We start from the raw sequence: 116,480 nt of genomic DNA on the forward strand, positions 1-116,480 counted from the left end.
AAAGTGATCAATTCTGTTTCCCTGTTTAAACAGTTGCAAGTGTTCGCCAGAAACCACAACCACAATTCGGTTTTAAACTGTTAAATGTGTTGACGAATTCCTGTATTAAACTTGCTATTTCATTTCTGTAGAATTCATATACAGCATATTAAAATTTAAATTATAGAACATGCATCATTATAGCACTGAGAGATTTTTAGACTATAGTGGTGAATTAAAACGAAAGAAAGAATCGAAAGGTTTAGATGAAGTGGGCAAAATAAATAAACAAATAAATAAAGCCATATCCAGATCGACCCAAGAGGCAAATATGATGGAATGTCATCCAAATTCCAACAGGCCAGCTTTTAGCCCAACGAAGGCCGAACTGTCAAAATGAATGTAATGAAGAGGTCTTCGCTCTTGGTTTAAGGTCCATGGGAGCATCCTCCTGTCACCAATTGGTTGGATGAATGTTTCTCGTGGGTCCCACCTTAGATTGCTCGTTTGGGTCGGTGTGTTCGGTGATACCTCTGCGTGTCTGTTCATTGTTTGGGTGTGTGTGTTTATTTCGCTTCGGCGAAAAAAAAAAAAAAACAGGTTTTCAAGCAAAGTTCCATGGTAATCCAACTGACGTAGTACTGCTATTATGTAATTGGAAGTAACTTAAACTGGGGTACAAATTAAAACATCTTGTGATACAGAAATTCAAGAACAATTGTCCCGTGATGGACTACAACATTAAATAATTATTGATGCATTCATTACACATGAAATAGCCTGCGGAATGTGATTGCAGAAATAATAATAATAAAAGAATACTAGCACAGGCAAATTTAAACATGCCACCCTTTGCTTCAAGAAAAGATTGAAAAGCAAAAAGTAACCTACAATAATTAGCACAATTAGATGAACCTGAATGATAACCAACTACTCTAACAACTATATTTTAGAGTCGTTGGCAGCTAGGGAGAGCCTTAAAACTCTTCTTGGGTGCAGATTGAACGACTAAATCCCTTGACTTGCATTCATATTCAGAATTTTTTTAAAAATTTTACCAATAGTGCAAAGGCACTTGTTTTTGTCTAGTGGTGGTCCGATTTCCTCATAATTTTTCTTTGGCCATTTGAACCTACCCCTCTCTCTTAATGTAAAGTATGAGTAGATATAGAATAAAAAAGTTATCTGGACCTACTCCTCCCCCTTAGTATAAAGTAGGAGTAGATATAAAATAGAAAAGCTATCGTGTCAACACTTATGTTGATAATTCAAAAAAGGGAAAATCATTTTCCGTTTTAAGAATTTACACATTTAAGGGTCCATTTGTTTCAACATAGAATATTTTCCATGAGAAAATATTTTCAGTGAAAGACATGTTCTGTAAAAAAAAAAATTTGATTTTTCAAGATTTGTGTGATGTTTGGTTCAACTTTTAACATATAAATTCGACAGAATGTCTGCAAGTACTCTACTCTGTTTAACATTCACGAAGGCATAAACTGATTCTTTCCCAAACTAGAAAGTAAGATCCCACAAGAATAATCTGTCAAATTTAAGTTGATTTAAAGATTTGAGCAGTTACGGAGATTTCAACTAGTGAAGCAAAACTCAGCAATCTCTTCGTCGCTCATCCCCTCCTCCTCGCCAAATCTCCTCAGGTACAATTCTATCATATCTGCAAATACTTGTGATCCGTGAGAGAAAAGTGGAATCTATAATTAACGAGGAGCCCTGGAGTGGATTTGATGGGGTTGTCGGAAGAAGGATAGATCTTCAGTGATGATACAAATAGACAGTTTGGGATGTTAAATTCATAATTCACGATAAGTAAGGAAAGTAACTTCAAAAGATCTATTGCTTTGTTAGCCTGTTTGTAAGCCAAAAAAACTACATATAACATATTACTAGTACGTGAAGAGTTGTTGGCCACCATAAAAAGTTTTAAAGTTTTTGTGGGTTGGGAGATCAAGATTCAAACCCTAACTCTTATCAACGTGCTATTATTTGTGATTTTTTTTAAATCGGTAACCCCCGGTAAGCTAGGTAGAAGTAGGTTAAGAGTAGACTAGATTAGTTGTTAACGTCTCATTAAAAAAAACATACTACTGGTACGTAATTAAAAGAAATCTGGAAGTTTCAAGGAGCATGATCGCAAATACATAAAACTAAAGGGGGCTTGGATCCGCAATTATCCGTCCCGCAGGAAAGAAAGCTAGAAAGAACAATCTGAAAATCTGATAACGTAACTTTTAAGAGAGAGGAGATGAACAAGCAAACACTCGTTTTTGTTAGTTGCATTAATACTACCCCACCCCCGTGACTTCCCCTCTCTCTCTCTCTCTAATCTTTGTATCTAGTGGAGCCCACGCCCCGAAAATATCAAAATCAACCCTCGTTATATTGTTATTTCCCCCCTTTTACCCCTCCAATTAACATTCGCTGCCACTCTTCTGATCTCAAAGTCCTTGCTCAGGTTCTCTCTCTGTCTCTCTCTAAACTAAAACCTCCTCCTCCTTTCCTTTAGCTCCAAAATTTTTTTTCAATATGTGTTTTCCAATGCTGTTTATTTCATCCTAGAGCATGTTTTGATATCCTAGTTTTTGACATTATCGAAATAAGCGAGGGATTTTTTTTTCTCTGGAGAATGCGAAAAGCTTGATGAGTCTGAGCTGATTTTTGGCTGAAATTTTGAGAGCGTTCGAGGTTTAGTATCGGATCTGTGATTGTTGGATAAAATGTTGAGAAGGATAGGGATTAAATGTTTATGTTTTGAGGTGGTGAATCGACAAAGCTAGGGTTTTGAGGTGAAAAAACAGTGATGAATTAAGTGTTTTAGGGTTTGCGTGGCTGTGGAAACGGTTTGTGTGGTTGTGCAAACTTTTTGGTTTCTCGAAATGAATCGGAGTTTTAGGGCCGAAGAGACAGGGTTGAAGCAGAGGCAGCAGCTGCAAATGGGGAGTCTAAAGACGTCGATGATGAAGGAGAAAGATGAGGAGCTGGCATTGTTTTTCGAGATGCAAAAACGCGAGAAGGAGCGGAACAATCTTCTTCTACTTAACAACTCCGACGATTTCGATGCTTCCCTTGGTATGAGATGTTGATCTTGGATTAACATTATGTTTTTTTCTTTCTTCTATTAAAAACTCTTAAGGCTTATTTGGAATTTGTTCTGAAGTTGATGGAAATTTCGTCTTTGTGGTAGTTGTTGGGTGGTGCGTGGATCTTTTGATAGATTTGATTTGAATATTGAGCCATTTGTTGACGTAATCCGATGGCTTTCTCCAATTAAACAAGTGCGTAGTCGTAGAATTATTGTATAAAGTGGATATAATACTAGCATTAGGTTCGTGGGCTTTACCGGTTATTTTTCTGGATCACTGTTATGTTAATCATATGTCCTTTTCTCTTAGCATCGTTTACTTTGATTATTGATTTTGTTTTTAATTCTTTTGGGCTTGCAGGCACAAAATCTGGTAGTTCTCCTATTTTTAATATTGCATCTACAACGCCTGCACCAGTGCGAAAGACAGCCACTGATGATTTCCTGAATTCTGACACTGATAAAAATGATTATGATTGGTACATTGGTGAATTTGAATTTTTTTTAGTTGGTCTTGAGCTTATTGGGTATTGTAATTTATGGAGTTATTGTGCTTGGTAATTGTTTTACCACTAGCTTTTGAAGGAGTTTAATGCCTAACATTAACTCTATAAGTGAGAGAGAGTTTAGAGCCTTGCACTGATGAAACTTTTCACTACGGATTATAGCTGATGCGTTTAATGCTCAAAAATTATTTCACCCTTCCACATTTAAGATAGGACTCTGTGAGTGTTGTTTGCTTATGCACTTTGCACTTTCCATTCTTTTTACTCTTTGCTGTAAATTCCTTTGTCAATTAAAATTTCTATGCTGCTGGCAACTTTAGTGGATCAGGACACAGCATTACCCTTGTATGTTTATCGACAAAATTATATATTATTTTCTTTTCCTATATCCTTGTCTTTTTAATTCAGTTGAGAGGTTAAAGTACTTGTTTTATGACTTGTGGCCATTGTGGTATCTTGCACTTTACACACTTTACACATTAGTCTGGCTAGTAGAAGTCGCATGCAAGAAGCTTATAGTCATGGAGTTCTAATGATCTGGAATGTTTGTCCGTCAAGGCACTATAATTAGAACATTGGATACTATCATATGTCTATGGTAGTATTTTCTTAGGAATTCACGATGAGAGATTTCTACTTCAATTTTTTTTTAAAGAGGATTAGCTGAAACATGAAATTGATGGTTTTCTGTTAATTTGAATACAAGGTACTTATAAGCGTTTTTATTTATTTATTTCTATATTTATCTAATGTTTTCAGGCTTCTTACACCTCCTGGTACTCCCCTTTTTCCTTCATTGGAGATGGAATCTCAGAAAACTGTTATGAGTCAGCTGGGAACACCTAAAGCTCGTCCCTTAACACTCAAATCTAGGGTAAGAGCTTAAGAAGAATAAGATTATAAGTATTTGTGTGCAGACTTTGCAATCTTTGAGGATTTTGGTAATACGAAATCTACAGTATCATATGGCCTAAATTGAGGAGTTAGAATATTGAGTTTTTGACTTATGTCCTGTGATTGACCAAAGCCACTTTAGACTCCTATATGGTAAAAAGCAGTGTGTAAACTCACGCTCAATTCATTTTTCAAGCATTGGATGCCAAATGAAATTTGGATCTCCTTGGATGAGAACCATTCCATTTTCTGCTGAAATTGTAGTTTGTTTGTCTTTTTATCCGGGATCTTGATAGGGGTTTCGTTAAAGGAAAATTGGCAATGCAGTATATCGGGGAGGTTGAGATTATCATAACCAAAAGGATGAAAAATAAATAAAATAAGTAAACTTCCTATCTGATTGTGTTTTAGGCCAACATTGATGTCATCATATGATTTGCTGAATATATTCTTAAACAGCACTTGGATATTCTGTTAAGACAATGTAGGTCAACAGTACATCCTGTTTAAGGCTTCCGTAGTTTAGAACTATCATTATGACTGTAATTTAATATGTAGTTGACACGTCCTGAGTATGTACTTGTGAATGTGGCAGTAACTTTATTGTGCAATTTGTTTGCTTTGTTGAAGTTAGCAAATCCACAGACAGAGAATGCAGTAAGGAGCAGCAACTTACCATCTAGACAGCAAACTTCATCTACTGGGTTGACCACTTCGAGTGCAGGAATTCGCAGACCCTCCTCATCAGGGGGATCAAGGCCTTCTACACCAACTGGGCGCCCCACTTTAACTGCAACATCTAAATCTACCATGGCCTCGGCACCTAAACCAACATTAAGTACAGGTTCAAAGCCGTCATTAACCACAACATCCAAAGCAACATCAGCTGCCATGTCTAGACCTACAAGGTCGGCAACACCTACTTCACGTGCCAGTTTGGCTTCAGCCAAGCCAACAGTTCCACCAAGATCTTCTACACCTACTTCCAGACCTATGGTGAGATCATCAACGCCAACTGCTAGGCCAAGTATACCTGCATCGAAGCCTACATCAAGGTCAGCAACTCCAACTCGTAGGCCTGCAACAACATCAAGTGCAACAATTACATCTGTGCCATCAGTTAAATCTCCATCCTCCTTATCAGTTACCAAGTTGGTCTCTAGCACCACAAAAAACCCAGTGCCAGCACGTTCAAGTTCTCCGACTGTGAAACCGAGGCCATGGAAGCCTTCAGATATGCCTGGCTTCTCCCTTGATGCGCCTCCAAATCTTAGGACATCAATACCAACAGATAGGCCTGTTTCAGCAAGTAGGGGTCGGCCTGGAGGTCCCACTGTTCGATCTTCATCTGTCGAGCCCGTGGCAAATGGAAGGGTCAGGCGACAATCATGCTCTCCATCAAGAGGAAGACCTCCTAATGGCATTATTCACAGCAGTGGAAGCTCTGTGCCTGCTGGGAATAGATTGCATGCCAAAGCAAATGACAATGTGAGCCCTGTTTTAATTGGCACTAAAATGGTTGAAAGGGTAATAAATATGCGTAAGCTGGTTCCACCAAAACAAGATGACAAGCATTCACCCTTAAGTAACTTATCTGGAAAGTCTTCATCTCCTGACAGCTCTGGGTTTGGAAGAACTCTCTCTAAGAAGTCCTTGGATATGGCCATAAGGCATATGGTATGGCTCCATTTCCTCCATTTTTCGTTATTTAAGAATATTCATTTAGAATCTTGTAATTGTGCTTTGGTACAAATAGGTCATTGGAAGTGTTTATTTGGTATTACATTGTTAGATCAAGCCAGATTGTCACACTTACTAGATGTTCCAATACACATTTGGTGAAAGTTGTTTCTGTGTTCTACTTCTTAACCATGGTCTTCTTTAACCTTGTGTGGTTTTAGTTGTGAGAGGTTAGATTTTTGTAAACAGTGGTCAAAAGTCAACTGGTATTTTTCTTTTTCTTTTGCTTGTTTTTTTCCTTTGCATCATTTAACTGGTGTTTCCTCTTGAGCAGGATATACGGCGTACAATTCCTGGTAATCTTCGGCCTCTGATGACTAACATCCCTGCCTCCTCTATGTATAGTGTGAGATCAGGATCAACTAAAAGCAGGACACTCAGTGTCTCTGATTCCCCCCTTGCAACAAGCAGTAATGCTAGTTCTGAAGTGAGTGTCAACAACAACGCACTGTGTGCTGATGCAGGTGAAATAGAAGATGACGTTAACAGTGATAAAGTTGTTAGATCTCCTGCCAGCATGCGTGCCAGGTGAAGAAAAATAAAACTTGATAACTAGTCGATATATTTTCCTTTCTTATTCCATTATGAGGCTGTGAAAGTTGAAAGACCTGTTTCCTGGAAGCACTGACCAAAATTTGGCTTGCTTGATTCGTGTAAAGTTCATGGACTGATAGCTGTATCACTTGAACCCGTTGTATAATCAGCAATTAAAGTAATATGATTAACCATATTTCTTGTCTACCGTTTGGCGGTGGGGGGAAGGTTTGGTTTCTATCTCGTTTCAACATTTCTGATGAGCTTTGAATGCTGCCACATTCGGACTTTTTTAACTGAAGTGAATATGTAGCTGCCCGAATTTACAGTACTGGGGATCCCCTTTGTTAGTTATGTGCTGTTTCCATTCTCTAATTTTTTATTCCTTTTGGGTTGGGGGTTTTTTGTTTTTTGGGGGGGGGGGGGGGGGGATACTAGAACTAGAAGGTTGTTTGCATTTAAAGGAATCGACTAAGAGAATGTGAGTGAGGGAAGAAGTACAAGTGAGAGAAATCTCGAGTTCGAGTCCTCTCACTTGTACCAAAAAAAAAGAAAAAAAAAAGGAAAAAATACTCAAGAATGCGGAATTGCTCTTGTAGAATTCTCATGCATCAGTTAACAAACTAATCTTGTTTGCACAACTACGTATCCGGTGTGGATGGGCAGATGCAAATGAGCGATATTGTTCATATTTCATGAAAGGTTTGCTGCTTTCTTCTGTAGCTGCGCGTAGCATCCGCAGGGGGTATCCCACTTTCGCTCTATATGTTCACTTGAAATTAGAAGATTGCTGATAATTTCTAACCGGCCTATAATTTCAGCAATGAATAAAGCCCAAAAGCTCTTCACCCTTAAGAGCGCATTCTCTAAGTTGGTTGAATTGATCAGCGCCTTGTAACGCGTAAGCTTAATGCTTGGTTTTTGTTGGCCTCTCAGATGGAAAATTTTACTCATCACAGAAAAAAAAAATCATCGATAATAGGAGATAATTCCGGACCCACCTTTTCACTAGCATGGTGACCTCCGGAAATTAATACCACCATCTGACGAAATTATTAGAATCATGCTGGTTGCTTTCATATTCCACATTAAACCCTGCGCAGAATCATATCAAAGAAAAGACTGAACCTTCTAAGCGCATACTTCTGCGATTGCTGAACAAAAAGGTATACAAAAAAGCACCTCATACAAAATACAAGCTAAATATCATCCCTTGTAAGTGAAAATTTCCAAACCTATAAGAGAGTCCAAAGTATACGGGCATAATGACGAGTCTTTAAAAAAAAAAAAAAAAGAGGAGCCTAGAAGCAATTATACTAACAATGGAGAAGTTTGCCTAGACCCACCTTTTATACAAACAGGTAAAAAAATAATTTCACGACACAGACCACGACAAAAGATAGAGCTCAGAAGAAGATAATCAAGCAACAATCACCGGCGCAGGAGAGACTGTTGCAGATGTGGCATCAGCAGCAGCAGCAATAGCAGATTTGGAGTCTTTTGTGGTTGCAGGGGCTGGAGGTGGAGAATGCTTCAAGTGGTTTGGAGTGTTATGTTTAAGCTTTACAAGTATCTGCCTCAACCTCGCCAAGTCAGTGGGCTTACCAGGCTTTGGCCCTTGGATTACAATTAAAGAAGGCTTCTTTTCTTGGTCTTTCTTACCCTTCTTTTCAATGGTAGGCACTTCATTAGGGATGAGTTCTGCAATTGATTTCCAATAATTCTTGTCTGCCTCAGCATGAAACTTCTCTTGGCTTGCCAGAAACACCTAATCAAACAATATTCTGGTCAGAAAATTTGTACAAGCAACGTCACTCACCCACTCTTTTTTTTTTGGGAGATTGGCTATTACTCATGCCTTCATGTTGGAGCATTAAAAAAGTAGAGAAAAATGTTATACAGCATCCCCGCCTTTAAGCAAATTCATACTAGACCGTGGAACTCCAAACTTATATGTCAGTTCTCCAACATGTTAAGTTTTAGAACAACAATGACCAAAAGTCAGTCTCACGATGTGCCAAGCCAGGGCAAATGCCTCTAGAGGTTGACATGGCTAAAAGTATGTTAAAGTCCCTCAAAACCAAAGCTTAGCTACGATTGCACACAATAAATTCCAAGACAGGGTTAGTGAACCTCTAAATGGATGTTCTTTTTGTTAGTCATGTTGCTTTCTCCCACCCCCACCTCAACACAAAAAAAAAAAAAAAAAACCTCTTTTCTTCCCTCTTGTGGTCTGATATGATGTGCTTAGGTTACATAAAATATGACACCTAACATTTGAATTGACTCAGACATTTAAATATTTCCGTACGGGATTTGCATATCACGTCTTACCTCTACACACAGAACTTCAAATTACTAACCCAATTACCAACTAAAGTGCATACTGGAATGTCACTCAACCCATGAGGCACACTGCCTGACCTGTCTGATAAGGTTACCAAATCCAGTTACTACAAATTAATTACTCATTAACATTCCTACAGAAAGCAGAATTTTCAACCCAATGCCTTAGCAGCATAATTGCTCCCCATGGTAACTATGAAAAATAGTGATCAAATGTAGTAGACCTTGGGAACTATAATCACTTCATAGCCATCTCCTACAATACCTCACTTTCAATCTTTCAGTGCCATTTCGATTCCACGAGCAGTCATGAAGCAATCATGACTAACAGTATTTGAGACAACAAGATATGCATAGAAATTGTAATTGTTGTCTAACATATTCTCAGGCAAAATAAATGCTGGAAGAATCTCAGTTTGCTACTGAAAATTTACCTTCTCCCTGTCCCGATTAGTGGACTTATTGCTTTCACATGTAATCTGCCTCTTCTTGTAGAATTCAAGTTTGTACATGTCAGCTTCATCAATAATTTGGCTCAGCAATTGCTTCTCCCTCTTTTCATTCTCTTCTAGTCGAATGGCATTTTGTCTGAGTATGCAGTAGAACAATTTAATAATATTGAAAAAGGAACTTATTCACGTTTGAAGAAGTCCAACCATATCAAAGAAATTCCTAATAAAATTAGGATTGACAACAACTAAACTGAAAGTAGGATGGAAGCGATTAATTTGTAACCGAGTTAATCACTACTTCCTAATTCAATCAAAGCATACATTAGATCATTAACGTTGCTCATGGACTAAAAAAGTCTAGACTTTTAAGAGTTTTGTCTACGTACCATCTTTTGAAACAGTTAAAAGGAAAACCAAAACTTCCTGGTTGAAAATCAAGTTTGGCCAATCATCGTTCAATCCAAAAAGTTCGAAATTATACTATGATTAAATGAAATGAAGTTAACCAAGACAAATTACACAATTTAGCAAGGTGACCAGGCTATGAAATCACCTTCTCCACTCTCTAAGAGCGTATCCCTCCTCGGCCTGCATCTCCGCCGGTGGCGGCAGAATCGGTCCTTTAGACTCCGCGTGTCCGTCCTCGAACGGCTTTCCATTAGATTCAGGAGATAATTCGGCAAAATCGGAGCTAAATCCTCCACCGGATACATGGATCGGTGTTGGAGACGAACTTTCGGCAATCGTGTGCGAGGTTAAGACCGGGGAGTCATCAGCCGCCGAGTCTTTCACTGACTCGGACTCGACGAAATTTGAGAACGAGTCAAATCGCTGGGACGAAAGGCGAGGATCGTAGCCTAAGTAACCATCGTCGAATGGACGAGAGGAGCCAGCCGGTGAGTCATCGCCGCCCGACTGACCGTAAGAGTCCGTAAAAGAAGACGACATCGTTTCTCTCCCCTCTGGTTCTGAATTTGCAGAAATAGAGAATGCGTTTGGCTGCAGGTTACCCGAGTCTTTATATGGTGGACAACTAAGTGTACTAAAGTTGGGCGAGTCCATTACGCTGGATCTAATAAATTTTTCCCTGTTTAATGGGCTAGCATTAGGCCCTTCGGATGTTGCAAAGGTGGGCCTAATGTGTTCAACTTTCAGCATCAGTTTCCTTTTACATGGGAGAATTCCTTTCTTTCTCTTTTTTTTTTTTAATATTATGTGGAAGATTTTGAATTCAGAACTTTTTATTTACACTTTTTTTTTGTACCAACTAACCCATTCCTCTCTTCTAAAATGAAAATTTGGTAAATGATCGTAAACGAACTGAGCCCTTTCAGACTTGATTCATTAAGAGTTCAATTCGATTTCAATTTTTAACAAATTCGAACGCAAATTCCAATAGGAATTAAGGTTCAATTAAAGTATCGAATTGAGTTCAAACTTTTACATATTTGGCTGGATAATGTTCTAATAATTTTGAATAAAATTTATTTCAAATAGTTATTAATAATTTATATAAAATTGTACATGTATCGCTTTGTTATATGGATTATATATGTATTAGTAATAATTTAATATTAATTAAATAGATTTTTGACCTTTTGAATCGAACTCGAACCTATCAAATATTAAATTGAATCAAACCTGAACTTAAATTTTTAGCTCATATAGGATTCGAGTTCAAACAAAAAATTTGAATCCAACCTGATAGGTTGAAAGTTTGATTCAATTTGATTCATTTACAATCTTATCTCCAACGGCAGCTCAAGTGCTAGGTACATTAATCACGGTAAATTTCTTGTCTCTCAAGTCTTTCCTTTCTTCTTTTTTAAGGCTTTAAACCAAGAAAAATTCAAGAGTCTTAAAAAATGAAGACACCATATTCTCCTCTCTTTTTTTTTTTTTTTTTCGAAACGGAATATTAAACACACACCCAAACAATGAGAGCAAGCGTTAGCAAACCGCCCCGAAAGCAATTTAAGGAAAATTTACAAGAAATATCCATCCAGCCAATTGGTGACAGGAGGGTCCTTCCATAAACCTTAAATCTACCCGCGCACGCAGACACCACTTACGTGGAATGTTTTTCTTTGGTTTTGAGTTTTGACTTTCGGGTCATAGTTTTCTTGGACGTGCAGCACTACATAAAATGGAGACTCATTGGGCATTTGTGCTGGCTCCCAAGATTCTGCAGACTCGGGGAATGCATTTAACTGCATGTGACCCGACTCGACCCATTATATAGTTGGACAACTGACAGTACTAAAGCTGGGCGAGTACATAAACATTAGGCTGGATGTTAAAAAGCTATTCCCTTTTTTTTTTTTTTGGTCAAAACCTTTCATAAAATTTTTTGAATTTTATAAATCTAAATCCCGAGTAGACTTATAAATCTATCCAATTCCCCACCCAAAAGCTTTTCCCTATTTAATGGGTGACATTAGGCCCTTTAGATGTTACAGGCCTCGATTTATTCAATGCGTTAAACTCAGTTTCTTTCTTTCTTTCTTTCTTTCTTTTTGGATCAAAACAATTTCTTTTTTTTTTTAATTGAGAGAGTTTTGGTAAACGCTCCCAGGAACTAGCTGGTGGAGACATTAACCTCAAGAAATTCATTTTGCTTTCATCATTGCGAGGCTGCGAACTCAACCGTAAACAAAACAACAGGAAAGAGTGTCCATAAGTGAAGACGACCGTTTCTCCTCTGACGTCTCTGGTTCTGGCTTTCGAGTCAGTGTTGCCTCAGTGCAGTACTGCAGATTGGGGAGAAGAGTGAAGATTGATTGAGCTGGGCGGAGCTGATGAGCTTTTCTTGGTTCAGTAGGCTTGATATGAGACCAAATGTTATTGGCCTTAAAAGCTAATCCAAACCAACCGTCATCTTCTATAAATTAATTGATTACGAGGTTCTCATCTAGAAATTAAAAAGTTTGTCTGGGGATGGGAGTCAGTCCAGCATCCTTGAAAATGCCTCCAATTGAATGCTAACTTATTGTTTTTTTTTAGCTAAATCTATTATTAAACTCTATCGAGTCACCCTACTTTGTTATTCATTGCGAAACTCCTTTACTCGTGCGGATGTTCAGATTATCTATTGGATACCCTCTGCCATCTTATTTGTATAGATAGCAAAAAAGAAATTAATTTTTATAAAACTAAAATCACTATATGTATCATGTTAAACCAACACATTAGATTATAATTTTAGAAAAAACATCTAAAAAATACAACATCCAAACGCCCTTCCTGGTAAGAAAAATGAGAATACATTATTTGACAGAAAAAAAAAAAAACTGTCAGAATAGATTTTTCGATGTCAAGCATGTTACAGTAGTTTCATGGCTATCTTCAGTCCGAAACCGATGTAATGGTTGGAAGCATGGCATGTGGGTGCTGCTGATCCCATGCATCCCATTTTGGGCATATCTTACCCACCGGTTTCCCCTTGAAATATCGGACAAGTGAGAAATCGTCAAATCGATGGACAAAAGTCTTCTGACCTGGCAAAATTGCGCCTTGTTCATATGATTCAACGGGAATTAATGCTCAGAGTCATTTTCTTATCTTTCTTTCTACGAAAAAGTCAAAGAACGACTTTAGTGTCGGGCTGGTAGAATTGGAAATGAGATAGCTCAACTGCTCAAGTATTCAATTATTTGTACGTGATCGCTTGGTCTTATAATTGCTAGTCAACCGGCCATACCGGGCAACACCAAAAAGATTAGAGTTGGGAAAACTTTGAGAAGCGAATCACAGAGTTCCAAACTGGGCAATGCCGAGATTACTAATCTCAATTCCTGCTACAAGAAGAGTTCCTCTGGCGCTGCTTACCGCAGTGGCGTTATATTTCACAAGTATTCCTCTGGACACAGCTTCCACAAAAACCATGAAGGGCCAAAAAGAAGCAGATGATCGTGATGTTGTTGCTTTATTGGCGTTCAAGTCCAAAATTCAGCATGACCCTTATGGAATCATGAACTCGTGGAATGATTCTCATGGCTTGTGTAGATGGGAGGGCATACAATGTGGTCGCAAGCACAAAAGAGTAACCAGCATAAATCTGAAAGACAAAGGCTTAGTGGGCTTCTTGTCACCTTTTCTGGGCAATCTAAGCTTTCTTCGTGCATTAAATTTAACCAACAACACCTTTCAAGATGAAATTCCTGCCCAATTCGGCCAGCTATTCAGACTTCAGATTCTGTCTTTGTCATGCAACTCAATAGAGGGTGAAATTCCGGCAAATCTATCCCGGTGCTCCAGTCTTGTGCAACTTTCTCTGAGCTACAACAAGCTAGTTGGGAGATTACCGCCGGCATTTGGTTTTTTGCGTAATCTTGAAACTCTTGCCATTCTCACGAACGACCTAACAGGAGCTATCCCTTCTTCCCTTGGAAATCTTACTTCCCTGACTTCACTTGCTGTAGCAGATAATCATTTGGTGGGGAATATTCCCGAAACCTTAGGACAGTTGAGAAATTTAAGGGTTTTTGAATTTGGTGGGAACGACTTATATGGAACTATCCCACCTTCGATTTATAATCTTTCCCAACTTAAGACCTTGTCCGTGATTGCTAATCAGCTGCATGGAAGTCTTCCTTCAGCATTAGGCCTCATGCTTCCTCATCTTCGGTATCTCTTGTTGGCTGATAACCAATTCACAGGAATGCTTCCAGCCTCAATAACAAATGCCTCTGATCTAACTACGATTGACATTGGAAACAACAGATTCAAAGGCAAAATAGCCTTTGATTTTGGAGGCCTGCCCAATCTCGTTGTCCTATTTGCGCCAGATAATAATTTTGGGAGTGGGGAACTGGATGAAATGCATTTTCTTAGTACCATGACAAACTGGAGCAATTTGGTTGGTGTGGACTTGGGGTCCAACCAATTAAAAGGGGTGTTGCCCAGCAACATTGGTAACCTGTCTCAATTCTTCCGTATACTGTCACTGGGTGATAATCATATATATGGAGGGATACCTTCAGTACTCGGTAATCTCGTCAGCCTATATAATTTAGTTCTAGAAGGTAATCAGCTCACGGGCAGCATCCCAAGTACGATTGGTAATCTTCAAAAGCTTCAGATGCTAGCCCTTGATTCCAATAAATTGTCAGGAAAAGTTCCTGACTCTTTAGGAAACCTCTCATTGATGGATAAGCTATATCTGGGCAGTAACATGTTGGACGGAACCATACCACCTTCTCTGGGTAACTGCCAAGGTTTGTTATTCTTGCAACTTTCTCAAAACAATCTTAGTGGTTTCATACCGAAAGAAATCTTTGGGATTTCTTCTCTATCAATTTATTTAGGTCTTTCTAACAATCATTTATCTGGAACCTTACCATTAGAGGTTGGCAACTTGGAAAATCTAGCTGAATTCGATGCCTCTGAAAATCTACTGTCAGGTGAACTTCCTGAAACCTTGGGCAGTTGTAGTAGCCTCGAAAGCCTTTCCCTTGCAGGTAACTTGTTCCAGGGTTCTATCCCAAAATTCTTAAGTTCTATGAGAGCTATTCAAATTCTTGACCTTTCTCGTAACAATTTCTCTGGGCAAATCCCCCACTTTTTGGAAGAACTTGCAATAAAGACCTTGAATTTGTCCTTCAATGATTTTGTGGGTGAGGTACCAACAAAAGGTGTTTTTGCAAATGCTAGTGCTATATCAGTCGTTGGGAACAGAAGACTTTGTGGAGGCATTTTCCAACTACAGCTACCAAACTGCCGCATCCTGAGAGACTCAAAGAAACATAAGAAGCCTCTCAGAGTCATCATACCCATAATAATTCCAACCAGCATTGTTTTCCTTGGAGTAATCCTGATCTCAATTTTCCGACAGCGCTCGTTGAAAAAGAGAAGCTATGAAACATGCTTATCGGGTGGATTATTCCTGAAACTCAACTACAAACAACTCTTACAAGCAACCAATGGTTTCTCTGCAGAGAATCTAGTTGGAGTTGGGAGTTTTGGCTCAGTGTATAAAGGCAACCTGAATGAAGAAAGAAACTTAACTGTGGCAGTTAAAGTATTTAATCTTCTCCACCACGGAGCCTTCAAGAGCTTTTGTGCTGAGTGTGAAGTATTGAGAAACATTCAGCATCGAAACCTTGTAAAGATCATAACTTCATGCTCGAGCCTAGATTTCCAGGGGAATGAATTTAAGGCTTTAGTCTACGAATTCATGCCCAATGGCAGTCTAGATAACTGGTTGCATTCGTGGGAAGAAGATCAGCAGAAGAAATCTCGTAGACCAAACCTTCTTCAAAGAATTAATGTTGCTATTGATGTGGCTTGTGCCCTTGATTACCTACATCACCATTGCCACGCAGAGATTGTTCACTGCGATCTCAAACCAGGCAATATTCTCCTTGACAATGATCTCACAGCTCATGTTGGAGATTTTGGGCTAGCCAAATTTCTTCAATCACCTCTTAATTTACAGGAGAGCAGCAGCGCTGGAATTAGAGGAACCATAGGATATGTGGCTCCAGGCAAGAAAGAACTTTCTTATAAACTGATTATTTAATAATATTAAGCTAAAAGTATGCAACATTATATAGGCCACGAAGTTCATTTTTTGGTAGCGATTGCTATGCTTGACATTGTCTAGTTGTTAGACTCTTGCCATCTGACAAAGTTTCGAAATATATGCAGAGTATGGCTTAGGTGCTGAGGTATCAACTTATGGAGATGTCTACAGCTTTGGGATTCTACTGCTGGAGATGGTGACAGGGAAGAGACCTACGCATGCTTTGTTCAGCGAAGGCCTTGATCTTCACAAGTTTGTTGAAATGGCAGTCCCAGACCGCGTGATGGACATCGTGGATCCCATACTTCTGCATAATGACCACGAAGCTCTAGCGAACATGGCTGAAGTTTTTTCTTCTTTGAAATCCATCAAGGATACTTTTAGCATGGCAGGACTCTGAAACAGCTGCTATAAACACTAGTCCTTCAATAAGTTGGATCATGTGCACATTTAGACAATGCGGGCTCTAATCATTTGTGACTTCTTGGTAACAATATTTTGAATCATTCTCTCTTGAGGCATTCATTTGAATCATTTGATGAACAATTAATGCAGATTCTCAGAATTGAAGCCAGGCATTCATGCATCATTCCTTGCTTCATTCCATGTTCAATACCTTCAATTGATGACAGTAGCGATTGGTCCAAAATTTCCATTGCTCTTTCAGGCATGGTAATTTTGACGAAGTTTTGCAAGTCAAATTGGCCAGCAAAAAAATCGATCCCCCCTTCCCTCTCTTCCTCCCCACAAAAAGAGGAAAAGAAAAGGCTTTTGTTGAACTTAGCATTGTTTACGTGCACAAATTTGAGCGATTCCCTGATTTTTACCGACTCCCTCGTAACAACATCTACATCCCAATCCATTCTTTCTCGAGGAGACTTTGATGAACAATCATCGCCTATTCTGATAATCAAAATCAAGCACTCGAGCATCACAATTCCAGCATCATAGTCTTTAGTCTTTACCTGACAGTAGTGATGGGTCCAAAATCTCAACTATTAGTTCAGGGAGGGCAATTTTGACAAAGTCATGCAAGTCACAATCACCAGCAAAATATCCATCAGCTGGCCTTCTTTCCGTGAATAATTCCGAGAGGATGACTCCGTATCAACTCTGTCTTTGTTTGGATTGCGATTTATTTATCAAAATACATTTGTTTACATCATCATTACAATTTCCAACGCACCTTTCTATCTTTCCAATTACCTTTTTATCTCACATACATCACATCACAAAAAGTGCTACAGTAAAAATATCTCTAATAATTCACAATCCAAACAAACCAAGATCTGTTTCCAATCAAGGAGTTTTTCAAATATTATAAAAATTTTTAAAAAAGAGTAGTCTAAATTTTTTTAATATTTAAAAAATATTTCAAAATATATTTTAAAAACTCTATTACTCTTAAATATTCCAAAATATTTTCTAAAAATATTCCAAAATATACTTTAAAAACTCTGTTACAGTAAAATTTTTAAAAAACACTCCCAAAAAAAGCTAATCCAAACGGAGTTTCACCCAAGTCATACTCTGCATTAAACAAGACCCGTGTCTTATTCCACCATTTGTCAAGACGAATAAAACCTATTTCTCATATATAGTTCTGAAACTTGCCTTTTTTTTTTTTTTTTGTGATGGGGTGTTTGTTGTGGGAGTGGGTGGGGGAAGCGGTGTTATGTTTGAATGTTGCGCTCTGAACTAGTCAAGCGTTTTTTTTTTTAAAGGATATTTGGTTGTGGGGTTTGGGGCCCTTGGGCTCGTCTGCTGGTAGCGGATGCTTCGCAACTTTGGCAAGAAAAGGGAAAACCGGAAGACGCCATTTATATCGGACATGGATAAAATTAGTAAAATAGTTTGGGAATGGCTATTGTAGCATATAATTCTATATGTGACCTTGAAACGCATTTATTAACCTCTATCATTTTTTTTTTAAAATTTTTTTTAGTGCAAGCGAGAGGTCTCGATCCGGAATCTCTCATTTACACTATCTTTCTTCGTATCACTCAATCCATCTCTCCCCCAACCTCAATCATGTTAATTACATGTATGCTTAACTAATTTACATGCATGCTTAACTAATTTTTAATATTATCGAAATGCCAATTATCGCGTCAAAATCAATTATCAAATAAAAGTTTGGATGATAACTAGATGTTGGATTTGTAGAAAAAACTGATTTTTTCAGCCGAATGATCAATTGCGGGCCGGTGAACACACTGACTGCTTGAGTACTCAAGATGCAAATCGGACAATTTGATATTGGTGCTAACTAGAAGTTGAATCTTTCTCTGGAGTTTGTGTCAATATTTCTTTCATCGCTAAAATGAAATGTTAATACTCATACAGAAGTTTTCCAGCTTTGGTTCTTGTACATGCACGTATTGCTGGCAGCCAAAGTTTTCCTTTTTAGAACTTTTACCCTTTTAAAAAACCGGAAGATGAAGTAAATGACTGACCACGTGGAATGTTGAAGTACTTATGTGTCATATACGCTAGCATAGATTTGATTTTTGAATCAAGCAATTATTCTGCTTCCTTAATTCTTAGGATAAGTGCCTGAAATGCATCAAATCTTCCCGAAAGAAACCGAATAAGGGCCAAAAAAGACAAGAAACAATTTAGTGTGGGTACCTGGCGGAGTATACCCAAGGGTGCCTTCTAGACTTACCAAGCTTGTTTCAAAAGTTGGAGCTGCAAGCATCCTTGCAAGACCAAAGTCACTAATGTAAGCACACATGTTGTCATCAAGAAGAATGTCACTAGGCTTCGGATCAAAGTGGACTATTGGATCCTGGCATTGGTTATGGAGATAATCTACAGCAGAAGCCACGTCGATTGCAATATTTGCCTCTGGAAAATGATTTAATTCCGTTGGGCATGGGCAAGGACGGTTGATCTGACAATCAGTTCCTGAACAGTGTAATATTTTTTTGAACGTTTTGTTACTCTACGTAAATTTCTTGTACGCTTTTATAACAGAAGTGTGATATGTTATTACTGCTCATATAGATATCATATGTAATAATAACATCTCTGTTGTTAAGTTTTACAAGTAATTCACGTAGAATTACGTCTTATTCAAAAAATATTACATTATTTCGACTAACAACCGTCCACGCCCGCATCCCCCAACTCGGCCTGATGCAGCTACTCTTCCAAACTCCCATTTGACATGAATTCTACAAAGAGAGCCAAGTAGTAGTTACCCTTCAGATTGAACTTTTGAGCAATAAGTATCTTCAAAATGTTCCTACGTCTAATCACTCTTGGTGCTTCGTACTCAGCAACAAAGCTTTTGTAAGTACTTCAGGTTAATGACTTTTACCGCAATATGTGTCTCTTCGCCATTGAGAAAGCCGTTCTAAAGAAAACCATAAATTCCTGATCCTACAAAGTTGGCTTCAGAAAATCCGTCAGTTGCCTTCCGAATATCTTCGAAAGTGAGTTTCAGTCGCCAGTATCCCTTGCTGATACAGCAACAACAGAATTGCTTTCTTCTTGACTTTCTCATATAACACAATGCAAAGATCGAGAGCAATATAAGAAAGCAAAGAACAATGCTGATTGTCGTTAGTCCTGCTAATGAAGTAGGGGATGTCTTTCTTGTTAAGGGACCTTGATTGGGGCAGGGTGGCAAGTTCAATTGAGATGCATCTCCACACGGATTATGGTTTCCTTGAAGAAAGAGAGCACTGGTGTCTGTAAAGAGGCAACGTTCCATCTTCAAAATCGTTGTAAGACAGATCCAAATATTTCACAGAACGTAATTGGACAGAAAATCTGGAATGCTTCCCTTAAAGTGGTTGCTTGAAAGATTAACAACCAAAATATCTTTCAAAGAACTCAAACTAGCAGGAATTTGTGCCTCGAAAGGTTGTTGCCTGCCAAGCTAAGACAGCGTAATCTCACACATTTGGTTATAGTACTTGGAATCTCACCCCGAGAGTTGATTTGCACTCACATCCAAGGCCACAAGACTCTCCATACTCTGAAATTTAATTTGATTGGGGCTGTAAAAAGAAATGTGAGACAAGTTGAGACTACGCAAGTTAACAGGTAAATTTCTTGGGTGAACACCACGCAGATTATTTAGTGCGAGATGCAGTATTTGCAAACTTTGAATGTCTCCTACACTCCAAGATATACTCCCATTGAACCCAAATACTATGGCTTATGAAGCATTCCAATGGGAGAAAGAATACTACAGCTTCAATAGATCATTCTCCAAGCAAAATATTACTCAACTAGTAAGCTTGGAGATTCCTGATGGGATGAAACCTCTTATTTCATTGAATCCCGGAATCGAAGTAATTAGTTTGGTTGAAAATTAGATATCGGATAGGGTATAATTTGTTAGTAATTTTATTATTAATTTCCCCTTCTATCCCTGATAAATAGTGTGCTAATTGCTGATATTTACTCATATTTGGTATCTGGATTTAATTTCAGGAATGAAGCAGAAAATCATCAAAAAGGAAGGACTTTATGGAAAATAGGGAGACTTCTAAGGGCTTCAATTCTTGGGCCCTTGAATTGGTGGGGGACCACAAGCTAGTGGAAAGCATCTAGTCATTTGGGCTCTTAAAAGAAAGCTACGGGAAAGAGACTTGGAACAAGAAGTACTTGGAGGGCTTTGTCCACATGTGTGGGGACCACCTAGATAGCCTTTAGTCATCTTCCTCTTGTTGCTTAAATAGGGATAACGTAGAGTAGCAGGGACATCTCTAGTTTTAGTTTAGTTTTAGTTTCTTTTCTTTCTTTCCTTAGACTGGCCTCTGACACACGCCAGGTGTTCGACAATATTTCCCAACGGGGAGATTTTCTCATGAGGCGTGGTTAAACTTTTCTAGTCAAGGGGACAACTGACGATTTGGTTCGACAACTACTATGAGATCAAATCTGTTTTAATTATTTTCTTCATTTATTGGTATTTATATGTTCCTTGATTTTAATTGCTATGGCCTTGTGTATGATTGATTAGTGCGCAATAATTAATTATTCATATAGGCTATTTTTGCTAAATAGGGGTAATTGAATCCGTAATTGTTCGTTATCTCTACCTCAGTAGCAACTGGCGTAATTGGGTTTATGTCAGGGGAGCATATGATCTAATTTAAACAAACCCTCGTAGCGTGTTTGTTGGTTAGGATTGGGCCTTTCTAATTATTAATGCAATCTAGAAATTAAATCCTACGGTCGTACCTAGGGTTATTTTTGGGTTAGAGAAATAGCTAACGGTCGTACCTTAGCTATCGAGAAATTAAGGAAGGGTTGGTTGTTTATCGCGTGCATGACAACTATAACTAATCTATTGCTGAATGTTGGAATTATTTCTGCATCAATGATCAGTGCATGAACCATTTCTAATGTGTACCCCTGGCTAGAGTTTCCCCAATCATTTCTTTTAATTAATTATTTTCTGCAGTTAATTTATTTAGTTAGCATTTAATCCAAAACCCCCCATACTTTGGACTCTAGAAGAAACGAATTATCCCCAATCCCTGTGGATTCGACCCTACTCACCGCTATATACAAAATCTGTATTTTTCTCGAGTAGGTATTTATTATTGCACAGGTTCGGCACCTGTCAATTTTTGGCGCCGTTGCCGGGGACTGGTGCCAGGTTAATTTGTTTCTTTTTGAGTTCATCTTTTTCTTATTTTTCTTATTTATTTTTCTCTTATTTTTTTTATATAGTTTATGGCTTCTAACACTCCGTATTTTGGTGATATAATGGATTTTGTTTCCGGGGAAGGCGATGAAACTAGTTTTTTCGCTAAGTTTGCATATTCAGAGGCACTAAACTCTATTAGAGAAAGAATGGCTGCTGCAACCTGTAAAATTTGTTATGCCAGGGATCATTCAACCGGTATGTGCCCCGAATATCAAGATAATCTGAGTGTCCCACTTAATAATTATGGAGATTTTTCACCCTGGTCTCAAACGTGGTATAACCCTAATCCAAACGGGTATGATCAAGGATGGTGGGATAACTCTAGCTATAATTATACAACAGGGCCAATGAATTTTCAGCAGTATGAGTCTCAAGAATCATCATCTATGTCAGGTATGTCTCTTGAAGAAATAGTTGAATCACTAGCTATTAATACATATCAATTCCAACAGGAGACACAAAGGAGAAATGAAATGATGAAGGAGGCAATGAGTAATCTGGAAGATCAAATGTGTCTATTGACATTCAGAATAAATCGATTGGCTTCTCAATTTGAAGAATTACCCTCGAAAATCATTGTTGATTTTGAAGAAAATGAGAGCGCAATTTGCCTGACTAGTGATGACGAGCTGCAAGATTTTCAAGAAGAGAGATGTACAAATGCAGTTGAAAAAGAAGCTGAAAATGAAAAAAGGAAACCCCAACCGCAACCCATTCAAGTGACAGAATCCAGTGAAGAATCATCAAATGTGGTGACACCACCTCCATTCCCTAACCCGCATTTTCTTAACTCTTACTCCATGATTTCTGTTAATGAGATTGATTTTGTTATACCGGAAGTTCTTGAGTCTCATGGCAGGAATGAGTTAAGAGTAGCTATGGTCAAATATCTTGAACCGTCGAAGGCTCTTGATGGAGGAGTGGATGAAGAATTGCGATCAATGCTTGATTACTTGGCGCCATCAACTAGTTCATGGAAGACCGTAGCTCGTGTGCTCAAAGATTACTCCATCTATGAGGGCTATCAGGACTATGTAGAGGATGAAGCAATGAGACGAGCCACAAGATTTTATCCTCCGTGAACAAAACATGATAATGTCTAGCCAAAGACATTAAAGAAAGGCGCTCATTGGGAGGCAACCCAATTGTTTCTTTTAATTGTTTGTTTGATTTCGTGTCTTAGTTTAAATCTATTTTCCTTGAATTTGACTGATTTTGGGTGTTAATTTTCGTTTTTGCTGTTATGTAGGTGGCATTTCCTCTTGACGCGGCCGCGTGATGAAGTGCAGGAAGGGGTCAAGATTCAAAAAAACAAAAAAAAAAAACGCGACTCAAAGTCGCGTTTACCTGCACAGTCGCGTTTCCATTTCTGCAAGTTTTGTGCAGAAAACGCGACTTAGAAAACGCGAGTTCGAGGCGCGTTTTCAGTCGCGTTTTCATTCCTGCAAGTTTTGTGCAGGAAACGCGACACATAAAACGCGAGTTGAAGGCGCGTTTTCAATCGCGTTTTCTGTGTCCCAATAAAGGCTTCAGAAACGCAGGCTTTGGAGGCTCGGATAGTCAATGTTGACACGAATGTCGCCGGCATGGCACAGAATATGGCACAGAATATAGCGGCATTTATGCAGCATGCCGGGTTCCCTCCTCAGTTTCCGTCTAACCCTCCCATGTTCTGACGACTGCAGGGAAGTACCGTTGCCCTTCTCCTTTTTCTGCTTTTTCATTTTCACATTGAGGGCAATGTGTGACTTAGGTGTGGGGGGAATCTCGAATGGTCAGTTTGGGTGCTACATGTTTCCAGTTTTTTATTTTTGGGGTGTTTTTCCTATGTTTTTAGTTTAAGTGTTTTCTGTTTTAGGTGTTGCTCCTTTATCCCTTTTGGGTGATTTTCCCTTACTTCTATATTGGTGAATATTTTTTGCAGCTCACTTTTTCTTGTTAGTTGTGGTTTGTACTATGAGTTGAGTTACAGTGGCAAGTAAAAGCATGCTTTCTTGGTGAATACTTTGAGTTTAATGACGTGGTGCAATTTATGGCTAACTTGTTTAGGCAATATAAATATTTTGCTGGCACTGTTGTGTAGTTTGGTCTCCTGTTTACCTTAGTTCTCCATATTTGGGACATGACGCAGGCTATGATCAGTAATTATTTGATATTTTGGTGTTTATTGGTGAATAACGTATGGCTATACTCCACTAGTGTCGCCACCCAGTAACCGGGAGTTTTCACCACAAGTGTTGGCTCTCGCGTCAAAAAGTGGCGATATCTATGAGTAAGTGGTCTTGGAGTTGTGAAAAATTGAGTAACTGGGCTCTTTCATCTAAAAATGTTAGAATTCACGTCAAAAGACTTGAATAGCTTGGGACTCAGCCTTATTCGTGTAAAAAAAAAAAAAAAAAAAAAGAGAGAAGAAAAAGAAAAAAAAAGGGAAGGAAACAAAACAGAAAAGAAAAAAAAAAGAGACAATCAGATGTGGAGAATATGTGAGTTCATGATCATGTTAGCCTGCCGATCCTTGGTTCGTATTGTTGAGATTTTGGTTGCCAGTGGACTTAATTATTGACTGTTGCTAGTTAGTATTTGGATTCTCTAAGCGAAGTAGCCATGAATTGGACAGGTCTATGAATTTAGGAGCTAACCGGGAGAGACATGTCTTGACACTTAGTCACTAGATCTTGATTTTTGGTATAAGCACAGCTGGCTATGATAATGAGAAAGCTAGCCATTGTTGAGTTGAATTTTCCCATGCTTGAGGGCAAGCATGATTCAGGTGTGGGGGGAATTGATAGGGTATAATTTGTTAGTAATTTTATTATTAATTTCCCCTTCTATCCCTGATAAATAGTGTGCTAATTGCTGATATTTACTCATATTAGGTATCTGGATTTAATTTCAGGAATGAAGCAGAAAATCATCAAAAAGGAAGGACTTTATGGAAAATAGGGAGACTTCTAAAGGTTTCAATTCTTGGGCCCTTGAATTGGTGGGGGACCACAAGCTAGTGGAAAGCATCTAGTCATTTGGGCTCTTAAAAGAAAGTTACGGGAAAGAGACTTGGAACAAGAAGTACTTGGAGGGCTTTGTCCACATGTGTGGGGACCACCTAGATAGCCTTTAGTCATCTTCCTCTTGTTGCTTAAATAGGGATAACGTAGAGTAGCAGGGACATCTCTAGTTTTAGTTTAGTTTTAGTTTCTTTTCTTTCTTTCCTTAGACTGGCCTCTGACACACGCCAGGTGTTCGACAATATTCCCCAACGGGGAGATTTTCTCATGAGGCGTGGTTAAGCTTTTCTAGTCAAGGGGACAACTGACGATTTGGTTCGACAACTACTGTGAGATCAAATCTGTTTTAATTATTTTCTTCATTTATTGGTATTTATATGTTCCTTGATTTTAATTGCTATGGCCTTGTGTATGATTGATTAGTGCGCAATAATTAATTATTCATATAGGCTATTTTTATTAAATAGGGGTAATTGAATCCGTAATTGTTCTTTATCTCTACCTCAGTAGCAACTGGCGTAATTGGATTTATGTCAGGGGAGCATATGATCTAATTTAAACAAACCCTCGTAGCGTGTTTGTTGGTTAGGATTGGGCCTTTCTAATTATTAATGCAATCTAGAAATTAAATTCTACGGTCGTACCTATGGTTATTTTTGGGTTAGAGAAATAGCTAACGGTCGTACCTTAGCTATCGAGAAATTAAGGAAGGGTTGGTTGTTTATCGCGTGCATGACAACTATAACTAATCTATTGCTGAATGTTGGAATTATTTCTGCATCAATGATCAGTGCATGAACCATTTCTAATGTGTACCCCTGACTAGAGTTTCCCCAATCATTTCTTTTAATTAATTATTTTCTGCAGTTAATTTATTTAGTTAGCATTTAATCCAAAACCCCCCATAGTTTAGACTCTAGAAGAAACGAATTATCCCCAATCCCTGTAGATTCGACCCTACTCACCGCTATATATAAAATCTGTATTTTTCTCGAGTAGGTATTTATTATTGTACAGGTTCGGCACCTGTCATCGGCTCTGCTAAATGTCCTCTAAGGGGATTGTAGCTAAGAACCAAGGATTGTAAATTAGTGCAATTTGTTAAGGAAGTCAGGATAGCCAAAGTGGACTCTAGATTATTATCACCATCAGCGAAGCCTCTTAGCCTAGTTAGGCTTCCTAAATTAGTGGGCAGATGGCCTGTAAAGTAATTGTTAGTGCATTCCAGCAAGAAGAGAAGAGACTCATTAAGTAATGTAGAGGGTAAAGGACCGATAAAAGAATTTGCAGCAACACCTAAAGCTTGAAGACGCTGTAATGTGATTCCTAAATCAGGTGGAAGGCCTCCTTCAAGCTGGTTTACTGATAGGCCTGAACGCACTAAAAGTGGGAAGGTTGTAAATCGAGGATCGAACAATACCAAAGAGCGAGCTTTGCTTCAAGCAGTAGTTCTTCAATTGCACAAGCCGGCCTAGATCCTGGGGAATACTCCCTTCCAGATTGTCATATCTCAGAACAAAGTTGTCCAGAGATGAAAGATTTGCCAGAAAAGGTGGAATACTTCCTGTCAGATTGTTTCTTGATGAGTCAGCGGGTACAAGGTTCTGACCTGAGCCCAGCTGAGAAGGCATTCTGCCAATCAGTTCATTACAAGAAGGATCAAGTTGCTGAAGGTGAGATAACATTTTGTTATGGTGGTAGGAATTGTAGATTCTAGACAGTCAATGGCTGAGGTTGTTATGGGGAAGACGGAATATATGGTAGGCCCATTTCAGTGGTCTGTCCATGAAATCCATATATGTCACCAAGAGAGATCCATGTAAGGAATGTCAGATTGGCAATAAAGGGCGAAATAGATCCTGCCAATCTTCTAGACAGCAAGTCTAACATCCTTACTCTTTGGTCCTGACTGCAAGGAACCCCTCGCTATTCACAAATATAAATAGAATCATTCCACGAATCCCAGATCTTATATGGATCTTCAGTTACCGTAGCCTTAACAGCGCAACGCAAGAAGATCCGATTCATTGTCAAAGGCTGCGGCATCTACTGGCTTCACTAAGCTTGTGAGCCCCAGAAGGATGATGGCAGGGAGACAAGGCCAAATAGCTGTAACAGTCATTTGAAGAAGAAGCCATATATCCTCACTCTTCTTGAACTCTTAACATCTATGTGCGGATAAACCAAAGCCTACCCGCTGCAGTGGTAGTGGTACTACTATCCATAGAAAGTTGAACCGATCACAATACCCAAGGTGTAAGTTATCTCGCTGAAATGATCAAATGGTCCTAAGCTAGCACGAACCATGGTGTAATCCTAAGCTAACGGGTCTTGGACATATGGCAACAGTAAAACGTGGAAGCGCAAATTGCAACTTTACCGAAATGAAGTATTTTTTTTATCTTTTCCGGCACATTAATTAATTAGTATTTGAAATTCTTGTTTTACGTACTTCTCTCAAATATTCTTAATTGTTGTTTGTACTTTTTTCAAGTATTCTTATTTTCTAGCCCTGCACGTAGCTCGGTCAGTCATATATATAGTTCTTTTTAAGGTATTGACTAGTGTTCGAGTTTTGTGATTATTGTGTTTAGAGTGGGTTGAGACGTCCTCTTTCGAGTCACGGGAAATTAGTTGAGTCCAAGGTCCAGATACTTCTTTTGTCGTAAAAAAAAAAAAAAAAGTATACTTCTTTCAAGTATCCATGGTCTAGTTAACGTTTTGAGCTTGAGATGCCGGCAAAATCCAACTACGAAAGACAGAACAGTTGCATCTGTCGTAAAAGTAATTAAAAAGCTATTTTTGGAATGCAAGAGTCGACTTTAAACATGTTGCTTATTTGGCAGTAGAACACTAGCCGGTAAATTAGGCTTTGTTTGGATTGCAACTTTTCGTCGAAAAATTACGTTATTTTTCGTGACCACATTTCCCTATTATCTTTTTTCCTCACATACATTAAATCGCTACAGTAATTTTTTTATGAAAAATCATGCAAAATGCAATCTAAACGCAACCTAATGTTGTGTGTGGATTCTGTATGTTATTTTGCTGCGGTCTACCAAGCTCGTTTAAATTAAAAAAGCTCACACAGCATTTTGTTTGGGAGGGAAGTATTTATCAGAGATGTCTTTTTTTTTTTTTTGGCAGTTAATGAATTCGACAACACTAGCGAGGGATGCAAAATGGCTCAATTACATTCTAACAAATCATGCTGTTACTACTAAGGTTGATACGGTTCTCGACCTTCAACGCCTATTTTCAACATAAAAGTGCAATTTGAAGATCAACGCCTATTTTCCTAATATGCCTCCACATTAGAACCGACAAGAGTGGGGGGAAAAGGATCAAGAAGCTGCCTCCTCTGTCCTTTGTGTCTTCTTCTCTCTCTAACGTTTTGAGGGCTTTTGAGATTCCCAAACAAATATGGCGTCTCTATGGCGGGCCGCGACGGGCTCGGCGGGCCAATCCAACGAAGGGTACGACGGCGTCGAGTTCTGGTCCAACCCGGAGCGAACCGGCTGGCTTTTAAAACAAGGGGAGTATATCAAGACCTGGCGACGCCGTTGGTTCGTTCTCAAACAGGGCAAGCTCTTCTGGTTCAAGGAGTCCACCGTCACCCGCGGCTCACAGCCACGCGGCGTCATCCCGGTGGCCACTTGCCTCACTGTCAAGGGAGCTGAAGATGTGCTTAACAAGCAGAACGCCTTCGAGCTCTCTACCCGCTCCGAGACCATGTACTTCATCGCTGATTCCGAGAAAGAAAAGGAGGATTGGATCAACTCCATCGGACGATCCATAGTCCAGCACTCCAGGTCCGTTACTGATAACGAGATCGTTGATTATGACAGCAACAGTAAATAATCGATTGAGATGAGTACCGAGTCAAATCAAATTTACAGAAGAAAAGCTTTCTTCTTTCTTCTTTCTGTTGCAAGTGTGCATTTTGGTTTCCTAAAAAAGGGTGGATTTTTGTTGTGTACTCTGCTGAGTGTGCAATTGTGGATATGGATATATTGCATGATGAACAATGTACTGCAGCAGTAAGTACTTTGTTTTGTGATCTTTTGTTTGAAGTTAAATATTTTACTTCTATGTATATTTGCGCCTGTTAGGGTTTGGTAATTAGTTGCTTGCGGGAGATTTAATGGTAACTGTTAAAAGGTAGTTTTGAGGAACTTTTTGGTTTTGCTGATGATTCTTTTGTATACAACTGTTTTGGAATGTCAGAGATAGCTTGATGGATGAATGAGAGTCTCTATGTAGAGATCTTCTTCACTTTTAGCTTAATATGGAGGTAATCGGATTTGGTAATCAGTGGGTTGGAAGGGCAGTCTGTGTGTGGCTTCGTGGTATCCGAAGGTATGTATAATGCCTAAAGCTAGACTTTTATAAAGACTCTGGCTTCATGGAATTGAGATATAGAAGTGAACTGTACCTGAAAGAACTTGATAAGGGGTTGGATATCCCTGTTTCATGCTGCTGGAAAAGGTTCTTTCTTGCCTTTTGCAGTTTGTTTAATTCCACCAAATTGGTAAGGTTCATTGTGGGTTCTTATCAGACTCTGAAATGTGCTCGCTCTAGTAACTTGTACCAGGGATAGCACCACATTCGCTTATTTTGAGTTTCTTAATTACTTAAGCTTGCCACAGTGTAAAGCATTTATATCTCTATTCCATGCTGCCGGAATAAGTTCACTCCTGCCTTTTGCAGTTTGTTTAACTCCACCAAATTGATTAGGTTCATTATGTCTTGTTCTCGACTCCTGAAATGTGCTCTAGTAACTCGTACCTGGGATTACACCCCATTCACTTACCTTGACTTTCTTAGTTACTTAAGCTTGCCACACTGTTAAGTGTAAACCATGCATGGGCTTTGCTGATGTTATATGTGGTTACTCAATGTAATAGAGTCCAACTGGACTTTATATAAGCAGTTATGAAGAGTTAAAAATGGAATCCATCTGCTGGTCTATTTTTACACTATCTCCAATAGCTGAATCATGTGAGTAAAATCCCCCCCCCCCCGAGGCGGGGTTTTTCTCATTTGTTTTCTCCAATTGGATGCTCTGCAAAAAAATTTTGGTAATTTGATACATGTGTAATTTTTTTAACAAATAAGCAAGACTACCTTTCTTCTGTGAGTATGAAGTAGGACTTGGTCAATAGTTGGCGTCTGCAAAGATGTTGAGCACCCAAGCAAATGGACAAATGCTAATATTCCAGGAAACTTCCTTATGCTGTTGCTTATCTACTATTTATTCTTCAAACGGTGTGATTTTTGGTAAGCAGCATTAATCTGAAATTGCATTGCCTTTTGGATTTCTGATCAACGTTACCATATGTTGAGGAAGCCATCATGAGCAGTAATTTTTCTTTCTTTGTTTGATTTCCTGCAAGGAATTAGAGGAGGTGGATGCTTTCAGAAATAATTTATTCTAGATTATGATCTTTCGTTGTTTTTTCAGTTGCTTAAGTTGCTTTAGTTACGGCATGGAACACGTTGTCAGAATCATCATGCATCTAAAGATTGTTAATGGAAGTTAAGTGGCAAGCCTGTAAAAAGTTTGCAAATAGGGTGAGGGAAGTTCCCATAAAATAGTGGAATGCCCTCAGTAAAGAAGTATTGGAAGGAAAAAATGGAAGCTTTAAACTCTTTTGTTTTGATTGTTTGGTAGAGTCTATTGACATCCACTTTGTGCAAAGATGCCCAATTGGAACTCTATCGAAGCAGTTGTTTTGGATGGGAAATTGTGTTCTCCTGAGTTTTCCTGAAACTCAGTTGCTTTCCTTACATTGGCACCCTTAATTATTGTGGAGATCTGAATTGGAAAATGCATTATATCAACTCATGTGATTGATTACAGGTTGGTTTAATAATCAGATGAGCCGTACTTGCTGATAAAATCGTGTTAAGTGCTTCTCGTGCGAGTAGTTACAGGTTTCTGCTATCAAGGCAATTGTTTGATAGTTGAATGACTTTCCGACTATCTGCATAGAAATTACCATAAAATAACAAAGATGGAAATTCTTTGATAGTACCGTAACATGTTGTCGTGGAAAACAGGCATGTAATTAGCTACTTGTGGCATGGCTTAATCACCATCCATGTGCACTTTTGGAAGAGATGAAGTAGTTGACCCATTTTTGCCATCTTGTTTAGACGATGTGTTCAAATTAGTGAATCACTTTCACGAAGAGCACTACTTAGTGGGATTAAATACACATGGATGGTAAGCTTCTAACTTCAACGGGTGATGCAATGTTTAAAGGGCAAACTTGCACCAGCTCAGAAGTTAAGCAAGAAGAAGAGATGGTGCAGCTGACTGCAGTCCTGTCATTTGCTCGTTTACACACCAATGCTGTGAATTATATCAGCCATGATTTAGACTGTTCGACATTGTTATGGGAGATGAAATTTACGAAATTGGTCAGGCCAGGCTGATCGAACTTGCGTCAAGCTGCATATGTGCTACGAAAGACAGGTAAGTGGCCACATAAAACTTCTTTTAACTCCTTGTTAATTAGCCAGTGAAAACGGGATTTAGACGTAGCTTGGTGGTTAAAGATTCCTTCCTCTTTCCACTCTTGCCAGCTTTTTCAGCCCATCTATTTCCTTCTCAAAAACAGGAAAATACCACACACCCAGCAAAAAGAAAAAAGACATAAACGAGGTTCAGCTTTGCGGATACCCATATAAATATGGTGTCATTCATTAGATTTAGAACGTTAGAGAACTGATAATGCGATTCTCATGGAGACTATAATGACATTTTTCTGTTAGTTTGACTCTGTTCTCAGGCTGGCCCCAATTGGATTGCATTTTTCATAAAAAAAAATCATTATAGCGATTTGATATATATAAGGAAAAAAAGGTAATAGGAAAATGTGATTACGAAAAATGACGCAATTTTTCGACAGAAAATGACAATCCAAATAGGGATATTTCGGGTTTGTTTGGATTGTGAATTATTTGAGATATTTTTACTGTAGCACTTTTTGTGATGTGATGTATGTGAGATAAAAAGGTAATTGGGAAGATAAAAAGGTGCGTTAGAAATTGTAATGATGATGTAAACAGATATAATTTGAGCAACAAAGGTAGCTTCTCTTCTTAAAGTCATCACATCTACTGAAGTTTCTTGTAGCCGGTCAAGCAGAGCAGAACTAAAACCTAGTACTAGTAGATAGAATGAGTAATCCAGTTCAGATATGAACCGTGACTTTGAAGATTTTCCCGCCATTGCCTCCATTGGCCATGTCAAGTGTGAGCGAAAACTTGCACAAGGGACTGACACAAAGGCTTTAGTAGAGTAAGACTGCATGTTAAGGAAGACGTAAAAGCAGAGGTCGACAGTTGAGAAATAACTGAATGATGCGGCGGCCAAAGCAAACAAATCAAAATTCCACAGTCCGGTCGGTTAAATAGGAAAAATTATATGCCCTAACCGTATTCTGGCATAATCTGCAGTAGCCCTCAAAAAGAAGGAAGCATCACGTGTACGGACACAAGAAAATCAGGGAGAAGATATTTGCCGCTGAAGATTTGAGAAGTGGGAAAGGAAATCGAGCTTGGAATTTACCTCACCGGCCAGAACCGCTATCTGTTTATTGCAGAAAGCTCAACTTAGCATGAGAGATAAATAAATCTACAGAGACTGCTTCTGACCATAGGCAACAAAGCTCGCAGCCATTCTCCGGCATCAGACAAATTTATTGCCCAAAGCCTCCACTCAGCATCAGCTTCCCAAAATCTTAACACCAGGTTCACAACCTTGCGCCTTGACGAAAATCATTCTACCTGTCCCATACTATATTTTTTTCCTTCCTCGGCCTAATAGGGTGGACAATTAATTGTCCAGATCTCGACTTACAAATAAGGAAAAATGGGGTAAAATTGAAGGGATGAGTGAATAAAATAGTAGAAATTGCAGTCCATACTCCATAGCTTAGAGAACGCTGAAAAAGACAGTGGCAACAACAAAGTAATCAAGGTAATGAAATTGCATGAGAGATGATGAGAGCGTAACTGCAAAAGCCACATGTAAGCTCAGAATTACACAACAAAATGGAAAACCAATTAAAATCCGTCATCTGCTCAGCCTAGAGACTCGTCAATCTCAATCTTAACAACCTCGCCGTCGTCGTATCGATCTTTCCTGGGAGGCGACGGAGGTACAGCAACCCTAGGTGGTCCTCTCCCTTTCTTCTTGTTCTTTGGCCTCGCCTACGGACACAGTATTTCCATATTCGAGAAAGTAAATAACTCCTGTTGAAAATATAAATAAGGAAATATAAATTAGTTCACTTACGTTTCCAAAGGAGTGATTGAAGCGTTTGCCTTTTGCAGTCTTTTTGTCTCCTCTTCCACAATAAACTGAGAGGCCAAGAAAATAATTCAATTACTTTAGCAACTGAAGAAATAGACGCATGTGAGATCGAGTTCTTTTTTTCTTTTCCTTTTGGGGTGAAGGATTAGGAGATATAATTAATTGCTACTTACTGAAAGGGAGTGTTGAAGAGGCGGGTGAGGAGAGTGAGAGTGAAGTTGAGAGGGAGGAGGAGGAAGAAGAAGGCAGGGATTGAGGACGAGACAAGGAAGGAGATAGAGGAAAACACAAGGCCGTTTGAGAGGCTGCCATTGGGACTGCTCCAGCTAACAGAGACGCCATTGTTGATGCAGCGCTGAAGAAGATGAAAGATTGCAGACAATCCCTCCGTACTGGCCACTTAAAATTAAAACCATTAACTTTCGGATAAAATGCCGTCAAGTCAAGAGGATGAAGTGTCTTTTTTTTTTTTTTTTTTTTTAATTTCTAGTTCAGATTTTGGGCTTGTTTAGATTGTTTACTTTGTGGGCGGTCTTTGATGCTCGATGATGATGGATGGTCCTAGGGCCCAACTCCTGATGCTTGGGAGAAACGGGCAACCGTTTGATCATCAAAATGAAAGCGTTGCTTGCCCCCTCCCGGTGGTGCCCTTCAATAATATTAATGATTCAATTAACAAAGATTTCCCGCAAGGATTTGATTATGTTAACAATACGCTTGTTGATGATTCTTTGTTTTTCTTTCCAAGTTCAAACCTCCTCCTACTTTTTCCAGCCCGTAAGCAACATTACATCACTTGAGTTCTTTGTGAAACATGCACTTTTCTGAGCTTCACAACGAGACCAAGAGTTCCAAGTCCTAACAAGGAAGGAAGTTGGGCTTTACTTAAAAGAGACTACAAATTTATAATGCTCCATCAGAGGCTTCGGAGGATACAGGTGCCTAATTCCAGTTCTACAGGTTTTTCAGTAAATTGCAACATACAACAATGATGGAACCCATGACTCACAGAAAATGTTTTTTTTTCAGCCCCACGGGGGATTTTATAGTACAGACACCACTATATTCCTTCAGTAACTCTACAGTCCCAAGTGATTCAACTTTCCACCTGCAATATCGACCTTTTTCTCAGTACAGGGGTGGGAAATGAACTCTGATTGGGTTTGATTTCTTGTTCTCTATCCACAAATGCAGACTCTGCCAACTCAATGGCGCGAGCAAGACCGGCAACTTTGTTTTCACACTCCATCTGCTCATCCTCAGGAGTACTATCAGCTACAATTCCAGCTCCAGCTTGGAGGTGAGCAACCCATTCCTGACGTTTGTTGGAACCTTGGTATGAATACATTGTGTCATAGCGGACTCCAGTTGGGAATACAATTGTCCTGAGAGCCAAAGCAATGTCCATGTCGCCAGAAAATGAGATACCGCCAAATCCACCACTGTAAGGTCCCCGCCTCGCCACTTCTAATTGATCAATCAGTTCCATGGCCTTCACCTGTGAGACATTGCACATGCTGGTTAGAGGAAACCGGGAAACAACTTTATGCAACAAAGCTTGGAGAGATGTTTAAGTTCGCATGAGGATTTCTAGTGCTGGATGTTGTTATTATGCTTGAGACATGATCCATCAGTTACGTAAAAAGCCACAAAAGGCAATGACACTATTTTGAATATTCAACTTCAATTTTATTTCCTTGTATATGAGAAAACTTCCAAATTTCAGATTTTAAAGCTGGAATGTATGTTAATCAGAAGGCAAGGCATGTCTCCAGTTTAAATAAAAAAAGAATGACACTTCCAAGTTTAGCTTAGTTTACAAGGCATCTCTTTCTCCTCAATTTCTCATTCGTATTGGCAGAGAGAGAGAAAGAGAGACCTACATTTGCAGTCCCACAGCATGGCAAAAATAGAAGCACACCAGAACACTAAACTATCACCTTACTATTAGGATGTCAAATTTCAAGGTTACCATACCATATCTAATTTTAGATTTCTTGATTGTTCTTTCTGGCCCTTAGGTGAAATGACTAAATCATTTGGAAATTTTTTGCTAGTAATTCAATTTAAAAATACATTGGGCACAAAGTAAGGATATAATACTAACTTTTGGTGCTCCACTAACTGTACCAACAGGAAGTGCAGCACGCAGTGCATCCCAGCAAGTAAGATGATCAAGCAACTCCCCTGTGACCTGTAATAATGTCCCAATGGTTTTAAACAAAATGGTTACTCAAATAAAGCCTTCTTCAACTCTCATGAGTTTATGAAGGTGTTATGAGGCCAAGACATTTAAAGCTACTGAAATGAAACTTCTACCCGCAGGAAAACTGGCAACTCTCTAGTATGAAAACTAAACTATATTGTCCATACTATGTAATTACTGCAACAGGGATGAACAATTTTATTTGAAAAACTGATAGTCAACAAGGCTTTATGATGATATTCTCACCGTGGAGCTTATGTGCATCACATGGGAGTACCGCTCAACAGTCATAAGTTTTTCAACATTTACAGAACCTGGCTTCGAGACCTACATTTGACAAATCTTATAATGTTACTTATGACAGTGTAGAGAAAGCATAGAAAAATATGGAAGATCCAACATACGTTTTCTGAAAAGTCTGCAATAGATACCATATGTTTATGGCAGGGAGCAGATCATACTTACAAACTCCAAAATATAAACATTAATAACAAAAATGAAAGAAAATTTTTTACAAGAGACTAAAGTAAGTCAGTAAAACCTTTCCCACATCATTACGGCCCAAATCGACCAGCATTATATGTTCTGCACATTGCTTTTTATCTTTTAAAAGCTGCAGCTCCTGCATCTCATCTTCATGAGGTGTCTTCCCTCTTCTTGTAGTTCCAGCCAATGGTCGATTAACAACCCTTTTCTGTCAATAACATTGATACATCCACATTAATTCTGTATCAAGAGCTCTATACTCAAGGCCAAAGTTTAATGATATACCTTCTTGACACGAGTAAGAATTTCTGGGCTTGAAGCAACATGAATACTTCCTCTAGCCTGATCAAATAATGAAGACACCATAGTTGGAAAACTTGCTTCAGACAATTAAGAGAATGGATGTTCTTTGTATTAATAGAAGTACTAACCTGCAAGTAAGCCATGTAGGGACTTGGATTTATTACTCTCAGTGCTCTGTAGACTTCAAATGGATCAGCAAATGTTCTCTTCTCAAAGCGCTGACTTAAAACAATCTGAAAAATATCTCCAGCAAGGATATGCTCCTTTGCCTGTATGACAGCTTTCTTGTACTCTTCTCTTGTCATGTTACTCTTGTTCAGAGAGAGTCCAAAATTGTTAGTCCACAATTCAACAGATCCTGCTGATAGCATTGGACTGAAAATGGAAATTTAATATGTTATGATACAGAAGATGTAAAATCAAAATTGAACCAAGAAAATGTTATGATACAGAAGATTCAAACAGTAACTTACGGATCAATATTTTGTACTTTTGACATTAGTCTTTCCAAGCGTTTCATACCACTAGTGTAAGCCTTCTCTCTTGATGGATACTGATCTAACTGCACCCAGTGGATAACATATGCTTTCTGCATGAACAAGAAGGATTCTTAATAATCACTCAGGAAGAATTTCCGAAACAAATGCAATTGGGTCAGCCCTGAGAGAGAGATCACAGTGACCATAACTAATATATAAGGGTAAAAGCTATTTTCCGTCAATCTAGATAAGAGGCTAAGACAAGCTGGTTCATGTTCAAGAATTACAAGGAACTATTAAGGGAGGATAAAAATAGTGGTTAGTGACCTCCCACGTTCAATAAAGATTCCATGATATAACAGCTATTAAGATGAAACTCACTAAAGCTTAGATTGTGCATTAATACATTATCATAGATCTTATCAAATTGTCTTTACTACCATAAAGCTGACTGAACTCAGCTAACAAAACAATGTGAACAATCAAGTTTAGACCTCCTTATATAGGTAATTGATTAACTTGTACATTCCATTCACTGTCTGGACTCATTATACAGCACAAAAACTGAAAGAATTAGACAAACACAGAAAGGCATGCACATGCAGAAAGTGATACAAGAATACCTTCTCTACATGATCAAATACTATCACATCATCATACAGCCCCAGATGAATGTCAGCAAGGCTCCGATCATCGCGTGGCGCCTGAGAGAATGGCAGCTTCTTCTTCTCAAGGTACCTAACAGTGTCGTAAGAAAAATAACCAACCCATCCACCTGCGCATGATGCCCAAAGAACTCGTAATTAAGTATACAAGAAAAGTTGTAAACCTAGCAATACAGTCTCCACTTTTATTTCTGTTCACCTCTCAAGTAAGAGCCTACCATACAATTTTTCACAGCAAATTCGTTTCAAACATTGACTTTATGTCTAAAATGCAGTAACTCTATCAAAAGACATGTCAGGCACAAAAGAAAGCACATCCAAAACAGGAATGAATAGAAAAAATAGCTACTTCCGAACTAAATTCTTCTACTCCCAGTAATGGAAGGTAGTTGGGAAAGTAAGAGAAACATAATAATACCAAAAAGTGTGTGATTCTTCGAAATATATGGATGTCCATGATTATCGTCTTTTAAAGAGGGCATATTTAGATCTCCAAACAACAAGAATTCCCTGTATTAAATAAGAATTTTGACGTCTAACATTCCGATGCCTCCACCAGTTCAGTCAAGAAGAGTGCCACTGATGGAGAAGAAACAGCAAGTTTATGGGACACACTCAAATTACATCTCCTACTTTCTACATTTGAAGTCACTAGATACTAATTTCAGTAACAGAGAGAACCCATAAAACCTCTCCGTTACAACGGCCAAATTCCTGTCTATCACAAAACAATCTTCATCCATGGCTACAGGCTGTTGGAACACAATTCTGGGAAGGAAAAGCCCAAAAGTTTATGTCCATCACAAATCTTACCCTAACTCCTTCACGGAATCCTCATAATCTGATGTGCAAAAACATTACTTACTGTTCTTACAGAATAAACAGGAAGTTACAGGATACAACCTCAAAAAAGGAAAAGTATTTCACGAGTTTACTCGATTATGAAACTTCACGTTTTTATTCGAACTTCAGAAAAGTTTTTTTTTTTTTTTTTGAATGATGCACAATTAAATTTTGTTTTAAAAGAAATGGAAAACCTGAGCCGACTTGAAAACAAAAGAATAGACAGATAAATAAGAATATTCTAGTTAACGAGTCCAACTAGAAAGGAAAAACGAAATTACTGGTTCGAGTAATGTTAAAGTCATACCACAAAATGTATCAGGAAGTTCACTAATCAACTGAGGCTTCCAACTTTCAGAAATTTCTCTTGGAATCGTCATCGGGTCCTCCACAACAATCTCCTTCAACTTCCCTTTGTAGTGATCCAAGATGGTGACATCATTTTCTTTTGCCACGATTTCCACCGCTGGCTGAGCACCGACCACGCTGTACCGACCCTAACAATTCCCATTTTCAACACCAGTTAAACCAAAAATCTACAAACATCATAAAACACGTGCTATAATGGAAAAACCATATTCTGAAGGGGAACATAGAGGCTTACAACATGGGAAGTTCGGAAACCAGGTTCTACGGACTCGAAAAGAAAGCTAGGAGCCTCCCGGTCGTCTTCTTTAACTAAGCAGCGGTATGCAAGCACGGGAGTCAGATGATCCGAGAAAATACATTGGTAGAGCGGAATGACATTTCCATGTCTGGAAGCTTCCATAAATCTTTTTTTATCCGTCACTGAATAAATTGAGAACACAAAAGAATAAATAAAAAAGATCCACGATTGAAACAACCATGTAATTAAAGCATAGTTGAAAAATGAAGGGACATTTTAGGGATAACGATACTATTTATGGCAGCGTTTTCACCTGAACGAGTGAAACAAAAATCATGAAGTCCAGCACAGATTATACAGAAACAATTTGAGCATTAACCAATGAATGAGCGTACCTGGAGATGAAGACTGGAGAGAGCAACATTGGAGTGAAGGAAGGGAGCGACGAAGAGAGAGACGTGAGCTAAAGCTGTGACTAGGGGAGAATTCGAAGGAAACAACCGGACACAAGCGGCGGTTCACCGGAGATAACCGGTAATTGGCAGGAGAAAGTCGATTGGGAGCATGTAGGGCTTGCATTATTAGTTTTTTTCTCTCTAATTATAACGGCCTGGTGCATTCAACCTTCCGAGGGACTCAGAAGAAGGAACGGAAGCCAATGCTGAAAATGTGAAATGCAGCTTATTACACTTCACCGTCTGCGAATGCTGCTCGGAGCAAATAAGGACAGGAAGGACAGCGGTGAGTGCACCAGACTCCAGAGGAGATTTTGGGGGATAGTACAAATAAGAGGAAGAGAGTTTAGGAATCTGGTTGAGAGTTGAGGGTTGAGACGGTGCGTCTCGTCTCGAAGTTGTGTCGAATTCTTTTACAGCGTCAGCGAGCACGTACTCCTAATATGCACCGCTTCCAAGCCATTAGCCACTCTATTTATAGTCACACGCCTCTGCCCATTTACTCCAGAAGGCCTGTTTAACTGGGGCGAAACTTTCACACCAAAAATGTGAAGAATTAATTTTTAGGGTTAATTACAATTTGCTTCCTTAAACTTGACCCTTTATAACATTTTGCCCCCATAAACTTTAAATATATATACTTTGCCCCATTCATTGACTAGTCAAATATTAATGATGAATTCTCCCCCCAAAATTTTAACAAAATGGCATTAATGCCCTTACATAATAGTTCTACAATAATGCTATACTTTTAATCAAAATATAAAACATTTTGTTAGAAAAAACACAAAGTCATATGATTTAAAAAATTTAGAAATAAAAGATGGTATAATACCAAAGAATTGAAAATTTTTTTATGGAGAAAAAAAGAATTTAAAAAATCCTAAAACATCAGCACAAGTTTTCCATTACTTATCTTTATTCCTTTAAATTGTAAACAGATTAGTTTTGATAATTTTCATTTACTTTGCAGCTGTCACAAGATTTTCACGAGTCAATAAAATGTTATTTGGTAATTTTATATCACATTCATACGTTGCTTTGTATTTTATTTGCATTCTACATTCTACATTTTTAAAAAAAAAATTAAGTTCTCTAATACATTTTTATTTTTAATTATGTTTTTTTTCTCATATAAAACACATAAAAAAGTGCTACAATAAAAAAAATAAGCAAATAATTTCATTCCAAATGCACTAATTAATTTTATTTCATTTAAAATAAGTATTGCTACCGACATTGAGATAAATACATTGAGTTGGTTAAATTCTTTTTTGCAAATTATCTAATTCATTTTAAGGCTAAAAGATCGAAATGCCTAATGTAATTGTATTTAGATGCATTTAGCAATTATAAAAAAAAAAAGGTGTTTATTATGTTATGAGTGTTTAAGAATTAGCCAAGGATGTTTTTGTCATGAAAAATATAACTTCATCTTAACTCCGTCAAAAAGTTGATTATAAAGGGTAAAGTATATATATTTGGAATTAGAGGGGCAAAGTGTTACAAATACCCAAGTTCAAGGGAGCAAAATGTAATTAACCCTAATTTTTATACATTCATTGTGTATAGACTTTTTAATTAGGGCACAACTTCACGCGAAAAATATAAAGAATTGATCTTTTATATAATGATAATGTATATACTTTCAGCATGATATATTACACATGATCTAGATTTGAATTTAAAATCCAATCCTATATATAGATTACTCAAATGTATGCCTTCTTTTAGCACAACCATGACGACTTGTAATCCATATACAAAACTTGATTTAACAACCGTGGAGACAGTTTTCTCTAGACAAAACCATGAAACGAACAACTATTAGTATAATTTAGGTAAATGAACTAGTCATTAAGCTATAAACCATCAATTTATGTTAAGTTTTATATGCCTACTTATCTTACGATGTCGTCATTAGGTAACTGTATCCTTCCTTCATCAAATGATAATTGATCATTTTTATGAAGGCATTCCAGAAATGTTAACAGAACTAATTTACAGATTTTTTACCTAATATGGGTCCAAAAATGATAAACAAACAAATGATGTTTAGTTGAGTTTTATATGCCGACTTATTTTTCGATGCCATCATTAGGTAACTACCTTTCCTTCATCAAATAATAATTGATCATGTATTGGAAGGTTTTCCAGAAATGTCAACAAAATGTAATTTATAAATTTTTTCCCTAAGATGGGACCAAAACAGATAAACAAAAAATAAAACAAAATGGAGAAATTTTATTACAATCTAAATCAATTATTAGTTTGGCATAATTTTATTTGAAGCATTTTCATTGGTTAAAAACTAGTAACTACTAGGTTTGATTGTAATAAAGATTTTTTTCAAACAAAAACGTAGGTTTGACACGCAAAGAATACCAGTTATTTTTACGAAATTAATGAAATGATTAGTATGAATATCCATTCGTCTCCCCAAAAGATACATTGAAACGTTCATCTTTAAAGGTTCATTGGAATAGCATCTTCTTATAAGTTTGTTTGTTGGTTCATTATGGAGCTAAATTCATGTATTTGAAATATATAGTAAATTCATGCACTTATATATTCATGCTAGTACATATACCTTTGATCTTGTATCATTTATAAATAGAGGTATATAAGACTCATTTCTAATATTTGAATAAAAAAACATTCTCACTATTTCCTTTTCTCCGTTCTACAATCTTCATTTTCTACTTGTAAGGAATTTATTTTATTAATTTCACAATAATTTATTTAATATTAATGAATTCTCAAAATTCATACGTCTCGTCTCTCAACCAACACTAAACGTCTAAAACATAAAAAGCAGCACAGAACTCGGGTTTAAAAACCCCCGATGGAAAGACATTATTATGACATCTATTAGCATTCCACGCTTTCGTCCCACTTTGATAATTATGTTTTCCTTTTTCATCCGTTTCAAAATATAATTCACTTTTCAATTGAAGAATGTGATTGTCTCTTAATTTCTCTAAATACCCTTATTCAATGTAAGTCGTTAGCACTATAAATTATCTTATTTAATACAGATTGTTAGTATTAAATATAACCTATTTTATTAATGTATTTAGATTTTTCAAAACATATTGATATATGAAAAATCAATTTTATTTAATGTAAGAATATTTTAGAAAAATAGTAATCTAAATTTATTTTTTTAATAAAAATAATTATTTTTTTTTAAAATTATGTGAAAAAAATTAGGACTATCAAAATGTGAGAGAGGGAGTACGCTTTACTATTTGGGTTTGTTTATCTATTTGCATTCAAAAGCGTAGACACACTCTACTGTTAACTTTTACACCTGGTTTTGGAGTTCGGAGGATCAGTTGACATCTGCTCAAAGGAATTCCCACGTGTTCGCTCGAAAGATTGATGTTCGTGGGTTGACATGGCAGAGGGCATTAATTGTACGGTGCTGATTGTTAGTCCGCCATAGCTATCTTATTGCTGTGTTAATAGTGGTATATCCGAGAAATTGTTTTTGGATAACAACAATGGGCCATGGGGAAGAAAGATGTGCTTTCGGGGGTAGTCTAGGAATTTCATTAAAATTGCAGGCTGACAATCATTAAAATTTTAACAGTCAACGTCAACTGACTCTGACTAACGAGAGGGTGCATCCGTTATACCTTTTTTTTTTTTTTAATTAAAAAATTTGAAGGATTTTTATGTAGTTTTGCTAAACCTCAGGGATTAAATAGTAGCTTGATTAAATTTCAAGGAAAGTAAAATGTAATTAACCCAGAAAATTTTCATAGGCTGCAAAATCAGATTCTTTTTAATTTCTTTTATTAATACATATTTAACTTCGTATTTTTTGTTTCGATAAAGATAAGAAGATGAATGTGAAATCTCTATACCTCAGTATAGAGTCTCTTAAATCTCCATGGTTATGTCTATGGTTTTGTAAAGTGTTGCCTCTAGCGGATTGGAAACTTACCAATATGTAGTAAATCACGTGATCTATTAAAATCATTAATATTAATTCCAAGAATCATGAAGGCTTGTATAGGATGACGCACACATTACATTTGCTTATTTTTTAAGTTTAAAACCGCCGACGTCGGTCCAATGGTCAAAACGCGCGTTTAAAAGTCTTCGCCGTTGTTAAGTTCAAGATTAAAATAGAAACACACTCTTTAGAAGACTCTTTATTGTATTGTCAAGCAAGCAAGCTTCTTTCCTTTTCAGCGAAAAAGACCGAAGACGGGGGGGATCGAAATGGGTCACAACATGGTCTCCCTAGAATCTCGACGGTCGGCACTTCTCAAAGACTTTTCCGACCGAAGTAAATACTTTCCCACGTTTGTTCCCTTTATTTTTCTTCTTTTGACATCGACGGCCAGTGTCGATCGTCCTGAAAAAACGTGACAATTGAATCAGTGCAAAGCCTCAAGCTGCGCCGTAACCACTATGTTAAAACTGCGTATTTTTATAGAAGGTTTCCCAATCCGAGACCGAGAGTGGTTTTCAATTTTCATTTTTCAGAACTTGGCTATCATCCCCACGAACTTTCAGAAGAAGAAGAAGAACGGGACAGGAAGATCCGATGACATCTCTAAGAAAAGCTCCCCATTTATCACGTGTTATTACGTATAGGTGGTAAGCAAATTTATTTATTTAAATTTTAGCTCATATCTGTCCATGAATAAATGAATATAGATATCTTAAATTTTTATATATAGATATTATTGGGTAACATATTTATTAAATGGATATTATTAGGTAACTCACCAAATCCAATTAATTCATTTAGAATTATCTTTTCTCAATCCTCCTCTCTTCACCCACCTAATTTTTTTTTTCAAATTCTTCATTTTGTCATTACTTTTGTTTCATTATTATTATTATTTGTTGATTTTATCTTATCGTTTCATTTTCTTTTAGTTTGTTAACTTGTTAATTTTTCAGTATTACCAATTTATGACAAGTTTTAACTTTTTTTCCCTACCTTTCCAAAATAAATTTTGAAATTTACACACGAAAAAAATGCTAGAAGTTCAAAATTTTTGAAATAAGTTTGTATGTTAACTTTTATAGTACTTAGTTTAGATTTTTAGATTTTTATTGTTCAATTATTAAATAATACGCAATTTTACGACATAAAGTACGGATGAAAAAAAATTGGTAATTAAGATAATTGATCGTTATAAGTAAATACTTAAAACTAATGATGGGTGCAAATGGTGGTATAAAATTGATAACTTAGTTTACAAATATAAATTTAAATGAGTTTATAAAAAAATAAAATAAATTAGTTATAAATGGATAATTTGGTTATCCAATTTATTTTTTGACTTATTCATTTATATCCATATAATTAAATGGATATAAATGGGTTGACTTATTTATACCAATTACCCATTTTAACCAATCCAACCCCGTTTAAATAACTCATTTTGACACCTCTACTATTAAGGCATAGGATAACAAATTAACAATAAACCAATCAACAAAGTAGACGTATTACTTCTTAGAAGAGTCTCATTATTTATTTATTTACTTTTAGCCTCTATTTATTGCTGATTGATTGTGCGCCAAAAGAAAGTTCGTGGAGTAATTATTGTTAAATACCTGTTTTCATTAATTTTTTCCAATTGGTTACTGAACAAACTCCAATTAGTAATATTGCTCTCAAAGTTTGTTGTACCAATGAGAACTAGGATTCTTATCATCAGCAAATACACCTATGAATTCAAGTTTTTTTTAATATATTTTACTGAGAAAGCCATGTTTGAATAGCAATCTTTCAAAGAAAATTTGTTACGTTTTTCATGAACATATATTTTTTAATTATTCTTTTATCTTACATATATCAAATTGTTACTGTAACTTTTTAATAAAAATCTAAAAAAATGCAATCCAAACAAGACCATGCATAAATTTTCGCCACAATCCGGTAAAAAGCCGCAGCATTATCTACGTGTTGACGCTTCGAACCACCTCAAAGCTTCAGTCATTTGCTCTGTGCAAAATTCCTGGTCATCATAAAAGCAAAGTTTTAGTTAGTTTTTTTTTTTTGCCAATACAATAGAATTTCTATAACCTAAGCTAGCTTATTCTAGGGGGAAGAGAAAGAAATTTAATATAAATAAAAACTCTATCGAATCTGATCAATGAAAATCGTCGCACATATCGTGACCATTGAACTAATGGCCCAGTGGCAAGTTTTAGTTAGTTACGTTGTTAAACTTTTACTCTGCTCTGGGGCTACGTGATAGGACCGGAGCAGCTAAACGAGTTCAACTTCGACCGTACACATCCGGATGACGGCGTTTGAGATCTTTTTGAGGGATATTTTTCCCTTAAAGATATGGACGCTCTAAGTTGTCCTCGTTTTTTTAATTGCGTGCCGCCACAAATAAAATCGGCAATAGCTTTTAGTTTTTTCCAAGTAGCGTGAATATTAGACATACTTAAGCATGAGACGTTGACCCAACTGGTCAAATTTCTATTCGTTTTGGATACAGTAAGCTGTAGCAGATTGAATGTACTTACTAGATTGCATAAGTGTATGGATTTAATTTGCCCACTCATATTCTTAATATATCAGAACAAGAATATCTTGTTTGGATTACTTTTTTTTTGGGCAAAAATTTTTTTAATTTCATATATATTAAATTGCGATAATATCTTTTTGTAAAATAAATTTTAAAAAATAGCGATTCAAAGGTGCTCTAAAAATGCATGTACTAATGACATTTTTCGTGCTAGCCATGGTACCAGCGTCCATATGAAACTCACTTCAAATTTATGCGCCGGCCATCAATTAACCTGCATGGCCAGTCTGATATAGATAGATCTTCTGTATCTGCTGGCACTTTGAATTACGTACTTTAGTTTAGTACTTCCAAGCAAAACACCACCAAAAAACCATCTACATTTTTTTCATTATGGGTTTACATGATTACATCGAATATAGCAAGCCTATCACAATTTACAAGTACTCATGCTAGCATCCTTTTGTCATGGAATCCCGGAGTCTAGAGAAAGACCATGAGAAGGAAACCAAATTGAATTTCGGCCTAGAACACACATTATACATGTATTCATCATGTATCATGTGAAATTGACAGCACAGTAACAAATATCCAGCAGATATCACGCCAAGGTCCCTCGCAAGAATTTGATATCCAAAAAAGTTACGCCAGTACACCCTCTATACTCTGGAGTTTGGTACTCTTTATGAACTTTAAACTTGTCGAAGGTTTCTTGTTACAAACTAAGGTTGCAAACGAATCGAATTGCTTGTGAGTCAAAATTCGACTCGAGTTCGGTCAACAAACTCAAGTTTAAATTCGAGTTTGATAAAACTAAGTCGAGACGCGATTCGATTAGATCAAAATTCAATTTGATTCAACTCATTTGCAACCCTACCACAAACCATGACGACGTCAAGACTCAGCTGCGCAAAGCATCTATTATGATGGCTAGCGTATCATACTGCATACATATAGGCAAACGCACAGGCAAGAGCTATCGTCTTCTTCAAACTTGAACGGTCTTCACCCACCATTCCCAGCTGGTTCTGCCCAACTAGTAAAACATTAAATGCGAAATTCAGTTAGCAGTTACATCTTCTTTTGTTATACAGAATTATTTCACCTGTAAATGAGGCGAAAGAGATAAAAGCACTAATTCTTTCCGGTCTCGATCGCCTGGCGGCGGTGGGTGGGGGAGCAAGGGATATGCGCATTCATGATTCATTACAAAGGCTTCGGACTTAAAAAAAGACGGATATCAGTTGAAAAATGGTTGAGCTCTAAATCAGTTTGGATAATGTAACGCCGTGGACCAACATCGGAACCAATTCGTCCTGCCCACCTACAGACTGTAAAGTGAATGAGCATTGAAACCGAGTCTTAAATGAATGGGTTTCGTGTTTTTAACTACTTTGATCTATTGCACAAAATCATACTACTGCTAGATAGCATCTGAAGAACGTGTCTTTGTATCCTGCAACACAAACAAATTAGTACTAAAATGCTGATATTGTTCTAGTGTTTCGCAGGCTGATGTGATTTATTTTTTTAAAATTTCTGTCGGAAAAAAAAAAAAAAAAGAAATGTGAGAATTGGCCGGAGCTCAACTCAACAGTCTACGGACATAGTTGTAGTGTTCTGCCGCTTGGAACTTGTGGGCGTCATTCTCATTCTGGCAGACGATAATGAAGTAACAGATAAAGCCCCTCTCTCTCTCTCCCCCCCAAAACCAAAAAATAAAAAAAAAATAAAACTAAACACTTGAAAAAGAGATCGTCTGGATTATCCCTGTATCAGCAATTGACAAATTTACCTACAATTAATAATAAATAAATAAAAGACTTTTAGTTGATAGACTAGAAGATCAGATGGATAGACCAGTTGTTGCATGTTTTGTTTGTCCCATTCCCAATTTCTCGGTTGAATGAATGTGGTTAGGAAGAAGATTGCCTGCTTCACCAATTGTGTACAAAGACCTGACGAGCAAACAACTCTGCTCTATATTTCAATAGAGAAATGATCAAATCAAGCTTTCTAGTTAATGAGTTTCTGTGGCAGCTATGCTATGCTTCCCCTCAGTGACTAATTGGCTGCATAGATGAACGAGGCACCGTAGCAAGGACCATGCTACGATGCTCGGTGAGAAGACCGTTGCATGCTAAGAAGCAATGCTTAGTTTTGTGATCATTTCCAAGTTCCACAAGTGAATAAGATGAAGGCTGCAACAAGTAAGACATAGCCTGAGATCCTCATTTCATATCATTCATTCAACGTGGCAAGTAGGATATAACATAAATCAGAGTGGAAAAAGCAGCACCACGGCTTCAACCGTCTTGAATATGTACACCGGATTTCCCCCTTATCTGCTGATTACATTGTGGAACAATTATTTGGAACAACTCATCCCCTTCCAGGAATAGGAATTGTTCCATCTACGAGACCACAATGTACATCACTTTTTCTGAATGATACTAGTTTATAACATGCTGATTCTCACGAGCCTAAATGGGCTATTGAACAAAATTTCCTACTCTCAACTCTTTTAACTAATACAGCTCTAGAAAGTAGAAATGGCTTCACTAGTGAAAGGGAAGGGGTATGGCAAGTAAACCAACAGGCCTAAAAGCAAAACAACAATTCCAAGGGTGATATAAGTGTTGTCTGGATCAGTAATTTCTTCAGACAAAGGGGCTATTGGCCCTCTCTGCAAGATGAATATCAGAACCACCCAGTAAAATGCCACATCATTAAAGAGTGAGGCTATTCCAAGGAGCCCAATAGCCGCTGCACTCAAGCGAGCTGAAGCCTGCAAAATAATTAAGATTCATTAATTTAACATTCATATGGTGTTATATCTTTATGCCAGTATCTACTGCTTTCAAAAAACGACTAGGTTACAAGTCCAATAAAACTAGGTGACATAGCATGTCAATAGCTCTTCGTGCTTAAGAACACTTTGTTTCCCTTATATTTCTCCTCATCAGTGCAGCATGGCTAGAGGAATGAAGTTCTAGTCACATACCTTCCTTCCCCACATGGCAAAAGAAATTCGGCCACCATCTAATTCTCCGGCGGGAATGCTGTTGATGGCATTAATTAGTAGTCCAGCCCATGCCCAGAGTACAAGTGGGTTTACAGATATTGCGGTGCCTTCCTTGAGGACATCTCCAAGAAGTAGCTTAGCTGTAAATGAACAAAAAGAAAGAAGAGGTTTCAGGCCTTCACAGTTGCAAATTTATTACAGGACACACAGCTTGACACTTGTATCGGAGCTTCTGCAGTAATTAAACCTAATTGTGTGCAATTATAGATGTCGAAAGCAAAAAGAATGAACACATAAAAAGTCAACAGGAAAAAAGCAAAGAAATTATTGTGGCTCGGGTATCCAAGAAAGCTCACTCTTGTGCCTGAAACATATTCTGTAAGGCCTCAAAAAATCTGTCAGAAAATTGCTTACCAATGCCCCCCGCTAGAAGTGAATCGTGGAAGACACTAGCATCGACAACAACACCAAGACCATCACTTGGTGGCAAGATAAAACCTAAAAGCAGGAGAAGAACCCCCAAGGAGAACCCAGCTAATGGTCCAGCTGCTGCAAATTTCAAGAGATCCTCCCGCTTCTTCACAATATTCAAAATCCTAGTTATAGCACCAAAAGAGCCTATCTGCCACCAATGAAGCTCTTTCATTAGACATACTCTGGCTTCAATGAACAAATAAGTGCAGACGGAGGAAACAAGAGGGACAGGAACTCAGATAAGACTGCAACTTAGATTTTCTGGACTCTCCTTGACAAACAAACAAATAAAAAGACAATGAAGAAGCAATGTATATGTGCTTCTAAAGTAGGCATGAAGATTGAAGCAGGCCCAGCTAGGCGTTTGTGCTGATGCAGTGGCTAAGAGCTATGTTACTTGAACTCCGGTATGGATGGATGTTGGATTCGGATATGTGTCTAAGTGTCTAATTTGTCAACTATCTAAAATTAGGATACGGGAACACTTCTAAAGACTCAGACATGGGTACGTGCGTGTGCAGCAAAATATCTAGTAAATATAAGAATTATACAGTACAGCCAACATACAAGTCACAGCTCACTCAGGATTGGAGAATTCTAAAGTAACCAACAAGTCATGGCTCAAAAGGGTTCTAGTGCAATAAGGATTCCAATACAACAAGTCTTCTACATCTATGAGTTTTCTCAACCAGGTCTCCTCCTCTTCCTTCAACATCAGACCTCACATAAGTCAAAGTGTCCAAAAATTTTTCAAACTGTCAGACACATATCCCAAACCAGCACCAGTGTCATGTCATGTTGACACAGGTACTTTGGGGTAAAATAAAGAGCCCGAGTAACATAGGCTATAGATTAGGCCAGGATTGAACACTGTTTAACTCAGAAACTATGGACTTTTGCTTCAACCACAATCCAGAACCACTTGTCAAATCCTCAAAGCGCTATTAACTTTAAAACAAGTGTCATACAGATGAAGTTGGATTGCAGGTCTTCAACAAAACAGAATCTATTGCAAGGCCAAGCTCTACAACAATTTGATCCCACTGATATCTAATTGAGATCATCAGCACATAGATAAACAGCTCTAAAATAAGGAAAGCCAAAAAAAGAGCTTATGCACTATTCATACCAGATGAAAGAGCTTATACAAATTAAATTTACTCCTAGTTAAACCTTCAATGTCAAAACCTTAGAACATGCTAAAGAATGAATAAATGACATCCAGAACTAAACTCAATGACAGCAACATCTATTGATTCTGAATCTTATGATAACAGAGAGAGGGGGAGGGGGGGGGGGGGGGAGAGAGAGAGAGAGATGGAATATAAGCCACCCTCCAGTATAAGGCGTAGAGGAAGGGGATACCTCACCTGCCAACTAGGGATAAAATACGGCACTCCTAGCTTGATTCCACTTTCACTTGCTACTAAAATGTGGCAGACTTCATGGGCACCAAGAACAAGTAATGTTACAAGGGCACCAGGAAGGCCATCCTTCAACAGTTCGAGATTGTCAAAAGTCAATCTGAAGAATGACAGGAAAAATCTTGTAATCACTAAATCTAAATTCAGACTCTTGTTACATGAATGCGACCCACAAGAGAAAAAGATGAAAAAAAAACAGACAAATGAAAAACATAACCACGCAATCAGTAGAATTAAGGGGATTCCTTGCCCAAAACTTAAGTCAAACTGTTTGTAGTAATTTTGCATAAGGCCAGATACTCCTAAGCACAACAAGTCTAACCTAAACACATTGCATATACAGTTTGATGGAGTACGCACAAGAAGTTTGATTGTAGTGCTGGTACATTTCGAAGAAGTAAGGTGAACAAGGTGACTAATCCAAAAGCCCCTGCTGCAAACCATTCTGGAAGAGCTGCAGAATTCGAAACCAAGTTATGGTCATGCATCAGATCTAGGTGTTTCAGGTTCATCTTGTCTGGATAGACAACCGTGTTGGAAATTTTGGTACTTCGTTTCTGGAAGGAACTCTGCATAGAGAAAAAGTTACCAGTGGTATCTGGTGGCAGGGATTTTCTGGGAACCACAACCGCCACAGGCTTATCATCCTCTGGATTGATCAAAAGGAAAAGCTTATATTCATCTCCAAACTTGTCCTGTGCATAAAAAATGGATCATTTTGGAAAGTCCAAGGCCACAGAACTGCTCAAACTCCAATTCCAGGAGCAAATACACCCACCTCCATTCTCTTTGTTATCTTCTCATAACTTTTTGTAGCTTGCCCACGTAGGTTTCCCTTGAATAGCACTCCACCCTTTAAAAGTTAATTTTTAGGGTCACTAAGAAAGAAATACCAGAGATTGACAACTTTGTCCACTCCATATAATCAAAAACATTAGATTAGAGCAGCATCAGAGTAAACGAGGTAAATGTATATTACTTTTTGAAGATCTTTCACTGGTTCATGAAATTTTACCTCCATATTGCACGATGAGATTAACGAAGATATACTTTAGAGAGCAGCAAAGCCCTTTGTGTTATCCATCTTCAAACAAGAGATCGGTCATTCTATAAAAAGTCAGTTACCTAACTCACTCACCTCATAGGGCTCCTGGCCAGTGACGAAAAAGGTATCAAAACCAAACACTTGATCTCTCAGAACATCAATTGTTTCCTTTGGGATCCTAATTGATTCATCAAGTTGCTGTGGCTGTTTAGATCATATCACAGGGAAAGAAAGAATTCAAATTAAAAACTTCACGCAACATAGAAAAGGGTATGTAAACCCATACGATGTTTCATCAGTATCTCTAGTTCCTATCACCTTCACACCTGGCAGAGGTGATCCAATTGAAACTTGTAAATCCTCGCCATCCTGTAAGAAAGGTGTCAACAGAAACAAAGTTAAGAAATAATTCAGAAGCCGCACAAGGTGCAGTCATCCGTTCCAGAATGTTGTTTCTCCATCTTGTCAGTCTTTACAAGTAAAACAAAAGATTGGTATAAAATTCCAAACCCACTATTGGCAGATATAAGAACAGATTATCAACTGGGGAAAAAGGAAGGCTCAAGCGTCAAGTCTAGGCTATGAATCAAGAAATAAGTAATAACTAAATAACCCAAACAAAAGCAATGACGGCATAAAACTAAGACAAAATGCACCTCAGCTCCTCCCGTCTGAGCATCGGTTTCAGGACTGTGCTTCACTTCTAGGCTATTAGACTCGAGCATGCCTGTCTCGGGCGACTGGTGCGTATCCTAATACAACAGTGTATAACCATCAGAAACACTACCTATTCCAAAAGTACAAATGAATTTTCCTCAGCACAGTTCTTCGCATCGTACAAAATAAAAACCAACTATAGAAATAATCACATGATCAGAGTCATTTCCCACAACTAACTCACTCACCGACTTCAGCTGATCCTCCCCTTCATGTACGCTTTGGTCCTATATTATCAGAGTGGGAATACAAACCACGTCACAGGGAAAAAAGTATCAGCTGTTTCGACTCACATGTACCTTATAGGACAAATATCTACTTGAATCAACATAACTACTGAACTTTACCGTCTCATTATTATCGCTTTCAGGATCAATATCCGTCTCACTCATTCTACAGACAACTTTTCCATTTCTACGGAACAAAGAAAGCACAATCATATACTCATTCAATACAAAAGAAACCCAGAAAACTCAAGGCAAATAATAATCTGCATACAAGGTAAGTTTCAAGTTACCTGCGTAATTGGGTAGCCAAAAAATGGGCCTTCAATTTACGACTAATCACCGGAGGAAAAGCTAACGGCTGGGAATGGATTACAGAGCAAGAGCCGCACTGGGATAAAGGCAGGAGACTTGCTTGACAACTCGCCCCCAAATTCATATTACTAGATGAGTTGAATGAAAAACAAGATTATGCGTACATTGATTTATTTATTGGGAGTAAATGCAGGGTTCTGACAATTTAATAGGTGAAAATCAAATTTGTTTTGCTTAAACCTTTGCTGGGAGATTGGGAGGTTTTGACAGAAATATCTCATCCGTCTTTTTCTCGAGGGAAGAATATCTCTGGACTGGAGTTCGGTGCCGTATTTTGTTCCTTTTTCCTTTTTTTTTTTTTTTTTTCTTGGTTTCAGAATTTTTGTTCGTTGAGGTTTCGCCCGCCTAAAAATGATGAGAAATCTCTGTTGAGCTGGGATGGTTCTCGTTGGAAGGCTAAAACTTTAAGTGACTAATTAGAGTGAGCCACGTGTCACCACATCCTAATCCATTTTCAGAACTGGGCCTAATTGGGCTCATGCCCTGGTTTCAGTGTCCGGCAACCAATGAATAATTCACTTGGTTTGAACGAGACAGGAAGCTTAATACTTCCTCCCTTTTTTTATAACTGACGTTTAAGAAATTTGCTCTTAAATACTTTTATCTGTCATTGTATTATCCCCATACAGCATTAATTATTTTTCACAATTTTACCCTTTTATCTCTCTTTACCAAATACAGGGCTCTTAATTACTACTCCTAGTAATTATTACTTCTATCTTTGCTTTTGGCATAGTAAAACAGCACCATTTAATACTCTAGTGAGAGAAAACATGAGTGAATTAGACAATTAATGAGGGTACAAAAGGAAAGTAGTGTATAGATTTAAATAATGAAAAACTTTTCTTAATTGGTGTGCAAAACCTTAAACGTCAGTTATAAAAAAAGGGAGGGGGTAGTCAATAGTTAGTATTGGATAATTGGAATAGTTTTCGTTTTTCTTCTTTGTTTTAAAAAAAAAAAAAAACTACCTGAAAAAGATTCTTTAGAGTCCAAATTAAACTTCGGGAAATAATAAGCTTGATTCGACAGCCCAAAAAAAAAAAAAAAAAGAAAATTTCAGAGTACGTGCAGAGAATGAATTGAGTGGATGCATGCCCAAGTCTTATGCTGCACGAGAAGGGCAGAGCACAAGTTCAATATTTGGTGATTCACCTTTTCTAATTCTCTGCATCCAATTCTCTACATCCATCAGAGAGACAGAGGACTAAGATGTGGAAGAGAGAGCAGAAAGAGAGTCTGCAGACTGCAAAAACGAACCAATTGACATTAAACTGATGAAGATAATCTCTACCATACAACTTAACAAATGAAGATAAAGAATACTGAACTTTCCAACTCGTGAAACAGAACAATAAAGACTACTAGTAATTAAGAGAAGTAAATAAAGCCACCGAGCAATAGCAGAGATGATTCAAACATCGCAAGGAGGGTAGAAAACAGACAAAGAACAGTTAGTTAGTTACCGTTCACATGCAGTGATTAAGAAGCGCAGTGCATTTGCGCTATTGCTTAAAACTGCCATTTGCACTAATAGGTCTAATGCACAGCAATCTCCTGCCCTTCTGCTAGCCATTTCATCCAATCATAGGCAACTTTTTCTAGCATGAACACACACACACACACACACACATATATATATATATATATAGAGAGAGAGAGAGAGAGAGAGAGAGTAAATTAAGAAACAGAAACATCAAGGATCAAAAGGTTTTTACAACCTTTACAAACATGCATAATCTTAGCAAAGGGAACTTATACTTTCCTAAACTTCGTTACCCAACATGAAGGTTTGAGGTGAGAAATAATGTAAACTAGCTTGCATGGTTAATCAAGAATGAATCTCAGCGGCATTCACCCTCCCCCTTTTGTCATCTCTTCCTAAAAGTAAAGAGGAATAAAACATATAAAAAAAAAAAGAAGGTTTGTTATATCAGATGCACCTCTTAAATAACAGTAGCACAGGGAAACCATGAAACAACACATGGAGGGAGGTACAGCGAGACTCAGATATCCTCAGGTCTCAAGTCCCATCTTGACCCCGGCTTTGCCTTCTTAACAGTTCCCCAACTCAAATGTTCCCACTCTATAGCCGGTTTTAGGTCTATCATGTCCTCATCCTCCTCTTCATCACTCTCAAATATCCATCCATTACATGGCTGACGCCTTTTGCTCTGAACGCGCTTAACATTTGGAGGTGAGATCTTAGGAAAAGGAGAGAGCACTGGACAGTTTTCAGGTGGGCTTGAAACACTACTACCTCCTGGTGTTGTAGGAGTCAGAGACGGAGGGGTGAGTATTACACTATTTGCACAATCCTGACTGGAGCCACCTATCTCATCCTTGTCAGAAATGCCAGCAGCCCTCCCTTTCTCACTTGAAGACTGATCCAAGCCAATGTCTTTCCAGCCTTTTCCGTCCCTGACACTGGATGGAAGCTGGCCTGCATCTTCTGCAAAGCAAAAATAGGCAATATAACTTGTGTAGTCAACAAAACTGCCCCTCAAAATTATTAAATAATTCAATGACCTTATTCTCCATATATTGCCAAATGTTAGCATCTTAAGTACAGCATAGCAGGCATATCTCATAACAGAATCAAAAAAGATATTGGAGGACTTGATAAAAGGTTTGTTGCTTAATTATTTAAATGAAGGTAGAGGAGGATTCTGAATCCTGCTCTACCATTACTATTACTTAGCACCTGCTTCAGCAATAGTTCAAAATTTGAAACATCTAAAGAAGTTTCCAGCCATTATATTGTTCTAAAGATAAAAGAAATGGGAAACTATAAGCAAGAAAAAATACATCTTATGTATTGGAACATTAGCTGTGGCTGATCAAACAGCACTGACAACTTCTTGTAAAAGCCACTCCTAGGAAAAACAAGAAAGAAAGAATAGTAAGCATCATTACCTTTGGTGTTTGCCTCCAATTGATTCTCGACAACCTTAGAGCAATTGGCTTCCGAAACTACACCAGAGGGCTCTGCTAAAGCATGTTCTGCAGCCCTTTCATCTTGCAAAGAGATATTCTGGAAAGAACACGCAAACATGAGCAAAAAATTGGCGATGCCACTTAACTGCTGCAATTGGAAATTCACTTTTGCCCAATGCAACCTGATGAATTAGGCACAATTGCACTAATACTCTTATCTGACATTTCTAGCACTGCAGCTTGTGGTGCATGGTGGAATGAATGAAATATTATGACCAAATGTTGCGGTAACTTACTTAGTCTGGGTTTGAAGACGCATTATGAAGAAAGACCATGAACCTGTCCATTTGCATAACTCAGTATAATAGTTACCTAACCTAGTCCACTCCTAGCACATGACCAGACCATAGAATCAATAAATACAAAAAAAAAAATTCCTTGGATGATCACCGAAAAGATATAACATTGTTGAGAACATATCAAAATTATTTTGTCCATGCATTAAAGGAAGGCCCTAGTTAAGAATCTAAATATGATCTTGTTTCTGGATACCAAATCCAGCATTCTTTTTGTGATCTATCTTGTCTTCATGGGTGGTTGGAAAAACAACTGTGCCTTCTGGTGCATCATTGTAATTGAAAACCAGATAAAGCAGAGACAAGCACAGAAAAAATAAGTTTGAAAAGGAGATGAATGATCACATTGAAAGTCCAGAAAGTACTACCAATAAAATCTATGAAAAAGATGCTAGAGATACAAACAGAGGGTAAAAAACATGACACCTTTGCATGCATGCATCGACAGAAGTGGTCACGAAGCCATAGTATTCATATGACAAAGTGGAACCAGTGTTGCTACAATGATAATCTAGTACAGAATGGCTGAAGTGGAGGCAATCAGTTATAGCAGATTGTAAGATGAACTTACTAGAAGTAAATCCACTTCGCTAACTTGATACATTTCTGACATGTCAAGTTTTACATAAACGGATTGCTTTTTGCATCAAGGTTCCATCTCAAATGTACTGTCGATGCAGTATTTAAACCAGGAAAATCCCTAATAGCAGGATTAGACTAAACAGTTACGTAGTGTTAATGAGCATATCATTTGACTTGCAGTGTGAAATTTCAAAATGAAGCCTGCAACAGGATGACTATAGCTTCAGAGTACGGGAGAAAGAACAGAACAAAATCAAGAAAATTTGGAATGCCCACATATTTCCTTAATAATTATTTGCACCTCGGCAGAATATACGAGGCACGTATGTCCATCCTCCTAACACCTCATTTTGTTTGACACTATACTTTAGAGTAATGCACGCTTTTGTTTATCATTAATACAAGCACTTTGCCTTAGTATCTTCAGTGCAAAAGGCCAATATTTGTTTTCACATTTCTTTTTTTTTTTCGTTAAGTGCCTCAAAACAAATAAATAACATGAGTAGCTCATACTTAGCAGTCATAAAAGCAATTAAATTTAAAACACAATAAAAAAAGAGGCTGAATGCTAAACAAATATTACCCCAATACTAATACCTGTGGCAAAGCATCCTCTTTCTGATTAGGAGGAGCATCGTGCCGATCATTTAGCTCTTGATCCAGCAAAAGCGCGTCAACCAATACTTGGTAAGAGCAGTCCTCGATGAAAAACCAGCCCTCATCTCCTTGATCTCCCTCATACTCCTAAATATGAACAGAGAAACAAACATCCACAGGTAAGCACGGACAAAACCGTCCCCCAAAAATAAAAATCAGAAAAACAAAATAGGAAGATAAACCTTTGTCTTTCAAAAACAGATTGCAGTAAAACAAAAGGGCAGAAGTCAGCAGATAATAATGGAAGCCCCCTTAAAATCACTTACTACTTCCTTATGTAAGCTACATTTTTGTTAATGAACTTATACAGGGTTTTTCGGAGGCCAAACAAGGGGGAACAAAAAGAGTAAAAAGAGTCGGGCGTACTTTGAGCAGCTCTTTTGCTACCCGCTTCACAATTTCCTCAGGAAACCCATAGTTTTTCGTCATGGCATCAACGGCTGCGTCCATCCTCGTATCCCGGGACTGAAAAAAACCCCTCAAAAAAGATGTCAAAAAGAGCGTGGAAAATAACCATGAACAAAAGAAAATCAGAGCAGGAGAAAGTTGATGAAAGAAAACCTTCCTAGGTCTTCCTCTAGGGGCCATTATGAATAGCTCCAACGTCCGTCAGCTCTCAACCCCCTTCTCAGTTCTAGACAGTCCTTTTGCCAGAAAAAGGGGGGAAAAATAGAGACATCGGAGCTCTTTGGCGATGACCACGTACGGTACCACTATTCTGGTATTAAAGTATCCAGCGAACGCAATTTAACTGGGTCCAAAAATAGAGGGAGAAACTTTGGGTGGAGAAAATTGAAGAGTAACAAAAAGGAATATCAACACAAAACAGAGTGTGGGGAAAGTGCAGAGGGATTTTTGGTTAAGATGGCAGAAAGGAGCGAAGAGAGGGGGAGGCTGTCCGTTGTCCCGTCGTGGGCGCTAAATATGGCAACAAGAGAGTGATGAGTGAGGACCGACTTTGGCTTTTGCTCGTAAGCAGCTACAGTATGGGAGTGTAACGTACGTACGGCACGGCACGGGACGTACGTGGCCATCGGGGAGAGGTTGTGGGACAGATGTTTATGAATAAGAAATAATAATATAATAAATAATGGGACAGAGAATGGCAACGTGGACAGAACATCCGTTGCGCATTTGCATTCACCAGTTCATGTTCACTTCATGGGAGAAAAGCCACGTAGGCCTCCACCTTTTGTTCTTCTGGTACTTAAAATTGCTTGGGCCTCAACAACCTCGGAAAACCTTTAAATCTTATAAAATTTAAGAAATCAGATTCATTGGGTTCACAACCACTAGGTCCACTACTCCTTCAGGCTTCAACCATATGGACAGAGTACACAACCCAAAAAGAGCACACTCTTGCAACTTTTTCTGAAGCCTCTTTTCCTCCTCAACATTTTTCTGACCCCAAAAAAAAAAAGGTGCATTTGAATGGTAGATTAATTGGGATGGTTTTTTGAAAGAAATACTGAAGCTTTCTTTTTTTTTTTTTTGTATGTGATCTATGTGAGATAAAAAGATTATTGAAAAATATATTGATGATTCTTGAAAGAAAACTAACTGATCAAAAAAATTTATTTTTTAAGCTCATCAAAATTTTTGACTTCAGTAAAAGCTTATAATTTAGAATTCGAATCCTGTATTTAACACAAAAAAATAATAATAATAAAATAAATAAATAAAAGTCACAAGTGCTCATTTTGGGTTCATAGGTGCTCTAATGATATGTACGACCTAACATCGTGTCTTGTGACTATGGTTCAAAGTCCGCTTAGTCATCGCTAGAACGGATTTCTCCCGTTCCAATATCGAGATGAGATGACTCCGAGATACATAGATAGTTTCAGTCGAAATATCGATCGAATCACTGAGAATTCGATTGAGAAGTTTCCGACACAGATAGTCTCATTGAATTAGCCCAAATCAAATTGCAAATTTACATTTTATAGATTTTTTTTGCTAATTTTTTTATTATTTTTGTTCAGCAAATTTTTGAATATTATTCACAATTTTTAAAATATTAAATACTTTAAAATTTACATCTCACCGAGACAATGACCGATATGCCGAAATTGATGTAAAATAATCTGGATTGTGACTGTGACTGTGACTGGAACCACGACCGCGACTTTGAACCATGCTTGTGACGGGTTAAAGAGTACGGATGTTAAGCGGCCTATCTAGCATAAATGGAATTTTAGTTGGCATCACTTCAACCCCATCAGAAACATTTGTTTGAAATAAAGCTAGTTTAACAAAATTTCAAGTTATATAAATATAAATAAATATAAGCTGGCTAAACCGAGTGATATAAACATAAACTGTGATTGGCATTAATCGAGGAGTATGGTGACATTTCGAATTCTAAATTTTAGAGTTTCGCTCACATCCAAATATTTTACTTTCAGTATTAAATTTGCACTTATTTTCGAAATCTAACAACAAAACAAGCATTTGCTGAATTCACAAAGGTTACGTGTATCAGCTGGCATTACATATCCTAGAGGGCCAACATGCTAAATCTTCTCCCACCACAAATGAGAAGCAACAAAGAGTTGATCCAACTTCATATCCTTCTTATACGGAATAAAATTAGCTCACTTCACTTTTTACAAAAGGACAAAGAATTGATAAAACTTCTGGTCCCTTCTTTTTCCTTTTTGTGCCAAGCAAGTTTTCTTCGTGGTTTTTCTCTTTTTTCTTGAAGGAGTACTGGTTGATGTATTTCGTTTCAGCTTCTTCCTTGTTTTCACCCCCAAATAAGAAGACAGTGGTGGTGATCTTCACAGTAACCATTGGCAAAAAAATTTTCGCTGCATTAAATAGCTCTAGTGGGGAGCAAAAGGGGAAAACAAGACGCCTAGATTATACTATACATGACAAGTACAATATGAAAAGCTTCAAAGCATATGCCCAGCGTCGTTTACTATTTGCCTCCTAGTTTTTAACATCGTAATCAGGAAAGTGTAATCTCCAACAAAATTACCTTTGGGGCTTTGCCGAGTACCTATGATCCGCGGGGGAACGAGAGACTTAACCAACCACGTATGTGATCCAAGATTATAACACATCCAATAAGCGGCTGCATAAAGAAATATTGCAAATTTTTACATTGTACTGGGGCTGCATTTGGCCCAACCTACTCCAAATCCTATTTCCATGGCCTGATTCAAGATGCTGTTTTGCTACACTGCAACGAAATTTATTAAGTAGTTGAAGAAGGAAACAGGAAATTCACAACTGTGCATGTGGGAATTTGACATTAACTTGATAAGATGCTGGCTAACCCAAAGGAGAAAGAAACATAAGCAGCTACTTACTTCTGCACTTCTGGTGCAAGATGTCATATTTACAGCTGTAGATGATGGTGCGCCAGTAAGCAGCGCATCTATAACCACCAATATCTAAAGTTTGCGTAGTAGTTAACTAGTAACATCAGTTTGGGTTAGAGATATCTGCAAAGCGAAACGGCAGAAGATCATAATTGGCAATTTGTCCATTTACCACATCATTTTGGAATAGCACCATTACCAGGAGGCAGCGATAGAAACTAATCTTCCTCATCATCAGCATCGAGCCATCCACAAGATGGTTTTTGTGTTTGGTTAGTTGGTACACGGTCCATGGGAGAGCAAGTTGGAGCAAAGTCCACCGGTGGACCGAGTTGAGGTTGCCCAGAGTCATCCTTCAATGAGTAAGACTTGGTTATAGCTTAGATACAATGCAGATTTTAAAGGTGCAAAAGGTACAATGCAGTTATAAATTGGTCTGAAAATCAATAGAAAAGTTAGTTCTGAATCTTCTGATCGGATGCTGCAGATCATATATACAAGGGAGACATCCCAATCAGATTATATCAAGTATATGTAAATTTTTCAAGAAGCCCCTACAGGTAAGAAAGTACTAATGAATCACCAACTCCCCCAAAAAGTACAGATGCATACGTCTAAACTCTCAACACTTCTTCACAACAAGGGAGTGCATATTCTAAGGTACGATCAATTAGCAATATAACCCAAATTTTACCAAGTACTAGCAGAGACACAGTTATTTTACCAAAAACCTCTGAACTCTTCGGGGATGTCTGCTGCGTCATTACTGTATATAGAGAAAGTTCAACACGATTACACCAGAAGAGCTGTCATTTTCCTTTGCTTCAGAAAATTTTCTCATCGAAAATCAGCATTGACATTTTGAAAATCCGTAACTGAAGGGAGAAACTCAGTAAGCTTTAAGCTCTTTAAAATTGTGACAGAACATTTGACGGTAACCAACAGAACAAAAAATTCAATAGCAAGCACAATAAAGCTAATTGGCTTGTTGTAAGCAATTGGTACTTCTCTAATCGTTCACATTAGCAATTCTACACATTACTTATGCTGTATTTACAGGATGTTTCTGTCAAATTTGACAGCAAGTCATTTTAGTTTCACTGATAAGTAAATTCCGATGATTGGTGTTATGCAAATTGAAAGAATGAAATTGTCAAATTCTTTCTGATAAGTAAATCCTGATGTTTGGAGTTATGCATACTGAAAGATAAAATTGCAATTCTGTGGGGTATCAAGACTCCGACTTCTGAAGGCCAAAAGTGTGGATTACTTGACTGATTTAGTCCCCTTCTTTCTCAAAGCAGTAATATCAAACGCTGATAACCTAATCATATGCTATGAATCCTTACAGTCGCTATCAATTTCTCTTCCAAGTGCTCTAATTAAAAAATCAGCAAAGTTACTAAATAAATGGAAAAAAAAGGCATTACCTTGGAAATGAAATGATGGTGGGTCTGAGAATTTTTGCTTGGACTTTTCTCAGCATCAATCTCCACTGGTAGACACTTTTGTTCCTGGCAGCGCTCTTCCTTATCACACATCTCTTCTAGTGATCCAGATTTTTCACCACTCCCACTTCCATCATCTCTTCCTGCTCTGCCTTCTTGCTGTCCTTCAATAATCGTTTCAATGAGGATCTTGTAAGAAGCCTCCTCAATGAAAATCCATCCATCCTCCCCATAAACCTTGACGGGGAAAAAAAAAAAGAAAAAACCCATTCAAAACAGCAGCGAAAAACGTGGGAATTTAGTTACAAGGAATCGAGTAACATTGGAAACCTTGAGCAAGTCTTTGATGGATTTGCGAACAACATCATCCGGGAACCCCATCGGACGCATAGAATCCAATGCGGCATCAATTCTCATCGAACCAACCTGCAAAGGAAAATCTTTCCCATAAAAGTCCAGTCTTTGAAGGAAAAGATTACAGATAAATTTAAAAAAAACAAAATGCTGTTTGCAAGTGTAAAAGTATAGACCTTTCTGCGTCTATTTCTTGGGGGAGCCATGTTTTTGAATTCTAGGAGGGAGGGTGAAGAGTAGCTGAACCACAAATAAGTTAAAAGTTTAGTACTAGTTCACACTTCACAGCTTTGGCATGGGAAGGACTAAAGATGGAGTTCAGATTGATTCCATGCGTGAGAAATGGGAAACTACAAAAGGGCAGGGAATATGGAAGTTGAGCAGTCCAGATGGGCAAAAGCGGCCTTCTGGGCAAAATTGGGGAAGGTGATTTCATTTATCGGGTAACACTAATAATATACTACATATTTTTGGTTTGCATAAACTGTCTTCGTGCAAATTTGGGAGTAGTATATCTTGTGCAGCGCAATATTGAAAGAGTTGCTGGGATTATGAGGTTGTTGCTGCTGAGTCAAGCCAACCCATACGCAGGCGGCGGTACTGTCTGCTTTCAAGGGGTGTACTTGGGCACAAAGAAATTGGGCGGATATCCAAGATTCCATGCTCCTTGGTCTTCGGGAAATTATTGCTAGCCGACTTTATTTTGGAAACTGGGAGAAAATCCGCCTAACTTCCAGCCCATCCCGCAAATTCCCGCAAAAGATTAGGGCCAAGCAAGCAGTAAACCCTGACTCCAGTTTTGCACTTTGGACCGGTATCACTGGGGAATCATTAATTGTGGTGGATCTTACAAGTCTCCAAGAAGTTTTTTTTTTTTTTTGTTTTCTTAATGAGCTACGTTTCATAATAAGTTGAATGTTCATGGAGGAATCATGTAGTTAAATCAGAAATGGATATTGCAAAGTATTAGTATAAATTCCAGGCACGAGCTTTGTGGATGCATCAAAGAAACTATCTTGTCAAACGGAACCCGGGTGAAGACAACATATAGCAGTAGTGTCGTGTCAATCAGACGGTAGATGAGGTGACCCAAGAAAATCTTTGCCTTGAGAACTTCATTGACAAAGAACTGAGGGGATGGCAAATGACAATAATGTAATGCAGATGCCACGCTGTGCTAAACTTTGACTAACTAGCCTGTAGAACCTAGTCGTACAAGCTTCAGAATTTAACAAAATCTATTACATACTATGTGATAAATGACGATATTACTAGACTTGGCTATTTTGCGTTTGAGCCTAAAAAATTATCAACAAGCATCCAGTACATCGATCATATATATGCTGAACAAAAATATTGGGAGAAACAAACAGCACACCGCACACAAATGGACATTGCGAGGTGGTTAGTACGATGCTAATTGCATCCCGACTCAGTGATGATGTGCAGGAGGCTTGCACTGATAGCATTTGGCAAACAGACCAAATGAATCAACCTGACTGATGAAGTTGCTCATGCTTGCCCACCCTCCGAATCCAAATCCAACCACGAAAACCCATCCCACCACGAATGTGTTCAAAACAAACATGGCGGTCCAGCTCGGCAGGAAGAATGGTGGCTTTTCTGCAGCATTCTGGACATCCAAGATCAGGGTATCGTAAATTTCATAGTCCATAAACAACTGCGATAAAGTACTAAATTTCCATGCTATCGTGCAAAATCTCTTACTAGTTCCTTCAAGATGCCAAACCAAGAAAGTAGTCTGTCAATACATATTAGATAGCATCACAAAATGTGGACAACGATAACAATATATCTGGCAACCCTAGTAGAGTAGGTATTGGTGGGTCAGCTAGCCAGCTCAATGTAGGATGTGACTAGCATTAGCAGGACTGACTGCTGCAAATAACCAATGACAAGGAAACTCTACCAAACCTATCTCGTAAATTTGCTGATATGGATTCTTTCACCCGCGAGTAAAATTCATGGGTTTATTTCTGAGTCCCCTTGAAATCTAAACCAGTAAAAAGTTAAATTTGGGACTTAGCCAATATCACATAATTGTGCTTTCCTATTTGCCTCACATGAATGATAGTGATGCTTTTCTAATCTCCCAAGGCATCACTGAATCTTCTCTTGCTTATCTTAGTAGATACGTCGATGTTGCTCATACTCTCCAGCTATCTAAAGGCTCCATTTATAGCATTTTTGGATGTGCCCTTACTAAGATCATGTGTCGTGGAAGCCTGTATGTACTCTTCTGGTGTGACAATCAAGAAAGAAGCTAGAAGGAGCTAGCTGGCTATTTAAGATAAAGTGCTCAACCCCACCATTGATGCCTACAGAAGTTTGAAACGTCCGTATGCCGAATAATTTCCCAATAATTGATTTTTGAAACTATAATTCGCAATGCTCCATGGCTAACCAGCCATAGTCAATTTTGACACAAGGGGTAGCCAAACATATGGTGTACCAATCGTGGATAGTAAATAACCAAGGGGGACAGTTCCAGCAAGTAAAAAGCATCCAAGTAATGAAAGCCAAAAGAGAATGGAACAGTTACCTGCCGCGCTGATGCCTTTCGGTAAGTAAGCATATGTGCAAGAGAAGGGATAATGTAGACGGTGAAGCTGACTAAAAGTGCTCCCACAGCTGAATTGATTGGCCCAAAGAAGGGAAATATTATGGCCAGGAACCAAATTGGTATTACCACCGGTACCCTGACCAATGCCCTTAAACATATGCTTTTTGTGTCGTGCATCCTTACCACTTTTTCCCACACAAAATACAGAGGGGTGCAAGCGAATCCAAATGTTATGAACTGCATCAGAGCCATTTAATTAAAATAATCATCAATTACACTAGTCAAATGTGAGAATTTAGTCAAAGAAATAGTGACTAAAAGACCTGATGGATTAGCATTAGAATCACAGCTGCATCACGAAAACCAGTGCGAGGAAGTAGTGAGAAGGCATTTGCATGGTCAAGGAGCTGGTCACCGAAGGCCCAATAAACAGCAGCAGCTGATGGAATTGTTAGTGTGAAGACGTAGATGGTCGCAAACAAATATACGTACTTGAATTTCCGCGGCTTCCACATTGCATGCATGATCTCCCTGAAGGAACCAAGACTCTTGCATTAGTACATTAATCCATGACCGATTTGTATTTTATACTGTCACCTGTCAAGACAAACAGAAAAGTGGGACATCTGACTTGAGTTTTAGATACTTGCTATATTCACCATCAGCTTCACATATATCACAACAAACCTAATGAATTTAAGCCTGTCCATATAATTGAACTGATAACGTTACAGTCCCATTCCAAATGACAGGCGAATAAATGCTTTAGAGATTGTATTCATCCTGCAGAATAACGCTTGTTTCCAGGATAGATTTAGTCTCCGTTTATCCTACAAGGATCATGATCTTCATAAACAACTGATACATGTAACAACTCAATTTTAATACCAAAGCACATGCATTTTGTCGAGGAAGTACTCATGTGTAGCGCCTTCTAATATCTTTACCTGATGGATAAATAATCAGCTTTCTGATAAAACATCTCTAAATTGCTCTTCAAATATTCTTTTTAAAACTTGTTCAATTAAGGAGCATAGTTAATGTTAGTGGTCTTATACCAGACCTGCAAACATGTGTGCTCTTACTTGATAAGAAGATTTCCCAGTATAAAGAACTGTTAAAAGACAAAAGATTTCCAAGGGAAATTCCCCCGCAGAGTTGAAGAAACTACTCACACAGTGACAGCATGACCACCGAAAGTGTAAAGTACGTTGGTGGCACCAGTAAAATACAATACCAGTTTTGTTGGGCCAGAATGTTTTACTCCATCAACCTACAAAAGAGAAAAGTAATTGCTGATTTAACAACAATTTCCGAGCAAAAAAGTTAGTGATGATCAGCATCGTTTCCATCATACCTGGCCATGAATAAGGGCCGCAATAGCCAGGTACCATGCAGTGTAAGTGGTCATCCCTAGACCCAAAAATGACCAAATCCTGTAGTTGTGAAACGAGGGGATGAACACGGTAGTTGCACAACACGCCCCAAATATGTATGTCCATGTTCTCTTGTCCAATCGATCATTAATGTAATAGATATTGCTGCACTTACAAGATTAACAAGATAAGTAAACTAAGATAAAAATCTTAACCAAACTTTGTAATCAAAATTTGCAAAATCTAAAGAAAATGCTAACAGCCTAGCAAATCAAAAAAGAGAAATTCGCCTTTTGCTAAGTCTGATGATTAAAGATGGACTGACCTTGCACAAGCTATAAGCTGTATAACAGAACCAAATAGGAGGAAAGTGCAGTTAAAAGCTAATCCAACAGCTTTCCATTGTGGACCCAATAAACCATCCAACACCTCGTACCACTGCGTAGACAGGTAGGAACACTCTAGTTTGTTTGAAAAAAAAAAAGAGGCATATTCTTAAACTGCTTGCAGACTATAATGGTGTTAGTATTTAACTATTTATTCAGTTAGTGGGGACAAAGGCATAGACGGATTTTCGGGTTCCCCCGGAAATGTTTGCAGATTCGCTTATAGAGCTAACCTGAATAACATGGTTTTTGAAGCTGACATTCTCCTTCTCCTTTCTGGTCCGGTACTCAACATAGAGGACACTGATCAGATAAGCAGTCCAGCTGCCTAACAAACCATAAAATACCTGCAGAATTACTCCTGAAAGCATTCCCAGTTGGGAGAAAGAGTATGGCAAAGTCAATAGAACCTGTGCCACCTGCGATCAAATAAAGCCAATACTCGATTTTTATTTCTTTCGTATTTTCTGTTTTTCTTTAGGCACTATCGAAATTCTGCTTGTAAAAAAAACTTTAACAATGTGTGGAGGGTAATTTCAGAATTATAACCTGATTTGAGGCACAGCTGAACCAAGCATCATAAACAGAGCCTCCATGCCAGAATAAGCTTTTGAACCTATGGATAGGCTCATGATCTACTCTTCCTTCCTCTCCTCCGTCAGTCCCGTCGTTCACACTTACGTCCCCAGCGACAATAGCTTCTTCAGCTTGTTTCTGTGGCACCATTGCTTTTTCCCTTCTCTGAAACTCTGAAACTGAAACAAGTTAAAACTAACCCACACTTCTTCGTGACAAAACAAGAGAAATACCACCAAACCGAACTCTCAGACAAAAAAGTCCTCCACCTTCAGCTCTTGGAGGGGTGTATCACCACTTTAGGCCAAATAAGTCCTGTAAATACAGCTAAAAAGTATAGCCAAAGAATGTACACGAGTACGAAAATAACTATCATCTTAACCACTTTAAGTAGTAAAGATAATCAGAGATTTGACCCCTAGTTTACCTTTTTCTAGGACAGTGGCAGAGGTCAGTGCTGTATTATTTGTACAGATTTCAGTCGGCGGTCACTACTTCTCAGAAAGTTGTTTTCCAAGGTCAGTCAGAGACCAGCCAGGAAAGTAGTAAATGCCCTTCAACAATTTTCACCAGCAGAGATCTTTCTTTCACCACTCTTCCAATCTATGGCTATCCACCAATAAATGCACCCTTTAATCTGTTTGAGACAATACAATGGGCTCTAGTAGCAAAAGGCAAAGACAAAACACATCAACTTTTTGATCAAGTGAACTCGAAAAATGGAATTGCCCACAAACAAAGTTCGCTTCTTGCGTACACTAATGACTAAACAGGCCTAAAGGGCTCCGTATCTTTTCTTTTCCAGTCTAGATACTATCTCCAATCTCCATTCATGAATCAAGACGTTTGGGCAGAGGAAAGAGTTAAAACGAGCCAGAGGTTTGCAGGATGAGACCCTGGTTTTCAACAGGGAAAAGAAAGGATACTTTCGAACTCTTTTATTAAGCTCTGGAGAAGTGAAGAAGGCGATGAAACGCGAAATCTACCTCTCAACTGTTTCCTCGTTTAATTCTCTCGTATGTTGTTGTCTTTCAGTTTCCGAGACACTGACGGATTTTATTAGTCAGGGAGCTTGGCTTCGCTCATGACTGTATACTCATTATTGTGGGTTTTTTTACTCTTTTACGCTTCCTTTTTTTGGTAGTAATCAGTATATGGTTTGGTCAATCCTGCATAATTATGCATAGAATTTATTTGACCGAGGAATTAACGATGCACTCAATAGCATCGGAGCGATTCTTCTCTTTTTATTTCTCTTTTATAGATTTTACATTGAAAGATGGTTCCACCCAAAAAACGAAAATATTTAATGCTGATTAATGTACTCCTTTCATCCCACTTTAATAGTTTTATTTTGTTTTTGAGTTTTCTAACATGTTAACACATTTACATTCCATCCAACCTACATATATATACACATATTAATAATTACTATTTTTTCTTACATTTATACACTTTTTCTAATTAATTCTCTTGCATTTATACACGTACTAACAATTACTAATTTTTCTTGCATATATACGCATCTCTAATTAATTCCATTGCATTTATCGCTAATTAATCTTGTATTTCTAAAAATTTAATATATGAAATACATCTTAATGAGTGTTCATAAGGTAGACCATTTCGTTTTTTTTTATCCGTTCTAAATTATAGTCCACTTTTCAATTGAACAATATAGTTAATTTTTAATTTTTCTAAAATGCACTTAATATATTTTGTTATCAATGAATATAACATACCTTATTCAATAATTGCTTTAATTCATGCTTTAAATAGTACAACTTTCCATCAAAATTGTTATTGTAATTAAAAAAATCAAGGCTATAAAAAATGGGACAGATGGAGTGATTCTTTTAACACAATCAAATCTGTACATTTTCCCAATAATGAGTCGTTATATAATGATAGAATTGTACATCATTACTTGAGCCATCCTATGTATCTAGAATATTAATCCTGCTATTCTCCTAACATGTATGTAAGCTTCTCAAAACTTTTTATATTTTCTTTTCTTATCTTCAAAATGAACTTGAAAATTTTTTAATTATATTTTCAAAAGTTTATTTCCTTCCTCGTATTTTTAATATTCGGGTGTATCTTTCATGTACATCCTAAAACAACAGAAAATAAAAAGTCAACAAAAAATTGAAACTGAGTAAATTGCAAGCTAATGAATGATATATATTTTATCTGACTTTTCTTTCGGTACTTTGTTTATTTTCACTCATTGTTTAGTTAAAATTTCAAAGAAAAAAACTGTCAATTTGAAATATGTCAATTGTTTGCCCGTCTTCGTAATCATTCATGATTGCTAATTAATGACCATTATACACTTGGAAAACTTGGAAGTAGTAACTTACTGATAATGTTTTCACGATTAAGAATTGAAACAAGAACGTAGCCCTGAAGATAGCATTCTGTTTTCTAAACATGATTATTTTCTGCTGATTTACTCCAACCCCAATTCCAACAGCTTGAATATGTACGAGATAATAGGTAAAAAAAAGAAAAAGAAAGAGAAAAAATACATAATGACAAAGCGCAAAAGCCACCAGCCTTTGCAGTTAAATGTAGGGCATGTTTGGAAGGCAGTTTTTTGTCTAATTTTTCTTCTACTAGTTTTTTAACAATTTTTTAATCGGCAAAAGTAGCTCTTCTCTGTTTTTTTTTTCCCCTTTCTCTTCTCCCTCTTCCTCTCCTTCTTCCACCTCTCTCCCCCCCGCTCTCCTTTGCTCCACGGGGGGAGGGGGAGGGGGAGGGAGGAGGAAGAGGAGTGAGAGGGGAAAAAAAAAACTATCGTTGTTGCTTGTGAGGTGAGGGAGAAGAAGAGGAGAGGAAGGAAAAAGAAAAAAAAATTTTACATCGAATTTTTTTTTTTTACAACTTATATATTAAGTTATAGTAAAATTTTAATCAAACATCTAAAAAAAATTCATTTATCAAATGGGCTGCAAGAATTTGAACATTTTGTATAACATTCCCATGAAATGACGAAGATGACCTACCAAAGACTATAGTACTGTACCACATTAGATGATGGATATGACCCTTAAGAAAAGCAAGTTTCTTGTCGTAAAATACCACTGCATGCTTAGCAAATAAATTGCATTGCTGACAGTCTCGTTATCATTAGCAAAATTACGTTAATCTTAATGGGGAAAAGAAGGGTCGTTTTTCATACACTCATGACTCAGCTTCAGTGGTTTTTAACTTATTTCCATGAAAACATCCTCCCTGTCTCAGAGCCCATTGTCTCTTTTTGACTCTGACCACCTGTAGTAGGGATATGCTATAGTACAAGTTAGGAGGGATCCCATCAATTTAACATTTTGTTGCTGCTTATCTTTAATTCTTTTGGAAAAAGAACAGCCATTAAACAAGTTTTAGCTTTGGGGATGGGTGGTTGGGGGGGGGGGGTTTAGTGGGAGACCTAATGATTCAGGATCAGGTTTGTATACGTTGTAATGTAGGGTACATTCGGTCCAAGTTCCTATCAGAGGCAAAACTTTTTGTCCTTATAATTTAACAAAGTCAAGGTGGTGTATCAACTATCATGTATTCACTAAAAAAAAAAAAAAGTAGTTAAGCAGCCGAGCCCTAAAGTAGTAATTTTGATTAATCCCCCATTAAAAAAAATAAAAATAGTTAACCCGAGGAGTTGGGGCTAGTGGTAAGCGGCTGGTAATGCGAACAGGACGACTAATGTTCGATCCTCGCTGCGCTCCTGCGATAACTCCAGGGCCAGGTCTTCACCCTCGAGTAAGAGTCAAACTCTACGGGCGCTCCCCGGGCTGAATCCGGATTAGTCCGAAAGGGATACCGGGTGGTTAGACCAAAAAAAAAAAAAAAAAAGTAGTTAAGCAGCCGAGCCCTAAAGTAGTAATTTTGATTAATCCCCCATTAACCTAGCTCTCAATTTTCTGTTGACTTCTTTTACTCAATTGAGCGGATCATAATCAAATACTACTAGTATGTTATTCACTCCTCGAGGCATGTCCATGATCGACACAATGCTATAACTGATGTGTAAACTTTAAGGCTTCTGGGGAGATAGATTAGATAACTTGAAAGAGGGAGTGTAGAAAATAATCCAGATTCGAATCCTCTCACTTTTTCTTTTTTTTTTTTTAAAAAAAAAAAAAAAAAGCTCTAAAACTTTTAAGGTAAAGTGCGTTACAAACAATTCAAACCTTAGAACCATTCTTCTAATTTCGACCCATTAATTAGTTCTTCAAAAAACGATGGTCAAATTACTAAGGCAATTCATAAGGTCTCTGATTCACTGCTTCCCCTTTCTTTCTCCATTAGACATGTAAGGTGTAGAATCCCTAGAGCGAAACCAAATCAAAAACATATTTGGACTCGAGACTCTGAATAGAATTTCACATTTGTGAGGTTAAAAGTACCAAGTCGATTACATAAAAAAAAATGCAGGATCTGTAGAAAATTTGTTCAGACGAAAATGGCAAGAAGTAATTTTGGCGTAACCATCTGGGCACGAGCACGTACGATCGACTGAAACCCTTTGGGATTATAGGCTAAATTATTGAAGTTTGAAGGTTTACAACACCATAACTCTAGTATCCTCACACAAACCTCCGCAATTTTGAGTTGGACAAACCTGCTTAATTAAGAGGATATGTAGTTGATGTCACGACCGTTTTAGGATCCCATGTTAAAAAAAAGTACTAGTTTAGATATTTCATAAGAATCTCTTCGGTTTGGAGTATGGACTTGGACATTGAAAGGGGGAGGTTCTCACAGAACCGAACCTATTCCGATTCAGGCAAGTGTTAGTGACCCAAACTCAAAAATGGAACATTTGAACGATGATTCTGCGTGGTACTCAGTTACCTGCATAAAAGCAATTAAGTACTATTTTTTTCACATATTCTTTCAGCTAAAATATGTACTACGAGCCTAGACTAGACTCTTAAAGAGTGATCAGAACAGCTTGAGGATGGGTATCAGCATGACTTTATGTTTGCATGTGTATGGTGGTCCATTCAATAATGATTAGAAGGAATCCATCGTCGTTCCCACGAATAAAATGTAGTACAATTTACAATTGAAAAAATTTAATGCATTGAAAAGAAAGACATTTGCTTTGCAAAATCACCACACCTTCAAAAGCCATTCTGGTACGTTTTAAAGTTGAGATTTGTAAGCTTTGCTCTTTATGGAGTTAACTTATCCGGCTGGATTTTCCTTCAAATGTCACTTTCTCTCCTTTTCCCCCAGAAGGTTGATTGGCGGAACAAAGTTAAAGACTTTTTTTATTGAGAGAATCTGTTCCAGATAAACCCCATCCCACGAGGGTTTATTAGTTTCTTGATGAGCATCCTAGGACTTGCTCTTTTCCACCCTCCCTTTAGACCCCACCGTTTTTGTTTAAATGCTAATGGGATTAATGTGAATGATTAGAAGCAGCATACCATTTGTAACTAGCAGATATTCCACTTCAAATATGGATTGTCACGTCTTAGAACAATTCGATGACTCAACTGGACGTTGGATTCATTGATGGGTATGCCACCATTTTGATAATCCATCCCAATCAGATATGCACTGCGTCAGATGTAGGTGCATGAAGTAGTCAGATGCTTCTTCTATTCTTTTCCCTGGCGCAACTGGGCCATCCTGGACTTGAACCAGAGACCTCGCCCGTGAAGTAAATCATCGCACCTACGGTCCAACCAATTGGGAGAGAATCAATAAATTCCTTTTCGGGAGCGATTCATCCTTCCCGAACGCAGCATACAACTCTCCGTTGTACTGCGCTCTCCAAGTGTGCTTGTTCCCCCTTCTTCCTTACTCTGACAAGTCTTTGTAAAATAAATCCGATGAGAAGAAAAAAGAAGGCCTTAAGAGACCCTCCTGGCCCAACCCTAGACACTCTAAGATCCTTTTTCAAACCTGCTCCCATTTCGAGTCAAGAGATAAATAGACACATCCCATTGCACTGATCGGGGGCTTTCGTAGTGACTGAGGGGGTCGAAGACCAAGAAGTGAGTTATTTATACCAAGCATTCTTCTTACAGTTAGATCCAATCTCTCGGTTCCTGCGGAAGGAAAAAAGAATTTCATGCTCTTCCTTTCGGGAAGGGGGGATTAGGGAAATCCTATTGACACTTCCTTTCAGGTGCTTGCCATAAACATATAGAATCAAAAATAGCACCATTTGGGACATGGAATTTTCGTTTCAGTTTTTTGTACACTGTCTTTGGTTTAATTGTTCATTAAACTTAATTTAGCCTTTTGAACTTAATTAGTTAGTCGTTCTAAATTCTAAAGCAGAGAAGGAAACCAAGCAGCTGACCATTTTCTCGCTAATTTGGTCAGTATGCTTGTGACAGCCCTCCAAATGCTATTGGCAAGTAAAAGAAATTTCGAAAACCATATATATATATATCATCTTTTCAGGTTTCATAAGTGAAGATCTGATGACAAAACCAAATTGAGAGCCAACTCTCACATTTTTTTTTACTTGTGGTAGACGGCTTCCTATTTTGCCAAACAAACTAACCATCTACGCAGGATTAGAATTCAGGAATTGATGAATACTGGCGCTTGCAATTGAAGGACTTGTACCTTAGATATAGCTGCTGGCAAAGCTGAAGTGTTAAAGAGCGATTCATTTGATTTCGTAAACTGTCTGATTTTATGTCATAGGATGGGAAAGAACAACACGTAACACAAAAGAAGAACAAAACCGCTCAGACTTTAATTCCTCACGCGGTCTGTGTATTATTACGCTGATGGCCTGATGCGTGTTAATAAGTGATGAACTTGTGTCTCAATCCATGCAAGCATTTTGGTTGATGGTTGTGGTTTTCAAACAGGTATTGACAGACACTCGAAACCTTCCTCATTTATTGGCCATCTATCTTTATTCCATTTGATTAATAATGGGTGATCCTTACGATTCTCTGTGCGTTACTACTAATTAGTAATATAGAACGCTTACGTTACATCCTCTCAAGGACTCATCTCTTTGACTGCCTGCTCACAATCTATTCGGTCGGGTCTTAGATCATATTCCTCCAATTTCATCACTGTATACTACTGTCATTGCTTCAAAATGAAATGGTAAAACACAAACAAAAGAACAATAAGAAAAAAAACACGTTAAAGTAGAGGACATTGAGCATGAATATGGGATCATGACAGGAAAAGATGACCTGCAATCACATGGAAACACAGTTGTTTTGAACAAATTTAGGGCATTTTTGTTGTTGCTGCACAAATCATAATGGGGTGTGTGAGATGTCTGCCTACTGGGGAGACGTGATCCGATCTGGTGAGCGATGATGCATCAAGGTCCTGGAGGTGTATTTGTGATTCTGGAGCCTTAGTGGGATACTTCCAAGAATCAATGCCTATCAATCTTTCGCCGGTCACTTCAATCGTCGCACCATATCACGTTCAAGGACATCTATCATGCAAATCGAGACTGGATCATCATGAATTCGGGTGTCTGCCATTTACCTTACTTGTTACTACTCCAATCTTTCCTAATCCTGAAATTTTTATCAATGGGTGCAAATGCACTCGTTTTGTCAGATAATAATTCAATCCTCTCCGAATTCTCCTTAGTTCATGTGGGCATATCCCCCCTCTTAATATAAAATAGGAGTAGAAGTAAAATATGAAATCTATCGTGTTATCAAAAATATATATATGTATATATTGTCTGCTTAATTTTTCGATAGCGTGGCTTGTGGTTGGGGTGTCAATACCGGACCTTATATCATGCTTTGCATCATGACCAAAACCTTTCCTTAACAATGAAACAACATGATTAAAAAAAACCTCGCATGAAAACACCAATTCCATCCCTTGCTCAAACTTCCGTGGTTTTTTTAGAAATTAAAGCAAAATTAAGAAAATAATTACAACAGGAGTTGAGGATAAAAACGAATCATAGAATAACTATGCAAAAGTGATTTATATGAAAGAGGAAGCTGGAAAATAGTAATGGTAATTTTGTCTTAACAATTGAAATGTAAAAGCAAGTTTTCTTGTGATGGCTGGCTCTGGTGATAATGGCTGGCACTCAATAGAGAGAAGATACAGGACAAGTAGAGTAGAATCTTGTGATGCCCATGTTTCTCCTAGATAAAATGGGGTTTTGTGACTTTTGTCGGTGTACATGCTTGTGTTCAAATCAACTCTTAAATTAAAGAGTAATACCTTAGATTTAGCGTGCGTTTGGGTTTTGCGATGACTAATCGAAGAAAAGTACTTCACCTAATATGGCTTTCAATGGAAGTACTCAGTATTAAGTGCATAAGCATGTCATTTTGGATGCATGCTTAAATAAATACTTTTTTTATTACTTAGATAATGTGTGATTTTGAACTTTTAAAAGGTCAAACAGGCTCTTAACGCCTCATCTGGTAGTCCAAGATTTAGCATGACTCTCCTGGGCCAGAAAAGAAGCGGACAGAATTTAGAGTTGTGAATGGAGCCAGTGTTTATGATTGGACCTGAAAGACGCTGAGACTTGGATATTTTAAAAAAGGTCCCAAGCATCGAACTGGCCCATAATCTTAACATAACAATTCAGAAATCACATCATCATTTGCTCAACCCATCTAGCCCACTATAGGTAGCCCGTCCATACCACATTAGTGAGAGGGAATAGCAGCCCTCCGATCTAATACAATCCCTATAATCCCACCGTCCAATTTAGGTCATCCTCTTCAATCCCCAGATATAAACCCAAAACACTCTTCTCCGTCTACATCGCAAAATCTCTGGGTTTTGCACTCTACAGTTTTCCCCCAAAACCCCAAATCTGAATCGAAGAGGTTAAAGTGACGGCACCGTCGCTGTCCGCCTTGATCGAGCACTAAAAGCTTCGTCTTGGCCCTCATTTTTGCCACTCCCCAAAAACGCAAAGGAAAATCTCTTCAATTCGTATCTAGGGTTTTAGCTGTAACTGTAAAATTGCTAACTGTAAAATAGTTAGCAATAGAAGTTTAGATTTATTTTATTTTTTGTGAGAGTTAAGAAAAAGTGAGATTTTGCGAACATGGTTACCAAGGTATCAAAGGCTGATAAGAAGATCGCTTATGACCAGAAGCTTTGCCAGCTTCTGGATGAGTACTCGCAGGTTCTGATAGCGGTGGCTGATAACGTTGGGTCGAATCAGCTCCAGAATATCAGGAAGGGTCTGAGAGGCGACTCTATTGTGCTGATGGGAAAGAATACCATGATGAAAAGGACCATTAGAGTCCATGCTGAGAAGACTGGAAATCAAGCTATCCTTAACCTTATCCCTCTCCTTGTTGTAAGTTCATTTTTTCTAAAAATTTTAAAATTTTTTTTTTGTGATGTAGAGTTGCGATTATCTTTGGCAGTCTTGAACCGTATGGAATGTATTTTTGTTGATACCTTTTATCTTTTTGGTGGTGACAGGGAAATGTTGGGTTGATCTTTACCAAGGGTGACTTGAAGGAAATCAGTGAGGAGGTTGCCAAATATAAGGTTTGTGAAAGAATTTATTTATTTAATAATTTTTTTGGGTTCGCATTGGATTATTTGTCAATTTTGCTATGTTTGTTCTGATTTTCATGGTATTCTTGTTTTATGTAATTTTCCTCGTAAAAGCAAGCATAAATTTGTTTGTATGTTGGACAAACATGAACGTTATAATTGTGCCACCGACTATCTATAGAACAATATATGCAAGTAACTAAATGTTTAGGGGATGCCATATGCATAGTTGTGGACTGCTAATATACCTGCACTTCCTGCTGTATATGTGTAGTAGATTGTCTTTACCTGGCTGTCCTGGTAATGCTACGGTGTTATAAATTGCTAATCTACCTTTGTGCGTGATTATGGATATATGCATTTTGTGCTTAAAAGTTTCTGTCATTGCTTGAGGTTCAAATCTGAGTGTCTCCATCTGTGATTCAAAGAGAAACACAAAAGTCTCATGTTGTGCTTGTTGTACCTGAGAGATCATTGAGTGCAAATTAAGTGGTTCGTCACTGATGTTGCTTATGTTAAGAGATGTTTAAGCTTTACTAACACTATTTTAGAAGCATTTACGTGTAGGAATGTTTTATGGCTCACTTTTGCTTATTGTCATATTTACAGCTCACTTTTGGATATTATGTCATATGAGAGTCTTGTTATTGTTATTGGTTTAGTGGCTTATCCAATTTTTTTCAACAAGAGCTGATTATATTTTAACGCTGCTACTTGATGTTGACTCTAAATATGAGTGTGTTGAAAGGTAGCAGATTAGGAGAGTTGTGTAAAGTTTGTTAATAACCTCAAAATGTTGTGTATTTCAATGTGTTTATGTTTGCTGATGAGCTTGGCGCCTAGTATCCTAGAAATCACTTGCATGTTGATTAAGATGTTTACTCGATTTTAAAGTAGGAGATCTCAAGTTTAGTATCTCTTTAATTGGATATGGAATTGAAGTCGTGTTCTTCTTTCCTTGTGTTCTCTCCCCCAAAAAAAAACCAACAACCCCAACTGTTTATTTTTGCTAAAAACATCTTTACATTGTTGTTGCTGTTAACAGGTTGGAGCTCCTGCTCGTGTTGGTTTGGTTGCTCCTGTTGATGTGGTGGTCCCACCTGGAAATACTGGACTTGATCCATCCCAGACTTCTTTCTTCCAGGTCTTTGTTTTACCTATTTAAATTGAATTTTAGATTGTCAGCCCAAAACATTGTTTTCCGACAGTATTACCTTATAGGTTCTCAACATTCCCACCAAGATTAACAAGGGTACTGTTGAGATTATTACACCTGTGGAGCTCATCAGGAAGGGTGACAAAGTAGGTTCTTCTGAAGCTGCTCTGCTTGCCAAGCTTGGGATTAGGCCCTTCTCTTATGGGCTTGTGGTCTTGTCTGTTTATGATAATGGATCTGTTTTCAGCCCTGAGGTGCTTGATCTGACAGAAGATGATCTCATTGAGAAATTTGCTCTGGGAGTCTCCATGGTCACTTCATTGTCATTGGCCATCTCTTACCCAACCCTAGCTGCTGCACCACATATGTTCATCAATGGCTACAAGAATGTGTTGGCTATTGCTGTCGAGACAGATTATTCCTTCCCACAGGCTGATAAGGTGAAGGAGTACCTTGAGGTATGTATTTTATTCCCTCAATGGACATTTAGTGGCTTGAATTTTTTTTTGTTATTTTCTGTTTTGTTGATTGTTTATTCTTTTCATAAAAAATGTTATGCAGGATCCTAGCAAATTTGCTGTTGCTGCAGCTCCAGTTGCGGCTGCTGATTCAGGTGCTGCCCCTGCTGCTGCCAAAGAGGAAGAGAAGAAAGAAGAACCTGCAGAGGAGTCTGATGATGATATGGGTTTCAGTCTCTTTGATTAAGACTGATGTTTGTCTTCAGGAATCTTATATATTAAAATTAGCTTGTGGGACATTTGATTTTGATTTCTCGATGTTTTTATGAAGTTGACGTATCTCATGACTTTCCATTTTTTGATATACTAAAGACCATGGCACCATTTGGTTTTGACTTGTTTTTGGGTTTTTGGCTCGCCTTTGTTTATTTGTCGTAGCAGTCTCTTTTTATTATGGTTTCTGGACATATTTTAAGTGATAACCGTGAACGATCAGATCCTTCAAACGTGGCATGCTTACTATTGATTCAACATGTGGCGTCTGTCTTTCGCCAGTGTTGTGTGAATGGAATTGTGTGTTGGGGTTTCTATTAGGATTCGCGTGTTAAGTCATAATGAGTGTGTTTGGATTGTAAGTTATTTGAAATATTTTTACTGTAGCACTTTTTGTGATGTGATGTATGTGAGATAAAAAGGTAATTGGGAAGATAAAAAAGTGTATTGAAAATTGTAATGGTGATGTCAGCAAATATATTTGGCCAAATAATTGGCTGTCCAAACACACTCAATAATTTCTCCGAAATTTTGTCCGGACAGGAAGGTGGTTTTTGCTCAAATGAATGGTTACAGTCTTAAAACTTTTATTATCAACTAGGGAACGTGTAGTCAACGAGCATGGTGCAAGTTCAGGTTGTAGTTATCTAACCAACTGTGAGAAGAGATTGCTTGCTTAGCCCTCCAGCGAACATCTCTGTCCTCTCTGCGGGATTTTGGTGTCGATTTGCAAAATGCATGTATCCGTGGAGATGCACCGGAAAGTTTGGGTTGAACCAAAGATAATAATGTGTTTTGTAAGCTGCACAAAAGTAGCCTTAACACGTAATTCGCATCTGAGTGCTTTGTGATTGTTGACCCGTTGGGGTTGGTTTAGGAGTTTATTTTGCGGAGTATTGCCCATAGGAAGCATGTTTTGTGGCATATGAAATGAAACCTGCTTGCTCAATGGATCTTATCTACCGGCCTATGGTTCATATTTCACTCAAAAAAGTATGGTAGTCACCGAGAGAATTAAGAGCAGTTAACGTGGTTAGGCCGTTTTCGGGCTTAATTTATGACCTTTATGATTTGCCCACACTTGAAGGACCACCAATTCTAGGCGCTATTGGATTTCACAGGCATTTTTAATGAATTCCTCCTAAATCTTAAAGCCTAACTTTTACTTGCGAGCGGACCAACTCATCCCTGGCCTTTGTGTTCTGCATGGCAAACGGCAATAAGTTTCTGCTAGCCATCTGGTTTCTTTCTTTAATCCGAACCTGTTTCGAGATGTTGATCAGGAGGTACATCGTGACTCATTCATTCGATCAGTCGGCCATTAGCGATTTTACATTTAATTTTACATCCATGTTTGTGGCGCGTGAAAATGTCGCCTGTTGAATTTTGCATCCGGTTCTTTCTGACGTTGGTTGCACTTCTGAATTCTGTGTTAGGTCTATGCAGTACCGTTAAGGGCTGCTGTCGAGTCGAGTCGAGTCGATGCTGAAGAATCTCCATTCCAAATCCCCCCTTTAAGAAACTCTTAAATGAGAAACTTTCCCCGACAAGCTGATAATGACTACGAGGAAATTGGTCTACCAATCTTGCGGGTCCTCTGCACTAATTTATAAGTTTGCTATCTCTTCCTCCTCATCCTCTTTTTTTCTTCTCCTGTTTTTTAATCGAGAAATTGAAGCAACGATTTGATTTCGGTTAAGAGGAAGGTGTTAAATGTTCAACGCTCAGATTGAACTATAAGATAGATATCATGTGTATTTTTTTTTTTGTTCCTTTAATGAAGCTCAATTGAGAGAGAGTGTTTAAATGCAAGCCCAGTAAATCTGAAAAAAGAGTATCATCAATCGTCATTGTGGCACGCATTATAAAAAATATAATAATAATTGCTACACGGAGGTTTCCTTTTGAAAACAAACAAACAAACAAAAAATGGTGAACGCCTTAAATGCAGCTTATACAGGCTGCACATTTTGAACCTGTGCATGGGTTTGCTTTAAGAGTCATCATCCGCAGTTGATTTAGACCTGAGATCATATTATCTGAGTTATCCTCTTCTTTGATGATAGAATCAAAAATAGCTTTGATTTGTCCCTGCTTTGTATAGCCGGTGGGGTATGAATTTGAGGTTGTCGGATGAGGTACCATATTCCCTTTCACAATGAATGAGATCAAGATTGCAGTTCTTCATCTCCTTTTTAACTTTTTCTTTCTTGTGCCCTGTCAGGACCTTTTTCTAATTTTACTTGGCAGGCAATTTGTCAAAATACTACTCGCTGACAAAGTTCTAAGCAACGAATTTATACCTTAACGACACCGAATGGTTCGAGCTCAAGTTATCGTTGATAAGATCCTCTTTGCTAGTAAGCTAGTATTGCTTTTGTAGACTGATTGATGCCTTAAAGTTTTATTCAGAGGCGGAAAAACTAAAAGAACAAAGAAAAGACACAAAAAGCTGATGCCTTAGGAGCTGCTGCTGTGATTCATGTTATTCTCCTCCTCCTCCTCCTCCTCCTCCTCTCTCTCAGTTATGAGTCAACCAACAAGCGTAAAAGATTTTAACCGGTAAATTTAATAGCTACAACTGTAAATGTCCTCCATATGTACTATATGCACCGGCAGGAAATTTCATCACCAAAGCTGCTATATCTTCTGAAGATGTTTGGATTGTATTTTCCGTCATTTTTCATAGAAAAATTACTGTAGCGATTTGATATATGTGAGGGAAAAAGTTGATAGGGAAATGTGATCACGGAAAACAATAATATTTTCGAACGAAAACAAGCAATCCAAGCATGGCATGCCAGACTTTTTGCTCATTTGGAGGGCATCCAAAGCTTCAGCTTGTTGTTTTTGAAATGCTCATTTATTTTGTTCTCAAATGAAAGTAATACAAGAAGTAGAATGATTAGCAAATATGCTGCTAGCTTAACGCAAGATGATGAATGTTGGATCCCTCCGTGTCACATTACGCGATTGTAAAGTTCAACATGAGCATTTGCTCAAGAATTATACAAATTAATTCTCTATTAACAAAATCCAATCATTTCAGTTAAAAAAAAGAAAGAAAAAAAGATGAGAAGTCTAGCTTTGCCCTGCCTTGCTTGTCTATTACTCCCTCCATTTTTTTTATAACTGACGTTTAAAAAATTTGCTCTAGTGTATTTTTATCTGTCGTTTTATTATCTCCATACAATATTAATTATTTTTTCACAATTTTACCCTTTTATCTCTCTTTTTCAATACAGGGTTCTTAATTACTACTTCTGGTTTGGTAGGAGTTAGTTTACATTACTTTTGGCCTAGTAAAACAGTATCATTTAGTACTCTAGTGAGAGAAAACATGGATGAATTGGACAATTAATGAGGGTACAAAAGGAAAGTAGTGTACAGATTTAAGTAATGAAAAACTTTTCTTAATTGATGTACAAACCTTAAACGACAGTTATAAAAAAAGTGAGGGAGTATTACAAGTGGGACTGCGTCAAATTGCACTGAAACTGAGAGTAGGATAACTTGTCTGCCTCATTCACGCAAATCAAGTATTGGACGTTAAATGGGGAACTTTTGATTTCCAAGATGTTGTGCGGTCGTTACTGGTACCGAATATAATTGAGCCTGAAACTTTTCAGTGTTAGAGCTTAATCTTGATAATGTCATGTCGTACACCCGAAACGACTCCTAGTCAATTGGGTAACTAAAAACACACAATCACATCTTGATTTGATTTATGACAGTAAAAAAGAAAATTTAGCCATCGAAAGGTGGAAATTATCCCCCATGAGAAACTTTCTTGTTACAAGAAATCCAATGTTTGAAGCAGCGGTGTCTTTGACTTTTTGGGCTTTTTTTTTCCCCCACCAAAATAAGGTATATTTACGCATATAATAATGTTCATGTACCGGACGGATGATGATCTTGTGAAAAGGGGATGTATACTAGAAGGGACTTTGTTCACGAACCGTCATGGTAATTGGAAAACCACATGTCCATGTCCTGGTGATATTACTATTAGATGCCCGAATGAAAAGGTTGATTTCCTAATTTACGTCCCCGTATTGGTCAGAATCCATGCACAGTTCTGCCCTTTAGAGCAAGCAACCGCTGAATTCAATGTATTTAGAATCGCTTAAGATCAAGAACGCAATGCATGCATAGAATTGCGAATCTGTTAATAGACCAATACAGTTGATTGAGGGAACCAATCCATAGCATCATGATGACAATTGACTTAATGCATCCATGGATTTTGTGCTTCATTTCTTTGGCCTTTTCCACCAAGCACGACAAGATTCTCCCATTTTGTGTGTTTCACTTTGGATATATACAGACGTAGTATTTGAGATATCCTATGACTCTAGTTTTTTTTTTTTATTTCTTTTGTAATGCGACGTATACGAGATAAAAAGATGATGGTAAATATAAATTATATAAATTAAAAAAGTGATTTGATAATGCAAATGAACTGTTACTCGAGGGATAACTTTTGTTTAAAAAGAAAACGTTGCAAGATAGGAATTAAAGATCACAAAAAGTTACAGGCTGTGGACAACTTTTGGGCGAGACCAGCTGCCACAATTTGGCTTGACAATTTCGGTAAAAGGTGTTTATATAGTAATACAAAATACTAACATCGGATAACTACTGGAACATAACATGACATAGATTTAAGAACATGCTTCCTCAATAGGAACCAGCAGCTCATTTTGACTAACCCTAAAGCGTGACAAATGACAATTCACATTTGCGCTAATCCAATCCCATACACATATAATTTTTTTTTCCTTTTCCGCTTATTCGCGGATATGCGGTTTACCTCTTTCTCCTGTTGGTTTCCATTATCCATTCCCATGCATTGCATTTTGGAGAAATACCGACTCCATCTTTTGGATCTGTGAGCCCTTATTTGTTAGTATTAAATTTTTATATATTATGAATTTTAAATTTAAAATTAGATTATGTGAGACATATTAATACTGCTCGTATTTTTTTCCTTGACAATATATAAAAAATTTATCCTATTTATTGCTTCCAAGTATTTTTCTTTTTTTTTTTTCAGTTTTGGTAGCCATTTTCATAGTTTCTTTTTTAGTTGTTGTACGTTGTCCATTCCATTTTGTAACTTTCGAGAATGAATGCAAATCACATAGACCATAATGCAAATAATTATTTGGATATTTCATTATTTGAATTTTTTTCAGTATTATAAAATTATGTGATATTTGTATATTCTAAACCAAAGAAAGTTTCAAATAATAACATACCCAATCCAAGAGCTCGTGATAAAGGGTGTATTTCAATTGCAATTTTTTAATAATTTTTTTATTTTACATATATCAAATTATTACAGTAAATTTTTTTTTAAAATTTTATAAAAAAAAATACAATTCGAACAAGGCGGCCGTGACGGAGTCCCGTTTCGATTTGTGCAAAGATTTAAAAAACGCCATGGGAGTATGGAGCATGTATGCCCCTAGAACTAGAAGGGCTGTCAAACGAAGCAGACTTGTCTAGAAATCAAATCCAAAATGTCAAACACACTGCGTGGCCCGCGTCAAAGCGTTAGGGGGATTAATTTAAGCATCGGACGCGGATCATAAGACCATTCTCATTCTTCTTCAACTCCCAAGTTCGTATGGAAAGAACCACTAATTATTTATAAAATCAAACAAAAATTCTTTATACCTTAAAAAAAAGATCAAGTAGTGGTGGTGTCTAGTCTACAGAGTACGTCGGTTGGATAATAAGTTGGCGGGGAATCCACGCGAGGATGGCGGGGCCTACCACCGGTGCTGCCCCTTGAGTTAGGGTATGAGTGGATAAACTGACGCCTGTCCGTATCCCGGCGTGCAAGCCAAACATACCGTTGAGACCCCAACCGCCAAATTGCCACGTGGAGCGTCGATTTTGGAACCGCCAATCGTACCGTATGTGTCCGTCCACATACGGACGACAGGTTGGAGGGACGGGTAGTAACACGTGATCACCATGCCGAACGGACATACAGACCACTTCACCTCCGGAGCAAGTCACATGTAAAATGGGTCGCGTGATTAGCTCATTAGTGAAGCTGGCTGGCTCGCTCTGGCTTAGCTGGAAAGAAAAAAAAAAAAATTGCCTATGAGAAGTCAACAAGTGGGAAAAGCCGGCGGGTGGGGTCTGGAGGTTTGAAGCGGTAAACGCGGAGATTGAGTCCAACTCGGTCGTTTGCCTTTTGCCCCCGCCTAAGTTTGAATGTTGGAGGAGCAGTGGAGTGGATCTCTGGATTGGGCAAAGATAACGTTCGACTTGGACACTTATCCAAAACCAACGGAAATCATCAACTATGGTTTTCCTTTTCTTTGGAGGCCGCCGATTTGACATCCCCCAACCCCCCACTCCCGCCCTAGCCCCCTATGGGAAAGATAAAGATTAACGATAATGAGACAACCCCTCATGATGTCGTTAATAACAAAATTGCCCCCTCCCCCACCTCCCACCACAAAAAAAAAAAAAAAAAGAGTTCAAGCAATGTTGTACGTCTAGTTATTTATTGATCAAATCATTCGATGCCAACTTCAGTATGACCTGGCGGTTATTACTCATTTAGAACTAAGAACACAATAGACAATGGACTTACAACAATTATCCCCGTCATTTTGTCAACGATGGTATTTGTACTCAAGACGGGATATTTTATTTTTGTCCAAAAAAAAGGACCGGATCCCACTTTAAGCTCCAATCCTTATTTGAGTTGTTGGGTTATTCTCCATTTTTGTTACAAGGGTAGAACTCTGGTGGATACCCTAACTGGAAACTACATCATCAGGTCGGCTATCTTGGAGGAACGTTACTCAAGACGGGATATGATCTCACGGAAGTACTAGGAGATTTGTCAGATTCGGGAAATAGTACGAGTGTTTTTGGATTGTAAATTATTTGAGACAATTTCTGTAAAAAAATACTATAACACTTTTTGGATATCATGTATGTGAGAAAACAAAATAATTAAAAAATATGTTAATGATACAAACAAATCAATGTGCATAAATAAAGTGTAAATAAAATGGAATCCTTGGCAATCCAAACACATTGATACTTGGATCCATGGTTGAAGTTGTGGTAAGGAAAAGTTATTACCATCAACGTTTCCGACTCCTTTTTAGGTTGTAGGTTAGTTCATCACTTGAGAATGCTAGTTTGGTACCAAAACAATTCGACGAAGTGTGTTTGGGCAAGAAATTATTTGTTCAAATATATTTACTTATATCATTACTATAATTTTCACTACATATTTTTATCTTTTCAATTATTTTTTTATCTCATATATATCATATCACAAAAGAAAATCTTAAGGTACTTCATGGAATGTATTTTTTAAACTCAAATACATGTCATATAAAGAGAGGCGAAAATGTAATCTCAACCTAGAACAATTACAGCCTAATAAGTCACATGGACTTGGGGGCAAAAGACAATACTCTCTGTTTTACAAACCAAATAAACAAACAAAAAGAAGGCCCCAATACAGATTTGATGTGACTCTTGAATCCAGAAACTGACTGACAAGAGCTTCAACTTTGCACATAAACATTCACAGGTCTCAAATGAAAAAGTACACTTGATTAATTAGAATAAGATTCAAAAAAAATCATTACTTAAACTGAATCTAATGCCTTTTCCGGGACCATTCTACATCCTTCGATATTTGTTTAATATCTCCAGCTAAAACGGATCATGATTAATCAAAAAAAAAAAATGCTTACATGCTGCTCGAGATTTTCTAGAGTCTTTTTTTTTTTGCATGGACAAATTTTTAAAAAAATCTCATTTGAATAAAAATTGTATTACCACAAAGTGGAAAATTTCCACTACTTCGTAAATGAGATTATTTGAGACAAGTGTTACCCTCTTTAACTTCATGCAAAAGCAATGAGTTTGTTTGGATAAGAGTTTATTTGGATGATTTATTTGAGATATTTACTGTAGCACTTTTTGTAATGTGATGTGTGTGAGATAAAAAGGTAATTGAGAAGATAAAAAGGTAATTAAGATTTGTGAGGCAACATTTTTTTTTCCAAATTCTCTCTATCCAAACAAACTCAATGTTTTAAAAGGTAAAAGTGTTGGATGGGATGCTCTATGTCCGTTCAAGTGGGATAACCACTGGGCCAATGGTTCAGTACCCATCAGGGAGGGGCTTAAGTCCCTCCTTGGGCTGTATGTGAAAGTTCAAACCTCATTTATAACGAAAAAAATTTAAGAGTTGTACCAGAGCACTCCCTTAGTCTAGTTGGATCTGTATACTCACTAGCCCCCTACCACAGCCTCTTCAGGCTCTCCCTTTCCCCTATATTAGGATAGAGTAGGTTATACAAATGTATCGTTGCTGACAAAAAAAAAAAAAAGTGGGATGAAAACCTCGAGACATGAGGCGAAAGCCCTATAAATCTTGAATTTTTTTATATTTATAAAATATAAGAAATATTACAAAAAATGCAAATAAATATAATAAAGATTGGGTAAGATAAAGGAAATGTTCAGAATTATATAATTACCTAACTTGTGAATTACCACTACAATGGTTTAAATTACTAACAGAGATATGTAGCCAAAAAAAAAAAAAAATTACTAACACAAAACATTCATCTAAGCCAACGTTAGTCAAGTTGGGTTGAGGTACTAGCTTCATTCCAAAAGAGTCTTCTAACTACTACATACATGATACATACAAGTCGAGGTCAAAGAAAAGAAGTCTCATATCGCATTCATTAATGTTTCTTTACTCTCCGGTGAGTTTTGAATTTTGACTAAATATCAATTTTTTTTTGTGTTCTCTCCCGCTGGGCACGTTTTCTGCTGGGTTCGTATTCTTTTTGCTCACAAGTCTTTGCGTTTGGTTCCCACTTTGAGCAAGTCTCCCTCTTTCTCAAACACGTGCGTTTTCGCTTTATATTTAGAAGGGGATGAAGAGACGATTGGAATTCGACTGGAGAGAAGCGTTTGCAGAATGGGGAGAGGATCTAGGATTTAGTGATTAGGGATTTTCGAGAGGAAATTATAGATTTTAGTTTAAAAAAAAATGGAGTCTGTCGCTTTAAAGAATTTGGGATTTCTTAACATATAAAAGGTTAAAAACCAAAACCAAGTAGAAAATCATAGAATAATTTAAGAGATGAATTCCTCCAACCTTAAGGATTAAAAGTCGTGCCCCAGCATATATCCTTTTAAGGATTTAGTGATTAGGTATTTTCGAGAGGAAATTAGACGGCATATCCTTGCGGCCATTCATGAAGCCATTGGACGAGGAATTGACACCAAGAAAAAAAAAAAAAAAAAAGAAGCATTATCCTCCCTTTAGTCTGCTACACGAAGTAAACAAATTGCATCTCATGCTTCTCTTCCAAGGTTATGTTTGGATTGCTATTTTTTTTAAATTTTTATAATGATTTGATATGTATAAAATAAAAAAATAATTTAAAAATTACAATTCAAACACGACCGTAGATTTTAGATATCATCACACACTGTTGTGCCGAAAGAATTTCTTTTGGTCGGTGACAGTAGTTAGAAGCATTGCTCCTGAAAGGCGTGGAGTGCTTGAACCGCAAATTGTTTACTTTTAACTTTCTTTGATTTTTTTTTTTTTTTGTTGGTTGGAAAATTTTGCTCAAGATGATAAGGGGGCGCTCTCTTTTATGAGATGACTTTTGGTCGCATGCATCAGAAAGTAATTTCTAATCATATTAAGTAAAAAAATTCGAGTATGTTAATACAAATCACTTGCCAACTAAAAAAAAGAAAAAAGAAAAACCACTTACCAACCCATATAAAATAAGTTTCGACAACTGCAAAAATACGAGCTGTTCATAGTCACTTAAGTGGCTGATCAACCATCATGCCGAGAATACATGTAGCTGTTTTCAGTGACTTTTTTTAACGGAGTTTTTACTTTCATCGTCTCCCATCTTTTCTGTGGATTAGAATAAATTATGTTATAAGAATGTTATCACTGCGATAAAAAAAAACAAAAAGAAAGCATCATCCCAAGACTGCTTCTCATTCCTCAAAAGTGAAAATGAAAAGAAAATTACTCCTTTCATTCCACAAAGATAGGCATGCTTTTATTTCTAAACAAATTAAGACAAGGAAGTTGACGCAGTCAAAACATTTAATTTTGCTTCTTAATTTCTTATATTAAATCTATTCATTAATACTAGTTTTAGTGTTGTATTTATTGTTCCAATTAGAACATTTGATCAATGGAATAGCAAATTTGTTGATAAACACACTTATTAAAAAATGGATATAATTATTGTAAACTAATTATTCTTCTAAGAAAGAAATGAGCATATAATTAATTGAGACAAATAGAAAGAAAAAAAAGGGACGTGAGCTTGTTTTTAACGTGACGGCGTGGACACTGCTGGATGGAAATCTTGGAAGCCTTCGAGCTCCAAAACCTTAGCGTAAACAGTCGGCTCTGGGGTGGAGTCGTTTTCGCCGGAAGGCGGAGACATTTCTACTCTGTGGTCGCTTTCAGTATTGTTTAGCCAACGATGGCAGAAGTGTTAATCCAGACATAAACGAACCCAATATTCTACATGTCCGCTCTTCCAGAATGCAGAAGAATAAGGGAAGCATCCGACCCTAAGGCTGGACGAGGGACGCTGGATTTGATTAATTCAAAGGAATAACAACGTTGTAATGAAACAACAAAAATTCTCAATCTCTAACAGTTCCATAGACTATTTGACCTTTTCGTAGCCCCGATTGGCCAATACCAACAACACCTGGCAATCAACCAATGGGTTTATGCAGTCGCGAAGGAAGAAATAATCGTGCAAGTAAAAAAGAACAGAAAATGCACCTCTTTAATTAAATTCTCCTCATTAGTCTCCCAAATTTTTGGGGCGGGGGGGGGGTTTGTTAAAAAAGGACATTCCAATAAATAAACGTTTGATCGATTTAGTGAAGTAAATAATAGATTCCGAAAGCAAGTAGAGTAGCGTATGTACTGATTCAAATGGCATGTGATTTAATGTTTGGATGCTTTTGACAAGCCCAAAAAAAAAAAAAAACAATTACGAAGAGTAGTTGTTTATTTAATTTTATTGTCTGGCAAAATCAAATTGAAAATAGAAAAGTAAAAGGCATTATTATTATATATAGTACTAGTCCAAAAGGGGGCACGGTTCCAAGTTCCAAAAGGGGCAGTTTCGTCGACCGATCCAATTTGAACCTACTGTAGTAGGCAGTTTCGTCATTAAATTTTTTTTTTTTAGCAAATTAATAAGTATATCCACATATGGATGGATAAGCTTCCCAAGCAGCAGTAATTATTAGCTGTATTACTAATTTTCTCCTTCCCACAAACCGAAGGAAAATCAATTAAAAAAAGCACACCGCCGGGCCTTTGAACTTCCGTCCCTCCTTTTCCAGTTTCCACACGCCTTTCCTCTGTTCCTTTGTGTCCTATAAATACCGTCCATCCGATCTCTCTCTCTCCCCATTCTCAAACCGAAAAAGCATCCCAAAAATTTTAACCATAAATTCTTCTTCCCGTTTCCATTATATAGATATAGAAGCAGCAATTAGTTTTATGAAACAATGGTGGATTTGGATTGGAAAACAAAAATGATCTCATCCGATATACCAACCACATCTCCTAGGCTTTCCAATATGCTTCAAATCTCCGTACCTTCTAGTACTACACCAACCGTTCGGGTCGCCGATTTATCACCGGCTTCTGAGTCGGCTTGTTCGGCCTACGAACACTACTTGCGACTTCCGGAGCTGAAAAGGCTGTGGAGCTCTCAAGATGTTCCCACCTGGAGAAACGAATCCATACTTAAACCGGCTCTGCAGGGCTTGGAGATTACTTTCCGGTTCATCTCAGCCGTTTTGTCCGACTCTAGACCCTACGCTAACCGGAGAGAATGGAGGCGGCGGCTGGAGTCTCTGGCCACCGGCCAGGTCGAGATTATAGCTTTGCTGTGCCAAGAAGGCGAGGAGGACTACAGGACGCGTGGCACCGCGCCGATTGTTGACCTGACATCGAATTCCGGCGTGTGGGTTCGCGAGAGCAGCTCCGCGGAGGTGTGGAAGCTCACCGGAGGAGATAATAAAACAGTGGTGAGCAGAGCGAGCGACGCTAGCTTGCTGCCTCGCCTTGCCACGTGGCAGAAGTCGGAAGACGTCGCCCAGAAGATCCTCTACTCCATCGAGTGCGAGATGAGGAGCTGTCCTTATACTTTGGGCTTGGGCGAGCCGAATCTCAGCGGCAAGCCGAGCCTGGACTACGATCGCGTGTGCAAGCCGGCTGAGCTCCACGCCCTGAAAAGATCCCCGTCCGATCACATGAATCTTCAAAACTCTGAAAACCAAACGCTCTACAGCGTTCACCAAATCTTAGAATCATGGATCTACACGTCGGGGCAAATTTTGAAGAGAATCTCGGATCAAATCGAAGAAAGAGAGTTTGAGAGCGCCTGCAGTAATTGCTGGCTACTCGAGAAAATTTGGAATCTGTTGAGCCAAATCGAAGATCTCCATTTACTGATGGATCCGGACGACTTCCTCCGGCTGAAGAATCAACTGTCTATTAAAGCGACGTCGGAGAATGATTTGTTCTGCTTCAGGTCGAGAGAACTGGTTGACATAACCAAGTTCTCAAAAGATTTGAGGCACAAAGTGCCCTTCATTTTGGAGGTGGAGGTGGACCCCAAGGGAGGGCCGAGAATACAAGAGGCGGCCATGGAGTTGTACCGGAGGAAGAATGGGTTTGAGAGGATTCATTTGCTCCAGGGGTTGCAGGCGGTGGAGATGGCGGTTAAGAGGTTCTATTATTCGTATAAGCAGCTGCTGGTGGTGGTAATGGGAAGCGTGGAGGCGAAGGGGAACAAGGGCTTCGTTGGGGTGGATGCAGGGGATACATTGGCTCAGATATTTCTGGAGCCCACTTATTTTCCGAGTTTGGATGCTGCCAAGACGTTCTTGGGGGACTATTGGAGCCATGAACGCCGGTGGTGCAGTCCGGAGAGACGGAGGCAGTGAGCAGGGATATGTACGGGGCATGCTTGGATACCGATCATCACAAGTTCCATAATTATTATTTTATTAATAATTGCTGTGATATTGGATTGATTAATGTAATATACAAATTCTTGTGGAGCCGCATGAGAGTGATGTAAAATTTTGACACAACAGCCAAAATGAATTGCAGTAATTCTTGTTTGGATTGAGCATTATTTCCTTAATTTTATTTGGTTACGTCATCATTACAATTTTCAATATACCTTTTTATCTTTCTAATTACTTTTTTATTTCACATACATCATATCACAAAAAATGCTACAGTAAAAATATCTCAAATAACTTACAATCCAAATAAATCCGATAATTTTGGTCCTTGCCACACACTAGCGGCCACATGGATGCAGTTATGCTTACGCTCACTCTCACTCTCGCGCACACCAAGCAAGTAAAGTAATACGGGCAACACACAATTAGTTCAGACTTCAGACTTTAGAAAATGAACGATGCATATACTAGTGTGTATATATATAGAGAGAGAGAGAAGGAAAGAAGAGGGATCTATCTTTAGAAGAAATAGACGTTTGTTTAAATTCTGAATATCTTCTAGTCTATCTATCTATTTATCAAGATTGTTAATTAACTAAGAACACTTCACAAATTTTTTTAAAAACTTCTACGGTAAACTACAGTAAAATTTTAAACAAACATTCAAAAAACTCACCTTCTAAACAGGCCAAAGGTTGTTTTCAGAAAATTCGATGGAATGTTCTGATACGCAAATTTGTGTTTTCGATCCATAACGAATCTGGACAGACTCTTTTGGTCTTTGGTTTGAATGGAAATTTCCAGCCTGAACAGACCCTTTTGGTCAGACTCTTTTGGTCTTTGGTTTGAATGGAAATTTCCAACCTTCATTTTCTACCTAAACTTTGGTTAAAATGGGTTCCAGCCCATTTTTTTCCACACAGCGTTGCTAGAATGGGCTCTTCTTGGATTTCTTCTTGTCAACCGCCACAAAATGGGAGTGTCATTAAGTCTAATTCTGGGATGAAAAAAAAACTTTTCTGTGAATATGTAACTACCAAATTGCTTCATTTTCATCATTGGAAAATAATTCAGGTTTGTTAAGAATATAGGGTGCAAAGTGTTCGAAATTGAAGTTTAGGGTGCAAAGTGAAAAAGTGATATAAGCTTGGAGATGCAAAATCAAAATAATCCTAAGAAAAAAGAAGGTTTGGAACTCTGTTTCTCCCTTTTTTAGCATTATTAAGGCAAATATTCCAACTATTGAAGAATACATTAACGAATAAATACAGGAGCACCTTTGCGCAGATCGATTATGGATGTTCAAAAATTCTGGAAAGCTTCCCCCAAATAAAATTCCGGAAAGAGACTAAATATATCTGCGTTTTTCAGGTTTTTGATAATATTTTCAAATTTAATTGTTTCAATATAAATTTTGTGTTTTCATGATAGGTTTTCGTATACTCAAAATACTCAAAATGTTATTTGGATTAACCTAGATTTCAAATACTCAAAATCCTCCGCAAAATCTAATTCATGAACCTAAACTGATTTTTGTGAGAGTTTTCGTACATTTGATCGTTCTTAGTCCCATTTATTGTGGTTTGTCTACAAGTATAATCTGGTGTTTGGATCAGTGATGTTGGAATCCTTGATTGGATTTCAAGAAATTGTAGGTTTATGGTGTACTGCCTTGTATACTAGATCATCTGGTGTATAATCTTGTTTTCATGTCCCACTCCCCATAAACACGTCTGACTTCATTAACCTTAACTACCAATTGATTAATAAAATTCTGGAAAGAGACTAAATATATCTGCGTTTTTCAGGCTTTTGATAATATTTTCAAATTTAATTGTTTCGGTTTCTCCGGACTTACAGTCTTACATACACATCTATTAACTGAAAAGAGTAAAATAAAAATTCCACATTCTTGATTAAAAAGAAAGAGAACATTAAACTCCAACATAGAAACAACAAGAGAGAATACCATGTCTACATTGATGTCTCTGTTACAAGACCTGGTGTGCACATACCGTGCCAGACCAAAGCATTCAGTTGGTTTTGAGTACAAGAGTTTGGTGTATCTGTAAATCAATTCTTGGAACAATTGCACTAGCCATGGAGGAACCAAGAATTTAAGGCCTTGGATTCAAATTCTTCTTCTCCCTTCTCATTTCTTATATCCTATACAAGAAAAAATTACACCAGCCACACACAACTATACCCTTAAAATTGTATGTGCCCAAACTACATGCATGATCGTAACACATGAAACTTAACAAGCAGAACAAAACACAGATCAACTCATACTTTATGTTATACCATTTATTGATGTGAAACTTGTGTCTCCATTTGAATTAATGTCACCTTTAAAACGAAGTGTAAGTGTGTAATATAGGTGTAACGGAAGTGTATTAGAGTACCCAGAATCTCTAGATGACTAGACAACGTCATGCCTCGTGACAAAGAATCGCCATAGTACCATAAATGTTAATCCCAGCAAAGAAGACAAACAAAACCATGCATGCAATGAAAACGATTTCTCGCTCGAATTTTCTGACCCTTGTGCCAATCAGTTGCCTTTCTCTTTGCGGACCCTGGTCAGGCACTTTGTTAGCTTCTTGATACCAAGCTTCGTATTCCCACTCAAGCCGGTGTAGGCATTTCGTATACTGTTTCCCAATCACAAACAAAGTGATCAGATTCAGAATAGCAGCGGTTAGGGATAGCAAGAGAGGGATTAAACGAAAATGGCACTTGATGGAAGAAGAGCCACTGAATATTGCTGTGAAAATCACTCCTTGGAACACAAAATAGTAGTTTGCTAGCTGGAAAACGTTTGTTTCCAGCTTATGGATTCGCTCCTCCAGCTTCTCAATTCTTTCTTCCAAAATCTCTCTGTTTCCTTTGGCTGTCGCCATATATAATTAGTTAGCTAGGAAAGAAACAGGAAGGAGAAGGGAAGACTTCAATTTTTTTCTTTGGGGCTGAATCAAGTTTTTATGCCAACAACAATGGTGGTGCCCTCTTTTACAGGCCTAGAAGCTGAAGTTTGTGCTCTATCAACAATCCTGACCTGAATAGTTTTGTTGGGAACACAAGTCTTGGGCACTAATGCACCTCACCAAGTACTGCCGCCCGCAGGCCGCACCGTTGTCCCAAACCCCTTCCCCTGCTGCTGCAAACAAATTGCTTGATGGGAATTGAGAGTTATCACTCCCAAAACAAGCTGTGGCTGTAGACAAAATTCACAACCCAAAAATGTTACCATCTTCTAATATTGCCATTGTTGTTAATCCCAATGAATTGTTAGGAGTAGAAAAATTGTGGAATTGATTAGGATTACTAGCTAGCACTTACGGGTGTATGGAGGGTTGTATTGCCTTGCAGTGCCAACATCAGCTGAAGAAGGATGGAAGAGGTGGGCAGATGAAAGAAGGTAGAGGAATAGGAGGAGAAGTTGAGATTTTGAAATCCTAATTAATCTGCAAAAGTCAGTGGTTGGTTCATAGACGACAGTAGTATCATTGAGCTGTGAGTTACATGCAAGGCGGGTTAAAGGGTTTATGTAACATATAGACGTGCAGGGTCCACAAAGAGATTTCAGGGAAGGGAAGCAACTTGTTGGTGCGTTGATAGATAGGGACTCAAGGATAGCAGACAAGCAAAAGACCGTGCACACATGGAAAATTATTAGTGAAAAAAGAAGATGACGTAGAATCCAGCATCACTGGAAACTTGTTGCAAAAGACCGTGAGTTTAGATGACGTAGAGTCCAGCATCACTGGAAACTTGTTGAGGTATAAGGCTTGGTCAATGCAAGGGCCGCCGGCTTTTAATTTGACTCGGTTTCAGCTGCTACAGCTGGCTAGCTGGAAATTTACATTTCATAATAAGCTTTTAATTGAAGGTCCTTTTTTTAAAAGAAAAGAAAAAAGAAAAAAAAATAAGGATAGGGCATAAAAAACAACAAATTCCAAAGATCAAATCGTTTGCTTTTTGTTTTTCTATAATTACAATTCAGGAGACAATGAATTTTTTATAAGTAGAGTTGAACTCCATCCTAAGATGTAGTAAACAATTGAGGAGGAAAATATGAGCTAAATTATGAGGAAAGAAATATAAGCTTGTTATGTTATTCGAATGTCAAGGGCCCGATATTCAAATTAACCTAATGATTCAATGCCAAATTAATTGATTGAATCCGTAATTGTTCAGTTGATTAATACCAGTGGCGACTAGCGTGATTGGTTTCATGTTAGGGAAACGTATGATCTAATTTAAACAAACCCTCGTAGCATGTTTGTTGGTTAGGGTTGGACTTTTCTAATTATTAATGCAATTGAGAAATTAAATCCTACGGTCGTACTTATGGTTGTTTCTTGGTTAGAGAAATAGTCAACGGTCATACCTTGGCTATCGATAAAGTAAGGAAAAGTTAGTTATCAGAACTTGTTGATGGCTATAACCAATCTAGTAATGAGTTATTGAATTATCTTTGCATCGATGATCAGTTGAATGGACCGTGTCTGAAAAGTTGCACCTTTGGCTAGAGTCGTATTGATTCTTGATTAATTCCTATTTATTTCTATTTTGTTGTTTTATTAGTTGGTTAATTAGTTTATGTATTCCAAAAATCCCCCATCTCTAGACTCTAAAAGAAATAAGTTATCTCCAATCCCTGTGAATTCGACCCTACTCACTGCTATATACAAAATTTGTATTTTTCTTGAGTAGGTAATTATTATTGCACAGGCTCGACACCTGTCAATTTGGTGAATTTTGGACGCTTAATTTTGGTGCCAAGCCAGTGAAATTTCAACATCTTTTTTTAGAAGTAAATTGAGTTCTATGCTCTTTCACAGAACTAAATTCATCTATGATTGAATCACTGCTAAATCTCTTCCATCTTGTTTCGGAGTTTTGTCTTGATTATTTTCATAATTGAAAATGCTCGCTCTGTAGTTGCAGTTGATACAGGAAGAGTAAAAACAAGTCTCTAATCAAACTGTCAATAAGAGGATATATCACTGATTTTCTTATTTTCACCAAGCCTTGATATAACTCATGAATACCAGATAATTCTTGCAATTCAGGATGATTTGGAATGTCGAGCTCAAAATGTTGAAGTTATATTCTTAGACTTACTAGTTTTTGCTCTATAAAATCATTCAGATAGAACTTCTCTGCAAATTTACAAATATCATCAATTTTGAACAGTATAAATTCATTTTTAGGATCTAAAGCAGTGCTCAAAACAAGCAATTCTACGGTATGATCATTAAACTTGCTATGTAACTCTTACAATTGATAATCAATTATTGCAAGAAATATATCCACTCGACAATAATGCTCCACACTAATCTCATCATGTAATATATATCAACTCTCATAATATAAACTAAAATTGTAAAATTTTAGGGAGGGCCAATTTTATTTTACATACATATTTATATATTATAGGGAGAACTGCACAAATAGTCCCTCACATATTGCAAATGTGAAAATTTAGTCCCTCAGATCGAAAATGATCAATTTTAGTCCTTATCAAATAAAAAAGGATCAATTTGAGTCCTTTTTCACTTTTCCGACTGATTTTTACCCGGAATATCTCACGCGCACATCACGTGGCCAACTTTTCAAGGGTAAAAATGCCAAACCACTTATCTGTTGACCAAAACCAAAATGTAAAGGACCAAAACCACTTTTCTGGTTCTGATTGAACTAGTTGAAATCAGAAGGAATTTCCGCTACAAGAGTAGAAAACTATCACTTTATTACAACTCTAGATAGAGATCATCATATTGCATTAAGAACATACAAAGATTTCCCCATCAGAACACGATATACTATGCTACACCAAGTTTGGAATATTCAAGAATGTATAATAATGCTATATCATTTACTAGTCACTGCTTCTTCACTAGCAGAGGCCCAACATTGTCTCCAGTAGCCTTATTGTGCTTCACATGGCTTCCATCGCATAAAGGGAAAGTTCCAGACCGCCAACACCAGCTCCAACAAGTCAACCAATTCGTCACCGCTCAAAAGAATGTTTACTTTTACTGTGTCATCAAAAACCCCTGGCTATGGCCTGAATTCGCACTTAACATAATTAAATGTTAGGCATTCACGATAAAATTGACTTCTATCAGTGTTTTAGGCTTAATGCCTAGAGGGTAGTATCTGAATACAAAGGCCTGTTAAGTTCATATTTGACTTTGAGCAAAGAATGAATCTACAAGGCTTCCAGACAGATTAATTCCCAAAACAAGGGAAAAAGAAAAGACATTTCCCTTCCATGATCCAACAAGGTAATCAGAAAAGTTGGAAGTGATCAAGTACGCAAGAGATGGTAAATTAAAAACCTGCAGTAAGCAGTGAGAGGCTTGTTCAGTTCGGCGATAACAACAGAGTCCACCACTTTGTCTTCGGTCTTCCTGATACCTGGGTTTATGGCTTCAGCCCTCACCACCACCGTTCTCCTCGACTTCTCTGAAGCAGAAAATGGAGGCCTGCCGTATGAGAATCCAACAGGAGCTACGCTTGTACTAACCATGGACGCCATAGCTACGCAGAGCTTTTCTTCTTCTTCCTTATCTCAATTTTAGTCCTTACCAAAATGCCAAACCACTTATCTGGGGTCCTTGGATGGTTGCCTTTGCTTGTTTCCTAAAGAATTTCCTCTTCCTTCTTCTCTTGCTTCTTTTAGTGCGGGGATTTGGGTAATGAAGGACTACGGAATAGAGGATTCTTGGACTCAGTCAAGTCTTCGAGCATCAAGAATTTTGAGAAGTATTCGCCCTTTACATTTTGGTTTTGGTCAATAGATAAGTGGTTTGGCATTTTTACCCTTGAAAAGTTGGCCACGCAGTGTGCGCGTGAGATATTTCGGGCAAAAATCAGTCGGAAAAGTGAAAAGGGACTCAAATTGATCCTTTTTTATTTGAAAAGAACTAAAATTGATCATTTTCGATCTGAGGGACTAAATTTTCACATTTGCAATATGTGAGGGATTATTTGTGCAGTTCTCCCTATATTATAAACTAAAATTGTAAAATTTTAGGGGGGGCCATGGCCCCCTCTGCCCCCTTGACTCCATCATTGGTTCTTTCCAACACAGCTTTTGGTACCATTGCCAATCCGGGAGCTACTTTCATCAACATAGAATTTCAACAGTGAGTATCCAACTGCACAATAATGATTGAAATGTTTCATTTTCATTTGTGCTTTCTATTTTTTTTTTTTATGTGTCGAATGCAAACTTCAGATAATGGTCGTTTGGTTTTCCATGGCCAAGTCAAGATTTTTATCCTTTTAGGAGTTCAAGAAATGAGAATATATATTATTGGAAAGTTGAATTTAGTGAGGGCATAATTGAGGATTCTATTCTTTGTAAGGGAAATTTAGATAATTGCAAGACATTGGGGTTAGCTATCCGTCCTATGCACACTTGCACATGCATCTGCCGTTCTTAGTTAATATGGCAAATGAAATAGGACAATACGAAGAATTAGTATTTCTTTCACTGTTCGTGAAAAAAAATAATTTTTTTTTTAGCTAGCAGACGCAAATGCATAATTAACCTCTTTGTCACTATAAAATTTTTTCTAAATATGTGACATGCATTTACACCCGATCGTATAAAAAAAAATGTTTACACTGCCATGCTAATCCCTTATGTTTTTCTATTAGTTTAGTAAACTGAAATGAAGAGCATGATATTATTGACCTATTAACTCTTCTAGATGATTGTGTCTTCCACTTTTCACTCACTTGTCATTAATACTTACAGCCGATCATGCATAGAGGAAGTGATTAATTACTACTTATTTAGATATGGTGCATATATATCTCATCATCATCCACACCGTTGTTATCTTCAACTTTATGTTAATAAAGCATAATATCTTCTTGTGATTAAAACCAAAGAACTTCATATAAAATCGCCATTTTCTTTTAAAATTTGGAATTGAACTTTATTGCAATATTGTATTTCAGTGGATTAGAAAATTATCTGTGCGTGTATATATATTAAAGAAGACTATGAAAATGAGCAATATGAGAAATGGTAGATACGAAAAAAGTATGGTTAGATGTTGACAGAAGTCTCTTTCTTCGCCTGCAGGGTGCAAATAGGATTGGAGACTCATTCAACAGAACAGAATATAGCAGGAAACTGATATGTTTTCTTTCTCTTTTTTCAAGTTTATTACTTTTCGTCCCCATAGTTGTAATTAAGGGGACTAGTTATATTATATGTATTTTGCAGACTCGTTATTGGCAAGGGGTATCTTCCATGGCCTTTATCCTCTGAGTTCTGAATCATACAAAGCATTAAAAGCAATGAAATTAGATAAACAGTTGTGTTACGTCATTATTAAATTCTAGAAAGAAAATGATTTTGGAAGAACTAATTCCAGGAAAATTCAGAAGTGGACCACAGGAATGGTTAATTTGGTGGGAGATTCATTAAAACCGTGATTGTACTATTTCAAGTAATCTAGCTGACTTTGGAGTCATATGAACGAAGTCTGGATTTGTTGGGCTATACACGTTTTGGCTTAGTTTGCAATTGACTGCACGCACGGCATAGAGGAAAAGGGAGAAACATGGTGGATTAGGATTCCAAACCTTCTTTTTCCTTGGGATTATTTCAACTTTGCATCTCCAAGCTTATATCACTTTTTCACTTTGCACCCTAAACTTCAATTTCAAACACTTTGCACCCTATATTCTTAACAAATCCTGAATTATTTTCCAATGATGAAAATGAAGCAATTTGGTAGTTACATATTCACAGAAAAGTTTTTTTTTTCATCCCAGAATTAGATTTAATGACACTTTTTTTATCCAAAAAGTTCACCCCGGTACATGTGGTAACAAATTTGGGAGAGGGGCTTCAACTCTGAATTTTATCATGCAAAAGAAATCACTATGAGAATCACATGCTCCTTTAACACATTTGGCGTCATAGCGTACGTAATTACCAACTTCCTTCCCAGAAGTTAAATAGGACCAACATTTACCTCCCCCTGAGTTATTTGCTTGTCTTGTGGTGCAAAGAGGAGTTTTCAGGCTTATAAGTGGTCTTTGGTACGTTGCAAATTTCTTCTGCATGCTGATTGTGATATAAGTGATTTTGTCATATGCCAAATTGCTGATGGTCAGCCTGAAAATTTTGACATTTTTTTTTTAATGGGAAATTGAAATCGGGATGGGATAAAGACGGCAACTGACTAGTGACTACTAATTATTTACGCCACTTTTCAAGAAGAACCCATTTTGTGGCGGTTGACAAGAAGAACCCATTCTAGCAGCGCTGTGTGGAAAAAATGGGTTGGTAAATTCATGTTCAGGCTGGAAATTTCCATTCAAACCAAAGACCAAAAGAGTCTGTCCAGATTCGTTATGGATCGAAAACACAAATTTGCGTATCAGAACATTCCATCGAATTTTCTGAAAACAACCTTTGGCCTGTTTAGAAGGTGAGTTTTTTGAATGTTTGTTTAAAATTTTACTGTAGTTTATCGTAGAAGTTTTTAAAAAAATTTGTGAAATGTTCTTAGTTAATTAACAATCTTGATAAATAGATATATAGATAGATAGACTAGAAGATATTCAGAATTTAAACAAACGTCTATTTCTTCTAAAGATAGATCCCTCTTCTTTCCTTCTCTCTCTCTCTCTCTCTATATATATACACACTAGTATATGCATCGTTCATTTTCTAAAGTCTGAAGTCTGAACTAATTGTGTGTTGCCTGTATTACTTTACTTGCTTGGTGTGCACGAGAGTGAGAGTGAGCGTAAGCGTAACTGCATCCATGTGGCCGCTAGTGTGTGGCAAGGACCAAAATTATCGGATTTGTTTGGATTGTAAGTTATTTGGAATATTTTTACTGTAGCACTTTTTGTGACGTGATGTATGTGAGATAAAAAAGTAATTAGAAAGATAAAAAAATGTATTAAAAATTGTAATGATGATGTAAGCAAATAAAATTAAGGAAATAATGCTCGATCCAAACAAACCGGCCTTTCTCGACAACTCAAACTCCAATTTACAAATCAGCAGGTTCGGATCCTACCAGCTGCAGAATTAGGATATTCGTTTGGTCACTTAACAAGGCGTGATCCCACCGGTGTCGAGCCGTTGAATTTCCTTGGCTGTGGAGGAGCGAGCGTATCCAATCACTGCGAGAGGGACTGTCACAGTTACATACCCCAATCAATAACATCACCATTAAAGTTAAACCCACTATTCTTAAAAGATTGGAATGCTAAAATGAGCACCACATCAAGTTAATTAAAACAAGATGACATTCAAGTAAGCAATAAAAGCATCAAGTATTGCTAAAACCTTATAAATTTATTATTAAAAATTCAAATACATAGATAAATCTTTGAGTTTTAACTTCTACTAACCTTAGACTTCAAAAATTTGAGACCAAATCTGAACCCAGACGAGAGTTGAGAGTGCTCTCTTCTTTCTCCTAACAAGTTGTTCTAAGTTGATTGTCTTTTTGATAATTTTTCAAGTTGTTGCTTCCTCTATTTTTGCTCCCTATTTTTAGTTTTTTTACTTCTTCGATGGTTTCTAACATTTTGTGTGCATCGTATTTTTTTTATTTAGCTACTCTTATTAAAATTTCTTTTCTTTATTTTAGTGGTACTCCCCATAAAAATTATGTTTCGCTTAATGAACTTTAAGAACAGTTGAGAAGCACCTTGACTTGGTAGAAAATTATTTATCTAAATTGACTCTTAATTATTTATTGCATTATGAAATTTTTGATGCTTTGATATTGACTCTACTGTATTTCTTTTCAACATAAGTAGATAACGTCCCACCAGCATTCAGCCAAAACTTTCGTCGTCCTCTCACGTGCCCGGCATGTGGATTGGAAGTATCATGTTGTTCGCGCATCGCGCGTCAGCTTCCCATCTGGTTTCGCCAGCCAGTGTCCCATGTGACCGTCCGTCCTTCTTTCTGTGCGTCTGCTGCATTTGCTTTCTTCCCGCTCCCTTCTCTCTCCAACTGCATTTACTTCTCCCCACAATGTTGCTCTGCCACTTACCCGCATGCTCTGGAGCCTGCTGCAACATTTTGTTGAGCTCTGGTATTCGGTTCTCCCAAGCCCATAGCCTTCTTACCGGCCAAGGAGCTGCCACCTTCGCTGTCGGCTGCATCGGTACAGATCTTGTGCCGTTCGTTGGCCTCTCCTCCTCTTTTGTTGTAAGCTCTCTTCTTTGTCTTTTATTTTCCTTTCCAGTGAGGTCCGATCCTCTCTTCAAGTTTCCTCTGTTCATTTTTTTTCCCTGGCATTCCTATTTTTTTCCCTTGTCCGGTGACGTGCAGCTTTCTGTTTTTTTGCTCGGTCACTGTCTTCTTTCCGCCCAAGGAGATGCCATCTTCGCTGTTGGTTGCAGCTGTCCGGATCTTCTTCCATTCGTTTGGATCTCTTCCTCTTCCTTCGTTGTAATCTGTCCAGTCAGCTTCAGTCCTTGCTACAAGTTTCCTTCTTTCTTCTTTTTTTTTTTTTGCCTGGAATTCGTATGTTTTGACGCCATCATCGCCGACCTTCAGTCCCAGCTTCAGTCCCTCGATGCCTCCCTTTCCAACGCTTCCGACAAACTCACCCTTGCTGACCAAGAAAAGATCCGATTCTTATAACCAACCCGACCAAGTGAGCACTAATAAAAAAAAAAGGAAAGCCTGCCAGTCTATATTTTTACAATGAAAGAGAAATCCATGACCCGTATCAGTTTTCCTATGCCTCGCTCTCCCTTTTTTTCTTTTTTTGTCAATTTAATCTATATCTCAAGAAAGACATGGAAAATTAAGTTCATGCTTCTGAATATCATTGATAAGCTCTCTGTGTTCGTAGAAAATTCAGCCCAACTCTTTGTGCCCGTTTGTCTAACCTCCTTTCCTTGCTTAAGCAGGTCACTCATCATGAATATGAAGTCGAAACAGCAAATGGAAGAACAATTACAAAAAAAGGAAAACCAAAAGTACTGTAATGTTTGCGGTATGTAATTTTGATTTCTGATCAGTATGCATTGTCGTAGGGGAACGATTCTTTATGTGTATATTTCTTGGTTATGTGTAATTGTCTCTATTACTACAGGACCCAGGCAGACATAAAAAACTAGAGACACCAAAAGCTGTTACACCTAGAGCTGTTACTAAGGTAATTAAACAATGAACTAGGATAAATTTTCCTTCTCAGTGTCATCATGCTGGTTGTTTTAGCTTTTGATCTTTTGTGGAGTGTCAGTCATGTCTCACCCAACAAGAAGTAGGATTTTTGCCTATTTTTGATGAATGGGGTGTACTAGACAGACAATAATCGTGGTCACAAAATTCTCTTACCTTGAAATGGTGTTACTCTTATTCATATCATTTAGGATTAAGTTGTGATTACTAATAGATTAATGCAATGAAACAGAGCAATTGGTTAACCTGAGCAAGGTAAAGTAGAAACAAGGAGAAATTTAACTGTATGTGATGAAGTTTGTCTCTGTACACTGCAAGATGCCTTGTGATTACGGTCACATATAATTTTATGTTATGTGTGCTAACATTTGTGATTGGAATTTCATGATAGGGAACAAAGGGACAAGTTCATACAAATTCATCTAATATAGGTGATCTGTTTTCAGAAGGATCTCTGAATCCTTATGCAGATGATCCCTATGCATTTGATTAGAGGTATCCTCGTTTCATGTTAGTTCTATTTGAATTGCAGTACTTTAATTAATGTGCAGTTGACCTTTCCTGTATTGGGTTAATAGTTCACGTACTCGGGTGCAAGATTTACTCCATAAACTAGACAATTATTTTTATTTTTTTTGCTACTGGAAATGGAATGGGACAGCTTTTGATTGTTAAACATTTTCCTTTTTATTAAGTATGAAGTGTTTGGGTCGACTGTGAAGAAGCCAGTGCAAAAAAAAAAAAAGGATTTGTCTACAAAAAAGGTTGCTTCTACCCACTGATTATTCTATAAGATTTATTGCATGCATTGTTTTCTATGTCCTGAGCTACATTAGACGAGGAAACTTTTTTAAACGTTTAGCTTGTTCAATATTGATCAGGTATAATGCTATAAGATCATTTTGGTAAATCTGCAGTCTGGCATGAATACTAAATGTTCAGTTGTTCTTGATACTGCTAAGGAGCTGTTTCTCTTAGTTAAGTTGTTTGTAGTATCAAATCACTGCTGCATCTGGATTTTGGCAGGAACTGTATCATGCAATAGAAGGCTTTGCAAATGGAGGATGAAACTTTTTAATTCTAGACATTTTAGCACACAAAAAATGTACATTGCAACTGTAATAATGTTCCTTCATTGATAAACAAGAATTAAATGTTTGCATGTGTCTGAAATGCGAAATTGCCTGTTTTCGTGGCTCCAAAACTCTTATCTGGAAGTTTGATTGCTATAATAACACAGAGCTCTTGTTAAAGATGTATGGCCAATATTGCATTCCCCTCTGCATCTTGATTTTTTGTGAAAAGAAATTATGTTGATTTTTCGTGTCACTTTTGTTTGTGCCTCCAATCTTTTACCCCAACGGTATCGTGCCACGTGAGAAAACTAAAATCAATTGAGGGTGTCTTGTCAACATATAAGACTATTTGTATACCTTGGTTGAGGTCAGGGAATGTATGATTTCCCTAGGTGCATCGTGGATTTGTTATTAGTTATTAGTTTTTAAAAACTCTATGTATTCCTTGGTTTCCTTTTTTTTGGTGGTTAATGTTATTTTTGTTATAGAGCATGGATCTGGCTCACTTTTCATGATGATACTGGGTGTGTAAATGTTATTGCATTAGGTGTCGAAGCTGAGAAGCTGATTGGTGTTAGCGCGCTTGACATGTTTGAGGCTGCTGACGATGAGGTTATGTGTTGCTCTATTCTCATGCATAGATACCTGAACTTGGAGATTGTTTAACTATGTAGCCAGGTCATTTGGATTTGTCATTAATGAACTTTCTTTTATGCAATTTAAATGGTCTGATTTGTGTACATGGATTCTTGAATTGCCACTTTATTTCGATTCAACCTTTTTGCAGACCTTTAAGTTGTACCATCGTGTGGCTTGTCGAATTGAACTGACCAGGCTCCTATGCTATTTTAAGCGTTCATCCGATGTGATCAACAAAGTGACATGCACTAAATACGCTGTTGTTGCTTGCTACCCAGTTTAGAGAGGTTGTTTTTGGATGCTTATTTCTTGTGCTATCTTGTCAGCTCGTGAACTTCTTTGAGCTTGTAGTGGCGTCGGTATTAGTTTTGAGGCTTATATGCTATTGATACTAATAGCATTTAGTGGTTCTGTTCTTTTTAAAAAATTTTCTTTGGGATGCTTTGTTATGCTGCCAGCTCAGAGCCTTTCTTCTTGGGCTGAGTTCTTAGGCAGCAGTAGTATTTGGAATAGTGATATGTAGACTATAGACCACATGTTTGTTACTTAGACGATTCATTCACTGGACAATTGCTAAACTTTGTTTTGTTTCTGCGTTTCTAAAGCCTAGATCTTTGTATAGTTCTTTAGCCTTTGGAGTTTTAAGCAACAAACATTCCTTCTGTCCTAGCTGTTACTTTTGTTATTCCAACTTATTACATCTAATAAAGTCAATGTCCTTTTTATTTTCAAAATTATATACCTGCTACATATGTTTTATGGGCATCCATAATAAATTATCACCGCGCAGGGCGCGATTCATGCCTCCTAGTCTTTAGAATGGGGCGAAGATCCAAACTTACTATGCAACCATATGGATTTTTCAAAAGTCAATTGACCCTACTTGGAGCGACATAGGTCCGCCAGTGTCTATCACAATTGCTTGTTTTTATTTCTTTGTGTTGCCCATTCCCGGTTCTTTCTTTGGTGATGCGTACTGAGGTCGATCATACATAAAATGGTTGATATGTGGTTTTGATCGTTGTTTTATCCCGTGGTTTCATTCAACCGTCCAAGATTGGATTGGTCCTACAATCTATGGACTTTCACCCATCAAGCGAATTGGATTTCGTTTCCTTAATTTATGGACTTTAACCCACGAAGAGAATTGGATTTCATATCCTCCAAAAGCCTACACTGAATATTGTCCTTGAATATTTGTAGCAAACAGTGGTGGTGGATATGTGAGGCTGGGTTAAAGCCCAGCACAGCTTCATTTAGGCATGTCCAATGTTGAAAGGGCTATCTTAAGCAACAAGTGCGGGCGCCAATAGGGTTCTTTGCCCCTCAGCCCTCGTCACCTGCCTAAGGACTCGCAACTGTGGAACCGACTTTTCCTAGTAGCAGTACTATTTTTAAGGTGTCCGCTCAGTTTCTGTGTTTCTGCTGCATCTCCCGTTTTCCAATTCCATCACGGAGTTGAGTTTTAGTATGCACACGTTGCAAGCCTCTCCGAACTCCAAACTGCAAAGCTTCTCATAAGTCATATCTCTCTCTCTCTCTCTCACCCACAAAACACACAAATAACGACGCGTCATCAAATTTGACGTCCTTCTTCTTCTTCTTCTTCTGTCGAGCATTCATCAATCAGATCCCAGGCCAACTTCCTGTGTTTCTTCCACTGCTTTCTGATTCAAGCACTACTACCCATCCATCGAGGGCTTTCTGTTCTAGACGTGGTCCTTTTTTCTTTTTCCTCAACGATCACTACTATCTCCGGTAAGCTGATGAAAGTTTCGGGGATAAAGTCCCCCCTTTTTTTTCTTTCTTTTTTGGCTCTTTTTGATTATTTTGGTACGGAGAAGGAGCATCATTGTCGTAGGGCAGGCATGCGTTGGAAGATTCATTGTGTCGGGTTTTTTTTTTTTTTTTTTAACATTTATGAAATATGTAAAAAGATTAACGCTGCGTGCAAGACTGAATAGGGATCACTCGTTGGAACCACAGTTTGTATTTGGAATAATTCTGCCCTTGTTTTTTTTTTTTTTCCTTTTAAACTTCCATTAACGAGTCTGTAAAACTCTACTGGAAAGTTATGCACGTAAATTAAAGGTTTCCTCATAGGAACTGAGCTGTTTCCCTTCGCAACCAGTCCTTTTCACTCGTGGGGAAAAATTGTCAAGTTTGCTCCTTTTCTGGAACGTGCTTCCCCCCAACGCCAACGCGTTTGGCGCTGGACGAAGGGAGCGCAGCACTAGACAATTAGAGACATACACGTACATTATCTTTGACGAAATTGATTGCGGTACTAATTGTGGCACCGCTTTTTATCTGCTTGTCACAGGTGGGGTCATTATCAGAGCAAACCAAATCAAAGTTCTCTAGTCTACTGCCCCCCTCTATTTCGAGATCGGATAAAGATCAAAAGGCCAGCTGGGCTTTAGTTTAGAGATTTGTGAAAAAGACTCACTTTTTTCACGCGATTCTTATTGTTTCCTACGTTGACCGACTTTGTGTATGACTAAGATACAGTAATATCACTCTCATCTCGCTTGAATTGAACCCCCTAGACTCCTTTGTTCCTTCCTGCCTGTAATTGGTGATCACAACAGTATGAGGAAGCTCCACATCAGTCCGGTTGGTGTGGACATTCCACACCAAGCATTCTCTCCCATCACTAATCCTTCTTTTGCTTCAGCTCCTTCAATGAAAGAGAGGAAAGCGGATCAGTCCCTTGCCTGCCAAAATTTTCTTTCCGGTTCCTTTATATCAAGAAAGTTCGACAAGTCTCTCAATTTCAACAAACGTGCTTCTATAGCTCACAGAATGAAAAGGTCTTGCAGTGCAAACTTGGATGAAGTCTTTGGGGATCACAGTGCAGAAGGGTTAGCTCAAGGCTTCAGTTCGGAAGATAGAGGACGAACGCTTTCTCAAAATTCGTCATGGCAGTCGCATATCGATTTCTTGGAGCCAACAACGCTTGGAATAATGCCAGAGCCACCCGATTGGCCAGAGAGGGATTTAATATTGTGGGCAGATATTGAACAAAGAGCTAAGAGCTTTGATCTTCCCCTATCGCTTAGGATGATTAAAAAGAAGCACCAAAGAGAAGAAGCGTTAAAAGGGGTGGGAGAATTGGCTAGTTCCTCGATCACAAAGGCCTTCTCCTCGACGGTATTTATCATAGTTGAGCTGCAGAGCTATGCATTACAGATGAGGGAAGCATTGTGCAATGAAGATTTAAAGGTGATAATTTCTAAAGTTCAGAGAGACATGCATTTATCATTCGTCTGGCTGTTTCAGCAAGTTTTTTCACCAACACCAGCCTTGATGGTCTGTATGATGAGCCTTTTAGCAGAATTTGGTGTATATTCAACATCACAGGCTTGTTTGTATGGATCATTATCTAGAACCACGGAAGAGTTGGGATCAATTCTACATGCTCAGAGCGATAATTTGTCAGTGGCTTCAACAAATTTTGATAATTATGGAGTTGGCTGGGAAGCTAATTCAGTAATAAATGGCAGAAACGAAGACTCAAGTTATATATCAACATCTAGAAAGCATTTAATGGCAGATCCTGAAGAACTTTTGCAGGTTGGCAATCAAGAATTCAGAAGTGCGGCAGAGGTGTCGCTGTGGAATTCTCTTCTGGATCAAGCAACGAGAATGCAACCAGGTCCAGGCGAGATGGTTCTTAATCACGATGTGTTGCAAAAGTTTGTATCTCCACTATCTGCGGAGATAGAACCTGATGACTACATGGAGTATCATAGGACTGATCTTACGTACCAGATGGGGTTGTCTCAGGATCCTGATAATCCACTTTTGCTCTGCAATTATGCACAATTTCTACGCCTTGTTGCTCATGATTATGACAGGTGATTTTCTCAAAACATATATTGCATCCGTTTGGTAGACACTATTGATTCTGCTGGAATTTGTTTTTGCTCATTAATATTTCTCGTTAAAATCACGAGCAAGTAGACTGTATTATTAGCTACTGTATTAACCAATTATGACTCATCATGCTATGCCATTACTAAAACCAAACATCACATCAGTTGCTAAAATTTTCTTTTTTTTTTTTTTTTTGCCGCTTCTTTTGGAGCCAGAAAGAACTTTTCATTTGTAAAGAAGATCAGCTATTAAAATTTTCTCTTCCTACTTAGGCCAAATATTTATTTCTATGCAGTAATGGACATAAACCACCTGCCTAGATCCATCTCATGCTTGTCATTGGTTTTAGTTTATAAAACAGCTATCTTATAGGTCTTTTATTTTTGTGTTACTTTGTTCTTTTGTCATGGCTCACATAAGACTGGTGATTATGAAGAAACAGTCCCTCTTTAGCCTAGGTCCAATTTACATTGAAGATTCATGTTGCATAAGATCCTTTTTTACCTCATGTTACGAAGTTTTAGCTCAGCCACGACTTTAAGGCCTGCGAGAGCAATGAATGTGAAAATTTGCCATGCTAAGCCTCGGAAAATGAAGTGTCTGACTTTCTCTTCATCGACTTTGACAGGGCAGAAGAGTGTTTTAAGCGAGCAATCCAGGTGGAGCCTCTGGATGCTGAATCCCTCAGCCGGTATGCCGACTTTTTGTGGATAGTTAGAAAGGACTTCTGGAGAGCAGAAGATACATATCTACAAGCCCTATCAATTGAGCCAGAGAATTCTTATCTTGCATCCAAATATGCCAATTTCCTATGGAACACTGGTGGCGAAGAAACTTGTTTTCCTCTTGATGCTTCTAACAGCAGCAGCAGCAGAGATTCAAATATGTAATTAAGTCGTTTCCTAGTGAGAATCAAGTGTACACAAACCTCAGAAGTTTCACAACACTCCCTGAGGATGACTATAAGTAATCGTTAAACAGCAGGACTGGATATAGTCAATATGATTAACAAGGAGGAGAAGAGAAGCTCAGCATCTAACAGTATTGAAGGGAGATATTCCCTTGGAAGTGTACTAGGGAGTTGATCTATGGCTGAGAGGTAGAGAGTTCCTTGTAATGCTGTGGCCTGTAGGAATAAACATTTGCTAATTATAATTGGATGGAGACACCCCAGACAGCCGCATGTGCAAAATCCTACAATGACCACTCTTTATTATTGCCAAAATTTTCAACTGAAGCAAATGCTCAAAAGTTTCTGAAAAATGAAAGATATGATGACATACAAAAGATTATAAAACAAAACTGCATTTAGACAAAAACTAGGCAAACAAAGCAGCATTTTACTGAGCCGATGTTGATACACTGTTTCAATTTAACTTTGTGGGGTTAAGATACAAGAAAACCCCTCCATAATTAATAAGGCAACTATACTGGGAAGATAATGTACTTCCCCTCTGGCTCTTTCACAAGGATGATTTCTGACCTAAGTCCTAAAAGAATGTTGCTAAACTAAAATTTTCCTTCTACATTTGGTAACCATGTGGAAAGTGGATACTATTACAAAAAGACGCTTACAACAATTGACTTAGGAAGATGATTATGTGGCAAAGAACCACACAAGATAGAAAATAAAAGGAACGAAGCCATCATCACTAACATTGCCAACTCCATCACCAAAACCAACTGCTTCGACTATCAACAGCTTTCACTGAAGTTGGTACTAAGGGCATGTGCCCATATTCAGCTACAAACCTATTAACACATTCTGTCCTCCTATTGCTGTGACCTCCCAAACTACTGATCCCTGTGGAACCAATCTCATATATCTTGCCTGGATTAACACGAGAAGACGAATATCAAGAAAAGTCTCTAAAGTAAATGATTTGAAAGTAATGTTCTTCAGTAGCAGAATGAAACTCAATAAATGACATTGCAAAGTCAACACATATTCTAAGTCAAACATGAAAAATGTAGTAAAAATCAAAATTGTTTAATTCGATAATTGACAAGATTGGTAATGTAAACAAAAACAAAGAAAATTAACAGGCTATGTGATGACAGCAAAAAATTCTGGCAGACCACTGTTTTCAACTAAGTATTAGAGTAACATCTCTACAAGATTTTTTTTTTTTTTTTTTTTGGTGCAGAGAACTTAACCTGTGCTAACTGCATTATCAGCGTTACTATGCATTATTGGCAACTCTTAAGTAGTGTGATCCTAAGCAGGTCACAGCACCCGTGATACAATTCTCCAAGGATAGGGATTTAGTTACCAGCCAGATACATCCATATTACATACAGAGGCAAACAGAGTCACAGAACAAGATACCTTATAGAAGTCTAGTAAGACTGAACCAAACTTGGTATTGTTGTTTACTAGAGTGATCTTTTGCAGCCTCAACCAGGACAAATGTTAATTTTCTGGTTGAAAGTCCGTGTGTTGATTGAACATGTGGGAGGGTGGAGGGGCATACCATGAGACGGACAAGGTAGAGCAATAAATTCGAAAAAGCAGGCTGAACTAGAAGATAAGACACGGATGAAAAGTTGCCTGACAAGCTTCACTTACCTCTTACCCATATTGGGGGAACACCAGTAGCATTTGCAACTAAGAAAGACATTGCGATGTCTTCACAATTCCTATTCATTCAATTGAATATAGTTAACTTTGGTAAACAACAGAGCAGCAGGAACAAAATAAGAGAGACAAACATCAGATGAAGCATGGAAGAAAATTTCTAGGATTGAATAAGAACCTGTTTGTGGTCACATATTCTCGAATCGATGCAGGCATTTGATAAGTATACAAACTAAGATACTTCTGGTGGAAAAAGGCCGCTTTCGAAAGAACCATACTGTATGTTCCCATCCACCAAACAGACCACCATCCTCCATAAGTGAATTGGTCAGAGTTGCCTTTCTGCATGACAACTTCATGCTTTAATAACAATACAAGTAATACTCAAAGATGCACCTGGTTTTTCTTCTTTCCCAAGCACCCCTCCCCCTCCTCCTCCCTGCCCCGTTTTAAAGGGGGGAAAAATAAATGCACCAAGTGCGTCAATCAGAATTGGAAAAATTTCCATGTTAGGATGAGTAAAGTAGTATTTTACCAATAAAAAAATAGCTACAAAACCACAAGATGAATGAAATATGTCCATTTTAAAAGACAGAATAAGTTTACTGACAAGAAAAGTTCAAGCAGTCACTAGTCAAAACCACATACTATGGATCAAAGAATTTATAGGAGTCATGATTTTAGAATGAAAACAACTGCAGTCTAAGATGCAGAATACGAGACATACTCCAGCTGCTCAAAGGCCCAAAAAATTTCAGACGAAACAATAAAAACATCTAATTCAGCTCCTAAACATAAGTGAAGTGTAATTACTAGAGCATCCCAAGCGCAGGTGACGCAAAGGGTTATTGACTGGCCAATTGATCACCAAGAGTCAAGTATTAAACAAACTTTGCAGCACAACAAAAATTAATATCAGATTCTGTGTAAATTTGATAGTTCCCCATTTAGTAGATAAGGTATTTAGAATTGTAGTTTTGGTACAAGATGTCATTTTGAGTAACCAAGAAGGACAAGTTCAATTACTTCAAAATATTTGCATGCTTGCAGAAGTTCTAGCAATATCAAAAACTTATCTTGTTTAGCTAAAATTCTTCAGTAACATAACAGGAGAAATCTTCTCCTATTCCAATAATATAGAACAACAATATAACTTCTTCGGTCCGAATTTATTTTCACTTCTTGGTATCAACTGAGACAATGTATTTGCTCCTTGAGGCAACTCTAATGAACCAAACCTTAATATTGTTGATAAAATTTTTAGTTTCATGGATTCAAAACATCCTTATTTGGGGATGGACGAAAAGTTTTCCTTCCAATTCCAGGTAACAAGGAACATGTAAAAGTTGATGATAGTTTTCGTCAACATGTTTATTCTACTTTGACAAACACTACTATGTTCGACGAGTTAAATTAGAACAATATTATCAAATACTACCATAGCAAAGGAGCACAAAAGGCAGGACATACAAAAAAGAGAAAGTTAGCCTTTTCCTCTCCAAAAATTTATATCAAGCATGTTCCATTTCCATATATATATATTCGTCTCTCTCTCCCTCTCTCTGTCATGCACAAACACACACAATCTACGATGTAGATATCTGCATACAGATCCGTCGTAATGTACAAAGTTACATTCACCGCTGCAGAATAAGCATAATTCTAGTTTCAAATGGTAGCCGGTTGTCAAAATAAAAAATAAAAAATAAAAAAAGGAGAAGACATACCGATCTGTCAACCCAATGCATACGTGGTACAAACCCCACCATTGTATCAGGTGCACTTTGCCAAATGCTAAAAGCCAATTCAACTGATGAGCATGGGAATATGACATCATCATCAATCGAAAATAGAGCATCTGTCTTCAAATTCTTGATCTCTTTGAACCTATTGTTCAAACTGTCTTCCCTATTGATGTCAAATTTCAGTTCAATTTGTTGACCATCTCTGGAGTTTGATTCTATGACATGGTTTAAATATTTAATAAGAGAAACGGAGGGAGGATCAGGCTCGCTCCAGACTATGTGTATAGAAGTAAGCCCAGGACATGATGCATAGTGAGAAATGGATTGTTTCAAGAGATCATTTCTCTTCCATGTATTAATCAACAAAGCATATCCTTTCCTGTAGGCATCATGAAACACAGCATTAGAACCAACCACAACTTATGGTAATCATGGCAAGAAAGCAAGAATAAACTGTGTAGGGGAAGCCAAGTAAGTCATAATGGACAAGCGATATGAATATGAATGTCAGCATATAATCACAACGAGTAATACTTTGACCAATGTCACAACTTATATTTAACTCAACCCTAATAAATTTGCTTCTGTTCTGCCAAATCCAGACAGAAGTATTTCTCAAACTCTAAGTTTGAAGTCTCTGTTGTTAATGAATATAGACCTAGCTCCCGCTCATACGGTTATACCAGCTACCTATGTTCTCTAGCACGTCTGATCTGATAACCAAAAAGAGCTTCTCAACATCTGAAAGAGCTCTTGGCTAGGTTCTCATTACTTTAAAGACATTACACGTGTATCCGGCGGGAGCTAGTTCTAATACTATATAAAATCCAGTGAAAGAATACCATTTTCTGTGTGTCGAAAAGCACGGAAATAATTGCACCAGCTGTTCTTAGTAAGATTAGACGACCAAAGAGCAAATTTGACCAAACTTTCAAAATCCCCAAGCAGCATAACTACAGAATTACAGTTGTTCATGTTTAAATGCCTATGCAAAGTGGCAAAGGATCTAAAAATGAACTGAGCGATGCAAACTAACTGCAGTATTATTAGAAGCCAGATCTCACTTAAGCAATGTAATCATTGAAATAACGCAAGCCGTCGTGCAAATGACAGTTAAATAGACACAGCCATTGCCGTCTCTATTTACATCTAGCACCACCGCAAAAGAATCAGCCATACAGAGCATTAATCATCTCCATATAGATTTTCAAATTCAGAGAGAGAGAGAGAAGCAAGCAATTATGACTTTATTCTGCCTTAGATTTATAGGCATAAGCAGCGAGAACGAATTAATACGTATGCAGAAATACTAAATTCCTAGAGTATTTACGACTAACATAAATTTGGAAACAACGCAAGAAATGAATGCTTATTTCTAGCAATAAATGACAATTATCAATAGAAAATTTATCTGAAGAAATGACTGCACGATTCTTCAGGCAGACCTTGGAAGGGAAGGATGACCGAGATGAGCCGTGTGGCTCTGTTTCCATCCCATAAACGACGCCGCACGGCTGGCGAACGCAATCACAACGAAGACGATACAACAAGATAGCAACAGCTTGATCTTAACAGATCCAATCGCCGAGATCGCTCCTTGCCGGAAGGTCCGACGGCTGAAAAGGCTGGACCTGGAAATCATAGCCGTCATGTTCGATAACACGAAAGTCGGGAATTTTGTTAATCCTCTCCAACTTGCCCTCGAGGGACTCGCCACCGATCCGAGTCCCGAAGGACACGAACTCAGCAGCGAGTCGACTCAGTGCTTGCCATTGTCTTCCTCATACATTCCACGAAAGTGACAAACACGGTGGGGGGGGGGGGTTTCAGGTGCGACGGACGGCAATGATGAGTGAGCTCGAGGGGTTCGTTGGTTCAGGCGTGGCGGTTGGACGGTGGTGATTTCGTCATTTTCACAACGAGGAGTACACGTGCATGTGTGGAACAGAATGGAGGATTTTCTTTTTATTTTATTTTATTTTATTTTGGCAGCAATGGAGGATTGTCTGAAACGCAGTTAGTTGTAGTGGGAAAAACGATCAGAAGCGGACACAGAGCGGACAAGCGGGGCGGGGGCCGGGGGAGGGAATATATTTGCCTTGTGCAGGTACTAATCACCGGGACTTTACAACCTTCTTCTCTGTTTAACAATGGGTGGGAGAATGGAGAATTTGCGTGTGGAGGGAGGAGTTGGTTTTAATCGTTGGATATTTTTGGGAAGTTATTTATCATTCCATATGCTTTGATTCCCCTTTTTAGCAGCATTTATCTGTTCCCTGATGTGGTGGTTATCTTATCTTTATGTGATTTCGGCTAAAATATTCACCGTCTAAAACTAATCATATTGCTTAAAAAACCAAAAAAAAAAAGGTCAAATTGTTTTTTTTTTTTCAATAAAAAGAGA

The 116,480-nt window shown here is 37.8% G+C and overlaps 15 protein-coding genes across 26 annotated transcripts; 7 read left to right on the plus strand and 8 right to left on the minus strand.

Moving 5' to 3' along the window:
• Positions 1 to 2,262: 2,262 nt before the first annotated feature.
• On the plus strand, positions 2,263 to 6,991 carry LOC113725399 (uncharacterized). Its single transcript, XM_072073833.1, has 5 exons — positions 2,263 to 3,066; positions 3,441 to 3,558; positions 4,345 to 4,459; positions 5,110 to 6,156; positions 6,494 to 6,991. The coding sequence occupies exons 1-5, from the start codon at positions 2,874 to 2,876 to the stop codon at positions 6,749 to 6,751; spliced, it is 1,731 nt and encodes a 576-aa protein (XP_071929934.1). The 5' UTR covers positions 2,263 to 2,873; the 3' UTR covers positions 6,752 to 6,991.
• An 885-nt stretch (positions 6,992 to 7,876) lies between these two features.
• Positions 7,877 to 10,558, minus strand: LOC113725400 (clathrin light chain 2-like). Its single transcript, XM_027248546.2, has 3 exons — positions 10,105 to 10,558; positions 9,534 to 9,687; positions 7,877 to 8,521 (listed from the first exon to the last, which is right to left on the minus strand). Exons 1-3 carry the CDS (start codon positions 10,497 to 10,499, stop codon positions 8,174 to 8,176), a joined length of 897 nt encoding a protein of 298 aa, XP_027104347.2. The 5' UTR covers positions 10,500 to 10,558; the 3' UTR covers positions 7,877 to 8,173.
• A 2,707-nt stretch (positions 10,559 to 13,265) lies between these two features.
• Positions 13,266 to 16,557, plus strand: LOC113720772 (uncharacterized). The gene is made up of 2 exons (XM_072077209.1): positions 13,266 to 16,036; positions 16,200 to 16,557. The coding sequence occupies exons 1-2, from the start codon at positions 13,321 to 13,323 to the stop codon at positions 16,472 to 16,474; spliced, it is 2,991 nt and encodes a 996-aa protein (XP_071933310.1). The 5' UTR covers positions 13,266 to 13,320; the 3' UTR covers positions 16,475 to 16,557.
• An 11,488-nt stretch (positions 16,558 to 28,045) lies between these two features.
• On the plus strand, positions 28,046 to 28,849 carry LOC113725403 (pleckstrin homology domain-containing protein 1). The gene has a single exon (XM_027248547.2). The coding sequence runs from the start codon at positions 28,177 to 28,179 to the stop codon at positions 28,612 to 28,614; it is 438 nt and encodes a 145-aa protein (XP_027104348.1). The 5' UTR covers positions 28,046 to 28,176; the 3' UTR covers positions 28,615 to 28,849.
• Positions 28,850 to 32,668: 3,819 nt separating this feature from the next.
• Positions 32,669 to 33,510, minus strand: LOC113725404 (small ribosomal subunit protein bTHXc). The gene is made up of 3 exons (XM_027248548.2): positions 33,253 to 33,510; positions 33,062 to 33,126; positions 32,669 to 32,976 (listed from the first exon to the last, which is right to left on the minus strand). The coding sequence occupies exons 1-3, from the start codon at positions 33,419 to 33,421 to the stop codon at positions 32,848 to 32,850; spliced, it is 363 nt and encodes a 120-aa protein (XP_027104349.1). The 5' UTR covers positions 33,422 to 33,510; the 3' UTR covers positions 32,669 to 32,847.
• A 449-nt stretch (positions 33,511 to 33,959) lies between these two features.
• Positions 33,960 to 41,929, minus strand: LOC113725405 (anthranilate synthase alpha subunit 1, chloroplastic-like). 2 transcript variants are annotated; one of them, XM_027248550.2, is made up of 11 exons: positions 39,064 to 41,929; positions 38,666 to 38,850; positions 38,369 to 38,558; positions 37,177 to 37,328; positions 36,548 to 36,663; positions 36,203 to 36,449; positions 36,057 to 36,113; positions 35,827 to 35,979; positions 35,532 to 35,612; positions 35,187 to 35,273; positions 33,960 to 34,577 (listed from the first exon to the last, which is right to left on the minus strand). In XM_027248550.2, exons 1-11 carry the CDS (start codon positions 39,245 to 39,247, stop codon positions 34,176 to 34,178), a joined length of 1,854 nt encoding a protein of 617 aa, XP_027104351.1. In that variant the 5' UTR covers positions 39,248 to 41,929; the 3' UTR covers positions 33,960 to 34,175. The 2 variants fall into 2 exon arrangements, with proteins under 2 accessions (XP_027104351.1, XP_071929935.1); XM_072073834.1 differs by lacking the exon at positions 35,187 to 35,273.
• A 5,908-nt stretch (positions 41,930 to 47,837) lies between these two features.
• LOC113725406 (probable zinc metalloprotease EGY2, chloroplastic) lies at positions 47,838 to 53,573 on the minus strand. The gene is made up of 14 exons (XM_027248551.2): positions 53,100 to 53,573; positions 52,838 to 52,987; positions 52,668 to 52,734; positions 52,509 to 52,547; positions 52,260 to 52,355; positions 51,922 to 51,972; positions 51,697 to 51,807; positions 51,337 to 51,411; positions 51,148 to 51,253; positions 50,919 to 51,012; positions 50,505 to 50,658; positions 49,075 to 49,282; positions 48,640 to 48,800; positions 47,838 to 48,423 (listed from the first exon to the last, which is right to left on the minus strand). The coding sequence occupies exons 1-14, from the start codon at positions 53,138 to 53,140 to the stop codon at positions 48,175 to 48,177; spliced, it is 1,602 nt and encodes a 533-aa protein (XP_027104352.1). The 5' UTR covers positions 53,141 to 53,573; the 3' UTR covers positions 47,838 to 48,174.
• A 411-nt stretch (positions 53,574 to 53,984) lies between these two features.
• LOC113721337 (uncharacterized) lies at positions 53,985 to 58,389 on the minus strand. 3 transcript variants are annotated; one of them, XR_003455956.2, is made up of 6 exons: positions 58,013 to 58,388; positions 57,818 to 57,916; positions 57,392 to 57,538; positions 55,836 to 55,953; positions 54,863 to 55,371; positions 53,985 to 54,165 (listed from the first exon to the last, which is right to left on the minus strand). XR_003455956.2 is itself a non-coding variant. In XM_072073836.1 (5 exons), the coding sequence occupies exons 1-5, from the start codon at positions 58,037 to 58,039 to the stop codon at positions 54,926 to 54,928; spliced, it is 834 nt and encodes a 277-aa protein (XP_071929937.1). In that variant the 5' UTR covers positions 58,040 to 58,389; the 3' UTR covers positions 54,596 to 54,925. The 3 variants fall into 3 exon arrangements, 2 of the variants coding, with proteins under 2 accessions (XP_071929937.1, XP_027101342.1); XM_072073836.1 differs by lacking the exon at positions 53,985 to 54,165 and having other exon boundaries at positions 54,596 to 55,368; positions 58,013 to 58,389; XM_027245541.2 differs by lacking the exon at positions 53,985 to 54,165 and having other exon boundaries at positions 54,596 to 55,371.
• Positions 58,390 to 59,834: 1,445 nt separating this feature from the next.
• Positions 59,835 to 63,570, minus strand: LOC113725408 (uncharacterized). 3 transcript variants are annotated; one of them, XR_003457328.2, is made up of 6 exons: positions 62,762 to 63,570; positions 62,562 to 62,657; positions 62,214 to 62,468; positions 60,983 to 61,136; positions 60,772 to 60,906; positions 59,835 to 60,533 (listed from the first exon to the last, which is right to left on the minus strand). XR_003457328.2 is itself a non-coding variant. In XM_027248555.2 (5 exons), the coding sequence occupies exons 1-4, from the start codon at positions 62,789 to 62,791 to the stop codon at positions 61,002 to 61,004; spliced, it is 516 nt and encodes a 171-aa protein (XP_027104356.1). In that variant the 5' UTR covers positions 62,792 to 63,570; the 3' UTR covers positions 59,835 to 60,906; positions 60,983 to 61,001. The 3 variants fall into 3 exon arrangements, 1 of the variants encoding a protein (XP_027104356.1); XR_003457326.2 differs by having other exon boundaries at positions 59,835 to 60,641; XM_027248555.2 differs by having other exon boundaries at positions 59,835 to 60,906.
• A 100-nt stretch (positions 63,571 to 63,670) lies between these two features.
• LOC113725407 (auxin transporter-like protein 2) lies at positions 63,671 to 68,567 on the minus strand. 3 transcript variants are annotated; one of them, XM_027248552.2, is made up of 10 exons: positions 67,935 to 68,567; positions 67,777 to 67,822; positions 67,481 to 67,680; positions 67,165 to 67,350; positions 66,871 to 66,983; positions 66,527 to 66,710; positions 66,345 to 66,442; positions 65,493 to 65,700; positions 65,149 to 65,406; positions 63,671 to 64,218 (listed from the first exon to the last, which is right to left on the minus strand). In XM_027248552.2, exons 3-10 carry the CDS (start codon positions 67,655 to 67,657, stop codon positions 64,018 to 64,020), a joined length of 1,425 nt encoding a protein of 474 aa, XP_027104353.1. In that variant the 5' UTR covers positions 67,658 to 67,680; positions 67,777 to 67,822; positions 67,935 to 68,567; the 3' UTR covers positions 63,671 to 64,017. The 3 variants fall into 3 exon arrangements, with proteins under 3 accessions (XP_027104353.1, XP_027104354.1, XP_027104355.1); XM_027248553.2 differs by having other exon boundaries at positions 67,777 to 67,834; XM_027248554.2 differs by lacking the exon at positions 67,777 to 67,822.
• A 7,690-nt stretch (positions 68,568 to 76,257) lies between these two features.
• On the plus strand, positions 76,258 to 79,022 carry LOC113725409 (large ribosomal subunit protein uL10). Its single transcript, XM_027248556.2, has 5 exons — positions 76,258 to 76,805; positions 76,934 to 77,002; positions 78,057 to 78,155; positions 78,233 to 78,625; positions 78,729 to 79,022. The coding sequence occupies exons 1-5, from the start codon at positions 76,548 to 76,550 to the stop codon at positions 78,870 to 78,872; spliced, it is 963 nt and encodes a 320-aa protein (XP_027104357.1). The 5' UTR covers positions 76,258 to 76,547; the 3' UTR covers positions 78,873 to 79,022.
• Positions 79,023 to 90,268: 11,246 nt separating this feature from the next.
• On the plus strand, positions 90,269 to 92,118 carry LOC113725412 (nematode resistance protein-like HSPRO2). The gene has a single exon (XM_027248558.2). It carries the CDS (start codon positions 90,485 to 90,487, stop codon positions 91,928 to 91,930), a length of 1,446 nt encoding a protein of 481 aa, XP_027104359.2. The 5' UTR covers positions 90,269 to 90,484; the 3' UTR covers positions 91,931 to 92,118.
• A 10,713-nt stretch (positions 92,119 to 102,831) lies between these two features.
• On the plus strand, positions 102,832 to 106,608 carry LOC113726598 (uncharacterized). Of its 5 annotated transcripts, none has more exons than XR_011838841.1 (6): positions 102,832 to 103,175; positions 104,071 to 104,133; positions 104,551 to 104,654; positions 104,855 to 104,923; positions 105,783 to 105,913; positions 106,023 to 106,608. XR_011838841.1 is itself a non-coding variant. In XM_072073838.1 (6 exons), exons 4-6 carry the CDS (start codon positions 104,624 to 104,626, stop codon positions 106,155 to 106,157), a joined length of 231 nt encoding a protein of 76 aa, XP_071929939.1. In that variant the 5' UTR covers positions 102,895 to 103,175; positions 103,886 to 103,971; positions 104,071 to 104,133; positions 104,551 to 104,623; the 3' UTR covers positions 106,158 to 106,608. The 5 variants fall into 5 exon arrangements, 3 of the variants coding, with proteins under 3 accessions (XP_071929941.1, XP_071929940.1, XP_071929939.1); XM_072073838.1 differs by lacking the exon at positions 104,855 to 104,923 and adding an exon at positions 103,886 to 103,971 and having other exon boundaries at positions 102,895 to 103,175; positions 105,783 to 105,847; XR_011838840.1 differs by having other exon boundaries at positions 104,855 to 105,913.
• Positions 106,609 to 107,170: 562 nt separating this feature from the next.
• Positions 107,171 to 110,930, plus strand: LOC113730384 (uncharacterized). The gene is made up of 3 exons (XM_027255032.2): positions 107,171 to 107,632; positions 108,198 to 109,734; positions 110,382 to 110,930. Exons 2-3 carry the CDS (start codon positions 108,467 to 108,469, stop codon positions 110,641 to 110,643), a joined length of 1,530 nt encoding a protein of 509 aa, XP_027110833.2. The 5' UTR covers positions 107,171 to 107,632; positions 108,198 to 108,466; the 3' UTR covers positions 110,644 to 110,930.
• A 338-nt stretch (positions 110,931 to 111,268) lies between these two features.
• LOC113730386 (glycosylinositol phosphorylceramide mannosyl transferase 1-like) lies at positions 111,269 to 116,138 on the minus strand. Its single transcript, XM_027255034.2, has 5 exons — positions 115,522 to 116,138; positions 114,059 to 114,455; positions 112,510 to 112,673; positions 112,323 to 112,393; positions 111,269 to 111,584 (listed from the first exon to the last, which is right to left on the minus strand). The coding sequence occupies exons 1-5, from the start codon at positions 115,725 to 115,727 to the stop codon at positions 111,424 to 111,426; spliced, it is 999 nt and encodes a 332-aa protein (XP_027110835.1). The 5' UTR covers positions 115,728 to 116,138; the 3' UTR covers positions 111,269 to 111,423.
• Positions 116,139 to 116,480: the final 342 nt, after the last annotated feature.

This window comes from Coffea arabica, chromosome 2c (genome assembly GCF_036785885.1).
Source record: "Coffea arabica cultivar ET-39 chromosome 2c, Coffea Arabica ET-39 HiFi, whole genome shotgun sequence".
Classification (NCBI taxonomy): domain Eukaryota; kingdom Viridiplantae; phylum Streptophyta; class Magnoliopsida; order Gentianales; family Rubiaceae; genus Coffea; species Coffea arabica.

Bases quoted from the DNA above. Each gene is read 5' to 3' on its own strand.
- LOC113725399 (XM_072073833.1), top strand. From the start codon at position 2,874: ATGAATCGGAGTTTTAGGGCCGAAGAGACAGGGTTGAAGCAGAGGCAG. The intron at 3,067-3,440 runs GTATGAGATGTT...TTGGGCTTGCAG, and splicing joins CGATTTCGATGCTTCCCTTG to GCACAAAATCTGGTAGTTCT. The intron at 3,559-4,344 runs GTACATTGGTGA...TAATGTTTTCAG, and splicing joins GATAAAAATGATTATGATTG to GCTTCTTACACCTCCTGGTA.
- LOC113725400 (XM_027248546.2), bottom strand. From the start codon at position 10,499: ATGTCGTCTTCTTTTACGGACTCTTACGGTCAGTCGGGCGGCGATGAC. The intron at 9,688-10,104 runs GTGATTTCATAG...CTGCATACTCAG, and splicing joins GCTCTTAGAGAGTGGAGAAG to ACAAAATGCCATTCGACTAG. The intron at 8,522-9,533 runs GTAAATTTTCAG...TTGTTTGATTAG, and splicing joins CTAATCGGGACAGGGAGAAG to GTGTTTCTGGCAAGCCAAGA.
- LOC113720772 (XM_072077209.1), top strand. From the start codon at position 13,321: ATGCCGAGATTACTAATCTCAATTCCTGCTACAAGAAGAGTTCCTCTG. The intron at 16,037-16,199 runs GCAAGAAAGAAC...AAATATATGCAG, and splicing joins CATAGGATATGTGGCTCCAG to AGTATGGCTTAGGTGCTGAG.
- LOC113725403 (XM_027248547.2), top strand. From the start codon at position 28,177: ATGGCGTCTCTATGGCGGGCCGCGACGGGCTCGGCGGGCCAATCCAAC.
- LOC113725404 (XM_027248548.2), bottom strand. From the start codon at position 33,421: ATGGCGTCTCTGTTAGCTGGAGCAGTCCCAATGGCAGCCTCTCAAACG. The intron at 33,127-33,252 runs GTAAGTAGCAAT...TTGGCCTCTCAG, and splicing joins CTCTTCAACACTCCCTTTCA to TTTATTGTGGAAGAGGAGAC. The intron at 32,977-33,061 runs GTAAGTGAACTA...CTGTGTCCGTAG, and splicing joins TCAATCACTCCTTTGGAAAC to GCGAGGCCAAAGAACAAGAA.
- LOC113725405 (XM_027248550.2), bottom strand. From the start codon at position 39,247: ATGCAAGCCCTACATGCTCCCAATCGACTTTCTCCTGCCAATTACCGG. The intron at 37,329-38,368 runs GTATGACTTTAA...CATCATGCGCAG, and splicing joins ACTTCCTGATACATTTTGTG to GTGGATGGGTTGGTTATTTT. The intron at 36,114-36,202 runs GTTAGTACTTCT...TTATTTGATCAG, and splicing joins CCTACATGGCTTACTTGCAG to GCTAGAGGAAGTATTCATGT.
- LOC113725406 (XM_027248551.2), bottom strand. From the start codon at position 53,140: ATGAGATATTTCTGTCAAAACCTCCCAATCTCCCAGCAAAG. The intron at 52,548-52,667 runs GTAAAGTTCAGT...CTGATAATATAG, and splicing joins AAAGCGATAATAATGAGACG to GACCAAAGCGTACATGAAGG. The intron at 51,808-51,921 runs GTGATAGGAACT...TGATCTAAACAG, and splicing joins CACCTCTGCCAGGTGTGAAG to CCACAGCAACTTGATGAATC.
- LOC113721337 (XM_027245541.2), bottom strand. From the start codon at position 58,039: ATGGCCCCTAGAGGAAGACCTAGGAAG. The intron at 57,917-58,012 runs GTTTTCTTTCAT...GGTTTTTTTCAG, and splicing joins CTAGAGGAAGACCTAGGAAG to TCCCGGGATACGAGGATGGA. The intron at 55,372-55,835 runs GTAATGATGCTT...TTTGCTTTGCAG, and splicing joins ATTGGAGGCAAACACCAAAG to AAGATGCAGGCCAGCTTCCA.
- LOC113725408 (XM_027248555.2), bottom strand. From the start codon at position 62,791: ATGGCTCCCCCAAGAAATAGACGCAGAAAG. The intron at 62,658-62,761 runs GTCTATACTTTT...TTTCCTTTGCAG, and splicing joins CAAGAAATAGACGCAGAAAG to GTTGGTTCGATGAGAATTGA. The intron at 62,469-62,561 runs GTTTCCAATGTT...TTCCCCGTCAAG, and splicing joins CCATCAAAGACTTGCTCAAG to GTTTATGGGGAGGATGGATG.
- LOC113725407 (XM_027248554.2), bottom strand. From the start codon at position 67,657: ATGGTGCCACAGAAACAAGCTGAAGAAGCTATTGTCGCTGGGGACGTA. The intron at 66,443-66,526 runs GTATGATGGAAA...TCTCTTTTGTAG, and splicing joins CGGCCCTTATTCATGGCCAG to GTTGATGGAGTAAAACATTC. The intron at 64,219-65,148 runs GTAACTGTTCCA...TTGGATGTCCAG, and splicing joins GAAAGGCATCAGCGCGGCAG to AATGCTGCAGAAAAGCCACC.
- LOC113725409 (XM_027248556.2), top strand. From the start codon at position 76,548: ATGGTTACCAAGGTATCAAAGGCTGATAAGAAGATCGCTTATGACCAG. The intron at 76,806-76,933 runs GTAAGTTCATTT...TGGTGGTGACAG, and splicing joins ACCTTATCCCTCTCCTTGTT to GGAAATGTTGGGTTGATCTT. The intron at 78,156-78,232 runs GTCTTTGTTTTA...ATTACCTTATAG, and splicing joins CCCAGACTTCTTTCTTCCAG to GTTCTCAACATTCCCACCAA.
- LOC113725412 (XM_027248558.2), top strand. From the start codon at position 90,485: ATGGTGGATTTGGATTGGAAAACAAAAATGATCTCATCCGATATACCA.
- LOC113726598 (XM_072073840.1), top strand. From the start codon at position 104,624: ATGCAGATGATCCCTATGCATTTGATTAGAG. The intron at 104,655-105,782 runs GTATCCTCGTTT...TTATTGCATTAG, and splicing joins CCCTATGCATTTGATTAGAG to GTGTCGAAGCTGAGAAGCTG. The intron at 105,848-106,022 runs GTTATGTGTTGC...ACCTTTTTGCAG, and splicing joins TTGAGGCTGCTGACGATGAG to ACCTTTAAGTTGTACCATCG.
- LOC113730384 (XM_027255032.2), top strand. From the start codon at position 108,467: ATGAGGAAGCTCCACATCAGTCCGGTTGGTGTGGACATTCCACACCAA. The intron at 109,735-110,381 runs GTGATTTTCTCA...CGACTTTGACAG, and splicing joins GTTGCTCATGATTATGACAG to GGCAGAAGAGTGTTTTAAGC.
- LOC113730386 (XM_027255034.2), bottom strand. From the start codon at position 115,727: ATGACGGCTATGATTTCCAGGTCCAGCCTTTTCAGCCGTCGGACCTTC. The intron at 112,394-112,509 runs GTTCTTATTCAA...TTGAATGAATAG, and splicing joins GAATATGTGACCACAAACAG to GAATTGTGAAGACATCGCAA. The intron at 111,585-112,322 runs GTAAGTGAAGCT...GTGTTAATCCAG, and splicing joins TCCCCCAATATGGGTAAGAG to GCAAGATATATGAGATTGGT.